Source organism: Scardinius erythrophthalmus (assembly GCF_964197995.2).
Source record: "Scardinius erythrophthalmus genome assembly, chromosome: 11".
Lineage (NCBI taxonomy): Eukaryota > Metazoa > Chordata > Actinopteri > Cypriniformes > Leuciscidae > Scardinius > Scardinius erythrophthalmus.
The window spans coordinates 12,118,245-12,261,568 of record NC_138231.1 but is presented as its reverse complement, the minus strand read 5'-3'; the positions used below and the strand labels follow the sequence as shown (position 1 = coordinate 12,261,568).

General features: G+C 39.0%; 4 protein-coding genes across 5 annotated transcripts; all 4 read right to left on the bottom strand.

The window, feature by feature from the left end:
- Positions 1-21,772: 21,772 nt before the first annotated feature.
- On the bottom strand, positions 21,773-40,841 carry LOC308698693 (uncharacterized protein; the record flags this gene model as incomplete). The annotated part of the gene is made up of 14 exons (XM_081378952.1): positions 21,773-21,844; positions 22,524-22,711; positions 30,790-30,936; positions 31,085-31,243; positions 31,345-31,491; positions 31,788-31,943; positions 32,054-32,206; positions 32,505-32,651; positions 36,751-36,909; positions 37,011-37,157; positions 37,433-37,588; positions 37,698-37,850; positions 40,452-40,610; positions 40,712-40,841. 14 exons carry the CDS (start codon positions 40,839-40,841, stop codon positions 21,773-21,775), a joined length of 2,073 nt encoding a protein of 690 aa, XP_081235078.1.
- A 119-nt stretch (positions 40,842-40,960) lies between these two features.
- LOC308698236 (uncharacterized protein) lies at positions 40,961-50,367 on the bottom strand. Its single transcript, XM_081378152.1, has 21 exons — positions 50,283-50,367; positions 49,779-49,937; positions 49,483-49,629; positions 49,062-49,208; positions 48,637-48,783; positions 48,184-48,336; positions 47,919-48,074; positions 47,417-47,563; positions 47,157-47,315; positions 46,863-47,009; positions 46,433-46,579; positions 46,022-46,168; positions 45,570-45,722; positions 45,305-45,460; positions 44,869-45,015; positions 44,609-44,767; positions 42,734-42,880; positions 42,307-42,453; positions 41,878-42,024; positions 41,424-41,576; positions 40,961-41,314 (listed from the first exon to the last, which is right to left on the bottom strand). The coding sequence occupies exons 1-21, from the start codon at positions 50,290-50,292 to the stop codon at positions 41,064-41,066; spliced, it is 3,126 nt and encodes a 1,041-aa protein (XP_081234278.1). The 5' UTR covers positions 50,293-50,367; the 3' UTR covers positions 40,961-41,063.
- A 9,351-nt stretch (positions 50,368-59,718) lies between these two features.
- Positions 59,719-90,488, bottom strand: LOC308698234 (adhesion G protein-coupled receptor F5-like). 2 transcript variants are annotated; one of them, XM_081378149.1, is made up of 21 exons: positions 90,163-90,488; positions 89,317-89,481; positions 88,605-88,754; positions 88,346-88,513; positions 88,202-88,228; positions 87,612-87,764; positions 87,352-87,516; positions 85,548-86,393; positions 84,041-84,141; positions 78,620-78,687; positions 78,357-78,493; positions 78,055-78,243; positions 77,464-77,655; positions 77,211-77,363; positions 76,721-76,896; positions 76,463-76,633; positions 68,133-69,485; positions 67,921-67,962; positions 65,311-65,370; positions 65,112-65,172; positions 59,719-60,159 (listed from the first exon to the last, which is right to left on the bottom strand). In XM_081378149.1, exons 1-21 carry the CDS (start codon positions 90,332-90,334, stop codon positions 60,077-60,079), a joined length of 4,632 nt encoding a protein of 1,543 aa, XP_081234275.1. In that variant the 5' UTR covers positions 90,335-90,488; the 3' UTR covers positions 59,719-60,076. The 2 variants fall into 2 exon arrangements, with proteins under 2 accessions (XP_081234275.1, XP_081234276.1); XM_081378150.1 differs by lacking the exon at positions 85,548-86,393.
- Positions 90,489-127,241: 36,753 nt separating this feature from the next.
- On the bottom strand, positions 127,242-134,853 carry LOC308698233 (adhesion G-protein coupled receptor F1-like; the record flags this gene model as incomplete). The annotated part of the gene is made up of 5 exons (XM_081378148.1): positions 127,242-127,307; positions 130,093-130,110; positions 133,046-133,087; positions 133,248-134,591; positions 134,848-134,853. The coding sequence occupies 5 exons, from the start codon at positions 134,851-134,853 to the stop codon at positions 127,242-127,244; spliced, it is 1,476 nt and encodes a 491-aa protein (XP_081234274.1).
- Positions 134,854-143,324: the final 8,471 nt, after the last annotated feature.

Sequence of the window (143,324 nt, the reverse complement as noted above, 5' to 3'; positions counted from 1 at the left end):
GGCATCTTTACAACAGAATGCTTTATTTACAAAAACATTATATCCAAAGAAAAAGAATTACATGGATAAACTCATGCTAATTATTCAAGGTTAGCGTAAACAAAAATATAAATATAAAATGTACCTCTACATGTATTATTGTTGCTGATGGTGAGATTTGAGTTTGTTACAGTGAATCCATATAAACATGAGCAATTGTAACTTCCTATTTCATTTGTACAGTTGGAGTCTGGACCACATATAGATGGACTGACCAGACATTCATCTATATCTAGAGGGGAAAATAATTTAAATTTGTATTAATACATACAATTATAAACACATAAAACATGAAAGACAAATGGTATCTCACAACATAATACATTAACATAACTATACAAGAAGAATACAGATCGAGAAAGTATATCAACATTTATTTTTAAACAAACGACTACAAAATTAAGATTTTGAAAAGCAGCATGTATAACAGAAACAAACTAACAATTATACACCTTCAAAAACTCATTTTCTTTATCATGAATTTGAAAATATAAGCTTTTTCCTGTCAATAATACCTCTGCATGTGTTACTGCTGTTTATAGGGAGGTTTGGGTCTGTTACATTATATCCACTCATGCATGAGCAATTGTAACTCCCAACAGTGTTGTTGCAGATTGAGTTTGGACCACAGACCTCTGGTCTCTCAACACATTCATTCACATCTTTAGGAAAATAAAGTTATGGTAAAAAGAACAGTTTGGATAAGTTTAATATCATTGTAACAACAAAATGCTTCACTTGCAAAATGCAAAGTAAAAATTATACAGGTAAACTCTAGACAATTATGCAAGGTTATAATAAACTCAAATCTGAACACAAAACAACATCAACATTTTTAAAACTAAGATTTTTTTTGTGCTTCTTTAAACAACAGACCTCCACAATAGAACATATACAGTTTTAAGCAACATCTCAGATTTTGTTTTTAAATAAATACATTTTGGTGATGTTACTGTAAAAACTTTATTTGGATTTTTTTGTGTGTGTTATAAGGCAATGCTTATTTTCTGTTAGGAATTTGCACTAAGAGTTTTTTTCTGTCAGTCATACCTCTGCATGTGTTATTGCTGTTTATAGGGAGGTTTGGGTCTGTTACATTATATCCACTCTTGCATGAGCAATTGTAACTTAAAAATAATATCCAAAGAAAAATCACATGGATAAACTCTAGCTTATTATTCAAGGTTACAGTAAACAAATCTGAATATAAAAATGTACCTCTGCATGTGTTATTGTTGCTGATGGTGAGATTTGAGTTTGTTGCAGTGAATCCAACGACACATGAGCAATTGTAACTTCCTATTTCATTTGTACAGTTGGAGTCTGGACCACATACAGATGGACTGACCAGACATTCATTTATATCTAGAGGGGACAATAATTTAAATTTGTATTAATACATACAATTATAAACACATAAAACATGAAAGACAAATGGTATCTCACAACATAATACATTAACCTAATAACTATACAAGAAGAATTCGGATTGAGAAAGTATATCAACATTTTTTTTTAAACAAACAACTACAAAATTAAGATTTTGAAAATCAGCATGTACAAAAGAAACAAACTAACAATTATACACCTCCCAAAACTCATTTTCTTTATCATGAATTTGTAATATAAGCTTTTTCCTGTCAATCATACCTCTGCATGTGTTATTGCTGTTTATATGGAGGTTTGGGTCTGTTACATTATATCCACTCTTGCACGAGCAATTGTAACTTAAAAATAATATCCAAAGTAAAAATCACATGGATAAACTCTAGCTAATTATTCAAGGTTGCAGTAAACAAATCTGAATATAAAATGTACCTCTACATGTATTATTGTTGCTGATGGTGAGATTTGAGTTTGTTGCAGTGAATCCATCGACACATGAGCAATTGTAACTTCCTATTTCATTTGTACAGTTGGAGTCTGGACCACATACAGGTGGACTGAAAACACATTCATCTATATCTAGAGGGGGAAAATAATTTAAATTTGTTTTAATAAATACAAATATAAACACATAAAACATGAAAGACAAATGGTGTCTCACAACATAATAATTATACAAGAAGAATACAGATTGAAAAAGTATATCAACTTTTTAAACACAAACGACCACAAAATTAAGATTTTGAAAAGCATCATGTGCAACAGAAACAAACTAACAAAAATGTATTATACGCATCCCAAAACTAATTTTCTTTGTCATGAATTTGTAATATAAGTTTATTTTCTGTCAATCATACCTCTGCATGGGTTACTGCTGTTTATAGGGAGGTTTGGGTCTGTTACATTATATCCACTCTTGCACGAGCAATTGTAACTCCCAACAGTGTTGTTGCAGATTGAGTTTGGACCGCAGACCTCTGATCTCTCAACACATTCATCTACATCTTTATTAAAAGAAAGTTATGGAAAAAAGAACAGTTTGGGTCACTCATTCATACCTGAATGTCAATATATTATTTGGCATCTTTACAACAGAATGCTTTATTTGCAAAAACATTATATCCAAAGAAAAAGAGTTACATGGATAAACTCTTGCTAATTATTCAAGGTTAGAGTAAAAAAATATATAAATATAAAATGTACCTCTACATGTATTATTGTTGCTGATGGTAAGATTTGAGTTTGTTGCTGTGAATCCATCTAAACATGAGCAATTGTAACTTCCTATTTCATTTGTACAGTTGGAGTCTGGACCACATACAGATGGACTGAAAACACATTCATCTATATCTAGAGGGGGAAAATAATTTAAATTTGTTTTAATAAATACAAATATAAACACATAAAACATGAAAGACAAATGGTATCTCACAACATAATACATTAACATAATAACTATACAAGAAGAATACGGATCGAGAAAGTATGTCAACATTTTTTTAAACATACAACCACAAAATTAAGATTTTGAAAAGCAGCATGTACAAAAGAAACAAACTAACAATTATACACCTCCCAAAACTCATTTTCTTTATCATGAATTTGTAATATAAGCTTTTTCCTGTCAATCATACCTCTGCATGTGTTATTGCTGTTTATAGGGAGGTTTGGGTCTGTTACATTATATCCACTCTTGCATGAGCAATTGTAACTTAAAAAATAATATCCAAAGTAAAAATCACATGGATAAACTCTTGCTAATCATTTAAGGTTCGAGTAAAAAAAATATAAATATAAAATGTACCTCTACATGTATTATTGTTGCTGATGGTGAGATTTGAGTTTGTTGCAGTGAATCCATCCACACATGAGCAATTATAACTTCCTATTTCATTTGTACAGTTGGAGTCTGGACCACATACAGATGGACTGAATACACATTCATCTATATCTAGAGGGGGAAAATAATTTAAATTTGTTTTAATAAATACAAATATAAACACATAAAAAATGAAAGACAAATGGTGTCTCACAACATAATACACTAACATAATAATTATACAAGAAGAATACAGATTGAAGAAGTATAATATAAACTTTTTAAACACAAACGACCACAAAATTAAGATTTTGAAAAGCATAATGTGCAACAAAAACAAACTAACAAAAATGTATTATACGCATCCCAAAACTAATTTTCTTTGTCATGAATTTGTAATATAAGTTTATTATCTATCAATCATACCTCTGCATGGGTTACTGCTGTTTATAGGGAGGTTTGGGTCTGTTACATTATATCCACTCTTGCACGAGCAATTGTAACTCCCAACAGTGTTGATGCAGAATGAGTTTGGACCGCAGACCTCTGATCTCTCAACACATTCATCCACATCTTTATTAAAAGAAAGTTTAGAGGAAAAGAACAGATTGGGTCAATCATACATATGTGAAGATCAACTCATTTTTGGCATCTTTACAATAGAATGCTTCACTTACAAAACACATTCAAAGTAAAAATCATATGGATTTATTATTCAAGGATAGCATCAACAAAAATCAAAATATAAAATGTACCTCTACATGTATTATTGTTGCTGATGGTGAGATTTGAGTTTGTTGCAGTGAATCCATCCAAACATGAGCAATTGTAACTTCCTATTTCATTTGTACAGTTGGAATCTGGACCACATACAGATGGACTGACCAGACATTCATCTATATCTAGAGAGGAAAAAACAAGCAAATTTTCACTAAAATTAACGTTAAAGAGGTGTGTGAACTCTCAAAGTACAATGTCAGGCACTATGATTTGCTCTGGCCCCCTTCCTGTTTGCCGGAGTGATGAGATACTTATTAGACTGTCCACACTCAATGGCTGCCTGTCTAAGTGGTATCTGCAAAATAAGCCCGCAGGGTTTGCGTTCTTGAGCCACCAGGCACTGTTTTGTGCGTATGGGCGGGCCAGAGCACATTGAGTGTTTTTTGTTAGAACGGTGTCGTGTTAGCGGCCCCTAAGTTAATAACTAATGATCTTTGCAACAGAAGTTACAACTTTAGCTAGACAATATCTTTATTCTAGAGCTGCTGTAGAGCCAAAACAATCTCTGTTAATCTCTATAAAAATGAAGGTGACTTGACTGAAGGTGAGAGAGACGTTAATTGTCAGTGACTGACGAATTGGGATCTCGTCTGAGAGCCCAATCACCTTCAAGTGGTAACAGAACAAGCCAATGCACGTTTGCAGGTGAGAATTGCATCGCAAACCGCACTCCCGCTTCCGGGTACGTAAGGGCCTGTATGCAATACTCACATCAAGTTTTCGCTGAGGAGCCAAGAAGGTGTCCCGGCTGTCAGCAGAGGTACAGGAGTTGTGGTGATGGGTATTAACATCTCCATTCCCTCTTTCAGGGATCAGCGGTTACATTAGTAACCTAGACATTCATCATCAGTCATGTTCAACATTAATAGTCAGTGACTGACGAATTGGGATCCCTATGGAAGAGGCCACAACTACTGACTCCTTCCAGCCGGCTGGTCCCCCTTTTGTCAATCAGTGAGTTCCTGACAAATTAGGCATACACATGAGTACAAGACCTGGTGTTTGATGTCTCCGCAACATCTGACTGCCGAGGATGATGGAGGAACTCCAACAGGGTTCGCCATATGGGGAACTCAACTGAGGAGCAAAATAAGCCTTTCCCTTCTGCTGTGCTCCATGGCAGACAAAGAGCTGTTGTGGAGTCCTGCAACTTAGTGTGCGGTCCACGCACAAACGTAGGGCGTGAAAGGGACACAGCAACGCAGGGACTGGGTCTGCTTCTTTTGGGGCCAGCGCTGGCAAGTTTACCACCTGGTCCCTGAAAGGAGTGGTGGGAACTTTGGGCAAGTATCCTAGACGGGGTCTCAGGATGACGTGAGAGTCGGCTGTTCTCTTACGAGAGTCCTCTCGTACTGCGTTTTTATCAAAACGCTACGTGAAAAGTCTCTTTTCACGAAATACTGAAGCAAAAAATTATCCTTAATTTTCATACATGTAAAGCGCGTTGCAGCAGTAGTCAGCTATGGCGAGACGGCTTGCTCGCTCATTGGCTGCTCTGCGGCAACTGCATAAGCCTATCGAGCGAGGCCTGAGGTGACGTCAGGCCAATGAGGGCGCTTCGCGCCCTCCTTGCCATTTCCCGCCGAGACGGGTGTAGCTAACCTCTATAAAAGTAGCTCGAAAAGGCTGATTTACTTGATTTTCATCTCTTCAGCGAAGCGCACGCATCGCTGGATCACGAGGAAGCAAGCGTCGTCTGAGGCAAGCACTTCAGCGGGACGAGCAACTTGAAGCCGCTGGCCTACGCCGCCTTCTACAGCCGTACCTGCTGCGCTTTCCGATGCATATCCTTTTATTATCCTTTTACTGTTCTTGTGTGTGTGTGTGTGTGTGTTCGCCTTGCGACACTCACCCCCTAAAAGAGCTGCGTCTTTTTAAAGATGCCTTCATGCGGCTCGTGCCGAGCCCCACTCACCGAGGGAGACCGCCATGTCGTCTGCGTCTCCTGTCTGGGTGAGGACCATGCAGCGCTCCAGCTCGCTGACGGCGGCTGCCCTCACTGCGAGCTTTTGCCGATGGTGACTCTGCGGACTCGCCTGGCATTCTTCTCAGAGCCTGCATTCCCCGCCGCGCTGCCGCGCCGTAAGAAGCGCCGCTCGCAGCGGGTCCCGGAACCTGCTCCAGCCCGACTAAGCTCGCCGGTTCGCCCGCCTGCTTCACCGGCTTCTCCCGAATCACTTCCTGATGCCCAGCGCCCGCAGTCTGCCGCCGCTTCATCAGAGGAAGTCGGTTCCGAGGCCGCGTCGGGGGAAAAGGATTCCTGCTCTCTGCTAGCTTCAGGCAGCGAGGACTGGGCGAGCTCCGAGGATCTCGCGCCTGCTGCCCGCAAGCCCACTACGAGAGCCAACATTGAGAGAGAGCTCATGCGAGTACTCGCGCTGGCCGCGGCGAGCCTCGGACTCGAGTGGTCTGCACCGGAGCTCCCCTCTCGCACCCGGCTGGATGGTAGCTTTCTCCCTGGTGAGCGCACTTCTCCGGATTCAAAGCCCGCTCCTTTTCTTCCTGAGCTGCATGAAGAAGTTGCGAAGGCCTGGAATGCGCCCTTCTCTGCGCGAACGCGCTCGTCTGTGTCACCAGCATTTTCCTCCCTGGATAATGCGAAAGACCGAGGCTACCTTTCACTTCTGTCGGTGGAACAGGCGATAGCAACCCACCTTTGCCCGCCCTCTGCTGGACGGCGGACTAAACCGGTGTTGCCTTCAAAAGCCTGCCACATGACGTCGACGCTGCTCGCGCGAATTTTCTCCGCCGCTGGGCAGGCCACGTCAGCGCTACACACCATGGCTACACTGCAGATATTTCAGGGTGATCTCCTCCGTAAGTTGGACGAGATGGGACCTGAGGCTATCTGCATCGCGGATTTGAGGAGCGCTTCAGATCTAACACTCCGCGCTACCAAGTCTACTGCACAAGCCATGGGAAAGTGTATGGCTTCCGCCACTGTTGCTGAGAGGCATCTATGGCTGACGCTCACGGAGATGGCTGATTCCGAGCGCAACGCGTTTCTCGACGCCCCGCTGTCTTCCGCTGGCCTTTTCGGTTCTTCTCTCTCCGAGTTCGTGGAGAGATTTACTGAAGCCCAGAAAGCGTCTCAAGCCTTCAAGCACTTCCTCCTGAAGCGCTCCGGTTCTGCAGCGAGTCGTGGAAAACAGACTCCGCGGAGCTCTCAGCCTCAGCCCCCGCCTTCGGCCGCATCCTCACAGCAGCGACAGCAGCGCAGCTCCAGGCCCCACTCTCGCTCTACCAGCCAACGCCCCGCTCCGCGCGGGCCGCGATCGAGGATTGTGGTGAAGCCGGAAGCCCCGAAGAAGTCCTAGCACGCCTAGGAAAGCGCAGGTGTGTGAGTCCCGCTGCGGCCGGTCTCTCACCCAAGCGCGCCGCTGTTTCAGTCCCAAGACTTGCGACTGTTACAGCGTTTTCTGCAAGACGCAAGCCCGCTCAGCCGCCCGCTTGCCTGCACACAAAAGCCGTTTTTACGGCTACCCAGATATATCCCGAAAAGAGTGTATTTTCTGGTGTCCCGGCCACGGCCGATGGTGCTATAAGTGTAGTGTCGGTGCCCACTCCTCAGTGCCCATCTCTACACACAAGCACAGCCCTACACTTAGGGCTTGCGCACATAAAATCGACTCAGGTCGATTGCGTTTCCAACATAGTGAAAGTGCCCGCAAAAACACTATGTCTCACAGACCACAGGCTCTCTGTAAAAACGAGACCTGTGCGCGCTCGCTCTGCTCAGTCAGACAGCGCGCCCAAAGCAGTGAATGTGCCCGCTTCCCGCCCACATTTACTCGCAGACATGAGTCCCACGGGACCCGCTCAGCCCTCCCTCACTCAGTCAAGCGCTGTAGTAAGGTCGAGGACGAGCGCTCTGCCCGCTGTAATAAGATTTGGCACCCACACCCGGAGCTGTGGTCCCTTCATGCGTGGGCGCTCAACGGATATCCGTTGACCTCGCAGAGGGAGTGATAAATACCATCACTCAGGCCAGAGCGCCGTCGACTTGGCGGCTTTATGCCTCAAAGTGGTCGGTTTTCTCCGGCTGGTGTACAGCTCGGAGCCTATCACCTCTCGATTGTGAGGTGACGGAGGTTCTCTCCTTCCTACAGGAGCTGTTGGATAAGGGCAGATCCCCTTCCACGCTCAAAGTTTACGTGGCGGCTATTACACCGTTCTCCGGAACAACGCTGGGTCAGTCACTAGGAAGGAACGATTTAGTCATCCGCTTCCTCAGGGGAGCTAGGAGGCTGAATCCACCCAGACCTCCTTCAGTTCCTATGTGGGACCTTTCTACAGTCTTGGCGGCCATGAAAGATGCCCCTTTCGAGCCTAGCCAATCTATTAGCCTCAAACATTTGTCTTTCAAAACAGTGTTTTTGATGGCTCTCGCTTCGGTGAAGCGCATAGGCGACCTGCACGCGCTCTCCGTGAGCCCAGCGTGCTTAGAGTTTGGACCTAATGACTCTAAAGTCATACTCAAACCTAAGCATGGCTATGTGCCAAAGTCCCTCAACACGCCGTTTCGGGCTCAGGTTATCTCCCTGTCTGCCCTGCCGGGGTCAAGTGAGGAAGGGGACTCAAGTTTTCTTTGCCCTGTTAGGGCTTTAAGAGCTTACGTGTCCCGCTCCGCTGTCTTCAGACAGACTGAGCAGCTCTTTGTCTCGTTCAGTGGACGTTCCATGGGAATGGCTGTTTCGAAACAGAGCTTATCCAGATGGATAGTTGACGCCATAGCGCTGGCTTATACCGTCAAGGGCATTCAGTGCCCGTTGGGAGTCAGAGCGCACTCCACGAGGGGCGTTGCCTCCTCGTGGGCTTGGTCCAGCGGGATTTCCTTACAGGATATATGTACGGCGGCAGGCTGGGCCTCGCCGTTTACATTTATCAGGTTTTACAACCTAGAAGTTCCCGCCTTGCAGGCTAAGCTACTATCGGTGTAGTCGATTCAGCTGTCTAACTAGAACACTGAAATCGCATGCGCAACGCGCTACCGACTGTCTTATGTGCAGAATTGTGTAAGACCCACAATTCCCACATTCAGTTCAGGTTCCCCACCCTGTCTATGTGATGTCATATTCGCGTCTGCTGGCGCGACTATATAAGGACGGAGGGAATCCCCTCTTGTCTCTAGACTCTCTCTGTGAGGTCATGTTTACGTCTGCGGACGTTACAGTTTAGGGAATTAAGGTCCCCCATCCCTTATTCCCGGATTCTTTGTGAGTCTATCTGGTGATTATGCACTGTACATCTGGCTTAGCTTCCAGTGATCGGTGTTTTTATCCCAGCACGCACGGCGTTTTACAAGGGGTTCCCGTAGCGTTTTGATAAAAACGCAGTACGAGAGGCCTCTCGTAAGAGAACGTACTCGGTTACTAACGTAACCTCGGTTCTCTCTAGAAGAGGGAACGAGTACTGCGTTCTCTGCCGTGCGTACGGTTCACTCTGGTTCGCTTCGGCGATGAAAATCAAGTGAATCAGCCTTTTCGAGCTCCTTTTATAGAGGTTAGCTACACCCGTCTCGGCACCCGCGAAGCGCCCTCATTGGCCTGACGTCACCTCAGGCCTCGCTCGATAGGCTTATGCAGTTGCCGCAGAGCAGCCAATGAGCGAGCAAGCCGTCTCGCCATAGCTGACTACTGCTGCAACGCGCTTTACATGTATGAAAATTAAGGATAATTTTTTGCTTCAGTATTTCGTGAAAAGACACTTTTCCCGTAGCGTTTTGATAAAAACGCAGTACTCGTTCCCTCTTCTAGAGAGAACCGAGGTTACGTTAGTAACCTAGTACGTTCTGAATTACAGTCACGATACGTCGAGCGAAAAGGCCTGCAGGTCCCCCACCTTCTTAATAGAAGTGAGCGCGGTCAAGAGTGCTGTCTTAAGGGACAGTACTTTAATCTCCACCGTCTGCAAAGTTTATTTTATTTTTTGTTAATTTAATTTCATTTAATTTAATTTAAGTTAAGTTATTTAACAAATGTTGTGCCAGAGTTAGCTAGATAGCAAATTTGCATCTGTAGTCCCTGGGCAGGATGCTGTTGCATAAAATTACAGCACTCCATTACAATCCAGAAAAAAAAAAAGAAAATAAGAATAATATCACATAACAATATAACAAATTACAATATCACAATATCAAAATCACAAAAAAAACAAAACAAATGAATGATCACAATTGATTTTTCTTAAGCCATATTTTAAATGCAGTTTTAAAAATACTAATGATGTACACTTTCTAATATTAACAGGCACTGAGTTCCATCTTTCTGCTGCTCTAAATGAAAAAGCTCACTATCCAAAAGACAGTTTTCTTAAATTTAACTGAACAGTCACCTCTAGCTGATGCCCAGGCTCAAATGGTGCTCTCTGTAAGGCCATAAGGACCATGGAGAAGTCCCAACAGGGGATGAGGCATGGCCGAGGGGGATTCAACCTCCTGGTGCCTCTCAGGAACCTGACTACCAAGTCATGTTTCCCTAGAGACTAACCGTCTTCTGCATCGTGATGTACGCCAATTGCGTCAACATACACTTTCAGGGTGGAGGGAGACAGCCTTCGCTCCAACCCATCCAGCAGGAAAGAAAGCACGACATTGATGGGGCTTCTACGGGGGTCTTCCCTGCGAGAAGAACACAAATCAACGAAGAGGTTCCACTTCAAAGCATAGGCTTGCCTCATAGAGGGAGCTCTCGCTGAAGTGATAGTGTCAACTACAGCTTGGGCTAGGTCACTTAAACCCTTCACGTCCCGTCCAGAGACCACACATGGAGGTTCTAGATACGTTCTTGCGTTCTGTAGGCATCTTTGCACATTTACCACAAGTACACCTTTTCCAGAAAAAGTAACATTGTAAAAGAAATTGTAGCACGTCAACTTACTGTATAAGTAGGAAAGCAATAGTTACATAGCTTACTGCATTCAGTGTCTGTCTGCTAACGTTACATTATAAAGCAGTTAAGTGTTTCAAAATCAGTTTATTACTAGGTATTAATGTACATATTTTGGAGATATAAATCGAATTTGACAAAAAAAAGTCTGAGTTTGTTTACAGACAGTTTAAATGAGCGTTAATGGTAAAATCTGCGTGCAGCATTGATGTAATGGTAATTATAATACTCTAACAATAACGCCGAAAGTAAGGAGGTGTTTGTCTCCTGTCAACCTCAACAGGTTTCTGAGAGGAGCGAGGAGACTGAATCCTCCTCGCCCTCCTTTGTTCCCTCTTGGGACCTCTCAGTGGTCTTAACTGCCCTGCAGAGTGCTCCCTTTGAGCCTCTGCAATCAGTGGAGCTTAAGTTCCTGTCAATTAAGACAGCGCTCCTGGTTGCATTGGCCTCCATTAAGAGGGTAGGGGGCCTGCACGCATTTTCCGTTGATGAAGCGTGCCTGGAATTCGGGCCGGCCTGTTCTCACGTGATCCTGAGACCCCAGCCTGGATATGTGGCCTCCTCTTGGGCTCTAGTGCATGGTGCCTCGTTAACAGACATCTGCAGAGCTGCAGGCTGGGCGACACCTAACACATTCACCAGGTTCTATAACCTCCGAGTGGAGCCAGTGTCCTCTCACGTACTCGCTTCAACCAGCTGGTACTAGGACCTGCTCAGGTGTCTTTGCTTGCTCGCCATTCCACTCCACGAACTGGATACGTGCGATATTCTCCTCAGGTGAACCTCCCCGAGAGGCCCTGAGTTCCTCCACTGTTGATGTCAACGCCAGAGTTATGTCACTGCCAGCTTTCACGCTTGGCTATGTGCCGCCATGTGCATGGTTCCCCCTCTGGGCGACCCCCACATGTGTATTTCCACTGTAAGCCTCTCTGAGCATGTGTCTTTTCCTTGGAACATTCTACCCTGCAGGCTGGACACCCCAGTGTTTCTCCATATGCAGCCCCCTCTCGGGTCATATGTGTATTCTGTAAGTCCCCCCACTAATAGCATATTTCCACTGAGATATGCTTCCCAGTGTACCTTGGTATTCCTGTGTTAAGTAGGAGTCCTTCGTCCGTGCTAGTCTCACGACAGGGATCTCAGACTTACGCAGAGCACTGGAAGACAGCCGAGGTGGCGTGATTAGACTGGGAACCCCATTCGTCGTCACGACGTACCTCGTAGTGACCACGAAAGCCTGAGTTCAGTCTCGGCTCCTCAGCGAAGAAACATATCTGCATGTTGCCAGCGTACTTCCTTATATACCCACGAGGTGGGGCGGAGTTACGCTATGCAAATTCCGCAGACCCATGGCATTTTCTGAGAGGCATCCATCTGCAGCCATGACGCGCCATGCAGATGTCAGCGGTAAGAAAAAATAATAAACTGTTGATGATTTATAGGTCATGTCAGAATTCAAATGCACAAACTAGCTAGTTAAAAAAAATCGTCTTGTTTTCAAGGTACTGTGTCGTGTTTTTTTAAAGGTATTAGTGAACTCTGTTGTGCCTCAATTCTAGAGCTAGGTTGCTACAATAGATTTTCCAATTAAATCGTTCTTTGAGTGGTATGATTTAATATTGTAAATACGTTTTTTTTTCACTTGGATGTGTGAAGATTGTACCATTTGTACCATGTGTAATTTCCAATAAATATTGCAAAACCATGAGGTGTTAATTTGATCTGGATTGTTTGGTAAATTGTCTGATCATGTGAATCTACGTATATTTTAAAAACAGAAGTGGTTACAAAAAAAAATAAGAATTGAATATCCAAATGGGCAAGGCAAAAAACTGTGGTCAATTAACATGTACAAGTCTGTTGTATTGACAAAACGTTATAGTCCGTTGATCTAGGCTGAATTTAAGTCACAAAAAATAGTGATATGATCTGAACAATATATATTTTCAAGGTGGTTCTTGTGAATGCAGTTTGCATGAATTATTGATGTTATAATATTAAGTATATTATTGAGAATTGTTTTATGTAAAGAGATATGATAAAGATCATATTTCAATTTGCACACAGCTTTTATATTATATATTTTAAGTCATAAAAGTAAAATGACAATACGGAAAAGACGTGTGCAATTAAGCCTGCAAAGAATGCTGTCTATCCACTGGTGAAAACAGAAAATAAATATGCTGTCTATCCATAGGTGAAAATATAAAATAAATATATGTCAATCCAGAGGTGAAAATATAAAATAAATATATGTCTATCCAGAGGTGAAAATATACAATAAATATACTGTCCATCCAGAGGTGAGAACTAAATATGCTGTCTATCCAGAGGTGAAAATATAAAATAAGTATATGTCAATCCAGAGGTGAAAATAGGAAATAAAATTGCTGTCCATCCAGCGGTGAAACCGGAAATTAGCGGCGAAACGGAAATGACGGAGAAAACGGAAATGACATAGGCTGTCCATCCACTGGTGTCCAGCCAGTGGTGTCTAGCCGGAGGTGAGTCTGCGGGGCTGCAGCTGGATGCTATTGCATTTTCTTGCCATTGTCTCATTTTATTTCTCGAAGATGAGAGGCTTTCTAAGCGAAACCCCATTCGTCGTCACAACGTAATGTCTCGGTTACGTATGTACCCCTCGTTCCCTGAGTAGGGAACGTAGACGTTACCCGTGATTGGCCTGGCCGTGCGTCACTCAGAAAACAACAGGCCAATCAGAAGAGAGGCTCATGAATATTAATTAGAAAGGCCAAAATCAGCCTGTTCTTAGCAGAGCTCCTGAGAAAGGAGCTTTAAAAAATATATTGGGTTGGTTTTTGGTACTTATACCGAACATATATATTCTTAAGGACATCAAAACCTAAAATAAAACGTCATAAATGTGTACAATATGGGACCTTTAAGTAAATGTACAGAAGTACTCATTTTTAAAAGTACTTGAGTATCAAAAGTAAAAAGTAAATGTCAATGCATTGTTTTATTATTGTTGCATTGTTGCATGTAATACTTACAGTACCTTATGCCTCTGAATCTATGTTTGCCTACCTACCCTCATATCAATATCAAATTTATATCTAGAACACAGTTCCAGTTGTGGGACTGAATGTGAGATTGAATAAGTGCACTCAATGATGTCCACAATGGTTTCTGACACCTAAATGGCTGTTCCCTCAAATAGTGCCCTATTTAAAGTTGTTTGGCTTTTAGAATGAATCTGTTAGCCTTACTGTTATCTATTAGCTAGTGTGCTCCAAAACAATAACACAATTCGCATTTAGAAGACCAAACCCAACGCTGAAAATGAAAATCAGGTTGATGTGTCTACATTAATTATTGACATTAATCTCCAACGTTGGACAGATGTATTGTGGTTAAAAAAATTAAAATCGGGTTGACGTCAGAAACCAACATCAGTCAGAATCTGACGTCAACCCGACTTTCATTTCCAACCAAAATCAAACCTTTGCAACCAAAATCATCCCCTGACTTACGTTACTACTTTCTCCTCAAGGACCTTGACAAAAAAGTAATGGAGTAAAAAGTACGATATTGGTCTTTCAAATATAGTGAAGTTAAAGCAAAAAGTTTCCATAAAAAATAATACTCAAGTAAGATACTCAAAAAGTGTACTTAAGTACAGTACTCAAGTAAATGTACTTTGTTATGGTCCACCTCTGCTTGAATGTGATTGGGCTCTCAGACGAGATCCCAATTCGTCAGTCAATGACAATTAACGTGAAGGTGACTGATTGATAAGGAACTGAGAAAGAACAATATCAGCATTTTTAAATCTAAGATTTGTACAAATAATTAGAAATCCAAAAGAGTTTGATCTATGTCTAAAATATTGTTAAAAGGGGTGGTTGATTATGATTTCACTTATTAAACTTTAGTTAGTGTGTAATGTTGCTGTTTGAGCATAAACAACATCTGCAAAGTTACAATGCTCAAAGTTCAAAGCAAAGGGAGATATTTGCTTTTAAAGAAATTGCTTTTTAAGGACAACTACAAACGGCTGGTAGGGACTACACGACATTCCTCCAGGGTTAGTGACATCTTGAAACCTAAAATTTACATAAACCCCGCCCCCTGAACACGATTTATAGATTACCAAGACAAAATATGCTAATCAATGACTAGAAGATAACTACACATAAGCTACATAAATTCATCAACTAACCATTCAGAAACGTCCTGTTTCATTCTATATGTTGTCACTTCTTTATGAGTCTCTCCATCATTGTCTGAATCCGGTTTGAACATAAAAGGCTAAAAGTTTTTGAAAATTTCAGTGCAAGCTCTTGAAGCTCCGCCCTCTGTGCCACAAGCAGCAGCTCATTTGCATTTAAAGGAACAGACACAAAATGGTGCGTTTTGCTCACCCTCAAAAAGTGACAATTTTAACATGGTACAGTATATAAAATATCCGTGGGGTATTTTGAGCTAAAACTTCAAATTCACACTCTGGGGACATCAAAAACTTATTTTACATCTTGTGAAAAGGGCATTATACCACCCCTTTAAAGAAAATGAACAAGAATTTAAAAAAAATTGGGCTTATTTATGTCCAAAAACACTTGCATACAATAACATAGCAAAAAAATAACATGCACTGAGATGAAAATAATAACTGGGGAAATGTGGAAAACTCCCAAAAAAGTTTTTTGAAAATCTTCATGTTTTGACCGGTTTTGACACAACACACGTGGAGTGTTGCCTTGACAACAGTTGAGGGTATATTTTGGAGAAAGAATGTCTCTGAGGACACATCTGTGCAACCGTATCAATTTGAACCGGAGTCAGACTGTCATGAATTTATTTGCAATAAGTGCTTCAGCTGTAAATCATACCTTTGCATGTGTTATTGTTTATAGGGAGGTTTGGGTCTGTTACATTATATCCACTCATGCACGAGCAATTGTACAACACATTCATCCACATCTATCTATAAATTACAGAATTGTCTGTCTGTCTGTCTGTCTGTCAGTCAGTATGTCTGTTATTCGCATATCTCTCGAACCGTTAGTCCGATGGATTTCAAACTTGACAGGTGTCTCGCTACGGGAACGAGTAAGTGCAGTGCCAAGTTTGACGTTGTTTGGATTAGAAATGCAAAATATATCGTTAAATATATCATTTTTAGAAGGTTATGGTTTAAAAATAAACATTCTAACATTATGGGTTGTGGTTTAAAAACAAACAATAAAACAAACACTCTCTGGATGTTAACTGAATCTGTAAGTTTACTTCTTAATATGTTTATTTAAAGTTATGCTGTTTACTTCTTAATATATTATTTAATTCTGGTGCGCTTAATATTATCGCTACTGTTTAATAGAGAATGAGAATGTGACGTCATGCGTTTCACTCCGCGCTGCATTCCGGGAAGGCGCCGCCATATTAGGTGGTTAAGCTATCCGTCGCCATGGTTAATTCGACAGTGAGACCGAGAGAAATAGCGACAGAGAGAGAAAGAGCAGCTTGATATTCGTTTGCATTTTTGCGATACGGTTGAATAAATGGAGAAATAGGAAGCGAAAGGAAAGGGGCTCTATCGGGAGAGACAAAATAACGTCATTCAGGTGTCATTCATATGTGGAAATAAATCTGATATGAATCGGATGTGCATTTGGACCTGCCGTGTAAGCGGACAGATCGGAAATAGAACCGACGCCTATTTTTCACGCAGCGTTTTCAGGCAAAATAGAATAGAAAATATGTTTAGATGTAATTTTGACACGAATACATATTAATAAATGACATTTTGATTTTTGGAGGTTTTGACATAAATGCAGATATAGTCATTTAAAATAATAATAATAATTATCAATATTCAAATATTGCACCTGTCAATACAGAATGAAATATTCTGTAGCCTATTTTGCCGTCAATCCTGCCGACGTAGTCTTTGCTGTATCAGTAGGCTATATATTTATGTTTAACATGAATTATAGGCCTTCCACAACTCTCTCCCAATATGTTGAACAAGGGTGATCCAAATCCCGAGATAGCCCTCATTGTACGTCACCTAGCAGCAGCAGCGCCGCGTTAGACACGTTTCTGGTATGCAAAGACAACGCCACGCAGACACGCAACAGAAACGCCACGCTCACGCCACGCAGCCTTATTGTTCATGATCACTCTCTTCCGTCTCTGTGGCTGTGCACTGATGTGCATAAATTATTATAATTCAAATGAACTATTAGTTATGAACAGCAGCCAAATGAATTATACAGGTGCTGGTCATATAATTAGAATATCATCAAAAAGTTGATTTATTTCAGTAATTCCGTTAAAAAAGTGAAACTTTTATATTATATAGACTCATTACATGCAAAGTGAGATATCTCAAGCCTTTATTTGTTATAATTTTGATGATTATGGCTTACAGCTTGTGAAAACCACAAAATCAGAATCTCAGAAAATTAGAATATTACATGAAATCACACAGTAATTACACAGTAATCCCATGGTCATTGAACCAGGTTTTGGTTCTTTTGGCAGTGTGGGCAGGTGCAAATCCTGCTGGAAAATGAAGGAAGCATGAAGTGCTCTGGAAATGTCCTGGTAGACGGCTGCGTTGACTCTGGATTTAATAAAGCACAGTGGACCAAAGTCCTCTTTTCTGATGAGAGCAAATTTTGCATCTCATTTGGAAACCAAGGTCCCAGAGTCTGGAGGAAGAATGGAGAGGCACACAATCCAAGATGCTTGAAGTCCAGTGTGAAGTTTTCACAGTCTGTGTTGGTTTGGGGAGCCATGTCATCGGCTGGTGTTGGTCCACTCAACGCAGCCGTCTACCAGGACATTTCCAGAGCACTTTATGCTTCCTTCAGCAGACAAGCTTTATGGAGATGCTGACTTCATTTTCCAGCAGGATTTGCACCTGCCCACACTGCCAAAAGAACCAAAACCTGGTTCAATGACCATGGTATCACTGTGTAAATTACTGTGTGATTTCATGTAATATTCTAATTTTCTGAGATTTTGATTTTGTGGGTTTCATAAGCTGTAAGCCATAATCATCAAAATTATAACAAATAAAGGCTTGAAATATCTCACTTTGCATGTAATGAGTCTATATAATATACAAGTTTCACTTTTTGAATGGAATAACTGAAATAAATCAACTTTTTGATGATATTCTAATTATATGACCAGCACCTGTATTCATACCACATTTCTGCCCATATCCTGGGCATCTTATATTTTGCTGACCACCTGATTGTGAAAAAAAAGGGTCAGTGATGGAAAGTGTGGAACAGGGACTTGGGAAAAATGATATCCCTTGATGCAAGTGGTGGAACTGGGAAAACATTCATATTGTGTCACATCCTTAACAAAGTGTGTGCACAGGGCAAAGTAGCTCTTGCAACAGCTGCAAGTGGCATTGCAGCTACCCTACTGCCGCAAGGCACAACCTTTCACAGTAGGACAAAATGTCCTCTCATTCTCACCGACGAGTCCACTTGCAGTATGAGTGAACATGACAGCACTGCAACACTCCTTAGAATGACGCATCTCATGGTTGTGGATGAAGTGTCAATGATGGATCGCTGTGCATTAGAAGCAGCAGATTGTACATTCCAGTGGCTCAGAGGTTCAGACAAGCCATTTGGTGGCATCACAATGGTTTTCAGTGGTGACTGGAGGCAAATCCTTACTGTTGTCCCACATGGTAGCCAAACCCAAATCATAGGAAGGTGTTTCAAGAGCTCACACCTATGGAAAAATGTTGAGATTCTTCGTCCAACAGAAAACATGAAGATCACTCAAGCTGCTGGAGATCAACAAACAGAAGCAGATTTTGCCAAATTCCTTTTGAACCTTGGTGAGGGGAAAATTCCTGTGGTTCCAGAAGAGGGTGAATTTGCAATTGAGCTCAATGAATCACTATCAATTTCTGGCGAGAAACTTGAGGACATTGTCAATTGGGTACATGATGACATGACAATCAACATTTCCAATCCAAAGTGGCTATGTGAACGTGTCATACTGTGCTCAACCAACTCTGAAGTTGACAAAGTGAATGAATATATGACAAAGAATTTTCCTGGAGAAGAGCATGTTTGCAACAGTGTGGACACAGCAGAATCTGAGGGTCACCATATGTACCCAACTGAGTTTCTAAATACCCTCTGCCCATCTGGTATGCCTCCCCATCGCATCACTTTAAAGGTGGGAATGGTGATCATGCTATTTCGAAACTTTGACCAACAAAATGGACACTGCAATGGATCGAGATACATCATTGAACAAATCCTGCCTCATCTTTTGGTTGCGACTTCTGTGATCGGTGTCAATGCAGGATGCACATTACTCATTCCACGCATCATCCTCATCCCATCTGACAACATATTTCCATTCACCCTGTGACGTAGGCAGTTTCCGGTGAGACCCTGCTTTGCCATGACAGTGAATAAGTCACAAGGCCAGTCTTTGCAACGTGTTGGTGTCTCCTGCACAAGAGACTTCTTCAGTCATGGTCAATTCTACGTTGCAGCCAGCAGAGTTGGCAGATCAAACAGACTTCGTATTCTTGCTCAAGATGATGAAACAAACAAAAAGCGCCACTTTCTGAGCAATGTTGTCTATAAAGAGGTGCTGACACAATAACAACATTTAATCTTCAAGAACAGTCAGTCTGCACTAACAAAACACAAATATCTACTCTAAATATATCCTCCAATGCATCATTATGCCAGTATCAGTACTTGCTTCCTACCATGCACAAATAATAATGTCACTGAACTTTTGCTGTGTAATTGTAACAATGAGCACTCAAACACACCAAACCAACAATTACTAAAAACACAGACAAAAACTGATTTTGCACAGGCACTTTGCACTAGTCTATAGTAAAAGAAAGCTCAGAAGAAAAGAACAGTTGGATCACTCATTCATACTGTGAAGGTAAACATATTCATTGGCATCTTTACAACAGAATGCTTCACTTACAAAAAAACCCAAAACATGCAAAGTAAAAATCACATGGATTATTATTCACGGATAGGGTCAACAGAAACCTAAATATAAAATCTACCTGTACATGTGTTATTGATGCTGATAATGAGACTTGAGTTTGTTGCTGTGAATCCATCCAAACAAGAGCAATTATAACTTCCTATTTCATTTGTGCAGTTGGAATCTGGACCACATACAGATGGACTGAACAGACATTCATTTATATCTATAAAAAAATAAAATAAAAAGTTATTATTTAAAAACAGTTAGATTTATAAAAACAACAAAAGGTATGGAAGACATCTATACAAGGAATATACAAATTAAGTAGTAATGTCACCCCCCCCCCCCGCCCGAATTAATATGAATCTTTTAAAAGAAAATATATTTATAATTGTGTAATAACTGAAAGTTTAAAAACATAAAAATTACTTGTAAATTACAGTTCAAAATATCAAATAAACAAAAACTTACCGATGCATGAGTTGTTTTTATTAATAGCTTTATTACTATCTGTAACACTATATCCATTCCAACAAAGGCATGAGAAGCTTCCATTGTAATTGTAGCAGTGAGAGTTCGGCCCACACACTGATGGCGAGTCAAGACATTCATGGATATCTGAAACAAAGTAATTGATAAAGTGAACAGTTGGCAGAAGATTAAGGCAGTACAAACACTAACAAAAGGTTAGAGTATCAGCTGCCAATCATACCTCTGCATGTGTTACTGCTGTTTATAGGGAGATTTGGGTCTGTTACATTATATCCACTCATGCACGAGCAATTGTGACTCCCAACAGTGTTGTTGCAGATTGAGTTTGGACCACAGACCTCTGATGTCTCAACACATTCATCCACATCTTTAGTAAAAGAAAATTTTACAGACATTAAAATAACAGTTTCCTCTTTAGGTCACTCATACAGAATGTGGAGGTCAATTAATGAATTGCCTAACAGTACAATCTAATATTCCATTTAGAATATTTTATCCAAAGTAAGAAACACTGAAACTTCATAATGTTAGCATTAAAACATATTTGCTATTTATTTTAATAAAATTGATTTGGACTAAGGGTGTACAAAAATATCTCGGTTACATATGGTAACCAATGTTCCCTGAAAGAGGGAACGGAGACGTTCGTCAGAGGGATCTGACAGAAATGGGATCTTCGCAGAGAGACTACTTAGTAAATCTTCTACTCAATCTACTTAGCGAGAAACTAAACAAGCCAATGCACATTGGCATTCAATAACTGCGCCAGCTGCTTCTATCACGCAGTATGGGTATATAATGAGCAGCAGGTGCAACGCATCTTTGGTTTTCGCTGAGGAGCCGAGCCAGGGACCCGGCCGTCTGCAGTGATGGTACAACAACATGGCGACGGGACGGAACCATATGGAACCAAGACGTTCCCTTTCATGTCGGTCACTCCACCGTTCGTAGTAGGGATCCGACAGAAATGGGATCCCTATCAACACGCCATGTTGTTGGCCCTTCCAGTGCCCTGCATAAGCCTCACTTCTCTCCCTTTATTAGGGGCAGAAGCCTATGCGGGGAGTCCTGGCCACTGATGTTCCTCAAGACCAACTCAGGGAGAATATTGGATAACACTGGGAAAGCGTGCCCTTCCCAGGGGAAGGAGAACGCTGCAGAAGCCACGTCCTGCCCGGAGGGTGGTAACATGGAGAAAACCCATATGACTAGCCAAGCAGGGTAGCGCAACATATGGAAGTCTCTGGAGTGGTTCTGGCCTAATCCTAGTGGGGAAACGCACCGGCAGAGACGGCAGAGCGGGCTCTGCCAAGAGAAAGACACTGCCTAGCCGACAAGGTAGCCGTACCATGAAATTTACACATATGGGGTCGCCGCAGGGACCGATACAAATGGACATCTAGTCTAGCACAGGTTCCTCAATGCATACGAGTGTTAGGCCTGGCGTCAGACGCTCCGCAATGTCTGACTGCTGTAGGGGTGACAGAGGAACTCAACAGGGTTAGCCGTCTCCGGGGAACACACTGGAGCAATAGACACACGTATTTGGCCGACCAGCCGAGAACGGCGTACCAAGCCGAGACTTGAGCAGGTTCCCCGCGCTACTGGCCAATTGGGGCGAATATACGGGAAGATACTGGCTCTACATGGAGGCTATAGAATCTAGTAAACGTGTTGATTGTCGCCCAACCCGCAGCTCTACAGTACATATATCTGTCAGCAAGGTGCCTTGAGCCAATGCCCAGGAGGAAGCAACACTTCTAGTTGAGTGTGCTCGCAACCCGAACGAGCAAGGCACGTCTTGGGATTGATACGCCAAGACAATAGTATCCACTATCCAGTGGGCGAACCTCCGCTTGGAGACAGCCTTTCCCTTCTGCTGGCCTCCGTAACAGACGAAGAGCTGGTCTGAGGTCCTAAGCTTTGCGTTCTGTCCACGTATAACCTCAAGGAACAGACGGGATAGAGAAAAGCCAGGGCTAGATCTGTCTCCTCCGAGGGCAGCACTTGCGGTTCACTACCTGGTCTCTAAAGGGTGTGGTAGGAACCTTGGGCACACATCCGGGCCGGGGTCTCAGGACAACATGAGAGTCAGCCGGTCCGAATTCTAGAAACGATATGTCGACCGAAACCGCTTGCAAGTACCCTACCCTCTTGATAGAAGCCAGCGCCGTCAGGAGCACTGTCTTTAGTGACAGGATCTTTAGCTCTTCTGACTGCTGCAGTTCGAAGGGAGGTCTCTGCAGTACGCTGAGCACCAGAGACAGGTCCAAAGAGGGTATAGAGGGGGGACGCTTAGAGCTGTGAAAACAGCTGTTTTTTTTTTCCTGAGGTGATCCTGCTGTAGCATCGTGACACCAACACGAAGGAGAGGGCTTCTTCCAAAAAGAACACTCGAAAGTAAGACTGCTGGAACAGAACATGAATCAGCTGGGCTCCGAAGCAAAATGCAAAGATGCGTTACACCTGTTGCTCATTATATACCCAGAAGAAGCAGCTGGCGCAATTATCGCATGCCAATGTGCATTGGCTCGTTTAGTTTCTCTCCAAGTAGATTGGTCTCTTTGTGAAGATCCCATTTCTGTCGGATCCCTCCGACAAATGTTGGAGTGACCGACATGAAAGGGAACATTTAATTTATTATTCAATGCTAGAGAACAAAGAGATCTGAACACAGAATGTACCTCTACATGTGTTATTGATGCTGATAGTGAGATTTGAATTTGTTGCAGTGAATCCAACCAAGCATGAGCAATTGTAACTTCCTATTTCATTTGTACAGTTGGAGTTTGGACCACATACAGATGGACTGAACAGACATTCATTTATATCTATGGAAAAATATTTAAGTAATAATTAAAAAAAAAAATCATTAACACAAACACATAAAGACATGAAATACATTTGTTATCTCATGGCATTCATATGTCTATAGAAAGAGAATAGAAATCAAAAAGGTAGAAACTGCAATATTTAAAGCACAAAAAGACAGAACAAATGTAAATGTATCTCCCAAAGAAAAAGTGCTGGATAAAAGTAGTATTTCAGCCCTAAACTTACAAGGCCAAACTGCATGTGAAAAAAACAAAAAACAAAAAACAAAAACCAAGGGAGAAAAAAGGGATACATATAGTGTGAATCAAAAGGTGTTTTTTTGAATGTCAACATTGTTCTAGGAGAACGAAAAGTAAAATGAGATTTTTCTAAAAAACTATATAAACAAACAATGATTATCGACATATTTGATAAAGGCATATTTGAAATTATGCAACAATCATGACAGAGAATATTACATAGTGCAAACTTACCAATGCATGGGTTACTTTTGGTATTCGCCTTATTCCCATCTGAGACGTTATATCCTTCCCAACAAAAGCATGAGAAGCTTCCATTGTAATTGTAACAGTGAGAGTTCGGCCCACACACTGATACTGAGTCAAGACATTCATAAATATCTGAAATAAAATCATTTAAAAAAGAGAAAGGTTTGACAAAAGATTTAGACAGAACAAATATAAACTGCTCAGTGCTTCAGCTATCAATCATACCTCTGCATGGGTTACTGCTGTTTATAGGGAGGTTTGGGTCTGTTACATTATATCCACTCATGCACGAGCAATTGTAACTCCCAACAGTGTTGTTGCAGATTGAGTTTGGACCGCAGACCTCTGATCTCTCAACACATTCATTCACATCTTTAGTAAAAGGAAGTTATGGGAAAAATAACAGTTTGGTTCACTCATACATGTGTGAATAAATAATGAGAATAATGAGAATGAATAATGAGAATAATGAGAATGAGAATGGTTAGCTTACAAATGTTGCATAAAAAAATTGACATGCATAAACTCTTATTATTAAAAGCTAGAGTAACAAACAAATCTGAATTTAGGATGTACCTCTACATGCATTATTGATGCTCATGGTGAGACTTGAGTTTGTTGCTGTGAATCCATCCAAACATGAGCAACTGTAATTTCCTATTTCATTTGTGCAGTTGGAATCTGGACCACATACAGATGGACTGACCAGACATTCATCTATATCTATGGGGGAAAACACAATATTCTTAAAATAAGCAATTATTTAAAAATAGTTTAATTTCCTGAAATTATAATAACAACAGTAAGAGTTTTGCCAAAACACTGATGGTGAGTCAAAACATTCATGAATATCTAGCATAAAATAACAGATCAGCTGCCAATCATACCTTTGCATGTGTTATTGCTGTTTATAGGGAGGCTTGGGTCTGTTACATTATATCCACTCTTGCATGAGCAATTGTAACTCCCAACAGTGTTGTTGCAGATTGAGTTTGGACCGCAGACCTCTGATCTCTCAACACATTCATCCACATCTTTAGTAAAAGGAAGTAATGAAGGAAAGAACAGTTTGGGTCACTCATTTATATGTAAATAAATAAATGAGAATAATTTGTTTACAAAAATTACATAAAAGAAAAATAAAATGGAAAAACTAATTTATCATTCAAAAAATTAGAGTAAACAAATCTGAATATAAAATCCACCTCTACATGTGCTATTGATGCTAATAATGAGATTCATATGTAAATAAATAAATAGAATGATTTGTTTACAAAAATTACATTCAAAAGTTACATGGAAAAACGGTAGCTTATTATTCTAAAAGTTAGAGTAAATAAATCTGAATATGAAATGTACCTCTACATGTGTTATTTATGCTGATAGTGAAATTTGAGTTTGTTACAGTGAATCCATCCAAACATGAGCAATTATAACTTCCTATTTCATTTGTGCAGTTGGAATCTGGACCACATACAGATGGACTGAACAGACATTCATCTATATCTATGGAGGGGAAACGCAATATTATTAAAACAAGCAATTGTTTAAACAGTTTCAATTCCTGTAATTATAATGTAGCTTCTGGACCAATCAGACACACACAAATTATTCATTATATTTAATGAGTAATCCAGCAAACTCACTCTCCCAACAAAGGTCTATGAAACTTCCCCCAAAACTAACATCCCAAATGAAGCTAACACACTGGCAGAACCCGGTGTCCTGTTACAGGACACATTAAAGGCTGATTTATACTTCTGCGTCGGACCTACGCCGGAGCCTCTACGCTGTAGGCAACGCGTTGGTTTTCATTTATACTTCTGCGTCGTTGTAACAGAGCTTGCGTCCGCGTAGAGTTGACGCGTTGTTACATTTTTGGAGAGGTGCACGTCAGGGTACGCCGAAGGGTACGCGTGCTACACACAGCCTACGACGTAGCTACAGTGTAAGTTCGACGCAGAAGTATAAATTGGGCTTAAGACTGATAAGACTTTTTACGACCCCAAAAGGAATTTGCAGAGAACTGTGAATCTCACTTAATTCTGGCTGAGAAAGAGAAATAAACCCTTTTAATCCTATATATTCTATATATAACCACTTGAGAAATGTATAAACATGCATCTAATGTTCCCATCTCATGATTTTCCTTTTATGTGGTTTGGTCTATGTATTCATTCTCTCTTTTAAACTCTTTTGGATTAATGTTTCAGACTTGCACACTATGGTTATAACCAAAATCATATGTGTAGCATGTTTAGTCTCTATAAACTCCAATCTTCGTCCCCCATTTATTAATTAACATTACATTTTTGCTAACTTTGCGACGCATTAGTATTATAAGAATCTTGAAGATTCTTTTGTTAAACACCCAATCAAAGTACATGTTCAAAGGCCTGCTTGAACAAAAGGTCGTAAAGAAATTCCCTCCAAAGGGAACAACTTCTTATTGGCTCACACACCTCCAGAGGGTGTGACATCTTCACGCTTTAAAAAATCACTGATCACAAGATCACGCCTCTTAGACCCTTTCTGAAATCCTGATGTGAAGATGATGCTGAACTAGAAGTTTTCTAAGGACCCCCAAACTTGTGCCAGGCTGCGGCCTTGTCTTTCCATTCACCAAAGATCCTCTAACTCACACTGGTTCTCTCTCATCAAGACAACATCAGCAAAGATCAACTGGAGCCTCAACAAACTGCATCAGGGCAGTTTAATTCAAATGGGCGAGACATGCAAGTATCAAACTTAGTCTCATTATTTGATACATTAAGTATCCTTAGCTTACCTTACTTTTAAAGAAGGGCGTGTTAGAACTAAACTGATGGTTAGCTCAAGGCTGTTGATCTGCTGAATTTCAAACAATGCTATAACTTCTTGCTTTCCTGTATTCTGCTTCAGCTCTCTTTCCCTTGGTAAACTGCATGCATGTATGTGTATGTTAGAGAAGTTTTAAGTGTTTAGTCTAGTTAATAAAGTCTTGTTCATGTCACATGTAAAATAGTCCGTGTCTCAAGCTCATATACTGGAGTCACTAATCATGCAGATTTTGACTACAGGCTCTGAATAGTACTGTACAGTAAGAAAGACATTTCCCATACCCCAGAAATGTACATTTCTATTAATCAATTGATAACCAATATTGAGGGTTCACAGGATGAACTGAGTAATTGGTTGTAATGTTAATGTAGCTACATCAAGTTAATCCGATTACCTGATCCAAATATTCATAATCAATTATAACAAGTTACGATTGATTATTAATGTTTCTTAGAGCTAATTTGCTACAATTATTACAACAGTAAGAGTTCCGCCCACACACTCATGGTGAGTCACAACATTCATGAATATCTGACATAAAATATAAAAGGTAAGGTTACAGTTAACAGAAGATTCAGGCAGGTCAATCGGTAATGCTTCAGCTGTCAATCATACCTCTGCATGTGTTATTGCTGTTTATAGGGAGGTTTGGGTCTGTTACATTATATCCACTCATGCACGAGCAATTGTAACTCCCAACAGTGTTGTTGCAGATTGAGTTTGGACCGCAGACCTCTGATCTCTCAACACATTCATCCACATCTTTAGTAAAAGGAAGTTACAAGGGAAAGAACAGTTTGGGTCACTCATTCATTATGTAAATAAATGAGAATAATATGTTTACAAAAATTACATAAAAAAACAATTACATGGAAAAACGGTAGCTTAATATTCAAAAAGATAGAGTAAACAAATCTGAATATAAAAATGTACCTCTACATGTGTTATTGTTGCTGATGGAGAGATTTGAGTTTGTTACAGTGAATCCATCCAAACATGAGCAATTGTAACTTCCTATTTCATTTGTGCAGTTGGAATCTGGACCACATACAGATGGACTGACCAGACATTCATTTATATCTATGGAGGTAAAACACAATATTATTAAAACAAGCAAATATTTAAAAACAGTTTTCCTTCCTGCAATTATACTGTAATTACAAAAGTAAGAGTTTGACCCACACACTGATGGTGAGTCAAAACATATCTGACATAAAATAGTTGGTCAAATGTAAGTTTACAGTTAACAGAAGTATAGGGCAGTTCAAACAGTAATGCACCAGCTGTCAATCATACCTTTGCATGGGTTACTGCTGTTTATAGGGAGGTTTGGGTCTGTTACATTATATCCACTCTTGCACGAGCAATTGTAACTCCCAACAGTGTTGTTGCAGATTGAGTTTGGACCACAGACTTCTGATCTCTCAACACATTCATCGACATCTTTAGTAAAAGGAAGTAACGAGGGAAAGAACAGTTTGGGTCACTCATTCATATATAAATAAACAAGAATAATATGTTTACAAAAATTATATAAAAAGAAAAATTACATAGAAAAACTCTAGCTTATTATTCATAAAGTTAGAGTAGACAAATCTGAATAAAAAATGTACCTCTACATGTGTTATTGATGCTGATGGTGAGATTTGAGTTTGTTACAGTGAATCCATCCAAACATAAGCAATTGTAACTTCCTCTTTCATTTGTGCAGTTGGAGTCTGGACCACATACAGATAGACTGACCAGACATTCATCTATATCTATGGGGGAAAAACACAATATTATTAAAACAAACAAATATTTAAAAACAGTTTTCTTTCCTGCAATTATAATTACAATAGTAAGAGTTTTGCCCAAACACTGATGGTGAGTCAAAACTTTCATGAATATCTGACATAAAATAGTTGATCAAATGTAAGGTTACAGTTAACAGAAGATTAGGGCAGTTCAAACAGTAATGCATCAGCTGTCAATCATACCTTTGCATGTGTTATTGCTGTTTATAGGGAGGTTTGGGTCTGTTACATTATATCCACTCATGCACGAGCAATTGTAACTCCCAACAGTGTTGTTGCAGATTGAGTTTGGACCGCAGACCTCTGATCTCTCAACACATTCATCCACATCTTTATTAAAAGAAAATTACAGAAAAAAATAACAGATCCTCTTTAATTCAATGGTACAGAATGTGGGGGTCAACTCATTAAATGGCTAACATCACAATCTAATATTCCATTTAGAATTTTTTATCCAAAGTAGGTAAACACTAAACCTTCATAATGTTAGCATTAAAAACATATTTGCTATTTTTTTTTTTATAAAATTAATTAGACTCATGATGTACAGAAAACATCCAGTTTATTATTCAATGTTAGAGAACACAAAAATCTGAATATAGAATGTACCTCTACATGTATTATTGTTGCTGATGGTGAGATTTGAGTTTGTTACAGTGAATCCATCCAAACATGAGCAATTGTAACTTCCTATTTCATTTGTGCAGTTGGAATCTGGACCACATACAGATGGACTGAAAACACATTCATCTATATCTATGGGGGAAAACATAATGTTATTAAAACAAGCAATTATTTAAAAACAGTTTTATTTCATGCAATTAAAATGACAATAGTAAGATTTCAGCCCAAACACTTAAGGTCAGTCAAAACATTCAAGAATATCTGATATAAAATAAGTAATGATCTGTCAATCATACCTCTGCATGGGTTACTGCTGTTTATAGGAAGGTTTGGGTCTGTTACATTATATCCACTCTTGCACGAGCAATTGTAACTCCCAACAGTGTTGTTGCAGATTGAGTTTGGACCACAGACCTCTGATCTCTCAACACATTCATCCACATCTTTAGGAAAAGGAAGTTACGAGGGAAAGAACAGTTTGGGTCACTCAGTCATATGTAAATAAATGCGAATGATATGTTTACAAAAATGATATAAAAGAACAATTACATGGAAAAACTCTAGCTTATTATACTCAAAAAAATTGAGTAAACAAATCTGAATATAAAATGTACCTCTACATGTATTATTGTTGCTGATGGTGAGATTTGAGTTTGTTACAGTGAATCCATCGACACATGAGCAATTGTAACTTCCTATTTCATTAGAGCAGTTGGAATCTGGACCACATACAGATGGACTGACCAGACATTCATCTATATCTATGGGAAGGAAACACAATATTATTAAAAGAAGCAATTATTTAAAAAAGAAAATGAATTTCCTGCTATTATATTTACAACAGCAAGAGTTCGACCCACACACTGATGGTGAGTCAAAACATTCTTGAATATCTGACATAAAATAATTAATAAAGTGAAAGGTTAATAGAAGGTTCAGGCAGTGCAAAAAGTAACAAAGTGTTCAGAGCTTCAGCTGTCAATCATACCTCTGCATGTGTTATTGCTGTTTATAGGGAGGTTTGGGTCTGTTACATTATATCCACTCTTGCACGAGCAATTGTAACTCCCAACAGTGTTGTTGCAGATTGAGTTTGGACCACAGACCTCTGATCTCTCAACACATTCATCCACATCTTTATTAAAAGAAAATTACAGAAAAAAATAACAGCTCCTCTTTAATTCACTGGTATTCACATCTTTAGTTAACAGAATATACAGGGAAAAAATAGTTTGAATCACTAATTCTTGCAGTAATTATGTCCCAAGTCCGAAACACTGAAATTACGATGCTGTGTAAGTTTACAATTCAAGACAAAATGTACAAATTAGCATTTCAGTACATTGAATTTTTTTTAATTGATTTTCAATAATGAAAAGGCCACTTCTGGTGAATGATCATTTGGCTTTCTGTTGTGCCACCAGTATTATTGTTGTGGTTATCGGTATATTTCAAGGTTAAAATGCAGATATATATATAAAATTGTTTATCATTGTGACAGAATTTTTTTACAACGAAATTCTGACAGCTACTAGTTTTTTACAGTATTAATTTTTTGTGTGAATGGTGTCTTCAAAAGCAAAAAACAAAAAAAAATCTATTTTAATGTTTTACATTGGGCAAAAAAAGCTAAAGACATGAAATAACTTTCATATCTAAAGACATTCATAAACATTAGAATTCCAAGAAGATGGAAAAAATAAAAAATAATTATTTGTTCGGTGATGTTACACCTCAAACAGGAACATCTAAAACTCACACTAGTATTCACACAAACTGTAAAGATATAACAGCTCTGTACTCTCAATTTTAAGAGATAAGAACAGAAAACAAAATCAGTTGATAATACTCACCCTGACATGAGTTGTTGCGGCTCACAGGACTGTCTTTATTGGAGGTATTAAATCCACTCCAGCATGAACACATGTGACTCCCAATGATGTTAATACAATCTGAGTATTGACCACAAACTGACACTGCATCTTCACATTCATTGATGTCTGGAGAAAAAAACAGCAGTATTGAATACATGTTTAAATTTAATTTTTTCAAACAAACAAACGTGTTAAGTGTCACTGAGTTAAAACCATACTGGTCATGTTACTACAATTACAATCAGTACATTTGTGATCTAATGTGATTTCTTACCTCTCTGGCAAAGCGGACCCTCTGAAGGGAGAGCTTGAATACATCCACAAGTGCCTCCCACAATCTCATCACACTCATGATAGGCCCTGCAGGTGTCATTGGGCCAAACATGACGCTCCTCACACTTGCACTCATATTGTGTTCCATTTAACCCACACACTGTAATAGAATAGGATTTATTAAACTGTGTTCAAACTGTCAATTTGTCCTAATACTGAACTCATCTTAGTATGTGACATGATAAAACATTCAACTCTCACCAGTAGTCATGTCGATATCTGTGATATTTATGCTGTTGCTCAGAGTCAAAGGCAGGCTGATATTTCTGATGAGATTTCGTAAGTAGTTCACCAGGAACAAGTCAAAGAATCTCACATCAATGTCAACCATGTAGTTAGAAGGCAGTACTGCAAAAAAAAAAAAAAAAAAAAAAAAAAAAAAAGCAGCTTAGTCCAAGTAATTCATTTCTTAAAATAACTAAAAATATTTTTTTCTTTTTTATTTTAAATGACCTTTGTAGCCTGTGGTGTAAAATTTAAAAGAACATTAATGTGTTGTTAATAGAGTTATTTGCAATCAAAAACAAGAACTTAATCAGTCTGTCAATCCTAGTAGCAAAATTCAGGAAAATAAAAGCAAGAATAACAGATCAAATAAATTAAAGGGACAAAACTGATGTTGTAGATTGACGCCAGTGTCTCACCTTGACAGAACTGTCCATCCACTGGAAGGGCATTGATACATGTACATGATCCATTAGTGATGACATCACAGGCCTCGTATGAGTGACACGTGTCATTTGGCCAAACAAACAGACCCTCACATTTACACTGATACTGCGATTGGTTCAATGAACACACTGAAAGGCACAAGAAGAGTCCAAACATCAAATAATTGATGTCAGTATTCATGAAGTATAGAGTTTATTCTTAGCTATTTAACAGTACAAAGCAGAGACAGAGCTCTTACCAGTAGTTATGTTGATTTCTGTAATGTTAGTGCTGTCACTGATTATGTAGGGCAAATTAAAAGACATCAGAAGGGTCCTCAGCTGATCAGTGACGCTACTATCCACACTATTGATCTGAATTTCAATCAGATATTCAGTCAAAGGTAGAGTCACTGTAGAAAAAAAGATCAAAAAAGTAAATCATGACAATGCCTTTTACCAACAAATAAAATAATCATAGTTCACAAAAGAAAATTATTAACAGACAATGATTTTTTCAGGCCAATAGGATTTCATGTAACAGTTCTTTTTTAAACAACTTTATTATGTATTTAAGCAGCTTTTATCATGGCTGAAAACAGAAACGACAGAAACACACACCAAACCATAATAGATTGAATTGATATTTCTGTCAAATTTACTTGCAATATAAATCAAATACATCATGAAGTATATTTTCTACATGCTCACCATTGCATGGGTTACTGATGCTGATTGGTTGATTCATATTTGTTACAGTAAACCCACTCAAACAGGAACAGTTGTAACTCCCAAATGAGTTGGTGCAACGAGAGTTTGGACCACAAAACTCTGATGTCTTTAGACATTCATTAACATCTATATTTCAAGACGATATGAAAATAGGTATTGTTGTTATAGGAACACTGAAATATGAATGTCACCTTAATGCAAATCTATGTTTTGGTAACTACAAATAGAGGACAAATAAAATGTAGTACGCAACAGTTAAAAAAAAAAACTAATTACTTCCAATTGTTAATTAAACAACAAACAGTGTTAAATATGATTTTATTGCAAAAATTGAAAAGTCTAAAAAACTACTCTAGGTTATTTTCCAAATATTAGACTGTATATAAATGTGATTATAGGATTTACCTCTACATGTGTTATTGATGCTGATGGTGAGATTTGAGTTTGGTACAGTGAATCCATCCAAACATGAGCAATTGTAACTTCCTCTTTCATTTGTACAGTTGGAGTCTGGACCGCATACAGATGGACTGACCTGACATTCATTTATATCTATGGAGAAAAAAAAATTAAAACTATTACGTTTACAGTATTAAATTAGGTAAAAATTCTAAAGGCATGAAAGACTTCTGGTATTTAAACAAAAGTATTGATATTATAATTCCAAGATGGTAAAAAAGAAAAAATAATTATTTGTTTGATGATGTTACACCTCAAACAGGAACAGCTAAAACTCACACTAGTATTCATACAAACTGTAAAGATATAACAGCTCTGTACTCTCAATTTATGAGACAAAAACAGAAAACAAAATCAGTTGATAATACTCACCCTGACATGAGTTGTTGCGGCTCACAGGACTGTCTTTATGTGAGGTATTAAATCCACTCCAGCATGAACACATGTGACTCCCAATGATGTTAATACAATCTGAGTATTGACCACAAACTGACACTGCATCTTCACATTCATTGATGTCTGAAAAGAAGGAGATGGTTTTGCATTAATGCTAAAATCAAAGATTTTCAAACCACCAATAGTAGATCTTTTCACATTTGTTAGGCCCTAGGCAAATACTTAATTGCTCATTTGTCGCATATACTGACTAAAATCCAAATCTTAGATACAGCTTCCAGTAGAAACAATCTTTGATTAAAGTTCTCGGTCAGACTTTCAGACACTTACGATTTTGTCCACAGGGGGAGTCGTTCTGACTTTTCTGACCACTGTTGCTTTTTTGTTGGTTTCTGTGTACTTTGGCTTTTTGCCATCTCCTTTTTTGTAATTTTGTTACGCTGCTTGAGTTTTTGAGGGAACATCTGACAAACCTGTTTTATTCTGTTCAAAGGACTAACATCATTCTGGAAATGTTTTTTATTGGAATGAAAATATCTACTTTACCTGACATTTATCAGAGAATTAGGTGTTGAAATATCACTTTCGCAGTTTACAGTTGCCAAGCAACGTTGCGTAACGCAAGTTGCGACAGAGCTCAGCCAATCAGTATTAAGTCAAAACTACATAGTTTTCTTAACCTGTTAAGCTGCAACCCCACTTTTGAAAAATCCCAAGAAATGACATACCCAAACTGAAACAGATACAGTTCATGAACCCTTTGTACTAAAAGCACAAGTATGATCTCATTTGAAAGCTGACACCTGGCAGTTTATTGTAATGTAGAATTAATTATTGTCATAATGACAAAAATTGTTATAAATAGCTTCAAAGTTTTGTAAAGTTATTAGAAATTATTTTTTATGAAACATCCTCATGAAAATAAAATTGAAGTTGGCCCTGGAGCAGTCTAGAAATGCACTACAGCTAATGCCACATGTCTAAACATTTTATGTTTAAAATCTTAAGATAATAAGTCCAAAACTCTGTATTTAGTGAAATGTTTTTCAAGACCATGTCATGTGACTTTATTTTGATTTGATGCTAAAATGCTACTGATATTTAGTGTCATCTTCTTACCATCTATGCAGTATATTGTCTTGATTGTTTTGTGGTGCAAACGAGCCCCATTCAGTCTCAGTCTCCCCCTACAAACATTCACACCTCTCCAGCCAGGTTATGGCTCTAAATATGCATTTCTTTTGTCTGCATTAGTTACTAACGACTGGCTATTCACATGCTATTCATATGGTTTCAGTCACTAATTTATTTTCTCAAAGTTCACCCTTACATTCTAAACTGTTTTAAATGCATTTCTTGAATAAAGAAACATTTCAGTAAGCGTTCAAAAAATAATAAAAATATAACTTCTAGGTGGCAGGTGCACCTAGGGCTAGCTAGCATGTTAGCTTAGCACACCATCAATACACGACAATTTATGAGATTAAAACCATGTTTGTGCTTATAAACTTACTTTATAAAGCAAATCGAGTATTTTAAATAATTTTCTGTGATCTAATTTGGCTTCAGATAAAAAAATCAGACAGAAAATATACTATTGTATACTGTTCTGCACAATGATAGTCTATATAGATTAGCATTACATTATAAATATAATCTATTATTATGGAAATACCTGGCATGGATTGAAAAACACAGGTAACTCAAATATCATAGCAAACATGTTTATTGTCTTCAAAACGACTGTTTCTCCATGTTACAGCGCGATCTGTTGTTAGCTATGTGTGTGTTCGAGGCTTCCTGGATTGTCACATGATTATGGCACTTCTTCATGTTCTAATACTGTGCACAGGGCGGCGAGGGCGCCCTCATGCTATTGGTATGAATTGAAAACGCATTAACAGAGTATACAAACGCTCATAATGATTACATCGACGCATTTGGGTATAAATTCAATAAATATTATTCCTGTCTATAGAAATCTGATGTAAACCTATGAGAATATATCAATATTTCTCCAAATCTGCACATTTTTTAGCTAAAAGCCCGGAAGGACGTTGTTTTGTGTATCGCTGTCATGACGACGGCACGGGAGTTTTTTTATGAATGAAAGCGGCTGACGCGCATAATTCATATCAAAGGTATCGACTCATTTTTTCATTTCATAACTCCTGACACAAATTAAGAAATAACTGTCGCTATAAGTTTCTCAGAATACAATAGTGGTCAAATTCTGAAACTTGAGTCTTATATCTTTGTAATGATGTATAGTTTGTCAAGGTATAACATTAAATCTGATAGTAACTTTGAACTATTTATAAAAAAAACCGCTTCAGTGCGCCCGCGCTCTGGCAACGGTTAACAGGTTTTAAAAACGTTTATATGTACAATATATATATATATATTTAGGCGCAGCATTTAATCAGAAGAAAACGTTATGTTTTGCAGGCAATCAGTCCAGCACAGTACTTTTACAATGATAAGCCAATGGTGTTATGAATCCCACCTACAGAATGATTTTTGATTGACAGCCTCTCATTAGCATGTTGAGCAAATAAAATAAAATAGAAGTGTTTCTCCAGAGAAGGCAAGGGAGGCAGTACCTCCTCAAAAAATTGCAAGAGAAAATAATCTATTACAATGATAAAACCACACATATATTACAAAATATTACATTAAAAAGTGTATAAATAACTAGTTTTTCAAAAGTAACACTGTCCAACAGCGACACCAGTGGATAAACTTACAGCGGGACGCTGCGTTTCTCTTGCCTCCCTTGAGCCCATTGAGTTTGAACAGACCCCCTAAAGCATGCAGTGGATTTGGTGGGGGGTAATTGAGAATTAATGGGTGGAAAATCACGTGAGAGGAGGCAATGCTACCATCGTGCTATGATTGGATGTGATTGGTTATGATTGGATATGATTGGTTTGTGTGAAAAATCCTGCCTCTTGTTTTCAGGCACGTTCGTGAATCGGTCTAATCCTTTGTGCGAGACGGGTAAGTTATATAGGCAGATGTCCCGCTTATTCTAGCGGGCTCTGCGCTGGATTCAATGGGATGCGCACCGATTGGTTCGCGCAGATATGCCGCATAACCATAGGTTTGTGCAGTTTACACTGCTCAGCCAATAAGCTCATGCAGATCCCTGCACTATTATGGCTTGTTTTTCCCATAGTGTCTAGCGACACATTACGAGTGAACCGTATCGATAGGGAACACTCAATAGACAATTTAACAACTTTAAAAACTTGATTTTCAACACAGGTTTCCAAACCACCAAATGTGTCAAGTGTCACTGAGTAAAACCATACTGGTCATGTTACTACAATTACAATCAGTACATTTGTGATCTAATGTGATTTCTTACCTCTCTGGCAAAGCGGACCCTCTGAAGGGAGAGCTTGAATACATCCACAAGTGCCTCCCACAATCTCATCACACTCATGATAGGCCCTGCAGGTGTCATTGGGCCAAACATGACGCTCCTCACACTTGCACTCATATTGTGTTCCATTTAACCCACACACTGTAATAGAATAGGATTTATTTAACTGTGTTCAAACTGCCTTTTTGTCCTAATACTGAACTCATCTTAGTATGTGACATGATAAAACATTCAGCTCTCACCAGTAGTCATGTCGATATCTGTGATATTTATGCTGTTGCTCAGAGTCAAAGGCAGGCTGATATTTCTGATGAGATTTCGTAAGTAGTTCACCAGGAACAAGTCAAAGAATCTCACATCAATGTCAACCATGTAGTTAGAAGGCAGTACTGCAAAAAAAAAAAAAAAAAGTAATTCAAGTAATTCAATTCTTAAAATAACTAAAAATATTTTTTTCTTTTTTTTTAAATGACCTTTGTAGCCTGTGGTGTAAAATTTAAAAGAACATTAATGTGTTGTTAATAGAGTTATTTGCAATCAAAAACAAGCACATAATCAGTCTGTCAATCCTAGTAGCAAAATGCAGGAAAATAAAAGCAAGAAAAACAGATCAAATAAATTAAAGGGATAAAACTGATGTTGTAGATTGACGCCAATGTCTCACCTTGACAGAACTGTCCATCCACTGGAAGGGCATTGATACATGTACATGATCCATTAGTGATGACATCACAGGCCTCGTATGAGTGACACGTGTCATTTGGCCAAACAAACAGACCCTCACATTTACACTGATACTGCGATTGGTTCAATGAACACACTGAAAAGCACAAGAAGAGTCCAAACATCAAATCATTGATGTCAGTATTCATGAAGTATAGAGTTTATTCTTAGCTATTAACAGTACAAAGCAGAGACAGAGCTCTTACCAGTAGTTATGTTGATTTCTGTAATGTTAGTGCTGTCACTGATTATGTAGGGCAAATTAAAAGACATCAGAAGGGTCCTCAGCTGATCAGTGACGCTACTATCCACACTATTGATCTGAATTTCAATCAGATATTCAGTCAAAGGTAGAGTCACTGTAGAAAAAAAAGATCAAAAAAGTAAATCATGACAATGCCTTTTACCAACAAATAAAATAATCATAGTTCACAAAAGAAAATTATTAACAGACAATGATTTTTTCAGGCCAATAGGATTTCATGTAACCGTTTTTTTTAAACAACTTTATTATGTATTTAAGCAGCTTTTATCATGGCTGAAAACAGAAACGACAGAAACACACACCAAACCATATAATAGATTGAATTGATATTTCTGTCAAATTTACTTGCAATATAAATCAAATACATCATGAAGTATATTTTCTACATGCTCACCATTGCATGGGTTACTGATGCTGATTGGTTGATTCATATTTGTTACAGTAAACCCACTCAAGCAGGAACAGTTGTAACTCCCAAATGAGTTGGTGCAACGAGAGTTTGGACCACAAAACTCTGATGTCTTTAGACATTCATTAACATCTATATTTCAAGACAATATGAAAATAGGTATTGTTGTTATAGGAACACTGAAATATGAATGTCACCTTAATGCAAATCTATGTTTTGGTAACTATAAATAGAGGACGAATAAAATGTAGTATGCAGCAGTTAAAAAAAACACCTAATTACTTCCAATTGTTAATTAAACAACAAACAGTGTTAAATATGATTTTATTGCAAAAATTGAAAAGTCTAAAAAACTACTCTAGGTTATTTTCCAAATATTAGACTGTATATAAATGTGATTATAGGATTTACCTCTACATGTGTTATTGATGCTGATGGTGAGATTTGAGTTTGGTACAGTGAATCCATCCAAACATGAGCAATTGTAACTTCCTCTTTCATTTGTGCAGTTGGAGTCTGGACCACATACAGATGGACTGACCTGACATTCATTTATATCTATGGAGAATTTTTTTTTTTAAAACTATTACGTTTACAGTATTTAATTAGGTAAAAATTCTAAAGGCATGAAAGACTTCTGGTATTTAAACAAAAGTATTGACATTATAATTCCAAAATGGTAAAAAAGAAAAAAATATTATTTGTTTGATGATGTTACACCTCAAACAGGAACAGCTAAAACTCACACTAGTATTCATACAAACTGTAAAGATATAACAGCTCTGTACTCTCAATTTTATGAGACAAAAACAGAAAACAAAATCAGTTGATAATACTCACCCTGACATGAGTTGTTGTGGCTCACAGGACTGTCTTTATTGGAGGTATTAAATCCACTCCAGCATGAACACATGTGACTCCCAATGATGTTAATACAATCTGAGTATTGACCACAAACTGACACTGCATCTTCACATTCATTGATGTCTGAAAAGAGGGAGACGGTTTTGCATTAATGCTAAAATCAAAGATTTTCAAACCACCAATAGTAGATCTTTTCACATTTGTTAGGCCCTAGGCAAATACTTAATTGCTCATTTGTCACATATACTGACTAAAATCCAAATCTTAGATACAGCTTCCAGTAGAAACAATCTTTGATTAAAGTTCTCGGTCAGACTTTCAGACACTTACAATTTTGTCCACAGGGGGAGTCGTTCTGACTTTTCTGACCACTGTTGCTTTTTTGTTGGTTTCTGTGTACTTTGGCTTTTTGCCATCTCCTTTTTTGTAATTTTGTTACGCTGCTTGAGTTTTTGAGGGAACATCTGACAAACCTGTTTTATTCTGTTCAAAGGACTAACATCATTCTGGAAATGTTTTTTATTGGAATGAAAATATCTACTTTACCTGACATTTATCAGAGAATTAGGTGTTGAAATATCACTTTCGCAGTTTACAGTTGCCAAGCAACGTTGCGTAACGCAAGTTGCGACAGAGCTCAGCCAATCAGTATTAAGTCAAAACTACATAGTTTTCTCAAAAACGTTTATATGTACAATATATATATATATTTAGGCGCAGCATTTAATCAGAAGAAAACGTTATGTTTTGCAGGCAATCAGTCCAGCACAGTACTTTTACAATGATAAGCCAATGGTGTTGGTGGGACGCTGCGTTTCTCTTGCCTCCCTTGAGCCCATTGAGTTTGAACAGACCCCCTAAAGCATGCAGTGGATTTGGTGGGGGGTAAGTGAGAATTAATGGGTGGAAAATCACGTGAGAGGAGGCAATGCTACCATCGTGCTATGATTGGATGTGATTGGTTATGATTGGATATGTTTGGTTTGTGTGAAAAATCCTGCCTCTTGTTTTTAGGCGCGTTCGTGAATCGGTCTAATCCTATGGCGAGACGGGTAAGTTATATAGGCAGATGCCCCGCTTATTCTAGCGGGCTCTGCGCTGGATTCAACGGGATGCACACCGATTGGTTCGCGCAGATATGCAGCATAACCATAGGTTTGTGCAGTTTACACTGCTCAGCCAATAAGCTCATGCAGATCCCTGCACAATTATGGCTTGTTTTTCCCATAGTGTCTAGCGACACATTACGAGTGAACCGTATCGATAGGGAACACTCAATAGACAATTTAACAACTTTAAAAACTTGATTTTCAACACAGGTTTCCAAACCACCAAATGTGTCAAGTGTCACTGAGTAAAACCATACTGGTCATGTTACTACAATTACAATCAGTACATTTGTGATCTAATGTGATTTCTTACCTCTCTGGCAAAGTGGACCCTCTGAAGGGAGAGCCTGAATACATCCACAAGTGCCTCCCACAATCTCATCACACTCATGATAGGCCCTGCAGGTGTCATTGGGCCAAACATGACGCTCCTCACACTTGCACTCATATTGTGTTCCATTTAACCCACACACTGTAATAGAATAGCATTTATTTAACTGTGTTCAAACTGCCTTTTTGTCCTAATACTGAACTCATCTTAGTATGTGACATGATAAAACATTCAGCTCTCACCAGTAGTCATGTCGATATCTGTGATATTTATGCTGTTGCTCAGAGTCAAAGGCAGGCTGATATTTCTGATGAGATTTCGTAAGTAGTTCACCAGGAACAAGTCAAAGAATCTCACATCAATGTCAACCATGTAGTTAGAAGGCAGTACTGCAAAAAAAAAGCAAAAAAAAAAAAAAAAAAAACACAGAAACAGATTAGTCCAAGTAATTCATTTCTTAAAATAACTAAAAATATTTTTTTCTTTTTTTTAAATGACCTTTGTAGCCTGTGGTGTAAAATTTAAAATAACATTAATGTGTTGTTAATAGAGTTATTTGCAATCAAAAACAAGCACATAATCAGTCTGTCAATCCTAGTAGCAAAATGCAGGAAAATAAAAGCAAGAAAAACAGATCAAATAAATTAAAGGGATAAAACTGATGTTGTAGATTGACGCCAGTGTCTCACCTTGACAGAACTGTCCATCCACTGGAAGGGCATTGATACATGTACATGATCCATTAGTGATGACATCACAGGCCTCGTATGAGTGACACGTGTCATTTGGCCAAACAAACAGACCCTCACATTTACACTGATACTGCGATTGGTTCAATGAACACACTGAAAGGCACAAGAAGAGTCCAAACATCAAATATTTGATGTCAGTATTCATGAAGTATAGAGTTTATTCTTAGCTATTAACAGTACAAAGCAGAGACAAAGCTCTTACCAGTAGTTATGTTGATTTCTGTAATGTTAGTGCTGTCACTGATTATGTAGGGCAAATTAAAAGACATCAGAAGGGTCCTCAGCTGATCAGTGACGCTACTATCCACACTATTGATCTGAATTTCAATCAGATATTCAGTCAAAGGTAGAGTCACTGTAGAAAAAAAGATCAAAAAAGTAAATCATGACAATGCCTTTTACCAACAAATAAAATAATCATAGTTCACAAATGAAAATTATTAACAGACAATGATTTTTTCAGGCCAATAGGATTTCATGTAACCGTTTTTTTTTTAAACAACTTTATTATGTATTTAAGCAGCTTTTATCATGGCTGAAAACAGAAACGACAGAAACACACACCAAACCATATAATAGATTGAATTGATATTTCTGTCAAATTTACTTGCAATATAAATCAAATATATCATGAAGTATATTTTCTACATGCTCACCATTGCATGGGTTACTGATGCTGATTGGTTGATTCATATTTGTTACAGTAAACCCACTCAAGCAGGAACAGTTGTAACTCCCAAATGAGTTGGTGCAACGAGAGTTTGGACCACAAAACTCTGATGTCTTTAGACATTCATTAACATCTATATTTCAAGACGATATGAAAATAGGTATTGTTGTTATAGGAACACTGAAATATGAATGTCACCTTAATGCAAATCTATGTTTTGGTAACTATAAATAGAGGACGAATAAAATGTAGTATGCAACAGTAAAAAAAAAAAAAAACTAATTACTTCCAATTGTTAATTAAACAACAAACAGTGTTAAATATGATTTTATTGCAAAAATTGAAAAGTCTAAAAAACTACTCTAGGTTATTTTCCAAATATTAGACTGTATATAAATGTGATTATAGGATTTACCTCTACATGTGTTATTGATGCTGATGGTGAGATTTGAGTTTGGTACAGTGAATCCATCCAAACATGAGCAATTGTAACTTCCTCTTTCATTTGTGCAGTTGGAGTCTGGACCGCATACAGATGGACTGACCTGACATTCATTTATATCTATGGAGAAAAAAAAAGTTAACTATTACGTTTACAGTATTATATTAGGTAAAAATTCTAAAGGCATGAAAGACTTCTGGTATTTAAACAAAAGTATTGACATTATAATTCCAAGATGGTAAAAAAGAAAAAAATAATTATTTGTTTGATGATGTTACACCTCAAACAGGAACAGCTAAAACTCACACTAGTATTCACACAAACTGTAAAGATATAACAGCTCTGTACTCTCAATTTTATGAGACAAAAACAGAAAACAAAATCAGTTGATAATACTCACCCTGACATGAGTTGTTGCGGCTCACAGGACTGTCTTTATGTGAGGTATTAAATCCACTCCAGCATGAACACATGTGACTCCCAATGATGTTAATACAATCTGAGTATTGACCACAAACTGACACTGCATCTTCACATTCATTGATGTCTGAAAAGAGGGAGACGGTTTTGCATTAATGCTAAAATCAAAGATTTTCAAACCACCAATAGTAGATCTTTTCACATTTGTTAGGCCCTAGGCAAATACTTAATTGCTCATTTGTCGCATATACTGACTAAAATCCAAATCTTAGATACAGCTTCCAGTAGAAACAATCTTTGATTAAAGTTCTCGGTCAGACTTTCAGACACTTACAATTTTGTCCACAGGGGGAGTCGTTCTGACTTTTCTGACCACTGTTACTTTTTTGTTGGTTTCTGTGTACTTTGGCTTTTTGCCATCTCCTTTTTTTGTAATTTTGTTACGCTGCTTGAGTTTTTGAGGGAACATCTGACAAACCTGTTTTATTCTGTTCAAAGGACTAACATCATTCTGGAAATGTTTTTTATTGGAATGAAAATATCTACTTTACCTGACATTTATCAGAGAATTAGGTGTTGAAATATCACTTTCGCAGTTTACAGTTGCCAAGCAACGTTGCGTAACGCAAGTTGCGACAGAGCTCAGCCAATCAATATTAAGTCAAAACTACATTGTTTTCTTAAAAACGTTTATATGTACAATATATATATATTTAGGCGCAGCATTTAATCAGAAGAAAACGTTATGTTTTGCAGGCAATCAGTCCAGCACACAGTACTTTTACAATGATAAGCCAATGGTGTTATGAATCCCACCTACAGAATGATTTTTGATTGACAGCCTCTCATTAGCATGTTGAGCAAATACAATAAAATAGAGGTGTTTCTCCAGAGAAGGCAAGGGAGGCAGTACCTCCTCAAAATATTGCAAGAGAAAATAATCTATTACAATAATAAAACCACACATATATTACAAAATATTACATTAAAAAGTGTATAAATAACTAGTTTTTCAAAAGCAACACTGTCCAACAGCGACACCAGTGGATAAACTTACAGCGGGACGCTGCGTTTCTCTTGCCTCCCTTGAGCCCATTGAGTTTGAACAGACCCCCTAAAGCATGCAGTGGATTTGGTGGGGGGTAATTGAGAATGAATGGGTGGAAAATCACGTGAGAGGAGGCAATGCTACCATCGTGCTATGATTGAAAGTGATTGGTTATGATTGGATATGATTGGTTTGTGTGAAAAATCCTGCCTCTTGTTTTCAGGCGCGTTCGTGAATCGGTCTAATCCTATGGCGAGACGGGTAAGTTCACTGTAAAAAATTTCTAACCCTCCCAACTCAAAATTTTCAAGTGAAAATCTGCCCAAGTGAAAATCTGTAAATTTAATTTTATAATTTACAGAATTTCACTTGGGCCAATTGAAAAATTTAGATGTTATCGGTCACTTGAAAATTTAGATTTGGGAGGGTTAGAAATTTTTTACAGTGTAGGCAGATGTCCCGCTTATTCTAGCGGGCTCTGCGCTGGATTCAACGGGATGCGCACCGATTGGTTCGCGCAGATATGCCGCATCACCATAGGTTTGTGCAGTTTACACTGCTCAGCCAATAAGCTCATGCAGATCCCTGCACTATTATGGCTTGTTTTTCCCATAGTGTCTAGCGACACATTACGAGTGAACCGTAATGATAGGGAACACTCAATAGACAATTTAACAACTTTAAAAACTTGATTTTCAACACAGGTTTCCAAACCACCAAATGTGCCAAGTGTCACTGAGTAAAACCATACTGGTCATGCTACTACAATTACAATCAGTACATTTGTGATCTAATGTGATTTCTTACCTCTCTGGCAAAGCGGACCCTCTGAAGGGAGAGCTTGAATACATCCACAAGTGCCTCCCACAATCTCATCACACTCATGATAGGCCCTGCAGGTGTCATTGGGCCAAACATGACGCTCCTCACACTTGCACTCATATTGTGTTCCATTTAACCCACACACTGTAATAGAATAGGATTTATTAAACTGCGTTCAAACTGTCAATTTGTCCTAATGCTGAACTCATCTTAGTATGTGACATGATAAAACATTCAGCTCTTACCAGTAGTCATGTCGATATCTGTGATATTTATGCTGTTGCTCAGAGTCAAAGGCAGGCTGATATTTCTGATGAGATTTCGTAAGTAGTTCACCAGGAACAAGTCAAAGAATCTCACATCAATGTCAACCATGTAGTTAGAAGGCAGTACTGCAAAAAAACAAAAAAAAAAAACAGAAGCAGATTAGTCCAAGTAATTCAGTTCTTAAAATAACTAAAAATATTTTTTTTCTTTTTTTTTAAATGACCTTAGTAGCCTGTGGTGTAAAATTTAAAAGAACATTAATGTGTTGTTAATAGAGTTATTTGCAATCAAAAACAAGCACATAATCAGTCTGTCAATCCTAGTAGCAAAATGCAGGAAAATAAAAGCAAGAATAACAGATCAAATAAATTAAAGGGATAAAACTGATGTTGTAGATTGACGCCAATGTCTCACCTTGACAGAACTGTCCATCCACTGGAAGGGCATTGATACATGTACATGATCCATTAGTGATGACATCACAGGCCTCGTATGAGTGACACGTGTCATTTGGCCAAACAAACAGACCCTCACATTTACACTGATACTGCGTTTGGTTCAATGAACACACTGAAAAGCACAAGAAGAGTCCAAACATCAAATAATTGATGTCAGTATTCATGAAGTATAGAGTTTATTCTTAGCTATTAACAGTACAAAGCAGAGACAGAGCTCTTACCAGTAGTTATGTTGATTTCTGTAATGTTAGTGCTGTCACTGATTATGTAGGGCAAATTGAAAGACATCAGAAGGGTCCTCAGCTGATCAGTGACGCTACTATCCACACTATTGATCTGAATTTCAATCAGATATTCAGTCAAAGGTAGAGTCACTGTAGAAAAAAAGATCAAAAAAGTAAATCATGACAATGCCTTTTACCAACAAATAAAATAATCATAGTTCACAAAAGAAAATTATTAACAGACAATGATTTTTTCAGGCCAATAGGATTTCATGTAACAGTTTTTTTTTTAAACAACTTGATTATGTATTTAAGCAGCTTTTATCATGGCTGAAAACAGAAACGACAGAAACACACACCAAACCATAATAGATTGAATTGATATTTCTGTCAAATTTACTTGCAATGTAAATCAAATACATCATGAAGTATATTTTCTGCATGCTCACCATTGCATGGGTTACTGATGCTGATTGGTTGATTCATATTTGTTACAGTAAACCCACTCAAACAGGAACAGTTGTAACTCCCAAATGAGTTGGTGCAACGAGAGTTTGGACCACAAAACTCTGATGTCTTTAGACATTCATTAACATCTATATTTCAAGACGATATGAAAATAGGTATTGTTGTTATAGGAACACTGAAATATGAATGTCACCTTAATGCAAATCTATGTTTTGGTAACAATAAATAGAGGACAAATAAAATGTAGTATGCAACAGTTAAATAAAAAATTGTTAATTAAACAACAAACAGTGTTAAATATGATTTTATTGCAAAAATTGAAAAGTCTAAAAAAATAGTCTAGGTTATTTTCCAAATATTAGACTGTATATAAATGTGATTATAGGATTTACCTCTACATGTGTTATTGATGCTGATGGTGAGATTTGAGTTTGGTACAGTGAATCCATCCAAACATGAGCAATTGTAACTTCCTCTTTCATTTGTGCAGTTGGAGTCTGGACCACATACAGATGGACTGACCTGACATTCATTGATATCTATGGAGAATTTTTTTTTTTTAAACTATTACGTTTACAGTATTAAATTAGGTAAAAATTCTAAAGGCATGAAAGACTTCTGGTATTTAAACAAAAGTATTGATATTATAATTCCAAGATGGTAAAAAAGAAAAAAATAATTATTTGTTTGATGATGTTACACCTCAAACAGGAACAGCTAAAACTCACACTAGTATTCACACAAACTGTAAAGATATAACATCTCTGTACTCTCAATTTTATGAGACAAAAACAGAAAACAAAATCAGTTGATAATACTCACCCTGACATGAGTTGTTGCGGCTCACAGGACTGTCTTTATTGGAGGTATTAAATCCACTCCAGCATGAACACATGTGACTCCCAATGATGTTAATACAATCTGAGTATTGACCACAAACTGACACTGCATCTTCACATTCATTGATGTCTGGGGAAAAAAACAGCAGTATTGAATACATGTTTAAATTTAAATTTTTCAAACAAACAGACGTGTTAAGTGTCACTGAGTAAAACCATACTGGTCATGTTACTACAATTACAATCAGTACATTTGTGATCTAATGTGATTTCTTACCTCTCTGGCAAAGCGGACCCTCTGAAGGGAGAGCTTGAATACATCCACAAGTGCCTCCCACAATCTCATCACACTCATGATAGGCCCTGCAGGTGTCATTGGGCCAAACATGACGCTCCTCACACTTGCACTCATATTGTGTTCCATTTAACCCACACACTGTAATAGAATAGGATTTATTAAACTGTGTTCGAACTGTCAATTTGTCCTAATGCTGAACTCATCTTAGTATGTGACATGATAAAACATTCAGCTCTCACCAGTAGTCATGTCGATATCTGTGATATTTATGCTGTTGCTCAGAGTCAAAGGCAGGCTGATATTTCTGATGAGATTTCGTAAGTAGTTCACCAGGAACAAGTCAAAGAATCTCACATCAATGTCAACCATGTAGTTAGAAGGCAGTACTGCAAAAAAAAAAAAAAACCACAAGCAGATTAGTCCAAGTAATTCAATTCTTAAAATAACTAAAAAAAAAAAAAAAAAAAAAAATATATATATATATATATATATATATATATATATATATATATATTTTTTTTTATTTTTTTTTTTATTTTTTTTAAATGACCTTTGTAGCCTGTGGTGTAAAATTTAAAAGAACATTAATGTGTTGTTAATAGAGTTATTTGCAATCAAAAACAAGCACATAATCAGTCTGTCAATCCTAGTAGCAAAATGCAGGAAAATAAAAGCAAGAAAAACAGATCAAATAAATTAAAGGGATAAAACTGATGTTGTAGATTGACGCCAATGTCTCACCTTGACAGAACTGTCCATCCACTGGAAGGGCATTGATACATGTACATGATCCATTAGTGATGACATCACAGGCCTCGTATGAGTGACACGTGTCATTTGGCCAAACAAACAGACCCTCACATTTACACTGATACTGCGTTTGGTTCAATGAACACACTGAAAAGCACAAGAAGAGTCCAAACATCAAATAATTGATGTCAGTATTCATGAAGTATAGAGTTTATTCTTAGCTATTAACAGTACAAAGCAGAGACAGAGCTCTTACCAGTAGTTATGTTGATTTCTGTAATGTTAGTGCTGTCACTGATTATGTAGGGCAAATTAAAAGACATCAGAAGGGTCCTCAGCTGATCAGTGACGCTACTATCCACACTATTGATCTGAATTTCAATCAGATATTCAGTCAAAGGTAGAGTCACTGTAGAAAAAAAAGATCAAAAAAGTAAATCATGACAATGCCTTTTACCAACAAATAAAATAATCATAGTTCACAAAAGAAAATTATTAACAGACAATGATTTTTTCAGGCCAATAGGATTTCATGTAACCGTTTTTTTTTTAAACAAATTGATTATGTATTTAAGCAGCTTTTATCATGGCTGAAAACAGAAACGACAGAAACACACACCAAACCATAATAGATTGAATTGATATTTCTGTCAAATTTACTTGCAATATAAATCAAATACATCATGAAGTATATTTTCTACATGCTCACCATTGCATGGGTTACTGATGCTGATTGGTTGATTCATATTTGTTACAGTAAACCCACTCAAGCAGGAACAGTTGTAACTCCCAAATGAGTTGGTGCAACGAGAGTTTGGACCACAAAACTCTGATGTCTTTAGACATTCATTAACATCTATATTTCAGGAAGATATGAAAATAGGTATTGTTGTTATAGGAACACTGAAATATGAATGTCACTTTAATGCAAATCTATGTTTTGGTAACTATAAATAGAGGACGAATAAAATGTAGTATGCGACAGTTACAAAAACACCTAATTACTTCCAATTGTTAATTAAACAACAAACAGTGTTAAATATGATTTTATTGCAAAAATTGAAAAGTCTAAGAAACTACTCTAGGTTATTTTCCAAATATTAGACTGTATATAAATGTGATTATAGGATTTACCTCTACATGTGTTATTGATGCTGATGGTGAGATTTGAGTTTGGTACAGTGAATCCATCCAAACATGAGCAATTGTAACTTCCTCTTTCATTTGTGCAGTTGGAGTCTGGACCACATACAGATGGACTGACCTGACATTCATTTATATCTATGGAGAAAAAAATAAATAAAACTATTACGTTTACAGTATTAAATTAGGTAAAAATTCTAAAGGCATGAAAGACTTCTGGTATTTAAACAAAAGTATTGATATTATAATTCCAAGAAAGACAATAATAATTTTTTGTTTGATGATGTTACACCTCAAACAGGAACAGCTAAAACTCACACTAGTATTCACACAAACTGTAAAGAAATAGCAGCTCTGTACTCTCAATTTTATGAGACAAAAACAGAAAACAAAATCAGTTGATAATACTCACCCTGACATGAGTTGTTGTGGCTCACAGGACTGTCTTTATTGGAGGTATTAAATCCACTCCAGCATGAACACATGTGACTCCCAATGATGTTAATACAATCTGAGTATTGACCACAAACTGACACTGCATCTTCACATTCATTGGTGTCTGGAAAAAAAAAAAAGAGTGAGAAGCTATTGCAATAATGTTAAGATTTCTAAACCAGCAAAACGGGTCAAGTGTCACCGAGCAAAACCATACTGGTCATGTTACTACAGTTACAATCAGTACATTTGTGATCTAATGTGATTTCTTACCTCTCTGGCAAAGCGGACCCTCTGAAGGGAGAGCTTGAATACATCCACAAGTGCCTCCCACAATCTCATCACACTCATGATAGGCCCTGCAGGTGTCATTGGGCCAAACATGACGCTCCTCACACTTGCACTCATATTGTGTTCCATTTAACCCACACACTGTGAAAAAAAAGAAATTATGGCAACTTTTTGGCTATATTCATACAATCAATAGAAGTCACTTAAAATTATTAGTGTTAAGTGTAAAACCAAGAAAGCATTTCTGAATCTTTGCATTTGTAGGTAAAATATATATTATGGGAGTAACTTTGTGTTCATGTGCATGTTTATATCCAAAGACATTTAGTGGCGCAGAAGGAAATATACAGTCTCAGCTCAAAATACCCCACATTTGATGATTTTATGAAGTTTATCTAACATACCTGATAAGAAATATAAAACTAATCGTATTAAAATTACTCATTTTTGTACAAACACTGATGTAACGAAGCTTTCAGCTCTCACCAGTAGTCATGTCGATATCTGTGATATTTATGCTGTTGCTCAGAATGAGAGGCAAGCTGAGGTTTGTGATTAGACTTCTTAAGTAGTTCACCAGGAACAAGTCAAAGAATCTCACATCAATGTCAATCTCATAGTTAGAAGGAGGTGCTGCAAAAAAAAAAAAAAAAAAGAACAGAAGCAAGTATAGCAGAACAAAAGTAAAACTATGTACCCTCACTGTCAAAAACAGGTTTTTCTTGATGCCACGGCCTTCTTTTGGAATGTTGTTGTGTTGCTGTATTTTTATGAAAGTTCTTACTCTGCAATGGAGATCAGCCGATTCTGATTTAGATTATTTTTATACACCAGTGTCCAATTACTGATATACTGAACCAATTTTGATGTGATTTCTGCTTTCTGATACAATATCTGTATGATCATTTGACTACCAATATAAAAAAAAAAATTATATCCATTACCAATATTTTATTAATGAATTCATTATTTTCATATATGTTTTTAGTTATGGCAAAAAAATTGTTACACATTTCTCATTTTAATTAATTGCCGGGGGGGGGGGGGTATTTATATTAAATAAGTTACTGTGAAAACTGTTGTTTTTCTTTATAGACTCACTAAAATGGTTACAATTATCGGTATACCAGATATAAAGAAAAGATAACCAATTAAGTTTAAGATTAAAAGTGTGCTTAAATAAAAAGTGTGAAATCACTGTCCATGATATTTAATTGCATTGGGTTGCTACAAGTCAAATGTCAAATATAAAAAGTTATATTTTGTTGTTCTGTTGTTTTTCAGATTTATGAATGTAATGGCTCACCTTCTTTTAACTGGCAGAACTGTCCATCCACTGGAAGGGCATTGATACATGTACATGAACCATCAATGATGTCATCACAGGCCTCATATGAGTGACACGTGTCATTTGGCCAAACAAAAAGACCCTCACACTTACACTGATACTGCGTTTGGTTCAATGAACACACTGGAAAGCAGAATCAACAAGTTTATCATTCATTTATAGCAGTATATATGATGTATTAAGTACAAGTCAAAGCAGAGACAGAGCTCATACCAGTAGTTATGTTGATTTCTGTGATGTTAGTGCTGTCACTGATTTTGTAGGGCAAACTGAAAGACATCAAATAGCTCATCAGCTGATCAATGATGGAAGTATTCTCGGCATCTATCTGAATTTCAGTTAGATATTCAGCTGGAACTGGAATGAGTGTAGGAAAGATAAAAAGAGTTAGGAATATTCACTCTTCTCTTCCAGTATTCATGAAAATGCAGCAGTTATATGTAATTCGGGATGTAAATCATATGTTTTTACGTACCTGTTGATGGTTGCCCACATGCAGTGTTATCTTCCAGGAAAAGGATGAGAATGGATTAGAAATAATCTGTAACAATATCTGAGGTCTTCTGTGAGATTGCAAACAGAAATGTATAAAACTATTTTACTTGTTATCTCGTTGACTGGTTGACAGAACTGTCTATCACTTGGAATATCATTAATGCAGCTGCATGTGTTGTTAGTGATGTCATCACAGCTCCCATATTCTGTGCACTTTTCACACGGCCAGAAATACTGATCCTCACATACACACTTGTATCCACTGTCATTGAAATTGCACACTAAGAAAGGATAAAACGTAAACATACGGTCATTTTTAACAGATCAGAACTGCTGTGTTTGAGATCAGAAGCTCATGAAGGTCATGTGATATTCTTCACCTGTCGTGATGTCCACATCTAATACTTCAACCAGCTCATCTAACTGAAGTGGAAAGGTGATGTTCTGAAAATATCTCCTCATCTCATCGATCACAGAGATGCTTGATGATTCCATCTCAATTTCAAACATTAAGTCTGTGAAGGGCAGTTCTGTGACAGAGACAACAAGCATATTATTGTACTTTGTATGTTTTATTACAATATACATGTTTATGTAATTAATTATATTATCAATAGCAATGTGTAATACATATAAAAAAAAAATATATATATATATATATCAAAAGTAGTTCCAACAGATGTTAATAGACTAAATTTTTTTTGCTCAATTTAAAGCACAAAACTAGCGACTGTGCAATTTCACGTTAAAACTTTCTAAGTATCATGAGAGCCATTTTGGTGTCCAGATATTTCACAGTATATATTTGTACATTTTGTTAACTGATATGTTAATGTACCAACCTACAGTCATTTTTTTTACCTTAAAAACCACCATAACACTATCAATGTTTACATAATTGATCAGAACTATTTAAAAAAATGATATTGAAATGATGCATGACACAGGGACTTTTGGGAACATTTTTAAATTGCTTGTCACCATAAGGTGACTCATCATTTTTTACTTAAAAATATATTTAATGTAAACATGCATACAGTATATTGTCTTGTTAATTAAAATTTCACTAAATTATATGCAAATTCATACTTTTTACTGTATATGTTAAGGTAACACAGTTTACTATTTAACTTTTTTTTTTTTACTGTAGCATTTTTAACATAAACATTAATACAGCTTTTTAAGAGTACATTTGCAGTTGGCTTGTTCGGTCATGATTCTTACCGCTCTCCAGCACACACATCTCTCCATCACTCGGAATACCACTGATACATCCACATGAGCCCAAACTGATGTCATCACAGGCCTCATACGTCTTGCAGTTGTTGTATGTCCATGCATAACCATCTTCACATACACACTGGTATTCGGTCACATTTGGCTGGCACACTAATGTAAATATAACAGAACTGGTTAACAACAGAATGTTTGCACAACATTAAAAATGAAAATTAAGCAGTAAGAATTACGTAAATAGCTTTTGATGACCGGTTTAACAGGCTCACCTGTTGTGATGTTCGCAGCAGTAATTTCAGTACTGTTGTCCAATTGAAGAGGGAATGTGATGGAGGCTAATGACACTCTGATCTGTTCAATAACCACAGCTTGGGATGCATTCACTTCCACAACCACAATGAACTCCAATAGCTCTATACATGAGAAAATGAATGAGATTTTAATCATCATGCGGTCATAAGGAGGCCTGTACTCTTGAATAAAAGGACAAGACAAAACCATTGACAGACAAAATCCCATTCAAAGTCATTTTTGAATGTGTCTTGATTCTTATATAAATAGCATCAAACAATTATTATAACAGTGTGTAGGTAGAGGACAAAACAGTGAATCCGACCTGCGCTTCTTGGAAATCTATGATGCAGTTGCCCATCAATGTAGCTAAACTGTAAAAATAAAACAACACAAAAATACATTTATCTATGTATAAACTTTTAGCATGCGAGTTGATCATGTGACCATGGCAGGGTTAATAACATTAACTAAATGAAAAAAAATATAAATTAGTTGAAAAACAAACTAAACGGACACTAGAAATAATCTGACACAAGTTTAGGTTAAAGTACTAAAATTATTAGCTATAAATAAATAAAATCTAACACAAAATAAAACTAAATCTGAACTAAAAAATAAATAAATGATATTTTTTTTATAATTTACAGAATTTCACTTAGGCCAATTGAAAAATTTTGATTTTTTTTTTGCTATACATTTCATGTTAAACATTTTAAAAGTGCTTTTGATGGTTAAAATATATATAATTATCAGTGAAAACTATATTATAGCAAGTTAATCTTAAAAAGACAGGAATCTGTTGTTTTTCCATATAGTAAGCTACATGATTTGTGTTTATGTTCCCGCAGTGGAAAAAAAAGAACCTTACCCTTACCTCTAAATCTATACTTGTTTCTGGGAAATCAAGTGTTTCCACAACACATTCATGGGTCAGCAGGAGCGTCATTATGATTCCTGCAAAGTACTTTAATATTTTTCCTGTACCTTAGAAACAAAAGTATAAAACATAAACATAAATATATAGCATATAAACAGATATCAGATAAACCAAACATTTAATTAGCACAGTCTCGGAAAAGATAATAAAACTGACTGCATGAATTATGTCTTCAATGCAAATATGTAAACTGATAGTTTCCACAATGAGCATTTTTGCAGGGTAAGAGCACCAAATTTGATCAATGTTTTAGTAAGATATCGTAAACAAACCCAGAAAATATTTGCCATTATATAAGATCTAAACCCTAAAGGCTCAAGTGGTTAGAGATAATTACAATGACTTGCATTACAGCATTTTTGTGACAAACGTAGTTACAGTGAACCAAAAATAATTTAGTTGATCGTACCTTGACCGGCCATGTTTCTCAATGATGTGTGTTAGTCAAAATCACTTCAACATATTTCTTCAGAACAAAAGGCAATTATATGGCTCATCCAGACACCTTATATCTGTAAAATAGGAAATTATGTCATAGATAATCAGTGGACAATGATAAGACTACATTTTGATTAAAGATGTTTAAGGTCTTTTGTAATGTTCAGTGCTCAAAACAGCCAACTTTTCATGCTATTTGTCACAAATCAGCAGAAATTGTCATGATAATGTGACTTTCCTTGACTTACAAAACAAAATTCCTTAAAAATCAGAGGAACTATATGTTTGACCGTTCTATCCATTAATTTGTAAATATCTACATTAGGGTCAAATATTTAATGGAATAACATAAGTACAGTAATAAAAAAAAGGATTGTTTCATAATAAATTTTAATGACACAAACTGCAAGCACAAATAAGTATTGGTTGCGCACCAGTCAACAGCAATCACACACCTGAATTTAGGTCAAATTTCTGCTCGTTTATATTAATGCCAGACAGAAATGACAACTTTCAAATGTAAAGCATTGAACAATACATTTTAAAGTCAAGGCTTTCTATGAATAAACTTAGAATAAGAATAAACATTGATTTGTAACACCTACCTTTCCTCTGGAAACAACCATGAAGTGATGCCAAACTCGTATCTCAGGGTCTGAGATTTTGTTTCCTTGTCAAATGATCCACCTACAAAATATTCCTGGAATTAACATGTCTTTGTGCAGGTCACCAAAATAATGTGACTGTGTGTGGGTTACCTGCTAGACCAGTTTAATTCTCTCTATTATTTCCTTGTTCTCCTGTTTGAAAAGAACAGAGAAGTAGGCTGAGTTTTAAAAGAAACAGTGTAAGGTCTTGTGGGCAACATTATCAGGAGTAAATCACATATATACTCTTATTTACTTATTTATACTCTGATTATTGGCATATTATGGAAAGAGAATAGGCTATTATAGTTACACACTTTATCAGGCCTTGTCTCTGAAATTCGATCAACAAAGCAAAACAGTGTCATATTTGAACAGCTGATAATAAATATATTTTAATATCTATTTAATCAACTCACTGTTTTACATTTGTATAAATATAAGAAAATGTATTTTCATGGCAGGAGTATAAATATTATCGTCATCGCATAATTGTACACTCCTAACAGCATCTGTGAATCGAGTGTTTGAGAGTTGTTATGCAGGATTCATCAGATTCCTTTACACTCAGTCAACATTATAATATCCTGTGCCCTGTGTGGAGTTGGTCCCACGCATTAGTAATCCTGAAAACCTTTATTACTTTATTAGCTTGTTCAGGTGTGCTTGATCAGGGCTGAAGCTAAACGGAGCTAAATTTTGGGCCTGATTGATACCTAACTATATTTACTATACACGATGGCCGCATGATTAATCGAAATGAAACAGCACACGATTTGGCAAAGGTTGCGATTATTTTATGCACAGCTTGTCAGTGAAGTACGACTAGCACACCGCAGAAGTAGATAGCAAGTTATTCCAGGAAATCCATATGGGTATCATAGGCTACTATAATAGCTGAATAAACAGAAGATTGAAACGCTTTGATTTTTTTTTTTTTTTTTTTTTTTTTTTATGTTGTCTTTTGTTGGACAACAGGTTCATAAATGCTGCTCATGTTTGGAATGATGTTTGGCGCGTGTTGCTTTTCCAAATTCACGCTATAAGCGACTCAAACTCACAGTGCTTTCAGATGGACCAGCATTTACTACTGCCGTCCGTCACTGACAAGCTGTGCATAACAAATAATCGCAGCCTTTGCGATTTCATAATCACAATAAACCAAATCGGTTTAAGTGCGGTTTCATGTTAATTGAGATTAATTGTGCAGCCCTACTATGCACATGAGCAGGGCTGTAGCTAGAGGAATCGGGGCCCCCTGAAAAAATATTTGATGTGGGCCTCCCAGTCCCACCACCCTCCACCAATATCATACTGTACAATAGATGAGCATGGAGGCCCACAAATTATTGAAGATGGTGATGTTGTTGTAAAACCTTTATTTTAAAAGTTAAATGTTTATATAAAAATTACGACTAACAAAAATCAAGAAATTGTTAAATAATAATAAAACCAATTTTTAAAAAGTAACAGTCTGTTATAATTCATAAATCATATATATAATTTATTGTCTTATTTTAAAAAAAAAGATAATATGGAACTGGTAATATTATTAAATAAAGCTAATACATTTATTCATCCAAGTGCAGTGTCTTGTAAGCCTGTTCGTGTTTTCTTGATGTAATAAATACATCATCGGCCGGCAGGTCAGGTGCATAATGCAACGCGTCGTGACTCGTGTCAAACTCTATTTGCAATAGTGTAAAAAGACAGGGATTCTGACCACGTATTCCTTCGGTCGATTGTAGTGCGCACCGATTATGAAAAGTGACAATAGGGTGTTACCCGGCAGGCTATGGCTATAGACGGTAGTTTTCTTATTCCCAGCGAAATAACAATACAACCTGTCTTTTGAACGTCTTGGTCGACTGGGATACAACAACTCTCCTAGCCTCCCTCTGCTTTTTTTCGTGGCGTTTCTGGTACCCTGATTTATGTTTTCTTTTCCCCGACATTTTTCAGTCAGTCTCCTGCTCTTAAGTTCATCGTTAACTTCAGGCACTGGCGCCTCAACTCTGATTGGTTCTGTTCACGAGCTGGGGTGGGACTTACAATTTTATTGGGTCCATCTGATGTTTGTCACTGACTGAATAATTAATAAATACTCTAGATGGGACTAAACCATTTTTAGGGAGGTAAGAGAATTGTTTGAAAATGAATAGAACCGCTAACATCACAGTCTGGCCATGTGCCTACTGAGAAAATGCAGTGATATGCAATTTACAGAGATTTTTGCAAAAGGACGCAGAGTTTGCATGTGATGCCTGGGGATCCTGGCTGTCTGCCTTTGTCTGCCGATCCTATTGGCTGTGATTAGAATCCTTGAATCTAAGGATACTGCCCTGTATTTGGTACTGCATCAGCAAAGCGCATTGGTGATCTTCATGCGCTGTCAGTGCATCTCTTTTGCATCCAATTTGTGGTTGGTGGCATTTCGCCTGAACAGAAGACTTGAAGTCTTGTACTCAGATACATTGAGACAACAGAAGAGTTGTACTCAGATACATTGGGCCAGGGCCGGAGTGGGGCCACTTTTCAGCCCGGGAGTTTCAGGCCCAAGACCGGCCCACTTTTTCCATGGTGGAATTCCAAATTAGCACTTTTTTAAAATTGGATAAATGAAGCAACAGTTCAGCTCGTACTATTGTGTAGTTAGTATTAATACCATGGGTTAACAAATAATGTAAAGGTTAAATAATAATTCACTTAGACTTTATAAGAAGCATAAGAAGCAATTGCAACTTTTTCACACAATTCTGACGTTATATTTCGCAATTCTGACTTTATATTTCGCAATTCTGACTTTATAACACGCAATTGCTACTTTATATCACACAATTCTGACTTTATATCTTGCAGTTCTGACTTTATAAGCAATTGCGACTTTATTTCACACAATTCTGACTTTATAATTTGCAATTCTGACTTTATAACACGTTTTATGATTTTATATCACACAATTCTGACTCTATATCTGGCAGTTCTGACTTTATAAGCAATTGCGACTTTATATCACACAATTCTGACTTTATATTTCGCAATTGTGACTTTATAACACGTTTTATGACTTTATATCACACAATTCTGACTCTATATCTTGCAGTTAACTTCTGACTTTATAAGCAATTGCGACTTTATTTCAGGCAGTTCTGATTTTATATCTTGCAATTCTGACTTTATATCACGCAATTCTGACTCTATATCCCACAATTCTTTATAACACGCAATTGCAACTTTATTTCAGGCAATTCTGACTTTATATCTCACAATTCTGACTTTTTAACACGCAATTGCGACTTTATTTCAGGCAATTCTGACTTTATATCTCGCAATTCTGAGAAAAAAAGTCAGAATTGCGAGATGTAAACTCGAGATAAAAAGTCGCAATTATCTTTTAAAATGTTTTATTCTGTGGCGGAAACAAAGCTTCCATAGCCTACCTCCTGGCCTCTTCCTCCCATCCATCCTCCCTGACGCGTACCGTTACGGCCGGCCCAGCTATCAGTAGGCGCCGGCGGAGCCGCGGTAGCCTCCCTGAGAAAACGTTTTGAAAAGACGGGCTATGGACCCAACCATTTCTATAGGAGGGGAGGGGAGAACTCCCTCACATGGTACAACCCATGCTGAGTTGCGCGCTGTGGTGGCAGAATGCGGAACGTGTGTATCCTAATGTAACTAATGTGACATTGAAATGTAAAAATAAAATAAATAAAAAATCCTCGACCTGCCCAAAAGTGAAGCGGCCCACCGGGAATACTCCCGATTCTCCCGATTACCCACTCCGGGCCTGCATTGGGCAGATGTAGGCTATACACTCATCTGACCAGCTTTTCGTCATGTTTTTCAACTCGGGCCAGTGGGAAGCCCATATCTAAGCAACGTCTTTCACGTATTGTAGAAAGCGATGTCTATAGCACATAAGGAGTTGGTTCTGCCTGGAGGAGTGTGTGCGCACTACATGAGGGGCATGGAAACATCATGGGCATGGTTAAAGGTTTTCATCTAGAAGCCAGTTGGGCAACAGCTTTCTTACCTGTTCGTGACAACATTTTGCTTCAGCGGAACTGACAGAACGACAGCTTCTTTCAGTTTTCCCCCTCTCTTTGGCCTAAAACACTGTGCTCATGGTCATCCAGTTTGAAATGTTGTCTACAAACAGATTTAGATTTTCTGTCACAGTGTTCTTTCTGGATTTACAATTCTTTACAGTCTTTAGCCACTGCCTACAATGAGCTGGATCTTCACTGGAAGTAACTCACTCCCTCTTACTGGCTAGAGATTTACTCTGAATTCTTGGACCCGGGAACAATAGAAGTCGACACAATTATAAAAGTTTAAGTTTGCTAAAAGACTAAAAGTTTGCTAAGAAATATTTCCTACTAAAGCAAGGTGGTATTTGACTCTGGTCAAGCGTGTCCATAGCAGACTGGGAGTGGCCTTACAAGGCAACATGCCCAGTGCATTATGGGTGTTAAAGTTTTCCTACTTATTTTGCAAAGGGGAAGACAACAGCCTTTTTTCTGTTTTCTCAAGTCATCTTCAAGCTATTTTAGCATGAAGATGCATTTAATTCAGTTACAATAATCATACAACAAATAATTTTGGGAACGTGGAATTTATTAAAACAGGACAGAAAATAGTAAAAATATGTAACTGGACAACAATGTCTCTTGAGGAAACAAAGGAAACTCTTGAGTTGTGTTATTGAAAAAATAACCAATTTTTCAAGTATACATACAAGTCCATACCCTTAACCACTGTATAATATACAATACAGAATAAAGTCATATTGAAAACTTATTTCTATCATATCAGAACATAGAAACATTTCTTACACCAAACACTAACAGACATTGCAGTGGAGGAAACACTTTTAGAGTATCTTTTAAGTGTTGATAATGGCATATGAGCCGGTGGAGCTGTCTGTAACTGCTGAGGAAGTGTTGGCTTCAGACACGTTGTATACATCTGCAAATAGTTAGATGTATGTTACTTACATCTATTGTCTTTACATTAATTCATTAAGCAGACTTTTATCTAAATGATAAATATAACTCATGAATAATATCTATATTCTCATTATTGAATATATATTAAAGAATGTTTGTTCCCTTTCGCAAGGGAACTCCCGCTGCGTCGATACTCGACACTTTGGGGAATGCCTTCGGCATGATGCATCTGAAGTCTGTAGTGGAACTACTCCAATCTTGATTGGTGCTGTGTCTTTCGTCACTCGTGACGTTGCATGTGACGTTGATCCGGAAGCTATAAAAGGACACCGGAACATAGCCGCGTCAGCTTTCTGTCTTCAGCAAGCGTTCTGTGTGACTGTATTTTCTTATTTGGTGTTGTCTATCTCAATATATATGGCGAATATAGAGAAATGACTCAGGCGGTGTGCGTCCCCTTGCCCACACTATCTGAGCGAGTAAGACACGCACTCGTTCTGTGTTGTTTGTCTGGGAGTGGAGCATGCACGGGCAGTGCTCGAGGGCGCTGTCTGTGTAAACTGTTTTCAGTTACCTATGAAAAAGCTCCGCTCCCGTTTGAGTCTGTTCGATCAATTAGATCAGACTCGCGTTTCCAGTGCATCAGGTCCCGTGTCTGTCGAGGCAGCATGCCACTTGTATGCATGGGATTCGCACGTGGGGCTGGCATATAATACTGAGACGGTTGTGACCCTTTCTCAGTGTTTATTAACCACCTCCACTGGTCTCGCGCACGGTTCGGAAGCCCGCGCTGCGACTTCTTCCGACCGTGTTAAAGACCCGGCGTTTGATTTATCTGGCTCCGAGGAGTTAGATTTTCTCAACACCGAATCACGTGGATATGGGGATTCGCCACCCCATATTCCCGTTATTGAGGAGTTGCTGGAGGTTGTAACCAGGGCAGTGGCTAAATTAAACATTGAATGGCCATTTAATAAGCAGGAAGCGACTAAGAAAAATAAAATGAATGAGCGCTTCCTGCAGACCCAGTCACAATCTTCGTGTCAGAGCCTTCCCTTTTTCACTGATCTCCATACTGAGGTATCGAGATCGTGGAAAAATCCATGTTCATCTCAATTATTTTCCCCTCATGTATACATTTACTCATCCATTAGGGAATCTAATGAGAATGGTTATGAGGTGATGCCTTGGGTTGAGGAATATTTTGCGAAATATTTTCTCCCCGACATTGCGTCACCCCTGATAGCTCAGACACTTCCCTCCAAATCTCGTACATCGAATTTGTTAGGGAAAGCATACATAGCGGTGGGTCGAGCCGGTGCATGCCTACACACGATGGGGTTATTACAGGCATACCAGGCTGACCTCCTCAAAGAGGTGGATGATAACTGGGAGATCTCACTCGACGGTATTACTGAATTTCGTAGAGTGGCTGACTTATCTCTTCGGATTATTAAAAGAGACGGCCCGTGCTATTGGCCGTTCTATGGCAGCACTAGTCGTCTCAGAGAGACATTTATGGCTAAATCGCTTGGGGATCGGGGAGAAGGACAGGGCCTTCCTTCTCGATGCCCCCCTTTCGCCTTCTGGCCTCTTTGGCGACGCGGGAAGAACCGTTGTAGAGAGGCTTCAGGAGCCAGAGCGACAATCAGCTATCCCCAGTTGTCAGTCCAGGTCTCATGGGGTTGCTGCCAGGGGGTGGCCTCATGGGACAGCCGCCAACTCCTCATATTTTGAGAAGGTTGCCTCTCGTGTTCCCCCGTATAAGGCTTGGGGCCAGAGGAAACATTCTCGCACGAAGCCCTCCATACCGAAGACAGGTCTGAGGACTGTCTCTCGGGTTAAGATGGCTTCGACTAAGAGGTCTTGTCGTAACACGCGGACCCTTATGGGCGTCCCCCCAGGAGAGCGAGTACAAGAGTCTCGCCCCCTTATGCAGCCCTTAGGAAATCGATGTCTGCTTCCCGCCGCCAATGACGCCTCGGGACACATCGGCTTCCAGCGAACACAAATCGCAGTGTCTGCCCGAAGACGTTGTGGCCCTGTCGAGTTCGCCGCCTCTCAGGAGGTCTGTAGAGAGCATATTTCGGTTAGTTCCTGCCAGTTAGCTGCTTCAGGTCACCGAAACCATTTGGAAATTTATAGCCGAGGCCAGTCTCGAGGGACTGGTCCCCATAATGGCATATCTAGATACCCCGAGGGGTCTTCAAAATATAGCCTAGGGGGTCCTGCTTACAGTGGAGCTAATATACAAATATTATCTACTAGGAGTGGTTCACATGTCGGCCAGCCCCGAGCAGGGTCAATTCTTGGAACAGGAAGTCTAGTCCCTCTTAACACAGGAAACCTCAAAGTGGGCTCTTCCTCGGTTACGGAAGCCCGGGTTCTACAGCCGGCACTTCATAGTTTCTGTGAGGGGGGGGAGTTAGGCCTTGTTTCGGATCTCTAGGTACTGGATCAACCTCCGAGGGGGTTCAGATTCAAGATACCAACTGTCCAGCTCCGTGGACTGGTCTGTCGTGATAGATCCACAAGCTTCTTAACTCCTCGTTCCCTTCTAACCCCATCAAAGCGCATCAGTTCCGGACTCTTCAGTTCGGCCTAGTATTGTATCCCCGCACCTCCTTGGACTGCATGGTCACTGTCCTAGCTCCATGGAGTCTTCAGGGCATCCTCATTCCCGTCCATTGACTACTAGCACAGACGGTTCAACACCGAGGTGTTGTTCTGAGTCTCGTGAGGTGCTCGGGAATATGGCTCAGAGTCTAGGAAAAATCACTAGTGCCTCTTCAGAGAAACCGATTCCTGGGGGCGGTGTAGGTTAGCTCGGACATTCACCTTCCTGACCATAGTCATGAATATCAAGGTAGGCCAGGCCACCACTATATGACCTTATCAAAGAGTGGGCTCGCTGGCAGCAGTGTTCAACATACTATTCTTTGGCCTGCTGTACATGGGGGCTCTGTAGTAGTGGCTCAGGACCAATGGGTTTTTCCTGAGAGGGAACCCACTCCGCATGACCAGAGGTACGCGCATATGCCCTCGTTTTCTGATCATGGGGAGGAAGTTATGGTTTCTGCTCCTAGAACCTGTGTTGGAAACACAGGATCTGAGGAGATTTCAGAGAGGCCATCAGGTTCTATTTTTGACAGACAATACGTCGGTGGTCTCTCTGATCAAAGAGAGGGCAGTCATCCTGTTGAGGCAGGGGCTGCAGCCCGGGGATTTCAAACTCCACCCCAAGTTGGCTTTAGCCGGGATGGAGGTCGTTTTGTCGGAGGTGGTCCTGTTTCCCCTTCTTGCGGACGGCCTCCTTCCGCGCCACCTCTCCCGTGCTCTTCCAGCTCCGCTGGGTATGGATATCATGATGCAGACATGGTTGAGGCCACGTCTGTGTATGTTTTCCCCGATTGTTCTGCCCTCGGGGGTTCTAGAGTGCAAAAGGGTTCGGCAGTGCGGGATCAGCTTACTCCTAGTAGCCCCGTACTGACTGGCCCGAATATGGCTTCCAAACATCTGGGCTCTTCTGGCAGGCCTTGCGCGGCAAATCCGGAACAGGATGGTCCTCCCTCCTCAGTCCGAGGTCGTGATATTTTCAATTCATGGTGCAGAGAACATCAGTTGGACCCAGTTAACTGCCCAGTGACTTCAGTGCTGGAGTTCCTCCAGAATCGTTTCTCTGACGGGCTCTCCCCGTCCACGCTTAGGGTCTATGTGGCGGCTATATCAGCCTTCCACACGCCTTTAACGGTGGGCACTCTGGGGACACACCCACTCATAATTCGTTTCCTTCGTGGAGCCAGGAGGATGAGGCCTGCCATCCAGCCTAGGGTCCCCACGTGGGACCTGGCAGTGGTCCTCGAAGGGTTATCCCTGGCACCCTTCGAACCCCTGGATAAGGTGTCTAAGAAATTTTTATCCTTTAAGGTAGCCTTCCTGCTCGCTATTACTTCCCTGAAACGAGTTGGCGACCTGCAGGCGCTATCTGTTGCTCCCTCTTGTCTCGAGTTCGCTCCTGGCAGAGTTAGAGCCATTCTCCACCCTAGACCTGGCTACGTGCCTAAGGTGCCCACGAATGTGGCACGGTCTATAATCCTTTAGGCCTTTCATCCTCCACCGCATGTGTCGGCTGATCAAGCTAAACTACACTTGTTATGCCCGGTCCGGGCTCTTGAGGCCTATGTACATAGGACCTCGGGCTGGAGGAAGTCGGATCAGCTGTTTGTGTGTTTTGGGTTATCCAAGAAGGGCTCCCCGGTCTCCAAACAGACTATTAGCAAGTGGATAGTAGAGGCTATTTCTTCAGCTTACGAGGTGCGCAATCTGCCTTCACCTCTCCTGATAAAAGCCCACTCAACTAGAGGAGGGGCATCCTCTAGAGCCTTGCTAGCAGGGGTTTCTCTTCAAGCGGTCTGTGATGCCGTTGGCTGGGCCTCCCCACACACCTTCATAAAACATTTCAGTCTGGATCTGCCCTCTACACCAGGTTCACAAGTTCTCATGTCTTGAGTGTGCCAGATTGCTTCACACCAGGGCGGGTTCTCTCAGTGTGGCAGCATGGGTATTCGTTCCCAAAGTGTCGAGTATTGACGCAGCGGGAGTTCCCTTGCGAAAGGGAACGTCTCGGGTTACTGTTGTAACCCTCGTTCCCTGAGTAGGGAACGAGGCGCTGCGTCCCTCGGCCACACTTTTCGCGCTCCAGAGAACGACTTGCTTCGACCCTTCAAAAGCTGACGCGGCTATGTTCCGGTGTCCTTTTATAGCTTCCGGATCACCGTCACATGCAACGTCACGAGTGACGAAAGACACAGCACATCAAGATTGGAGTAGTTCCACTTCAGACTTCAGACGCATCATGCCGAAGGCATTCCCCAAAGTGTTGAGTATCGACGCAGCGTCTCATTCCCTACTCAGGGAACGAGGGTTACAACAGTAACCCGAGACATTTTTAGATGTATGTCATCTACTTACTCCGCCGGATCCATGGCAAGAAATTGAGTAGAGGTCTGGATGATGATCCTGCACTGGTGCTCTGTAAGGTTGTATCAATCAAAATAAAGCACATAGATTCAATGTAAAAATGGATATATAAACATTGGTTAGAAGTTCAACATTAGTTAAAGTCTTATAGAGCTCATAAAAGGATGTGCTTTTATAGAATGGCATTTACATTGGTATGGCTGGAACTGAGTTTGTGTAGTGACAGCTTTCCTTGTAGTGACTGACGAACCTGCAATCAAAGATCTCTGGTTAACATCCAGAAATTTGTTGAAAGTCTCTTAAATGTCTGCTAATTACACAGAATGTTTTTTTCTGATTTGATTTAATCGATTTACTTGATGACGAATATCAGGAAATATCTGACGTAGGTGGTGTACCAACGGCCAGGCATTTCCTGATAAAACGCTTTCACACATTTATTTTTTGCACCATTTTGGGAGGACTAAAATGTATACATATGGCTTCAACAACCAGATGCATTTACAGTTTAATCTAAAATGTGTCCCCTGAAGTGGTTTGAGTGACTGAATTTAAAGTAGCCATCTGATCAGAGAAAATGTGTGAAGTGACTAGGTGTAAATAGATCTCAAGACTATCACAACTTCTGTTTAATGCTGACTTTTAACTTTATATATTTAACTTAACACACACACACACACACATATATATATATATATATATATATATATACACAGTGCTATGCATAAGTTTAGACACCCATGCTAAAGTTGACTAAAAAGAGGAATAAAAAATCATATTTTGGAAATTGAACTTAATGCCTTAATTAAAAAAAATGTATCTTAAAAAAATAAATGTTCTTTCTTAAAATACAGGGTGCATAAGTCTGGACACCCCTATGTTAAATTCCCATAGAGGCAGGCAGATTTTTATTTTTAAAGGCCAGTTACTTCGTGGATCCAGGATACTATGCATCCTGATAAAGTGCCATAGCCTTCACCATACCTAGAGATTGGCATGGTTTTATTTCAGTTAGCCTAATAGCTAGTTTGATTTGCATTGAGAGATGATCTTATGGAAAGTACTCCATGCCAATCTCTAGGTATGGTGAAGACTATGTGATGATGTGGGGCTATTTTAATTCCAAAGGCCAAGGGAACTTTATAAGGATGCATAGTATCCTGGATCCAAGTAACTGGCCTTTAAAAATAAAATCTGCCTGCCTCTATGGGAATTTAACATAGGGGTGTCCAGACTTATGCACCCTGTATTTTAAGGAAGAACATTTATTTATTTACGATACATTAATCATTCACAAAGAAAATTGGTGTCCTTAAAGGTTGGATTTTTCCTAATTTTTTAATTAAGGCATTAAGTTCAATTTCCAAAAGTTGATTTTTTATTCCTCTTTTTAGTCAACTTTAGCATGGGTGTCTAAACTTATGCATAGCACTGTGTATATATATATATTTTTTTAGTTAAGACATCCATCTAACGCATGTTCACATAAGAATACAAGTAAAAACAGTGCAGGCAGACACAAAAACACTTTCGGTGTGAATGGCCCTTTATTCAGAGTTACCTCTCAAAAAGTAGCCTTTTGTTTTCAAGTGTTAGTAAGTGAATGTCTACTTAATCAAACGCTGTTTGTGTTCTTCAGTTGGCTTTCTCAGAACTGTCTGTTACTGACTGAAAAGCCATTTCAGATGACTGGTGAGAGAGCCGCTTGAACAAATGTGAATTGATTCAGACCGTTTTGCAAACCTGTTTGGACAATTTACTGAAAAGAAAGAACTGACTCAAAGGGGTGATTCATTTACTTATGATTGCCATCGCTGGTTCAATCAAAAGAAATATGGAACACACATAACTTCTAGAATAATTGCAGGGAGAGCTCCGACTGACCTGAGAAACGCTCTCCCTGAAAATATTTCAACAGTTATGTGTGTTCCGCATTAACAGATAAAATATATAGAGATAAAATTTCAAATCAAATCAACATTTCATGTTCACGTGTTTGGTGGGCAGCCATGTAATAAGCAGGATAAAAACAGAAAATAAACCTAGGCCAATATTAAAAAAATAATTAAGTGGCTTTACTTAAAGGATTAGTTCACTTTCGAAAAAATTTTTGCGGATAATTTACTCACCCCGATGTCATCCAAGATATCCATATCTTTCTTTCATTAGTCGAAAAAAAATTAAGGTTTTTGAGGAAAACATTCCAGGATTCTTCTCCATATAATGGACTTCAATGGCAACCAACTATACCAATGTTCAAAGAAGGTTCAAATGTCCGTCTCACTGCAGCTTCAAAGTCTCTACATGATCCCAGTCGAGAAATAAGGGTCTTATCTAGCGAAACGATCGGCCATTTTCTAAAAATAAATAAATAATAATAAAATAAATATAAATATAATATAATATAACGTGGCACATCTAGAGATGGTACAAGACGGGCATTTGTGGTTAAAAAGTGTATAACTTTTTTTTTTTTTTTTTTAGAAAAAGGCAGATCCTTTTGCTAGATAAGACCCTTATTTCTCGACTGGGATCGTGTAGAGACTTTGAAGCTGCATTGGGATGGACATTTGAACCTTCTTTGAACATTGGTATAGTTGGTTGCCATTGAAGTCCATTCTGTGTAGAAAAATCCTGGAATGTTTTCCTCAAAAACCTTAATTTCTTTTCGACTGAAGAAAGAAAGACATGGATATCTTGGATGACATCGGGGTGAGTAAATTATCAGCAAACAATTTTTTGAAAGTGAACTAATCCTTTAAGCTCTTTACAAAACAACAGAAGTAAACTCGTACTGTACCTTCCCGTCTAGAAGCGTTCCAAACACCAAAATAAATAATCCCTATTAAAGGAAGTGTTACAATTGAAAATACAAATGAAATTCATAAAAACACAGACATTAAGAATAGATCAATGAGCAGCATTACAGTAGAATGTTAATATGTTATAGATAAAAAAATCCATTGAAATCTACAAATATATATTTTTAAATATAGAGACAGAAAGTGATACCTGCAGTGAATTGAGGAGTGCAAACACCACATGAATGCCTAATTTACTGGACACCATGGTTCCAATTCCAAATCCCCATGTTAGACCAAAGATAGGAGTCAATATGGCCACACATCGGGCAATGACCACCAGGGCATGTTTCTCATCCGGTTGAGTTGTGGCACCAACTCCTCTCCTCAACATCTTATACAGAACCACAATCAAAACCACAAGGTTTATGGCTACAATAGTGAGAGCTGGAATCACAAATGCCAGCAGTGCCCTAGATTCATTCCAGTTCAGCCAGCATGCTAATTGTTTCGTGATATATTTCTGAGGTCCAGCTGTCGACGCAACAGTAATGACCGCTATGAACAAAGGTGCACCATAACCGACTATGAAGGCAATGGCCATCATTGTGGACCTTGACATTTGGGACAAGACCATGACTGTACGGTAAAAGAGCAGCAGCGCTGAAATTAACATCCAGAAGAAAAGAGCCAGGTAAAAAAAGTGCATGAAGAAAACCGCTGGACTGCAGCGACCCACTGATGTTGGTTGCTCTTGTTCTGCGACTGCGGCTCCAATGATAAAACAGATGTTTGCGATCAGCAGGGACACGGCAATGTTGACTATGGACACATGCCGTATGTAGGATGTGTCATTTCTTGTCATTGACTTCCACACGATAATCTCAATAATGAGGCACAAAATCAAGCTGGCCATTGAAATAGTTACACCAGTGTAAGTTATATAGGCTAAGAGATCACTTTTATCAGGAAATGGGGACATCAGGATTGAAAAAGAGGTTGTGTGGTCGCATTCACATGTAATCTTGCCCGCTTTGCTCCCTGAGGGTTTTTCTTTACATCCAGTGGAATCCCATGCGTCAAGACTGAAGTTCCAAAAGACACACTGAGGATTTCCCAAAGACGTATCAGTAATATCAAATGCAAAAGAAATGTTGTTAAGCGTTTCATTAACTTTAACAACTTTAACAACAACCACGTCTCCATTGATGCGCACATCTGAATTCCTACTGTCATTATTAGTATTACGAGTAGGTAGGACATTGTCAAGAGTTGAGAAGATTATGATGGTTATGGTAGTCACATTAGGAACCTGTGGAATGACAATCTCTGTAGTTGAGTTTGGCAGTGTTGATTCCATACTGAATGAGGTTGTAATTGTAGTTCTGTTCAGCTGAATGGATGTTCCAGTAAATGGAAAATCATCTTTGAGACGGTCACTTATCTTCTCAATAGCGTCCAGAAGTCGAATGCTGGTGTTTTCTGTGGTGTTTCCTTTATTCAATTCGTTCCATGTATCAGTGATGTTACCTGATACAATAATGTCCACTGTTTTTAGAAAATTCTGGAAATTGAATATAAAATTGTTTAATATGATGATATTTATCCCTAAAAAATTATAATATAATATAATATAATATAATATAATATAATATAATATAATATAATATAATATAATATAATATAATATAATATAATAGAGATACAATATAGAGAGAATGGCTGTTGCACAACACAATTACACTGAATCGAAACTCTAGGCATAGCTTCACATTTGGGCTGGGGGGGGGGGGGGTCAGACTCAGACCATGTTTAAATAACGGGCTTGTCTCTCAGTAGCGTAGCGTAGCGATGTATAAAGAACAGCTCACTCAGAAGTCACTTTCAAACCGAAAAGCTGTGGTCAACACTGGAAACCCCCAATTTGCATGGGGAAATCTTTCACCATCACGTGAAATTCCCAATCTCATGGATTCCTATTGAAATTACTATATTTAACCTGCAGAAAATTCACTGAACAGTGGTTAATATGACCACACTGCAATATCATTCTGCACTGTATAGCTTAATTAGTGTTGTACCAAAATCTTTCTGTGGCAAGCAGGGCGTGGCAGAGAGCTGTGGGAATGGAGCGTGACACACACGTCTCGGATCTCACAGAGGAGCTCCGGAAGGATTAAAGGATGAGAGAAGATCAGGCCTAGATTTTATGTTGTTGTTTTGTTTTAATTTATGTGGCAGTCATCTGTGAGGGGCTGCCGCTTTTCTTTCGTTTTGTTGTTTGTTTATTTTGGAATTAAAGTTTGTTGAATGTTCGCCGGTTCCCAACTCCTTCCCTGAGCCTTTCACATTGTTACACTCCCCTGCTCCTGATTAATTCAGTGGGGAGGCTGTTACCTGAGTGGTTCCTGTCTCTAAAGCACACCCCCACATCTAATCCTAATCCTTATAGGAAGATGTCAGGGAGTCATCAGCTGCATCCCTATTCAGAGGCTGCATCCCTATTCAGAGGCTGCATCCCTATTCAGAGGCTGCATCCTTCGAAGGTCAGACTAAGCATTGTTAAATGGGACAGTCTAGCCTCTGGGGTAGGCAAGGCTGTGAAGGATCCAACTGTTGTATCCTTAATTGCACGAGAAATGAAGGATGCATTTGGAGGCTGCATTTGAAGGAACCTTCGCATTGGGACAGCTTTCGTCTCATCGCTGTGAATGTGGCCTTCGAAGGATGCAGGCTCTGAATTGGGACACAGCTATCATCTCACAGGGATTTTAATACCACGGCAGTGTTACATTAAATCCTGGTTCAGCGAAAAGAGGAGATGTGTTCCGGCGCAAACGTTCCCTGGTGCTATTTTGCAGTTCCAGAAAACAATTCCGCCACAGACCAGGAAAAACCTAGACTAAAGTCAGTGGCGCGTTCAGATGCTATTTTTAGGGAGCATGCTTGGCCATAATGTAGTGTGTGCACAACGAGCATACACTTTGCTTCTCTCATCTACACACAGACGCAGCAGTTGCCATTTTTGCAAACCATACATAATTACAAGGAAAAATATTCTACAAGAGGGAAATCATTTTGGTGTCCATGAAGATAAAAAATAGGTATAAATCTAGCTTACACACCCAAATAATTATACGCCTGTTTAACCGAAGCTTATTTGGGTAGGTTTCTCCCATCCCAATACAATGGCACTTCTCTGTCTTTTACGGCCCTGATGAGAACGTCGGGGTCCTCGGCTGTGAATGCTCCTGGTGTGCGCCTGGCAAATCCGCTGTTATAAAAGCAATCTGCCATAGAACAAGCGCGCCTGCTTTTAAAGGGAATGTGAGATGACGCTGTCATTGGTTTATTGCAGGTTACACCCAACCACACCTATTAGTAATGTAGCTACTTCAGACCAACCCATTTTAGATTTGCGTCAGGTGCAAGAGTAATTTATCCTGCCGGTATAATAGCAACAGTGCCCGAGATCCGTCCACAAAGTTACTTAAACTAAACAAGGGCCCAACATCTGAAAATATCAAACCTCGAGGTGTCAATAGAAAACTGTACGCATGCTGATTGCAATATGTTAAGATATGATCTTTAAGTATGGATTTCTTGTTTAAAGAGGGAAAAATGGTCGGCGCGCCAGGCATGGTCGAAAGATTCGCTATTTACATGAAGGAATTTGATAGTGGAAAGGCCGAAGGCATCTCCAGAGCGCAAACAGAACTGCTCGTGCGCGAGGTAAAAGTGCGCAAGCAGACCATCTAGGGGACAAGCCGGATACCACCATATCTTTATGTACAAAATAATAATCTTTTACATTGTAATCCTTTTAATTTATAATTAATATTTGGCATGTTTGTGTGCTGCAGTGCGTTTAATAAACAGAATGTATGCGCGTTGTGGACCCACCTATAGGCGCACATTACATAACAAAAATATATATACTGAAACCTGGTCTAAAGTCAATGGCGCTCTCTATTTCTGTTGCCTCAAAATAGCAACACGACAATAATGCGCCAAAACACACCTCGTTTTCAGACCAGCATGCCCATGGGCGCACAAATGGGCGCAAATACATTTGCTATTTAAACAACGTGGTTCAGGATGTGAAAATTATTACTGCGTTGGACTGAAACTAACAAAAAACACTTGCATCGCGCTTGGGGCTGCATTGCGCCGGTGTAACTTTAGGGCCCTTTATCTCCTCTCTCTATAGACATACATTAAAAGAGAGAAAAGCTGCATATACTTTGAAAAGATTGATAAAAGTAAAACATAGTGCTATGTTTAAAGGCTAGATTTTATTTGTTAATGTATTAACAGGCTTGCAGGATTGCAAGCCTGTTAAAACATTAACAAATAAAATAAAACACAAATAAAAGTGTAATGTGACGAGCCTTTATGGAAGCCCTGAACCGCAAGGTGAGAAAAAAAAATAAAGAAAACTTATCTCGTTATTTCAACTTAAGTCGTTATTTCGACATAATATCTCGTTATTTCGACATAATATCTCGTTATTACGACATAATAAGTCGTTATTTCGACATAATATCTCGTTATTTCGACATAATATCTCGTTATTACGACATAATAAGTCGTTATTTCGACATATTATCTCGTTATTTCGACATAAATGGGGGGGGGGCGGGGGGGGGGGGGGCTACCCATAAACAAATTGCTTTCAAATGTGCAAAATTCAGAATTCAACGAATGTGCAGCAATTTGTACAAATAGAGACATTTTTGTGTATAAAAGACATTTTTGTTTTATTTTGTATTAGTCAGGGGTGCAAACACATGTATGGTCAAAAAAGAGAGAGGAAATCGAAGCCCTCGTCCCGCGGCAAATATCCAGATACTACATTGCCACCATCCCCAATCCACCCCTATAGGCACAGAGTCAAATGAAATTTAGAAAAACTATCTTGCACTTCTTCTTCTTGCTTTACTGCTACTTCCTGAAAACAATTTCACCTGATGATTTGAATAGCTCTTTTTGTAAAGAATTAATAATTCTAGGATGATTGGGGCAATTGTGTAGGGTAGGCCTAGTCAGTGCTTGAAGTGGGGGGAAAAAGGTGCCGGTACTCTCTTGCCTTACTCTCACCGCCTTCACCCAGGGCCGGATTAACAATTTCCTGTGCCCTGGACAACCAGACTCAAGACCCCCGTAGTTAGGGGGGTTCGTGGGCATGCTCCCCCGAGAAAATTTGGATTTCTCTGATCTACATATGTGCAATTTAGGACTTTTGAAGGCCAAAAAATTATAAGAAATAGGCTATCTTTAAAACCTTGTTATTAGATTATTTATCAATAGGCTACCTGCTCTCTCATCTTTATATTTATTTTCTCTCAGTCTTCTTATCCTGGACTATTTCTTCCCCTCCTAAAGCTGAACTTAGTCTTTTCATTTTCGTCTGTGTCAATGACGAAAGTAAACATAGGCTCAACAGATATATACGTTTTATGAATCATTTTCTTAGACAAGTTAATTCACTCAAGGCTACCAGGAAAGCTGTAGCCTAAGTCAGTATTGCCATTAGGAACCTTCTGCAAGCTTTGGAATTTGAAAACGTCTGTTTTTAAATGTTAAAAGTAATTTTAAATAATACAAATTATATATAATGTCATATTCTGTGTTAATTTTAACCACGAACCACGCGCTGTCACTTTAATTCAGCGCGTGCAGCACAGCGAAAATAGACTCGGTGCATGTGGAAATGATCGTTGGACTGCTGTATATGCACCGCTCCTGGAACGCATTGCCGGACCGCATCCGCGTGCAGTGTGAAAGTTCTAGTCTAACCTGTTAATATGGGTGCGAAAAAAAAAAAAGCTCCGCATACGCATTGCAAACGGAGTATATGTGAAAAAGCCTGCTTTTTAGCCTCTTAACATCCTTTAAGTGTCATTACAAGTGCACAGAAAATGTGAGTGATTCCTTCCGAGTGAACACGGGTGAATCTGACTGCAGTAGATGTTGCGTATAAACTCAAATAACCACAAGATTTTGACTGTTGATAGGAAGATGCAAGTGATTCGTCAAATATCATAATACAGGTTAGACAATAATAATAAAGTCCTAAGATTATAACAAATAACCACAAGATTTTGACGCCCATCATTCATATTAAATCGTCTATTCCAACATATTCCACCATTATTGTGGAGCGCACACTGCATGACAAGTCCAGAATTCCACTGTTGATAGGAAGATGCAAGTGATCTCGCCGGCGCCTCCATATTATGATATTTGACGAATTGCTTTGTTCCTTTTTTGTACGTTTTGGACAAAAGCGTCTTCTAAATATGTAGACTAAAATGTAATAATAATAATGAGAAGAATTATTATTATTATTATTAGAGTTTATAACTATAAATGAGTTCACTTAGTAATAGAGTAATATGTTTGTCATAATATAATTTAATAATATGATTTATCAATGCTTTATTTTTATAAACGCTTTTACAGTTTTGGATAAAATAGGCCTACATTTTTTGCATAATTTTTGCTTACAAATATAGCATTCATAAACTATTTTATGATAAACATATTACTGTCTTAAGTTAACTCATTTATAGTTATAAACTCAAATATTAATAATAACATTTTAGGCTACATATTTAGATGACGCTTTTGTCCAAAACTTACAAAAAAAAGGAACAAGGCAATTCGTCAAATATCAGTCATAATACAGGTTAGACAATAATAATAAAGTGCTAAGATTATCACAAATAAACAAAAGATTTTGAAGTGAAGAGAAGTGTCCTTGAGACACTAGCAGAGACAATATTTCGTTACACTTCGCAGTGTGTACCCAACAGGTGTCCAGATTATGAATGTAGTAGAGATGTTGATTGAAAAGTACCCATCCCGTCCGCTCAGTTGATAAACCGTAGGCCTACTCATGAATTCTCAAACTGTTTAACATTTGGCAATTACACATAGTTTTGTGCTAGTTTTGTTGTCAGTATTGCTCTTTCAGCCAGCTTTATAGTTTATCTAGATTTGGTTTATTTGTTAACTTTACACAACTCAATCGCAGATAGCCTATTTTGCTTCATGCTTGGTCATTATGGCCAGATCAGAAACTATGTTTTACTTGACTTGGCTTGCACTGCCTTATACCACTACTGCGGCTGTTATCATTTTTATTATTATTAGTGCAATTGCCAAATAAGTTATTTGACATTAATATGCAACGTTTTAGAAAAGTATAAATTAGTAGAATATCCAGTGTTATGAAAACAGTAGGTCAACATAACTACAATGCATTCTATAATTCCCGGTCTTATTCTGCCCTCTAGTGGCATATCGAAATTAATACAAACCTTAACATATTTACTAACAGACCAAACACAGTAAATAATCATACTAATAAAGTATATGTACAACAAAATCTGATGAGCTCAGAATATACGCGTTTAATTCCACATTAAGCAAATTGCCGAATACACTCAAATGAGATCGACTCAGACGTCAATAAATGGACGCGCAAATTATAATCACTAATACAAAATAAAACAAAAATGTCTTTTATACACAAAAATGTCTCTATTTGTACAAATTGCTGCACATTCGTTGAATTCTGAATTTTGCACATTTGAAAGCAATTTGTTTATGGGTAGCCTAAAATATCTGCAACATTTATCAAGTTCAAGGATAATTGTGCGTGCATTTCTTAATCAATATGATACTAAAATCATAATAAAGTATACTAAAAAAAAAATCAGATAAGTCCAGACTATGAACGCAAAGAAACTCTGTTTTACTTGACTTGGCTTGTACTGCCTTAGCCTAGCACTACTGCGACTATTATTATTATTATTATTAATACTAATATTAATTTAACTATTACTGTTGTTGTCGCACTGCATTCGTTGAATTCTGAATTTTGCACACATAATTGAAAGCAATTTGTTTGTGGATAGTAGCCTAAAACATATCTGCAACATTTATCAAGTTCACGGATAATTGTGCGTGCATTTATTAATCAATATGATACTAAAATCATAATAAAGTATAGGCTACTACAAAAAAAGTCCAGAATAGGAACGCAAAGCGTTTAATTTGACGTTAAGCATTTTCCTCCCATAGAAACTCATTATAAGAACGTTAAATGTAGCTTAATGCATATTAGAATGTCCCTTTATTATGTCGAAATAACGAGATATTTATGTCGAAATAACGACTTATTAAGTCGAAATAACGAGATAAGTTTTCTTTATTTTTTTTCTCACCTTGCGGTTCAGGGCTTCCGTATTTATGGATGTGATGTCTCATTAATAAAATTTGATGTTGTCGTTCCGGTGTCTTTAAATGTTTTCCCATATTCTTTGCATCTAGCCTATTTGACATGTTAATAAACCAAAATTAAAGAACATGTGGCACGGTTTCTCCCATTGGCTGGAAGCTACACCTATCAGCCAATGTCAACATTAATTTAACTTAATCATTAGATATGATATTGTTAAATTCAATTTAATACAAGAATAAAATGTCTACACGTAAAAATGTACATAAAAATTTGAATGTGAATATACATACCACCATCTCTGGCATATTGATATTTTGTGGCAAATCAGCAACTATAACGAGTATATCCACAATTGCTTGGACAGTAGCAGGAGACTGTGTTATATCATCACTATTGTCTTCTGTGACACGACTGAGGTTAGCCATAAACTCTGGAATAGGTATATCGCCCAAAATCAAGGACTAAATTGAAAGTACAAAAATACAATTATTAGAAGCTTTTAAAAAAGGACAGATGATTGTTCAGTAAACACATGACCAATAGATTACCGCAATGTTGCTTTTAATTTCATCGATTTCGTTGAGTACACAGTTGTCTCGTACTGTTATCCATTTAGGTGATTCACATCTGTAAGTTTTATTGCCTTTCATGCCATTTTCACAGATTCCTTTCTTCTCATCATTATTTTTTCCAAATCCAGGTTTTCCATTAATACAGTCATAATCTGGAGAAGAATTTGATTGAAAGTCAGAAGGAAACAGATTTAATTCAAGAATTATTGAATACATGAATACATCACATTACACTGTACATTTTGGGACTTGAAAGTACCCTTGAAAGGTGCTTCCTAGTTATTTCTGACGCTTCTGCAAAGTGTGGGTCAAATACAGTAACTAAATAGGACCAAAACAGTCAACACCACAAGATCAGGTGTGATGTGACCTAAAGAGAAGTCTGCTAGATCATTAAAATAATCCAATGCAATTCCATAACAGTAAAAAGTAATTTGATACAAAAAAAGAGAAACTTCAGGCTCACGTTCTCTGCTTGTCTTTACTTTGACGCTGCTCCTGCTGTAACTGTATTGAAGTAGTTGTGACAGACCCTTGAGACGGCATGTAAAGGTTTCCTCCAAGTTACAATTCCCACTTTTAATAGGATAGTTTAATGAGATACTGTCAAATCCTGATTCTAGAAAACATATTAATAACATGGAGGATTTTATTGAATGTTTAAATGACAACTACCCAATAACTTTTATAAAAATGTACTAATGATTTGTATGTACAACCTTGTACGATGTCATTCAGGACCCACTCAATACCGTAGCCAGCATAAACAGAACATCTCAGTTGTACAGTCCCGTCTTCACATGGAAAATTCTGGGACTCTTCACCCACATTGATATTGGGGCTTTGCTTAATAACAATGTTTTGCCACTGGATGTATGGTACCGTACTGTTTTGTATGCATGAGTATCGACCTGCATGTTGGGGGCAAAAACAATAAAAAAGAATAGACGTTAATTATTTTATAAAGTAAACTCAATACTTACATTTTCAAGAAACATTCTCTGTAAAAAAATTTATTCATACTTATGTATTTATTTATTTGCTACAAGAACAATACTTTGTAAATGTTCAGGACATTAACATCCTGTAAGTGTTGCTTAATTTTCATTGGTTGATTGATTTCATAATTATACTTAATGTTGATGTGACAGCATAATCTATGCCAAATATTGTATCATGTAGTATAATATGTTATTGAAAATCAGTGCTTATATACTTCAATCAAATTATTGTAAAGTATTATAGCAGTCTGCTTTTTAAAACAGGACTCTAAAAGCAATCAGGACAAAGATAAATCCCATGTCACTCACCACTGTCACTTTCACTAGTGTTTTTCACAGTGAGAGTGCTATTGTTGTTTGAAATGTCGTATTTTATTTTGTCCAGTGCAGGATCTTTGTTATTCACCATCCATGTTATTGGTCCCTTTGCAAAGTCTGGTTGTGTGCAGTTCAGTTCCAGCTTTTGCAAAGGATATTGTTCTGTTGTGGCCTTTTGTTCTGAAAATAAAAACCATACAACACATATCATCCAACAATGAACAAACAACATAATAAATATGATGGGACTAAGAAATGTGAAGGGTTTTACATTAGGCATTGACTACCCTTACCACTCCGAGCAAAAGCATCTCCAGCTAAATTGATTCCTTGTGCTTTTAGAGAGACAGAAACATCTGTGTATGCTGCTCTAAAATCAAGGTTGTTTGATGTTGCACTTAGTGTGTAGTCTGCTATAACACTACCAGGCCTGTGGAGCAAAACACAAACAACATCAAAATGAATACACTGTATTATCATTTTATTTGTTTGAAAAGTAGTGAATAAATGGAAATGTTGAGTGAAAAAAAGTTCAAATCTAAATGGTAGATCATACCTGAATCTATAGACTTTTGTAGAACCAGAAATGTAGCCTGTTAGCTTATTAGAATAACTTTTGTCAATCTGTAAAAATCAAAAAAAAAGGGGGGGGGGGGGGTACATATAATAAATATGTTTACATAAATAATTAATAAAAAAATATAGTCACACTTTATTTCTATGGTCCACTTTAGACATCACTATAAATAACTTCAACACCATGTCAACTTGCTCTCATTAGAGTATTAGTAGACTACAGTAAACTGTAAGGTTAGGGTAAGGTGTTAGGGTTTGGGTTTGAATTAGTAGAATAAGTTGTAGTTTCAAAGTTACTTTTAGTGAGTAGAATGTCTGTTGGGAGAGCATCGAAATAAAGTGATAAAAGATTTTAAGCAAACAGTCTACTAATACTCTAATGACTGGTAGTTGATATGTAGTTGCACAGTTAGAAGAGTGTCTTAAGTGAACCATAAAAATAAAGTGTTGCCATAAATATTATTTACAAACAAAAATAGCAAGTATGTTGACTTCTTCAAAGGTAAATTCAAGCTGTATTCATATTTGTATTTATACCAAAATCATAAAAAATCGTCTCGGTTAAGTAATGTAACCCTCATTTCCCTGAGTAGGGAACGGAGACATTATGTCAGTGACGACGAATGGGGTTTCGCTTAGAAAGCCTCTCACCTTCCGCCCCACCTCATGGGTATATAAGGAAGTACGCTGGCAACATGCAGATATGTTTCTTCGCTGAGGAGCCGAGACTGAACTCCGGCGAATGGGGTTCAGTGACGTCAGTGACGACGAATGGGGTTCCCAGTCTAATCAAGCCACTTCGGCTGTCTTCCAGTGCCCTGCGTAAGTCTGAGCTCCCTGTCGCGAGGCTAGCACGGATGAAGGACTCCTACATAACACAGGAATACCAAGGTACACTGGGAATCATATCTCAGTGGAAATATGCAAGAGGAGGCCACACTCCGGGTGGAGTGGGCTGTCACACCAAGGGGGCAAGGTCGACCTTGCTGCTGGTGGCCAAAGCAATGGTGTCCACTAACCAGTGAGACAACCTTTGCTTGGAGAGAGCCTTTCCTTTCAGCTTCCCACCATAACAGACAAAGAGCTGGTCTGGGGTCCTGAACACTGCGTTCTGTCTACGCAAGCACGGACTGGCGTGTACTGGACAGAGCAGTGCCAAGGCTGGGTCTGCCTCCTCTGAGGGCAGCACTTGCAGGTTCACCACCTGGTTTGAAAGGGTGTGGAGGGAACCTTGGGCACGTATCCAGGCCGGGGTCTCAGCATCACGTGAGAGTAGGCCGGCCCGAATTCCAGGCACGCTTCATCAACCGAAAATGCCTGCAGGTTCCCTACCCTCTTAATGGAGGCCCATGCAACCAGGAGCGCTGTCTTCATTGACAGGAACTTAAGCTCCACTGATTGCAGAGGCTCAAAGGGAGCACTCTGCAGGGCAGTTAACACCACTAAGAGGTCCCAAGAGGGAACGAGAGGAGGGCGAGGAGGATTCAGTCTCCTCGCTCCTCTCAGGAACCTGATGATCAGGTCGTGCTTTCCCAGAGACTTACCTTCAACTGAATCGTGATGTGTGGCAATAGCGGCAACATACACTTTCAGGGTGGAGGGAGACAGCCCTCGCTCCAACCCTTCTTGCAGGAAGGAAAGCATGACACTGATCGGGCATTTCGTGGGGTCTTCATGACGGGAAGAACACCAGTTGACGAAAAGGTTCCACTTCAACGCATAGGCATGTCTAGTGGACGAGGGTGCCTTAGGGTGCCCCGTCTCTGAGAAAGGAGGTCCTTCCTCAGAGGAATTGGCCAGGTGCTGTCCGAGGAGAACTAGTTCGGAGAACCAGGTCCGGTTGTGCCAATAAGGGGCAACCAAAATGACCTGCTCCTCGTCCTCCCTGATCCTGCACAGGGTCTGTGCAAAAAGGCTCACTGGGGGAAACGCATACTTGAGGAGGCCCCGCAGCCAGCTGTGCGCCAGAGCATCCGTGCCGAGCATGCCCTCGGTCAGGGAATAAAACAGGTCGCAATGGGACAAGTAGTGGGAGGCAAACAGGTCTACCTGTGTGCCCTTGAACTGATCCCAAATCAGCTGAACCATCTGGGGATGGAGTCTCCATTCTCCAGGGAGAGGCTGAACCCATGAGAGCTCGTCGGCTGCACAGTTCAGGTCTCCTGGAATGTAAATGGCTCGAAGCAACCTCAGATGCTTCTGACTCCATATTAGGAGGTGGTGGGCGAGTTGCGACATATGGCGGGAGTATTGTACTGTTGCGGTATTGTCTGATCGGACTAGTACGTGCTTGTTCTTGAGCAACGCACGGAAGCGGTGCAGAGCCAGACGCACTGCCAGAAACTCGAGGCAATTGACATACCAAAGGCGCTGGGGTCCTGTCCTGGAGTCGGCGGCAGCATGTCCATTGCACATGGCGCCCCAGCCCGTGGTGGAGGCATCTGTCGATTCAACAACATGCCTGGAAACTTGTTTTAAGGGCAGTCCGGCCCGTAGAAAGCCGAGGTTCGTCCACGGGGTGAAGGTCTGACGGCAGGTTGGAGTCTCTGGAACTCGGAGCGTGCTGTGTTGCCATGCCCACCTCGGGACTCGATCGCGAAGCCAAAGCTGAAGTGGTCTCATGTGAAGCAATCCGAGCGGCGTTACTGCGGCTGCGATATGCCCCAGGAGCCTCTGAAATAGTTTCAGTGGAACCGCACTCTTTCCCTCAAATTGACAGAGGCAAATCAGCAGTGACTGCGCACGTGCGCGCTCGCTCATAAGCCGCGCGCACATGGCGACCAAGTTGATTTCCATTCCAAGAAAAGAGATCCTCTGCACGGGCAGAGTTTGCTCTTCTCCCAGTTGACCCGAAGGCCCAGACGAGCTCGGTGCCGGAGCACTAGGTCCCTGTGTTCGCAAACCTGATCTTGAGAGTGAGCTAGGATCAGCCAGTCGTTGAGATAGTTCAGGATGCGAGACCCCGAGTTCCCATAGAGGAACAAGGGCTGCCTCGACGACTGGGTGACGAGGAGACAGGGCTAACCCGAATGGGAGAACCGCGTACTGGTATGCCCGCCCCTCGAAAGCAAACCGTAGGAACGGTCTGTGTCGAGGTAGAATGGAAGAATCGATCGCTGCAAACCAATCCTGTGGCCGCACACATAGAAAATGCGTTTGGCATTGGCATCCTGAACGGCAGCCTGTGAAGGGAGCGGTTCAGGACGCGGAGGTCCAGGATTGGCCATAATCCACCGGATTTCTTCGGGACAATGAAGTAGAGGCTGTAATGCCCAGACCTCATTTCAGCTGGAGGGACAGTCTCGATCGCACCCTTCGCCAGTAGGGTTGCAAACTCCGCTCTTCATAGTGAAGCGGCCTCCCCTGAAGCGGGGAGGAGACCGTGCAAACTGAATCGAAGCGGAATGACCAGCCCGGACGTGGATGGCATAGCGGCCCAGTGTGGGGGCACGGTCATTAGCCGCGTCCTGGCAGAGGAGGCCAGGGAAGGAGCAGCGTTCCACGGGGGCCTGCTCTGGCAGGGGTCTGGTGACAGAGGGGAAGAGATTTGCAAGACTCGTGAGTGGCGCACACTGTCATCCACAGCCTCTTGGGGCTCAGAGGAAGGGGCATCAGTTCTTGAAACAAGAGATTCTCGCCCGACCCTCCACCGGGGGAAGGAGTGGCCCTGCTACCAGCTCCTTAGAAGAACTGAGCCCCAACAGGAGGCGGCCTCGGCGGGACACAAACTAAGGAGACCGCATGGACGGATGACCGTTGGTGCAGAAGGCCTCAGTCTGCTTCTGGGGGGGGTCGAAGACTGTAGGGTACAGTCCTCAACCACACTACCGAGGAGCCCAGCCTGGGACATGCGGGAGCTGAGAAAATGAATTCTCAGTCCCCCTCACATCAACCTGGCTGAGCCCATTCCTGGACCACACTTGTGGACATCACCTGGCCCAGGGATCATGCAGGTACCGATGTCGCCCGTAGAGCGAGGTCAGTAGTGTGCATGGCGGATCGACCAGCCCGGACATGGGAGGCATAGCGTCCCTGCGTGGGGGCGTGGTCGAGTTTCGCATTCTGTCAGTGTTGGCCAGGGAAGGACCAGCCTTCCACGGCGGCCTGGTCTGACAGAACTCCTGGGTCAGCACTGCCTCGAAGGCAAAGCCAACACACAGCACTGCATGCCTGTGCCACGATAGTGACAGAGAACATACAGCCCATGATCACCACGCGATCGAGTGCAGCGAAGGCGGAGGACGCCTGGGGGCCGCGATAAGTCACAGGGGGCTCTCACGAGCCAGAGGCGTCCTGATGCACGTCTGGGAGAAAGGCACTGGGGGCGAGTGCTGTAGAGCAACACGTGCCCAGGAACCAATCATCAAGCCTACAGGGCTCGGGGGGAAGGCGGTGCCACTCCAACCGATGCTTTCAGCTGCCCAGGAAAGCATGGACATCAGCTCTGGATCTGACTCGACTAACGCTGACACTCCCGAGGGAGGCAACGCAGTCGAAACCAGAAGAATTTCCAGAGGAATCAAGCCCGCCTTGTGATGCTGTGAGTGACATGACACCATCTGCTGGAGCCCCGAATGAAAACACTGGGTCCCCGAGAGGAACTAGGCACACACGGAAGCCCCACGGTTTGTGATGTGGAGGGGGGCATGGCCCGAGGAAATCTCGTCGGTATTATGCCACACCATAACCCTCAGATCACCCTGGCCACCAGCCAAAGTATCCCCTCTCGAGGAAGAGATAGATTGGGGTGTGGCAGAGGGGACTCTCACATGGAGATCCTTGAGTCTCGATCAATAAACATTGCGATGTTCATGTTCCCGCAATGAAAACATGACTCATCCACGAGCGCTGCCGAGCGTGATTAAGCCCAACACACAAACAGCGCTCGTGACCATTAGGCAGATGAGTCACGTGCCCACATCCAGGAAATAGATAGAGGATCTTTTAGAGAGAGGAAAAAGCTCAGCAGAGTACTGAAGCGCCCAGGGAGAAACACACACACTGTTGGCAGATCACTGAACAGATCAGCAGCAGGCAATGCGATCTCGCTGGAACGCGCCGTCACACCAACACACTGAAGAGCCGCTCGTCTCGTAGAGAGAAGATGATTCATAATGGCTTGTAGGAGTGAAGAGATCTTGGCTCCGAAGCGAAAACATATCTGCATGTGGCCAGCGTACTTTCTTATATACCCACGAGGTGGGGCGGACTTACGCTATTCAAATTCCGCAGACCCATGGCATTTTCTTGCCATTGGCTCGTTTTGTATACTCGAAGGTGAGAAGCTTTCTATGCGAAACCCCATTCGTCGTCACTGACGTAACTCGTAGTGACCATGAAAGGGAACAAAAAATTACACAAACAATATATTTCTTTGAAATATGAAACATGGAATACTCACTGCTGTCTCAATTTTTCTAGATAAATCTTCGTAATTCTTGTTCTTAGGGTCAGTAAGACTGGAGTCAAAACTCATATCTAATGTCACTGACATTCCAATAACTGTAAAACAAGTGTACATTTATGTGTATTGCATCAACAGGACAGTAACAATCCTCAGTACTAATAGTATCTAGTTGCTGGTGGTATAAAGATTTATCCCCCTCAAAAATATTACCTCAGACAATAAATGAAAACAATTATTTTCTGTTATTATTGTTCAGACACCAAATTACGCACACATCATTTATGATAAATGGAAGCTCAAGCATGAACCAATGAGGTTTATGCTTGTGTGTTACGCAGCCCGTTTGAGCTTCCGTAAGAACCAATGAGGTTTGTTCTTGCGCATCAAGCAGTTGAGCTTCTGTTTATGTCCCCTGATCAATGTTTATATGTGAATAAAAGCCTGAATTCAATCTGTTCGTCATATAAAGCGATTGTGTATCTTCAGAAAATTTGGACTAAACCGCTCAATTCATATGGATTATTTTTACGATCACTTTATGAACTTGAAGCGTCAAAGTGGTAGTTGCATAGCTGCCAACTGAGGTACAGAAATTACTTGGATTTTATTAAAAATAAAAATAAAAATGTAATTTAAAAAAATTTTTTTTGGCAATTCTGATCTAAAGGTTATTCTCCCTCGTACCCATCAGCGGGTTCTAATGGTATATTGCGGCCAAAAAAGTAATCCTCCTTAATTGGAGATCTTCACAAGCCCCTTGCTTTCAGAGATGGTTAAATGAGATATAATAGATATATATTAAAAATGGAACAGCTACGTTTTAGCAAGCTCTGCTTACAAAAAAAGATGTGAAGCCACAAGGGGACCTCTCTTGAGACTTTTGGAAGAAGTGTAATGACAAGATATTCTGTGAACCTCCCCTTCTCTAGCTGATTTATAAAACAATACAATTTCATTTAAGGCTATATTTATAATCATTTTCTGTATATATTTGCTAAATGAGGCAGTCCAGTTCATATATATATATATATATATATATATATATATATGAACTGGACTGCCTCATTTAGCAAATGTGTATGTGAATATATATGTGTGTGTGTGTGTGTGTGTGTGTGTGTGTGTGTGTGTGTGTGTGTATGTGTGTATGTATATATATATATATATATATATATATATATACATATATATACGTGTGTGTGTGTGTGTTGTCTGTTACTGTTTTTGTGTTTGTTAATAAAACTTCAAACTATAATTAAAATTAAATAATAATAACAAAAAAATTCTTCATTTGTTCTGAAGATGAACGAAAGTCTTACAGGTTTGAAATAACATGAGGGTGAGTAAATTATGACAGAATTTCCATTTTTTGGGTAAACTAACCTTTTAAGTCTGCATTGAATCAACAGATTAAAGCAACATTTCTCAATACTAATACCAATCTTCTCCATCATCACATACAGTTGATGTGATATTTCAGGTTCACTTTTACTGGGCATACCTGTTGTTGTTGTTGTTGTTGGTGGTGGTGGTAGTGGTGGTGGTGATTGTGTTGATGATGGTGATGGTGTTGATGGTGATGTTGATGATGGTGGCATTGATGTTGATGATAGTGTTGATGCTAATGTTGGTGATAGATTTGATGTTGATGATGGTGTTGTAGATGTTGAAGATGGTTTTGATGGTGGTGTTGATGATGACAGCATTGATGTTGATTTTGATGTTGGTGATAGTGTTGATGTTAATGATGGTGTTGATGACGATAGCATTGATGCTGATTGTGATGTTGTTAATGGTGGTGTTGATGATGGTGGCATTGATGTTGATGGTGGTGTTGATGATGGAGGCATTGATGTTGATGGTGGTGTTGATGTAGATGATGGTGTTGATGATGGTGATGCTGGTGTTGTTGGTGATATTGATGATGGTGGCATTGATGCTAATGTTGGTGATAGAGTTGATGTTGATGATGGTTGTGGTGTTGATGATGGTTGTGGTGTTGATGTTGGTGATGGTGTTGATGACGATAGCATTGATGCTGATTGTGATGTTGTTAATGGTGGTGTTGATGATAGTGTCACTGGTGGTGTTGATGGTGGCATTGATGTTGATGATGGTGGTGTTGATGTTGATGGTGGTGTTGATGATGGTGTCACTGGTGGTGTTGATGGTGGCATTGATGTTGTTGATGGTGGTGTTGATGTTGATGGTGGTGTTGATGATGGTGTCGCTGGTGGTGTCATTGATGTTGATGATGGTGGTGTTGATGTTGGTGATAATGTTGATGGTATTGATGTTGATGATGCTGTTGATATTGGTTGTGTTGATGGTGGTGTTACTGTTGGAACTGAAGAAAATTGATATGACTTGGTTTGAAAAAATTCAGTATATTTCATATGTGAAACTCTTTAAATCCTGTAAAATCTTTATAAAGATACAGATATCAGCATTAGTAATTAAAAATCTTACTATTCTCTATTAAACTCTACAAAAACCCCTCTTATTAGTCAAGGTAATAATACACAAAATATATAGATGTATAGAATGTATAGAATGTGTTATTGCTGCTGACAGGAAGACTTGAGTTTGTTGCAGTAAATATATATCCAAACATGAGCAATTGTAACTTCCAAATTGCTTTGTGCAGTTGGAGATTTACAAATTTGAACGGAACACTTTACCATGTTTTTTTGGACAAATGTTTTTTAAATACCACAGTGAAGCTTCAAAAGCATGGAAATCATCATGTTATTTTGCTATTTATCTAAAAATTATATAGTTTCAACTAAGTTTAATGCATTAATAAAATGGTAGTTAATACAAAGCTTTTTAATATAAAGCATTTTTCAAATTATAATTTTAATTGTATTTTTTCAATGTGACCATGGGGGCAGAAACATTTATGATGTAGCCATGACCTTACTAGACCGTCTCATTCTAGTGTTTAAAGCTGAGGAGAACTCTAGCCTACAAGCCTCTAAAGGACTGGACAGGAAGGACACAGCCACACTAGGATACAGCCTTCTATTTTTAGAAGCACCCATTTATTGCTGTTGTGCTCACTGTGTGAAAGTGGCCTAAAAATACATAAATGGGTCCAAGCAATTGTAAAAACTGTAACATGTTAACATGGGGCATGGGAGCTCTCATTGGCACCCTCTCCAGGTTGTGACACCCTAGGTGACTGCCGAATTGGCCTATGCCTAAAAACAGCACTGGTCACATATAGTAGAGTCACATGAAAATAAAATTTTAGTTTTTTTTATATTAACAGTCCATATTAACAGTTCAGTTTATGGGATTACCTTCTTTTAACTGGCAGAACTGTCCATCGATTGGAAGAGCATTGATACATGTACATGAACCATCAATGATGTCATCGCAGGCCTTGTATGAGTGACATGTGTCATTTGGCCAAACAAACAGACCCTCACATTTACACCGATATTGTGTTTCATTCAAAGAACACACTGGAAAGCAGAATAAAAAAAAAAAAAAAGTCATTAATTTTTAGCAGTATTCATGGTGTATAAAATACAGGTCAAAGCAGAGACAGAGCTCATACCAGTAGTTATGTTGATTTCTGTTATGTTAGTGCTGTCATTGATTGTGTAGGGAAAATCAAAAGACATCCAATAATTCATCAGCTGATCAATGATGGCAGCATTCTCTGCATCTATCTGAATTTCAGTTTGATATTCAGTCAGAACTGAAGTCACTGTAGTAAATATAAAAAGAATTAAGAATATTCACTCATCTTTTAATATGCATAAAAAATTAATGCAGCTATCTAGACTTCAGGATTTAACCAAGGGATAGGTCACCAAACTGTTAAATTCTGTCATAATTTATTCTGCCTTCATTTATTTATTCTCCTATCATTTATTCTCATGTTGTTCCAAAACTGTAAATGACTTTCTGTAGAACATAAAATATATTTTGAAAAATGGCATAGTTTTTATTTTATTTTTTTCATACAATGGAAGTCAATGGGAAGTCAAAGACGGTTTGGTTACCGACCATCAAAATATCTTCCTTTATGTCCCACAGAAGAAAGAAAGTCATACATGTTTGGAACGATGTGAGGATGAGAAAATTATGACAGATTTTTCAATTTTGTGTGAACTGCACCTTTTAGTCAGATGTTTTATGTACCTGTTGGTTGTGCACATGCTGTGTTATCTTGTGGGAAAAGGATGAGAATGGATTAGAAATATTTTGTGTACAGTTCATGTAACAATAACTGACCCACAGGTGTTTTTGTATAATCACAAACAGAAATGTATAAAACTATTTTACTTGTTATCTCTGGTTGACAGAACTGTCTATCACTTGGAATATCATTGATGCAGCTGCATGTGTTGTAAGTGATGTCATCACAGCTCCCATATTCTGTGCACTTCTCACACGGCCAGAAATACTGATCCTCACATACACACTTGTATCCACTGTCATTGAAATTGCACACTAAGAAAGGATAAAATTAACGTAAGGTCATTTTTAACATCAGAACTGCTATGTGATCAGAAGCTCATGAAGGTCATGTGATGTTCTTCACCTGTCGTGATGTCCACATCTAATACTTCAACCAGCTCATCTAACTGAAGTGGAAATGTGATGTTCTTAAAATATCTCCTCATCTCATCGATCACAGAGATGCTTGATGATTCCATCTCAATTTCAAACAATAAGTCTGTGAAGGGAAGTTCTGTGGCAGAGACAACAAGCTTACAATCATTGCAAGCTTAGTGTTTATACATTGCATTTGTCATTTCAATGTACTTTTGCAATACTTTATATTTTTTATTACAATATATCAATTTATATAAATAATTATTTTAACAATAAAGCAGTGTTTAAGTACATACAAATAAGCAGTCTACATATTAAGTGAACAATGTTCATTAGTATTTGTCAACTCCTATTCGTGTAAACACTGTAAAAACACATGTTGTTGTCACCTTAAATTGTAGCCTAATGTGAATCATAATTTTTTCTTATAAAATACATTTTAATGTAAAAATATGTACAAGTCTGTTAAATATGATATAGATTTTCACTGTAAATTACATGCATGTGCAGATTTATAATTTTTACATTAATTTTTGTTTTTTAACTGTAAAATGACCTGTTAAATCTAATAAATTATGTTAACGTAACCAGTTAAACCATTAATCATTGTAGCATTATTTTCTTTTAAAATCACAAACTTTTTTACATCTTTTTTGTGTGCATTTGCAGTTGGCTTGTTCGGTCATCATGAGTCTTACCGCTCTCCAGCACACACACCTCTCCATCACTCGGAATACCACTGATACATCCACATGAGCCCAAACTGATGTCATCACAGGCCTCATACGTCTTGCAGTTGTTGTATGTCCATGCATAACCATCTTCACATACACACTGGTATTTGGTTACATTAGGCTGGCACACTGATGTAAATATAACAGAACTGGTTAACAACAGTAAAGATGAAAATTGGCAAATTCAGAGAGGCTAGCATTAGCGAGCTAGCTTTGAAAGCATGAGTTCCCGCCCTCCCTTCAGAGCATCTCCAAAGCCACGCCTCCCCCAACAACAACTACAGTTATGACATGTTTTGGTTCAGGGGGAGCTGTAAAAGGTGGCTGCTGTTTGTTTGCTGTGCTCAGAGACTGTCTGTCTATAATTCTGCATAGCCTGACAGAACGCGATGACATGTGATGTCGGCGCGAGCAGGGTGCATGGAGATATGGAAATACATAAGACCGGCAGATAGGGCATCCTATCATCACATTTTTTTTGTTCCTGACTTCCCAGGAAGATATGTACATTTTTTCATATTAAAGGGATAGTTCATCTAAAAAATTAAATTCTGTCATTAAAGGGGGGTGAAATGCTCATTTTCACTCAATCTCCTGTTAATCTTGAGTACCTATAGAGTAATATTGCATCCTTCATATCTCCAAAAAGTCTTTTGTTTTATTATATTTTTAATTGAGAGATTGGCTGTACCGAGTCTTTCCGGAAAAAAACGAGCAGCTGAGGGCGGGCCGTGTGGGCGAAGCTTAGCTGTGCTAACGCGCCGAGCTAGTGACAACACACAGAGACATTTGTTCAACAGTTTTACTCACCGTCCGGTTCCAACGCACGACCGCGAAACTTTATCATTGTGACTGCTCGATCCTTAAGCATTAGACGATCTGCAAATCCATCGATCTGGGCTTTGTTTATAAAACAATCATCGTCGAAATGCAGGGACCACAGTCTTACACAACTCTTTATGCTCAGGAAAACAAACTCCATCCATGGGTCCCTTAACGCTGGGTTCTTTGGGAATCTGTGCAGGGTTGACTTGCCCTGGCAACCAAAAACACACTTCTTTGGTGACCATGACTTCCCAAAAGCCGGGCAGGGCGCTTTGATGGCGAACTGCTTTCACTCTCTTGCTCTGGTCTACGAGTGCGTGCGCGCGTGCGTCTTTCCGGGGGAAGTGCCCTTTGGACCCATATAAGGAAATTCCGCCCAGAGAGCCATACTCGAAAAAAACTTCCCGAAACTTGTGACAAACCGGAAGGACAATTTTTGGAACAAAAATACTCCTTCAAACGTACAACTTAACTTTTGAAACTTTGTCCATGTTTAGCATGGGAATCCAACTCTTTAACAGTGTAAAAAACTCAGTATGCATGTGTTGTGGAAAAATTCATCTTTTCTTTGTATTTTATTTTCAATGATTTAACAAACGAATGCCATGCGTTCTTTGGCTGTATTTTGAGTTTCTTTTATGATATTGATACAGCTGCAGGGTGTGTGTGTGTGAGATTTCAGAGGTAAGGAGATTCCCGTGCTGGGGAGGGGTCAAGGGGGGTCCCTTTTGTTCCTTGTGCTGTTAAGGGTGACAAGAGATAACACTATAAAAATGCTGGCCAACCTCTGCTCTGGGTCTCACTCCGCCTGCAGCTGGACTGTGGATGGACTGGGAACATTCTTGCAAGAATAAATATCTTTTAAGGACAATTTGAATCCTGATGTCTCTTATGCCTGATGCTATTTTGTTAGTTACTTGTTTTTGCCTCAACAAGTTGGTGTCAGAAGTGGGATCCATGAGGTGTCTTCTGGCCCTGAGAAAGCGTATTGACGGACTGATCACCCTAAAGCACAAAAGGCTTTAGTCTTACCTCGCCGAATTGAGAGAGAAGAGCCAAAACTGCTATCAGGGCCAGGAGGAACCCACTGGATTCAGAAAGAACTCGGAGGCAGTAAAAGCATCTAGGGTAAGAGACAGTTAAATTATTTTGATAATTGTGAGTGAACGTGAACCATATTGGCTGAGTTTTGCTTTTGGGTACGAGCGAGAGGTGATTCAGGGGAATCACAATTTTTTTGGGGTAAGGGAAAGAATTGATCTGAGGAATTCGGATCAGTTTCTACCTCACTTAGCTCGTTGGTGGACGGAAGGGCCACAGGTGATTCAGGGGAATCACAGATTCAGGGGAATCACACTTATTGATTAATTAGTTTTACTTAAAAGCGCTAGTAACCCAAAAAAAAAAAAAAAAAAAATTAATCGATTTAGGTGGACGGAAGAGCCACGTCAAATCAGAATTAATCGAGCGCTGGAAAGTGCTTATAGGAAGTTTTTGAGTGAAACGTAATTACAAACCACCCGACCGATCTTGGGGTAAGGGAAAGATTGGGTCTGTCGAAGACGTTTGACAGATTCTGTAAGACACGTGTCGAATTGTGAAATCCAGAAAAGAGGAACTCAGCCAAAAATGGGGTCATCTAACAGTAAATTAGATATTTTTTACACACCTATTTTGTGTCGAATGAAAAATTACGGCTAGAAATGCATGCAAGAAATTGTGGAAACGGATAATTGTTTAACAAAAAGGTTGTTGTAGTCGTGTTCAGCATGGTTGTAAAACTGTGAACAGACAGTAGTTTGTTGAACTAAAGAAGATAGGGAAAGATTGTTTTTCCTGATGGAAATTATAAACAGAGAATTGTTGGATTGCAGATAAAAGAGAACAGATGCAGAAGGAACTGGCATGTAGGGGAAGATAGGATGTTTTTCCTGATGGAAACAGTGAATTGTTGGATTGAACAGATACAGAAGGAAGTGGCATATAGGGAAAGAGTGTTAGATAAAATAAGGCATTGAGTATGATTAACAGGGATTAACATGATATAAAGATTAGGAATCATGTACGCAAATGTAAGCAAAATGGGAAAAATTCTATATTTTGGAGATAAAATAATGATTGAAATTACGATGTGAATGCTTTATTGTATTAATGATATGAAAACAAGAGTATTGAAGAATAGATTGCCATATTTTTGAGTTGAGGATAGCTGTCTGTGTAATTTAGAGACTGAGAAGAATTAGGGAATCTTGTGGTTTCTGTGAAACAGTAGAGATAAGTAGGACTGAATAATTATAATACAATCTTGTGATTTATGTTGAATCTGCAAACTAACCATTTGATAGAAGAATAAGCTTTTAAAACCAGTGTTGATGAAATTAATGACACGTTAAAGTTTTAATACTGTATGAAGAGTAACTGAACAGTCCTGATAAATAGTGAGATAAAAGAGAGCAAATGCTGTAAGCAGTTCTGCTCATGCTCTGAAGAGATTAGCAGATGATGTTTAGTAAAAGTTTGATTGTGATTGGAAAGATAAACAATAACTTAACTGGCTCCGAACAAAGAAAGTGCCAAAATTACACAAATTTAAAGAAAAGTCTGTGTTAATATGGGTTAGAAAGTAGATCAATGTTAATATGATGAAGATTATAATTTGGCTATTGTAATTGAATTTGCAAACGAGACTGTAATAGAAAAATACAGACAACTGCTTATCAGTGGCTCTGTTTACATTTTCATCACACACACACACTGCTTTGGGGGTGTAAAGTAAGGTGGAGATGTTAGAAAGATCAGAGTGATAAGACTAGGCAGGATAACAGAGAGTGTTTTATTGCGGTCAGCGGGGTCATTCAGTGACTATAAATGCCCACTATATGACTGTAAAAGTAAATGAGGGAGAAATAAAGTTGATAGATGGAACTTTTGAAAGTTGTAAGAAGATTGAAAGATTGAGTGTAAGGAATTCCTTTTGAAAGGAAAGAACTAGAAAAAGTACCGGTTGACGTAAAATTACAGATAAGACTAAATGAGTTGTAAAATATTTTAAAGGTACCGGTCACTAAAAGGATGATTGTGTTTTGAATGAAACGCTTTGATAAGTTTTTAGATGATATAGAGAGACGAATCTAACAAATGATTTATAATGATAATAAAAAAATGCATCACGAGCAGAGAGCGCAGCCTCAAAAGTTAGTATGAATCATAGAAGCAGATTGATAAAACTCCTAGAGAAAACATTGAAGTCAGGTATTAAATTATGGTAATTGAAAACCTGACAACTAAAATTGAAATGAAATTTGAAAATTTTATCATTTCTTTAAGATAAAATAAGCAGGAGCAGTGTTACAGGATTAACAGTTGCTAAATGTAAAATACATGAGAAAGGCATTTGATTAAACAAAAGCTTGTTAATGTTGATTTCAAAAGATAAACTTGTGATTTGGCTGAAACAAGTTGCTTATCTAAATCTGGCATGTGCTGTGACTGAAACTGCCACAGTTTCAGTGCAACAGAGACTCATTCTGAGTGGAAATTTGTAATGTCTAAATTACAATACATGTAATTTATGGAAAAGATGCCTTAAGATGGGCTACAGTTAAAGAAAAGATGGCAGATAAAGTCTGAAGTTAAAGGTTTATGAGAATGCAGTGTACCAGTCCTGATGCCTCAAGAGTCTCTCTCTCATTCAATGTCAGCTGAAAGCTGTTGTCTGAGCCTGTGTAAAGCACAGTGTTTCAGTTGAACAGATTCATAGATGCGGAAAAGCTAAAACAAATCATGCTACAGGCAGTTCAGATTTGACAAATTTAGAGGACAATTTGTAAATGTTTTAAAACTAAAACTGAATGATTTTAAAGAAGTCTTTAAAATAATAATGCAGACCTTAAATGATAGAAGTGACATTTTTGACAAGTTTATTTAAGGACCGCTTCTTTGTCTGATTTTAGCCTCCACCATAAAACAGGGCCGATGGCTCCGGCTATAGAAGTAACAGTACACTGAATGTACGATTGTGATCTAAATTCATTGACTATAATCTAAGCAGGTTGCTACCTTTAAGATGATTAATGAATTTAAGTGATTAAATACTGTTGTTATTAACCTGTCTCCCTGTGAACACTATTAGGTCCGAATGGCTCTGATGACTCTTGAATGCGCCTTTTCCTAAGCTCCAGAAAACAACTGATTATGTTGAAGAAAACAGTCACAGATTCTGTGATGGGAAAGAGCGGTAACCAAGTGTGTACGAAGTGATTACCCCAGAGACGGGTAAGACCTTTTTTGGCCAAAAGGGCAACCTAAGACAGGGGAAGTCACGCCACAAACACTGGGCATCTCCTGATGGAGGTGTTTTTATGTGAGAAAGGTATTAGAGTTGAGCGGTGACTGTGAGGCCAGCAGCATCAGCAAATCATTGAGAGGCGAGATGAGCTGTAAGAAGTTACGGCCGTCTGACCCAGAAAATGTGAGTTCCTCTATATACCACTCACCAGAAACCGCGTTGATTGTATGGCTTGTTTTTCTGACAAGTGTCTGCAACTATGCCAAGGGCCAACACCCTGAAGAAAAGACAATTATAGGTCAAGAGCTGATCTGAATGGGCATTCAAGAGCCAGCAGAGACCATTGAACTAATGTGTCAGTTCTGACTCCTGTAGGTCATTAGACATGACAAAGGACCATTATAAGATATGGTGGTGGCTAAAGATGAGAACAACTTGTGATGAGTCAAGAGAATTTTCTGGAAAACAAAGGTTAGGCAAATTGAGTATTTAAACTAAAGATAACCTTAGAAAAGATCATAGAAGGATTGAATATGACTATGATTATTTTAGTTACAGTCCTAGGAGGCTGTTGAAAATATTATTTGCTTATAGTGAGAGAGAAAGAGACTGCTTGGGATGGTACTCTGTCTGTTCTTCTGTTATCGGTCAGCCAAAGAAAAGCTGAAGCAAAATAATGATAATGCACCAAACCAATCCAGCTGACTTTTCTAAAATCAGATGGATAATGAACAGACATGCTTTGAAACTGGTTAAGAGGCCATAAAAACATTAGATAAAAGATACAGGAAAATGTAAGGTTAAAATGTCATTTAAAATTTAAATCTTTTTAGAGAAAAGATATGAATAAGAAATATGAGCAGTTCATAGTCAGGGATGAGTGTGAGTGTTAATTCATGTTTTGTACAGTATGTGTTAGTTTAGGACAACTATTCTGTCTGAATAGTGTGTATAAATTTGTCATTAACCTCTGGAAAGAGTGTTTTAGCATTATAGATGGGTTAAGGCAAATGACAAATTTGAAAGTAGAATGAGGACTGTGAGTCAATCTGATGAGAAGGCAACACAGAACAGGATGAGCTTTAAGTTGATTGATCATCGAGCTCTGTCTATTAATTGTTATTTTGATCATTTATGATGTGCAGTAGATTTGAATTACTTTCTGGACAGATTTAAGTATTGATGTGTAAATTAGAATTGTGAGGTCGTAGATAGCCGTCAGTCATGTGTTGAGACAATGTTATAGATTTGACAGCGACAGCAAAGTGACACTTTGGCTAAGTTAATATCAAATTGTTCAGAGATCCCCTCACATTTATGATTATTGTGAACAAAGGAAGGGAATATTGTTTTGACTGACATTGACACACCACGACCTGACCTGACCAATTGATGACCTGGAGAATGTTCGTAGATGACAGTTGCTTAAGAGACCAAACAATAGGCCTGAAAAGCAAGAAACGCTGTGAAACTAGGGGCCGTTGCCTTAAAACAATTTGATAAGAAGATGAAATTGTGGCTTTAAGTAATATTTTTATTTCAGAGGCAGAGAAAGATGTCTAAAATAAATTTGGCTTAAGGACAACGTTTGAGTTAGCAAACTTTATCCAAACAAATGTTACCAAATAAATATTAACAAATATTGCAGTTTTCCTATAGCTCAAACAGTAGAGCGTTAGCGCTTGTAACGCCAAAGTCATGGGGTCAATTTCCGAGGGAAAGCAAGAACTGATAAGAATGTAAATGTGTACCTTGAAATGTAAGTCGCTTTGGATAAAAGCGCCTGATAAAAGTAAGAGAATTTTATTATGTTAAATTTATGCACGAGATGGGTGTCGTGCATCAAGAGGAGGATGAATATGCTCATGGCGGGAACAAGAGAATGCACAGTAAAACAAGTGGTCAGATGAGTCTTTGAATTTTTTAGTATGGATAATTTGTATTCAGGCCACAAACAAAAGACATTTCGGCCTCACAGGTGGGAAAACAGTAAACCCAGGGGGGGAGGACTAAACCCATTGTCTTCACAGCAGGCTGAGAGGTTATCTAGCTTTGACCTCATCGGTATATGAGGACAGTAAAAGTCCAGGAGGGGTTAGAAGAACTTTATTTGTCTTAACCAGCTAGATCTGGTTTACTAAGGGGTTCACATTTGCTGAAAGCCATCGCACAGGTGGGAAGATAAATGTTGGGAGGACATTGGGTTTAATTGTGTGCATTGTTTGTATTTTAAGTGTGCTAATAACAAGAATTGATTCGACAGGAAACGCCGGAGCAGATGTGGCAGCACAGCAGACAAAAGAAAACTATGTGACAATAACCTCAACATTTGTTTTTCTTTACAGAAGATGCAGACTTTTGCGCATGGCATGAGCAAAGTGAAGAAACAGTGCCTAACCCTGTGTAATGCCTAACTTAAAATTTTCATTTTGCAGGATGTCAGGATGGATTGAACCAAACAGAACTGATTCTGTATTGTTTTGTTAACATGAGCAACATGGGTTGAATGTTTTTTTCAGGGGAAGGACCCTGAGTGCTATTCAATGAGCAAGAAATTATCCGGTGATATGTTTCAGGTTAAAAATTTCACAAGTCACACCAAAGGGACGACAAGACAAGCGGTCACTAACAAAATCACTTAAAGTCTCCATTCGCAGGTGACAGCAGACAGTAAATTACTCATTCCAGTGGGGGTGCGATCGTGATCTAAGGGAAAATCTTGTAAGGATTTGCAAATGATTGAAGGGTGTTAGACCTGGGTCCAAGCATCTGACCTTAACCACACCAACCAACGTCAGCAACCCCACACGCCAACGCAAAGAATAAAGTGGGGGGGGGGGGATCAATGATATGTGCTAGAAACTATCTCCCCTGCCAACGTTGGAAAATCATATTGGTGAAGATGGAACGTCCATGAGGCAACGAGATGATCAACATATCTGGAGAAAATGTTGACCAATTAATGGTTGAAGAAAAGTTTTGGTGATTTTATTTGATTGAATCAAATTAGGGCTTAGTATTGATATAAACAGGGCCGGTTCTAGACATTTGGAGGCCCTAGGCAAAATTCATGTTGGAGGCCCCCCACCCCCAATAAAAAACACTTGAAACAAATATGATTCCTAACTTTTTTATTTATACAACATTTCATTTTAAATTTAGTATATTTTTACTTACACAGTACATAAGTTTGGACAAATTACTATTTTTAATGTTTTTGAAAGAAGTCTCTTATGCTCATCAAGCCTGGATTTTATTTTATCAAAAATACAGAAAAATAATATAGTGAAATATTATTACAATTTAAAATAATGGTTTTCTATTTTACTATACTTTAAAATATATTTCTGTGATGCAAAGCTGAATTTAGTGTCACGTGATCCTCCAGAAAACTTTATAATATTCTGATTTATTATCAAATGTTAGAAATGGTGCTTAATATTTATTTTATAACATGTGATACTTTTTTTCAGGATTTTTTGATTATTAAAAAGTTGTTTTAAAAAAGTCTTCACTATCACTTTTATATATTTAACACATCCTCGCTGAATATTCCTGTTTTTTTTTCTGTATTTTTGATCAAATAAATGCAGGCTTCCCAGCAAACATTTGGACGTTTAATGACCGTTGAAAAGACGTCCGTCCGAGACGTCCCGTCATGGTTGAGAAATAGTTCCAAAATGGAAGTTGAACCGACGTCTTTTCTGGCCGTGAATTCCACGTCTCTTCTGCGCGTCCCTGGACGTCTAAATGCGTCGTCATATGTGTTTAAATGTGTTGCTGCATAATTTAAGTGTATATATAAGCCTGCATATAAAATAATCACACACCTATTGTGTAACATCGTGAAAGACAATCAAGTCTTGAGGTTTAGCCTACACATCTTGACAAAGGTTCTAAAAAGGTCCAAAATTGGTCCAGTCAGACCTGAACGTCAATAAAACGTTTTAATCACGTGTACATCAAAAATAATAACACATTATTTGTGGACATAAGCAAAAAAGAAGCATGTTCTGATTAAGCACAACATTTTATTGATATTGAACAGCCAAAATTTCTCTTTATTTTTTTCAATGTTTAACATTTCGTGAGCTTAGAATTTTAAGGTTCTATCTCCACTTTTGGTTGAAATTGAGTTTTTGACAATCTGATCCATTAGGTGTTTATTAATGCCTGTGTGGTGTTATTTTTGTAAAAAAAAAAAAAAATTGTTAGTAGTTATTAATAAAATAAAAGGTTCCATCTCACAAAACATAAACCGAGTTTAAAAACTTTGATGCTCAATAAACTACAATAAACGGAGATAGAACCTTATAATTCTAAGCTCTCGATTTGTTAACCAAACTAAAATACCAATTGCAAAATACTGAATTATTATATAAAGATAGTTCACCCAAAAATGAAAATTATGTAATTTACTCACCAAATTCCAAACCTGTATGAGTTTCTTTCTTCTGCTGAACACAAAAGAAGATATTTTGAAGAATGTTTGTAACCAAGCAAATAGAGCATCCACTGACTACCATTGTTGGAGAAAAAATGATTATTAATGGGAAGCGACATCTGCTTGGTTACAAACATTCTTTTAAACATCTTTGTGTTTAGCATAGAAAGGTATACAGGTTTGAAACATGAGGTTGAGTAAATGATGACAATTTTCATTTTTGGGTGAACTATCCCTTAAACACATTGTTTGGCTCATTTTTTGTATCCACCACCCCCAGCTCTTCCTGGAGCGTGTTTCAGGTGTTCTGCCATTGCTGCATCAATTTCAGTGTCTGTAGCATGTGGGCTCCACCTCTTCACAGCATCTAAGGGAAGAAAATATATTTCTTTTTTAAAATAAATGAAAATTAAAAATTTGAGGTAAATGACATGCACTTATTTTCAAAATATTTGTATGGTCTTCAGCTAAATTCAAAACAGCATTTGTCCCCTGCCTCTTCAATACCACTGTGGTGCCCTTGAGAAAGACCCTTAACTAGGTGTGTAACAGTGAGAAAGTGAACAGGACATTTCTGGTAAAGACAGGTGGGCTGTGATGTCCCCTGAATAGACATGTTTAGCAATTCTAAAATTACAAAATTTTTAAAGCAGTTACTGAAAACATACATCCAGCTAAACATTTCATTCTACTTCAGATAATTTACTTTCTGAAAGAAACTCTCAAAAGGCTACATTAATAATTTACAGTAATAACTTTGACTGTATCATTAAACATACTTTATACTATGGTATACCGTTGTATAAGTTCAAAGCAACTTTTAGCCTACTAGCTAATTTTAGCCAAACTCAGTTAGCCAATTTCAGTTGACAATGTGGGGCATCATTTCTTTCGGTTCATTCATGTCAAACAAGTAAAACTCTAGCACGTGAATCTAATAATACAAAATGTACGTACCCAACAGTAGATTTTTAATAATATGGGCCTCAATTCCTCCTCTCTTCGTGGTTGTTCAAACTTCAGTGTTCCGGAGTGAGTCTATGGGGAAAACGCGTTAACATCTCGTGAGATAATCTAACCTATCGCGGGATTTGGTAATGTCGGGAGATCTTTTGTTACATCTTGGCAGCACAGTTTTGGCAATTACATCCAACTCAGACATAAATGGTGACCAGATATATTTCTGTTTTACATGCATACATTCCATAAAAAAAAAAAAACACACAACGTATCAGGTAGGCTACAGGTTGAAATAATGACTAAAATGCAGAGGCTTTGCATTCACTTAACCACACTGGGAACTGTGTGATTATAATTTATTTAAACAAGATAAAGTAAATATATTTACTTTGTATTCAATTCGTGTATTTCATAAAGATATTCCTGGGGTTTTTTTTTCTGTCTTGCTTGACTAGATGTGTAAAGGACGTCAGTGGACGTGTATTCACAGCCTTGACGTGTAAAGGACGTCAGTGGACGTCTTCACAACCTCTTAAAAACTACTTGGGCAATTAAATGAATTTTTGCAGTATTAACCATGCAAGGATTAAGCACAGCTTTTGCATATTTCACAAGGATTCCATGAGGGTCATGATGGACTATAAATGCACGTGTAAAAGACGTCGCCAGGTGACGTCCTCTCACCCGATACTATAGACGTGTAAAGGACGTCAGTGGACGTATTCACACAACTTATTAAAACTTTAATTTAATAAAAAATTTAATTAATTATTGCAGTATTAACCACGCAAGGATTAAGCACAGCTTTATCACAATTGATTTCATAGAGGGTCATGATGGACTATAAATGCACGTGTAAAAGACGTCGCCATGGTGACGTCCTCTCTCACCCGAAACACAACATGGTATATATTGAACTACACGTAGCTAAAAGTCAAAATAACAATTATACATGCAACCTCAGATAACTGTAGACATGCACACATGTATCTGAATGCATTTTTAGGAAATGTTCTGTGTTACATATTTTTACCGATTTATGCCGTCCTACCGCGACTATTTTTGGCCAGGGACACGACGTTGCCGTCGGACCAATGTTTGCTGGGTTGTAGAGCATAATAAGAAACTTCTTTCAAAAACAATAAAAATAGTAATGGGTCCAGACTTTTTACTGGTAGCCTACTACATCAAACTTTATCTAAGGTAATCTCTTTTTTGTTTAATGAAGATGTTATTGTTCTTGTTGTTATTTTGCTGGTGTATTCAGTTTATTCACAGTTCCAGAATACCACTTCAGTAGATGAACATAAACGTGCTTTTATAATTGTTTTCATAGCTGCGTTATGGGCAGATATTGCATTGCTACCTTAAATATGCTATACACAAATCAAGTGGAAGAGAAAGATACGATCGCTACTGAGCAGGGAAAAAAATCTAAACTAATATTCGTATAGGCTATGATGTCAGGGTATTATCTAATCATCAGCAGAATATAGAAGATAGACCCATAGATATGAGATCCTTTATTTGAAACATTTAAAAATGTTGCAGTGTGTTGGTTTTTTAACTTTGAATACAAACGTCTTATCTTTTACTTTTGTAGCTTTTTTACTAGTCAGCTCCCAACGCGATGTTATTCATTGTACGCGCAAATTCAAAGCGTCGCGTCTGGGCACGTTAATGACGCTCGCGCTCTTTTAAACTCGTAGACTAACAAAGCGGTGAATGATTTTTCCAGAAATGACGCTGATCTACAGTAGCCCACACGTTTATATTTAAAATACATTGCAATCACTCCAAAATCGATGACCTGCATTACGAGCTGTGCTTCTTTGCGTGCCTATGTAGACTTTTGTACAGTCATGGGCTGGCGTTAATGTGACGTAATGTAACAGTCTATGGTTAAGATAAACATCGTCACTATTTTTAGTTAATTAATAAATTTTGAAATAAATTGTAGATAGGACATTTGTACATTTATTTATTTTTTTTTATTATTATTATTTTTTTTTTTTTGTCCCTCTGTCTGGGCCCCATCCCGCCAATCGGGCCCTAGGCACGTGCCTAGTTTGCCTTTGCGTTAATCCGGCTCTGGATATAAATCTAATAATTTGACTTGTGCAAAGAAAAATGTGTTTTCAGGTAGAAGATCTATTAATTAATGTGAAGTATGGTGATAAGAAAAAAAAAAAGACGATATGTAATGGAAAAGTCAGGGATAATTTCGAACAACGAATGATCAAATTATAAAACTTTTCGGGTTAGATTTTATCAAATAGATTTTAATTAAATATAGCTTTAGAAGTAAAACCATTTCCTGACAAAATATTGTGATTAATTGAAAAAAGCTACATATACAAATACAGTGTTATGATTGTATGTGTTATTCTGATAATTTTGTTATTAATGGGTACAGTCTATCCTAGGGATGAACAAAATATGCAGATGGTACGAGTGACGGAAGTTGCAATTATAATCATTTATGTTTTTCCTACTATGCTTTGAGCTATGTCTGAGATGACTGAGGGTCTGGTTCTCAACCAGGAAAATGCAATAACAATGTTTGTTCATTTTTAGCCCGGTTTCAGACAAAATGCTTATTTATTTGTTACAAGCTTTTTACTTAAAAAAAATAAAATAATAAAAAATCTTATTTCTTTCAAAGTTCAAGTAGAGTGATCAGGTATACGAAAAAATCAGACATGAAGGGTATAACTGTTCTTGAATTAAAACTTGAATTAATTCTATTCTTAAAGATTTAATAGTATAATGGGTTTGATTAGAAAACAAGCGTGAATTTTTCTATGTTGTTTATCAGAGAATGATAAAGAGGAGGAATTTGTTGTGGAAAAATTCATCTTTTCTTTGTATTTTATTTTCAATGATTTAACAAACGAATGCCATGCGTTCTTTGGCTGTATTTTGAGTTTCTTTTATGATATTGATACAGCTGCAGGGTGTGTGTGTGTGAGATTTCAGAGGTAAGGAGATTCCCGTGCTGGGGAGGGGTCAAGGGGGGTCCCTTTTGTTCCTTGTGCTGTTAAGGGTGACAAGAGATAACACTATAAAAATGCTGGCCAACCTCTGCTCTGGGTCTCACTCCGCCTGCAGCTGGACTGTGGATGGACTGGGAACATTCTTGCAAGAATAAATATCTTTTAAGGACAATTTGAATCCTGATGTCTCTTATGCCTGATGCTATTTTGTTAGTTACTTGTTTTTGCCTCAACACATGAGACAGCAATTCACCCCCCCTTTAATTACTCATCCTCATGTCGTCCAAAACCCGTAAGACTTCCGTTCATCTTTGGAACACAAATAAAGATATTTTTGATAAAATCTGAGAGCTTTCTATCCCTCCACTGACAGCTACGCAACTACCACTTTGATATTTCAAAAAGTTCACAAAGAGATCATAAAACTAATCCATATGAATTGAGTGTTTAGTCCAAATTTTCTGAAGAGACAATCGATTTATGTGATGAACAGACTGAATTTAGGCTTTTATTCACATATAAACATTTATCAAGTCGCACATCAGTTGTGGTAAACGGAAGCTCAAGAATGTTTGCTTGATGTGCGAGAACCATTGAGGCTCATTCTCATGTTACGCAGCCCGTTTGAGCTTCCGCAAGAACCAATGAAGTTTGTTCTTGCGAATCAGGCAGTTCGGTTGAGCTTCTGTTTATGTTCGCTGATCAATGTTTATATGTGAATAAAAGCCTAAATTAAATCTTTTCATCATATAAGGCGCTCATGTCTCTTCAGGAAATTTGGACTAACTTTTTGAAACATTTTGAAACTTTTTGAAACAAGTGGTAGTTGCGTAGCTGTCAATGGAGGGACAGAAAGCTCTCAGATTTGATCAAAAAGATCATTTGTGTTCCAAAGATGAACGAAAGTCTTACGGGTTTGGAAAGACATAATTAATGACAGAATTTTCATTTTTGGGTGAACTACAGTAACTCTTTAAGACCACTTCTATTATTGATTGCCATCCGGGTGTGAAGAGAGTTTCAAGCAGAATAACAAAAAGTGTTTATGAAAAAAAAAAAAGCTAACCCTGCCTTTAAGTAGTAAGAATGATGTAAATGGCTTTTAATTACCTGTTGTAATATTTGCAGCAGTAATTTCAGTTCTGTTGTCCAATTGAAATGGAAACACGTTAAAGGCCAACGCTGCTCTGATTTGTTCAATCAATATAGCTTGGGATGCATTCAATTCCACAACAACAATGTATTCCAATGGCTCTATTCATATGAGAAAATGAATGAGATTTTAATAATCATGCTGTCATAAGGAGGCCTGTACTCTTAAAGTAAAGGACCAGATAAAACAACTGACAGACAAAATTAAAAATTATAATCTTAATTTTTATATAAATAACATAGTAGAGGTCAAAACCATGAATCAGACCTGTGCTTATATAATGGAGTTGCCCTTCTATGTCGCTGGAATAAAACTATAATAAAATAACACAAAAATACATTTATTTTACATATAATTTTATCATTTAATCATGTGATCATGGCTCCGTACTCTGTTTATAGTAATAAAATAAAAACGTAATGTTAAATATTTTAAATTTGCGTTTAATGTGTACAAAACATATTATTAATAATGCAAATGATTGAAAGTTCCGAAAATGACAGCAATCTATTGGTTTTTATATTATATTAATTTTATTTATTTATGTTTCTGTGTTAAATAAACTTTCACCTACTTGGAAATCTGTACTTGTTTTTGGGAAATCAAGTGTTTGCCCAACACATTCATGGATCAGCAGGAAAGCCATGATTCCTGCAAAGTACTTTAATATTTGTCCTGAATCTGAAGAAATGAGAAATTAAACCTTTTATAAACAGACACCATTAGCAAGAAAACAAAACACTTATTAGCCTGTAGTCCTGAAACTAAAGGTCTCGGAAAAGAAAATTAAACAGAATTGTACACTAGTACATGACTTCTGTTTTATACTATGCAAATATTCAAACTCAGCCAATAATTTTCAATGATCTGGCAGAGTGACTCAAAATGAGCCAAGAAATAGGAGATCCGCAAAACTTGTTTGTGTGTGACTGGTGGTGCAAAAAGTTTGTGTGAGCTGTGTACGCCCATTGGGTGATACTAGTATGTTTGCATACCATTCCTCTAAAAATGTTAACATATTTGTTAGCCTACTTTTAATTTTTACTATACTTATATAAATCAAGTAATGTTGTACTTCTTACTCAAGTAAAATTGAAAAGGAGTATTTATTTTTACTTTACCATCACTTGTATTCTGAAAAATCATAAATACTGTACTTCTATATACAGTATTCAAAGGTCCCGTTCTTCGTGATCCCATGTTTCAAACTTTAGTTAGTGTGTAATGTTGTTGTTAGAGTATAAATAATATCTGTATAATTATAAAGCTCAAAGTTCAATGCCAAGCGAGATATTTTATTTAACAGAAGTTGACTACAAAAAACGGCTCGATTGGACTACACCCCTCTACTTCCTTCTTTAGTGATGTCACTAGAACCGTAACCTCCGCCCACAGGAACACAGGCGTATTGATGGCGAAATGTCAACAGACGTGGTTGATGTTTATCTATAATAGGATACCGCAAAAGTTTAATTCGAAGTTGTTAGTTTGCTCTGTCCATTTCACCATGGACTGTTTTTCTAACCTGGGATAATATCAAGCAGACTTCTCTCAGCGTTTCATCCTGACGAATGGGGCAATTTCAACTATATTCCAGCAAGCGGTAAGTAGTGATTTACTATGGAAGTAGCGATCAACTTCACATCATTTCTCTTAGTAGGATGAAAATAATCTTACTTAAACTGTGATTAATATACAGAAAGCGATCAAAGAACAATCCCTTTCCAATCGCCCAAGCTGTCAATAACACAGCGCGAGTTTATCTGGACACTTGCCAAAACTCGTTATGAAATCAATGACGCTGTTACACTGCACAACGAAGCGCTTACTGTATTTATATACCTCATGTTTGCATTGGTGAAATCATTAGTGAGAGTGCAGGAACTGCGTTGCAATGATAAGATCTTTTTTCACGCGATCAACAGACTGTCATCTGCTCAATGCTCATCATCACTGCAACCTTTTATGTGATGGGAATAGATCATTCTAAATACTTAAAAAACTTCTCACGATTCGTTAATCCCGATAGCTGTAATAGTAAAAACGTATAATAGCTGTAATAGTTAACGTTTTCCAGATAGTTCCACATGTAATGCCAGATATTTCATATGCAAGCATGTCAGCCAATCACAGCAGAGGGCGTTTACACTGAAGTCTCACAGCAGACACGCCCCCTCAAACAGAGTGTTCAAACCAGGGAATGAAATCAGGCTAGGAAATATGCCTTTTATTTCTAAATTATAACAATTTTTGATCTAAAAAACATACTAACATTATAAGGGCACCCCTGGAAACATTATAAAATAATAAAAATAATCCATGGAATGGGACCTTTAAGTAGGCCCATTTATTATTTTGACAGTGAAATATTTCGGAGTGCAAGCGTATGACGGGTGATAACAGGTGTAAACAAAGCCAGAAAATATTTGTCATTACACACTCTCAGAAACAAATCGTACAGCTGTCACAGTGGCAATACCCTTTCAAAATGTGGATCTTTTAGAGGAGAATCACCACTGTGAGAGCTGTTGTACCATTTTTTTTTCTTAAGAGTGTAGCAAAACTAAAACCTGTTAAAGGTACAAGCGGTTTAATATACAAGATGCACCATAGCATTTTTGTGACAAAAGTAGTAACAGTAAATCAAAAATAAGTTTATTTGTCATTTATTGTACCTTGACCAGCCATGCTTCTCTCTGATGTACGTCAGTCAAAATAACTTCAGCAAATTTCTTCAGAACAAAAGGCAATCATATGGCTCATCCAGACAACTTACATATGTAAAATAGGAAATTCTGTCATATAACATCAGATAATAATGATGAAACAATAATGATGATTTTTTTTTGTCACAAATCACCAAAAAACTACTGACTTTGAATGGAATGTAATTTTATCAATAAATTTAAATATAGATTTAGATTTAGAATATAACATCTGAAGCACTATATGTCTAAATGTTGTATCCGTTAATGTTTACAACAAATATTTACATTACTGCAGCAAAGGTCAACTCTTGTATGGAAGTGCCTTGGCATCAATCAGAAAATAAAATAAGATTATTTAATAATAAATTACAATGACACAAACTGAATGCTTTAACTTAATTTATGTAAAATTCTTGCTCTTTTACATTTATAACATACTCCTGCATGACAAGATCGAGGGCGATTTAAAAAAAGTACAGCACTGAACAGCACATTTCAAAATCAAAGAATTTCTTTCTACACTCACATTTAAAATAAATAAATAATAATAATTACGAACTTCAGTTGAATAGTAAAATTAAAATTCATAATATGAATAATATGTAAGGATTATTCTATTCAACTTGATGGAATTTTACTACACAATTGAAATCTGTAAATCTACAAAAAGGGTTAATTGTTAAGGTTAAACTAACCTGAGTGTGTGAAAAAGCAGTCTACAGCATTTAATAATTAATAGAATAAATATACTGATTAATCGCTCCTACATTACCTCTGGAAACAACCACGAAGTTATTCTGAGCTTGTTTCCTTGTCAAATGATCCACCTACAAACTGATCCTGGAATTAATGTGTCTTTGTGTAGACATGTTATCACCACAAGAATGTGACTGTGTGTGGATCACCTGCTAGTCAAGTTTGATTCCCTCTGTTGTCTCCATGTTTTTTCCATGTCTCTTGTGTGAACAGAAGAGAGACATCAAATTAGAAACAATGTGGGCTACATTATATCACGTGTAAATCATATTATACATACATTAATAAAAATCCCTTGATGAACTATAGTAATATAAGTACTGTGACATTTCAAATTAAGTCTTATTTCTAAAATTTAATCAAAAAGCAAACAATCACTGTCATTGCATAATTGTATGACCACACCTAACAGCTTTTGTTCAAAAACGAGTATCTGTGAAAGGGAGGGTTTGAGATTAATTGCCAATGATTCATCAGATTCCTGTAAGCTCAGTGAACACTATTTATATCTTATTTATAAAAAGATTAGTTCCAGTCCTTGATTCTGATTGGTCAATAGCTGTGTTTTATTCACGATAAAACAGGGCTATGACTGCACTCTGTATCCCTATTCAACTACACAACACCCCTAGCAACCACTGTTAACAACGTAAACATATGTTTGTTCTCATTTCATTGATGCTTATATAGACCTTATGCGCCAGAGAAATGAGGGCGCCGCCATCTTTAGAATATTGTCTTTGAACTTCCGTTTTTGCGGTCGCTCTATATATTTCTATGGCATTGCTCTCCAGGAGTAATTAGCATTTGAAGTGGATTTACCTAAAGTTAACAAAAGTTATCATGAGGACTGAATTGTTTAAAGCAGATGACTTAACAAATGTCAGTCAACCGGGAAGATTTTACGAGTCATTCATTAATAAACACGCAAAATCGCTGTGAAAATACAGACCGGAAGTCAAAAGACAACGAGCACGGCGCTGAAAAGGGGCGGGGCTACGTCCCGCGTGACGCCACGCCATTTGGAGCAGCCATCTTGATGGAATAGAAAATGCTAAACCGCCGGTGATACTCATAGACAGTACATAAACTACAGTGATACTACAGCTCGTCGCAAAATATTCCTATCATGCCCGAGCGATGCTGTGCAGTTGGATGCGATCAGATACGTGATCATACATGTTGTGTATTTCTATGTGAGATAACATGTAATGTTTTCTTGTTGCATGCGGTTATAGTATCAAATATACTCCAGGGACAGGTGGTAGTGAGAGGTAGATGCTTCAGGTCAATGAGAAAGAGCGAGGAGCCTCACAAACTGGAGGTTTGACTATAGACAGAATGCCGGTTGGCAAAAGTTCAAAAAGTTGCCCGTTCTAGCGTGTTCACTCTTCTTGCTGCGGTTGCGGCACTTTCTTCACTTACTATTATTTTACTGAAAGTAGGGTGACCAGACGTCCTCTTTTTCCCGGACATGTCCTCTTTTTTGATACCAATATAATAAAATAACATTGAACATACATGAAATGTAATCATATTTGCATTATGTACGCAGCTCTGCACACCCATTACTCTCGATGAAATATCTCACAAACTCACTACACTCCTCTTTTTTACCAACTCAAATCTGGTCACCCTACTTAAAGTTATAGTTTCATGTTATTATGAACATTGATGTAGCAACATAAGTATGACTTCAGTGTAACCTATTTAATTTATTGTGTCTAGATATCACTGGAGGCAGAAAGTGCCAACCTGAAGGGTTTCTGCTGCAGTTGTGCGGCTGGTAAGGATTCTGCAATCACATAGTCGCCATCCTGTACCAGACCACACACTATTCACAGCTGGGTCTGCAGGCTGTTCCACCCCCCAACCCCCCCCCCCCCTCCCCCCCTCCCCCCTCTCCCCCCCCCCCTGGCCTGCACAAGTGGCTTACAAAGATGGCACAGACAAAGAACACAGGTGGGTTTGTGATAAACATGTCATTATGATTAAAGAACCGATGTGTATCTATAACAACAGTAGTGACTACAGACTGTAATTAGTTTTTGTCTTTTACTTAAGGGAATCCATCCTGAACCGGTTAGTGAGCTGGTGGTGCAAAAGCCCAAAACAGTTGGCAAGGACGGTCTGAGGTCCACACTGTACAAGGCATATACAGGTGATTAATTTGTTAACTGTTTTGTTGCTTTGTGAGAGTAAGTTAAGTTTTTTTTAATGTTATGACTAACCAAATTATGGTTACCGCAGATAAAATGAATAAAATTTAAATGTAGTTAAAGGGACACTTCACCCATTTGCATTAAGCTTTGCATTGTTAGAAACCCAGTCATACTATTGAATGGTCGTGCAACACTCTCTCATTTTCCCCTGAGACGGGAGAAATCTGTTATTTACCTCTTACACTTCCTCCTACAATGACGCAAAAATCGTCATTTTGCGTCATTGTAGGAGGAAGTGTTAGAGGGGGGGATTTCTGTTAAGACTACAGACACTAGTTTCTCATCTTTCCCAGGGTGGGGCGCGCTCACGCTACAGACCTATTACAGATCAGTGGGTGGGACTTTACTCTCTGAAACTGAAAGCAATATCCTCCATCTTGTTTGAAGCTAAGCTAACAGGCGCTGTGGAGACAGATGTAAAGTTATGACAATAGCGGAGGAGAGTGCTCAATATGATATAGAAGAAGAGGATTTCGGAAGTCTGATGCTTGAATCAGGTGTTTGTGGCTACCTTTACAAGCCGCATTATGGCGCAGAGCAGCCGAGGCAGAAGACCTGCCTGCCGCGGACGAGGAGCCCGGACTGGCTCGAGTTAGGGCGGACTGGTGGCGCCGGTGATCTCACAATGCAGCTACGAACCGCTACGAACACAGAGATAGAGTCCGTCTGCGGCAAAGAATTTCAACGATGACAATTTCTCCTGGACGAAATCTCTGAATCAGACGAGGACACGGACGTTTGTGTTGAGAACTAGTTTCGCACCGCATATGTTCTGACTGAACATCCAGGTACCATGCAATAATTCACCTTTTCGAAAGAAATACAAACGAGGAGTAATGCACTATATGAGTTCGCCAACTAACTAGACATTTTGTGTGAATGTGAAATGAATTTCAAGCTCTGGTAGTAGCTAGCCTTGTAGACGGAAGAGTGATTTCTCTTATAGGCAGATATGCGCTTTCTGGATTAGTGGGAGTGGCTTGCGGAGCTGTGCAATGTGGTGCATTGTGGGAGTTGTTGTCTTTCATACAAATGCGTTCTGAAGTTATTTTTTGTCTTTTCTCGGTCACGAAGGCACCAAATTCAAAAATTATTTTACATTTCGACTACATATATGACCCACTTTAAATAAAAAACAATGTTCAAATGGGTGAAATGACCCTTTAAGCACTCATGTCTAACTTTTCTTTTGTGTGACCAATAATCTTGTGTTTCTCTTTGCTCTCTTGTCTAGGACCACTGCCAGATCCATATATGATGGCATCTGGAAGCAAACTAAGCCAGGTCAAAGTCCTTTTAGGCAAGTCGTGCCACTCGGCCGCCATCTTGGCAACGCCTCCGGGCAGCTATTTAGGACTAACAAGACCAGGCTCCTATCTAAATGAATGGGCAGAGAGTCAGAACTGCACTTTCAGTGGTCACCGGGACATAAAAACTGCATATATAGAAACAGCAGTAAAATATGATAAAAATCACTGAAAAAGTTTGATGACTTTGCCCCAAAATAAGGTTTAAAATGCCTTTTTACCCACAGGTTATACCTTTACTACGCATGCGCAAGGGTTCACGTTCAGGACACCAAACTTCATTTACGTCTCTATCCAGAATGCCGGTGTTGTGCCAAGCACTTAAACAATTATATGTATTTAAATGTCTGAAACCTAAAATAAACATTATGTGGTTAAAACACTGAACAGTTGTGATAGAGCCTATGACAAGCGCTGAGCGCGTCCGTCTTTGGCTCAGCGCCAGCCACAGCGCAAAAGCACAGGTTGAATATGGCAGTTATGTCACGTCACTGTACATTCGCTCCTTAGTGGTCAGCTGCTGACTGTTAAAAGCAGATGATTGGCTTTCCAGCGGGAGGGGCGGGACATGTGCATACAACCGCCATCTTTGCCGTTACGGGTTTTCCTTATATAGTTGTATTGAGGATTGAGGAAGTGGCATGTCTCATATAAATTGTCTCTGGCCAGGTGCAGCCCCAACCTCTCATGGCTGTTGTATTGGATGGGGTTTCTGAGATGGAGCTGACACCATCTAAATTTGGGTCTGTCCCTCGTGGATCCCCCATGTCCTATCACTGTCCACCCAAGAAGTCCAGTGACCTCCTCCTACACCACATGGCTCCAGAATTTCCATCCCTTCCTGTGATGCAGCACACTTTTCCCAGGTTGCATTTCGTTCCGACCTTGCATCAGTTAATGCATCTCCAGTCTCTTGAAGTGCCACCGCAGCTGTCCAGCGAGATAGCAAAAGAAACTCAGCAGCAGTCCAAATGTCCTGCGTGGACACAGCTACGGCGACCAAGGCTGACTGCTAGTCGTTTTTGGGAAGCTTGTTGTAGTAGGGCGTGTCGTGCAGAGCTGGAGTCTGCAGCTATTCAGATGATCAGAGGCTCCACAAAGCAAACAGCTGCAATGAAGCGTGGTCTACTAGTGGAGCCTGAAGTGCTGGCAAACTATGCTGAACTGTTGCGAGTTAATGTGTTACCAGCAGGATTCGTCATTCACCCTGACGCACCACATCTCGGGGCCAGTCCAGACTGTCGGGTGTATGACCCTTCAGAGTCGCCTCCTTTTGGCCTGGTTGAGGTGAAAAGCAGCACAAAAACTGATCCATCTCAGGTTGCTCACCTCAAGGTGCAGGAAGGCCACACCAGTCTGAGGCGTTCACATAAGTACTACTGGCAGGTTCAGGGCCAACTGACAATCACAGGACTGACATGGTGTGACTTTGTTACCGATACCCAATCAACTTTAACTGTGGAAAGAATTTGGCGTGATGACTCATTCATAGTGGAAATGAAAGAGAAATTAGATATATATTATTATGGCACATACATGAATGCATACCTTGAATTACACTAATCTTGTCTTTACCAATCAGTTTAGCCTTCTGTCTTACCGTTTTACATTAAAACTATGCCCTTCCTCTCTTTGCCTGTATCCATTTGGGTTTCAGGTTTGGATCCACAGGAAAAGAATGAAATGAAAGGTAGGGCTGTTTTTGGTTGGAAGACGAACAGCCTGGAACACAACAGAAACTGCGACTCTTCGACTCTGCCATTTTTCGTATCTGCCGCTATGATAACAGGAAGTTCTAATACACTTCATTGACGTATTTCCGTTCGAAAAATGCGGAAGTGCGTAAAAGGTCTATTCTCATCTGATAATATCAGAACAGAAACTCTCAGTTGCGGTGTTCATTTCGACTCGGAGTCGGACAATAATGCACACAGAGCCAGAGAATATATGCTGTATGTAGATAGAACAGGTATATTTTAGCTTATTTATGGTTATAACTTATTTGTCATCTGCTTTCATCCACTATTAATACAAGCCTGCTGTAGCAAACCCCGTCCGAATGATGACCAAAATATACTGACGAGTTCAGTGAAGTTTATTGTACATCACACAAAAGATGAGCATTAGTTTTACTCCAGAGAATCACTGTAATAGCTGAATAAACACAGTATAAGAAGTGCATATTAAAGTCTTATCCATAAACTCTCTCTCTCTCCCTTTCATTATCAACAACATACACAGCGAAGTACACAAAACACTCGTTACAACTAACAGTAAACAAATATATACACACCTTTTCAGTGGGTGCTAAATAAACTGGTAAACCTTATATCCGTAAAATGACTCGATGAGCTGTCATAAAGTGCGCGCTCTCACTTTCATTTCTGCCGTGGTCAGTAACGTTAGGCCTGTCGCTCCGGAGACTGTGCTTGATCACGAACAGTTGGTACAGATCCATCCTTGAGTAACAACGGGAGTAAATGAAGACTGCTACAGTATGTTCATTCTTACATCCATCAACAACCCACCTCAATCGCTTAGGAGACATTCTTGTCTACAGCTGCTCAAGCGTCGAAACACTGGCAGACTCTGTGTCCAGCTCACTCAGGGCGGGTCTAGGCTCAAACTGTAGTGTCAATCAACCGTCGTGGGCGGGGCCTGTGCAATTCTACGTCACATTGCATAGACTCTGAGAACAGCTCATTCTGAGACAGTGCTTATGATTTATTGAGATTGTAAAAAAAACACTGGGTGGATTTTTATCATTCTAGGGTGGTTTTGCTTACACACTGCCAACACACATTTATGTTCAAACACCATGTAAAAGTGAATTTTGCATAATAGGTGCCCTTTAAGTAATAGGGTTATGTTCCGGAGCACTGATGGAAATTTCAAAGTGCTTTCATTCATTTGATGAAGAGCAGATAAGAACTTAAGAAAAACAAAGGGAGAGCTGGATCCAAATGCAGAAGTGTTTAATAATAAAAATAAACATTACAATACTGGAACAGGGGAGTTTTTGCAGGGTGGAATGTCTGATTTTTTTGTTTTTGTTTTAGAAACATTGAAAATGCATCAAGCATTTATTATATCACATTGCTCAACACTTCAAAAACATGTTGTAATATTTACAATATGTTTTTGAAGTGTCAGTGCTATACATTTAGGGTTACAGAAAAGTTATGACTTATATGTCTGCAAATGGTCAGGAGACTTTATGAGTAAGAATAGTTTATCCATCATAATTAGGGTTTGTCAAAATAAAACAACTTGTTTGAAAAGTGACTTGTTGAAAAAAGAAGGAAATGTGTAAAATATGCAAAATGCCTTTTCAGGCCAAAGTAGCCTAAACAAAGAATGAGGAAAGACACTGCTGTGTAAGGAACAACGGTTGCATGTCAGACAGTCATCAATACATCTGATGACTTACCTGAAAATCCGGTCATGAGATTAATTGATCAAAATGAATTGTTCAGAGCTCAGCGGTTATATACACGTCACCATTCTCAACTAAAAGCATAAAACGTTTTATGCAGTTTGGCCGTTCATTTACATGACAACGGCGTTTTGGGTGTCTGAAAACGCAGACTTTTGAAAACGGGGTGCAAGTTTTTGAAAAGGTCTCCATGTAAACAACAAAAACGTGAATCTTTGAAAACGATGCCATCAATCACACGCATATTACGTGTTCAATCTATAGTGTTTCATCACTATCTAATGGCCTGGAAGCAGAATACAGCGTTTTGTTGTTTTCGCGGATTCATGTGAATGGCGATCGTTTTGACAATGACTGTACATGGAAAACTCTGAGGAAAAACTTCTCAATTTAAAGCATATCGTTGTCGTGTAAACATACCCTAAGTTATTTTAGTTTTCATGGACTTTTAGTTTGTATTTCATTAGTTCCTGTGTTCTTTGTTGATTTTGGAGCTGTGCATACACTTGTGACAATTCAATTCAATGCTGTTTTGCTTGTAAGGCAAGAATTTCCTCTTTATAATTCGTCCTGTGTCGTGTCTTGTCAGATCAAGGAAATTGCAAGTCATCACTTTGACTTTTTAATCTCACAAATTTTTTTCTTATGTGGCGGAAACTTTGTATTTCATCTTGACCTACATTTTTTTTGTCTCATGTTTCAACAGTCCAATGGCCATGAACATCTGTTATTAGGATAAAATCTCACATCTCAAAGTCTCACATCTAGCTCCAAAGTGTCTTGATTTCACAGTGACATTCTTTCTGTACCACATAGCCTATCATAATATATTTGAAATACAAAATGATGTGTTGTACTTTGTATTTCGATGGCTTTTGAGGGTATTTTTCTGTCAAATAAAATACTTTGTGCCAGCTTTATTAGGCTGCGTTCACACTGCAGGGGTTAATGGTCAATTCCGATTTTTTGGAAAAAAAAAGATTTTTTTGCAAGGCCGTTCACATTTCCAATTAAATGCGACCTTTTGTGATCTCCTGTGTGAACGTGAAATGACCCAGAAGTGACCCGCATGCGCAGAAGAGTACTCAACGGTCAACGATGTCACTTGTTGTTTGCGGAAGTAGCTAAACTTCAACTAACTGTGATTCACTCTCACACACACACACACACACAACACACGAGCGCGCACCGCGCAGCGACCATTACACAAGAGCCAGACAGCAGCTGCTGACCTATCTAATATCAGCACAAATAAGTTAACATAATGTTAGTCTACTCTTATTCACATTGGATATATCATGATGGTGGCCGTGGGCTTTTATTTATTTTTTTAATTAACGGGCTCGTCGAGGTCGACCCGTTCGGCAGATTTACCTCAGCTCGACGAATATGCAGTCCGTTTTCAAACCGACGACTACTTCAACGCAGAATTATGACGTTTGTCGTGTATCAATGACATGCGGGTCGGATACATGCGACCTGGCCGTTCAGACTGAAGTCGCATTTCAAAAGATCGGATACGTATCGGATTTGGACCACAAACCCAAGTGGCCTGGATCGCATTTGAAAAGATCGGATCTGTGTCGTTCAGACTGTCATGAAAAGATCAGATACAGGTCGCACAGGGGCAAAAAAATCGGAATTGGGTCGTTTCAGCCTGCAGTGTGAACGTAGCCTAAGCTGCTGATTTCCTGTATCACCTCAGGCAACCCCAACTTTATTATGATGCAGATGCCAGAGAGAACAGCTCAATCTAGCAGATGTTCTGCATTCCTGCAAGGAAATATGAAGTAGGGTTCGGATTTATTTATTTATTTATTTTTTAATTCCACCCCAGTAAAACGAGTCTTCAGAATATAGCCTCATTCAATTTAGCAGTGATAGCATTCAACTAATTCAATTTTAGAAAAAGCTAATCCACACATAAACTGTAAATGTGTGAACAAGTTACTGATTTGAGCTGCAGCTTCAACCTGCTGCTTCAGACTCTAGAGAGCATTTGATTGCACAAAAAATCTGATGAGAAGCTGAAGTGCAGAGTGATGTCTTCAAAATCATTGATCCATATAACCTGTTTTTTGGCGTGTTCGCACCGCAGGAACTGGGAACAATTTTAGTTCTAGGAACTCCTTTTGGAGGAACTAATTTAGCTCCTACTTCAGAGTAGGGTCTAAACCAGCACTATAGGAACTACCAGTGACGTTAGAGTGCGTTGATTGTACAAACGCATACGAAACACCAGCAACTGCCATTTTTAAAAAGGCTGTGTAAACAGATTATAGCCTATATATTTACTCCAGAAACTAACTCCACAAACATGGAAAACAGTGATAGATGGGCCTCTTAACCTTTACACTTAGGAGAAAATATTTTTATTTTTCAAGCAGGGCAGATCACATCTTCCCAGAAGTGGTGGGTGGTAGTGAAGTGATGGCCCTTGCATTGTTCTGTATTGAAGAGTGGCAACAAAGTTTGTCGGTTGAGTGGCCTGCACTGATACAGAGAAGCTCGCAGGTTTTATTAGACTCATCAGTGGAGAGAATTTACCTGCCAATCTATTCAGATTATGTAGAAATGACCCTGCTAGATAGCGGGTTCAGTTTTAAGTATGTTTTCAGTAAAAGAAGTGTGTGTTCAGCATAGAAGGCCTCATGTGTTGATTTGTCAAAACGATGAAAAAGAATTGTTTGAAAATGAATAAAACCGCTAACATCACAGTCTGGCCATGTGCCTACAGAGAAAATGCAGTGATATGCAATTTACAGAGATTTTTGCAAAAGGACGCAGAGTTCCCATGTGATGCCTGGGGATCCTGGCTGTCTGCCTTTAGCGGTGGTGCGCATGCTCACTAACACTGTGGCTTCTTTGCACGATTCCAGTGGGGCCATTGGCTGCGATTAGAATCCTTGAATCTAAGGATATTGCCCTGTATTTGGTGACTTACTGCATCAGCAAAGCGCATTGGTGATCTTCATGCGCTGTCAGTGCATCTCTTTTGCATCCAATTTGTGCTTGGTGGCATTTCGCCCGAACGCGGTGTATGTGCCTACAATCATGTCACGAGTATGCTCTCATTCGAGCTGCCTGTACTGTAAAATCTCTGACTCAGAAGAAGACAGGAGACTTGCTTTGTGCCCTGTGCGAGTTGTACGCAGATACATTGGGCAGATGTAGGCTATACGCTCGTCTGACCAGCTTTTCGTCATGTTTTTCAACTCAGGCCAGTGGGAAGCCGATATCTAAGCAATGTCTTTCGCATTGTATTGTAGAAAGCTATGTCTATAGCACATAAGGAGTTTGTTCTGCCTGGAGGAGTATGTGCGCACTCTATGAGGGGTATGGAAACATCATGGGCATGGTTAAAGGTTTTCATCTAGAAGCCAGTTGGGCAACAGCTTTCATAAATGTTCGTGACAACATTTTGCTTCGGCGGAACTGACAGAACTACAGCTTCTTTCAGTTTTTGCCCTCTATTTGGCCTAAAACACTGTGCTCATGGTCATCCAGTTTTAAATGTTGTCTACAAACAGATTTGGATTTTCTGTCACAGTGTTCTTTCTGGATTTACAATTCTTTACAGTCTTTAGCCACTGCCTACAATGAGCTGGATCCTTCACTGGAAGTAACTCACTCCCTCTTACTCGCTAGAGATTTACTCTGAATTCTTGGAACCGGGAACAATAGAAGTCGACACAATTATGACTAAAAGTTTGCTAAGAAGTATTTCCTACTTAAGCAAGCAGACTGAGTGTGGCCTTGCAAGGCAACATGCCCAGTGCATTATGGGTGTTAAAGTTTTCCTACCTATTTGGCAAAGGGGAAGACAACAGCCTTTTTTCTGTTTTCTCAAGTCATCTTCAAGCAATTTTAGCATGAAGATGCATTTAATTCAGTTACAATAATCATTTTGGGAACATGTGGAATTTATTAAAACAGGACAGAAAATAGGATGTTATGGACAACAATGTCTCATTTAAAATGTCTGATGTAAAACAAAATGTCTCGGTTACGTATGTAACCCTCGTTCCCTACTCAGGCCTCGTTCCCCACTGAGAGGTCCCAAGAGGGAACGAGGGGAGGACGAGGAGGATTCAGTCTCCTCGCTCCCCTCAGGAACCTGACGATCAGGTCGTGCTTTCCCAAAGACTTACCATCAACTGCGTCGTGATGTGTGGCAATGGCGGCAACATACACTTTCAGGGTGGAGGGAGACAGCCTTCGCTCCAACCCTTCTTGCAGGAAGGAAAGCACAACACTGATCGGGCATTTCATGGGTTCTTGTTGTTTAGAAGAACACCAGTTGACGAAGAGGTTCCATTTCAACGCATAGGCATGTCTCGTGGACGATGCTCTAGCGGAAGTGATGGTAGCCACCACCGCTGGTGGTAGGTTACTCAAACCTGCTTCGTCCCGTCCAGGAGCCACACGTGGAGGTTCCAAAGATCTGGAAGAGGGTGCCATAAGGTGCCCCGTCCCTGAGAAAGCAGGTCCTTCCTTAGAGGAATTGGCCAGGGAAGTGCTTTCGCGAGGAGTACTAGTTCTGGGAACCAGGTGCGGTTGTGCCAATACGGGGCAACCAAAATTACCTGCTCCTCGTCCTCCCTGATCTTGCGCAAAGTCTGGCAAAGCTGTGCGCCAGTGCATCCTTGCCTAGCGTGCCCTCGGTCAGGGAATAAAACAGGTCGCAGTGGGACGAGTCGTGGGAGGCAAACAGGTCTACCTGTGCGTCGCCGAACTGATACAAAATCAGCTGAACCGTCTGGGGATGGAGTCTCCATTCTCCAGCGAGAGGCCGAAGCCGAGACAGCTCGTCGGCCGCCTGGTTCAGGTCTCCCGGGATATAAATGGCTCGAAGCGACCTCAGATGCTTCTGACTCCATATGAGGAGGTGGCGGGCGTGTTGTGACATACGGCGGGAGCGCAGACCACCTTGACGGTTGATGTACGCTACAGTCGCGGTATTGTCTGATCGGACTAGTACGTGTTGACCCCTGAGCAACGCACGGAAGCGGTGCAGAGCAAGACGTATAGCCAACAACTCGAGGCAATTGACATGCAAGAGGCGCTGGGGTCCTGTCCAGGAGCCCGCGGCAGCATGTCCATTGCACATGGCACCCCAACCCGTGGTGGAGGCATCTGTTGATACAACAACATGCCTGGAAGCTCGTTCTAAGGGCACTCTGGCCCGTAGAAAACTGAGGTTCGACCACGGTGTGAAGGTCTGACGGCAGGTCGGAGTCACTGGAACTCGGAACGTGCCGGGATGCCATGCCCACCTCGGGACTCGATCGCGAAGCCAAAGCTAAGGCGGTCTCATATGAAGCAATCCGAGCTGCGTTACTGCGGCTGCGGATGCCATATGCCCCAGGAGCCTCTGAAATAGTTTCAGTGGAACCGCACTCTTGCCCTCGAACTTGCGAAGACAAGTCAGCAGTGACATGGCGATCTCCATACCAAGAAAAGAGATCCTCTGCACGGGGCAGAGTTTGCTCTTCTCCCAGTTGACCCGAAGGCCCAGACGAGCTAGGTGCCGGAGCACTAGGTCCCTGTGTTCGCAAACCTGATCTCGAGAGTGGGCTAGAATCAGCCAGTCGTCGAGATAGTTCAGGATGCGAACCCAGTGTTCCCGTATGGGAACAAGGGCTGCCTCGACGACCTTCGTGAAGACGCGAGGAGACAGGGCTAGCCCAAAAGGGAGAACCGCGTACTGGTATGCTTGCCCCTCGAAAGCAAACCGAAGGATGAATGGAGACATGGAAGTAGGCGTCCTTCAGGTCGATCGCTGCAAACCAATCCTGCGGCCGTACGCATTCGAAAAGGCGTTTGGCCGTGAGCATCTTGAACGGCAGCCTGTGAAGGGAGCGGTTCAGGACATGCAGGTCCAGGATAGGTCATAACCCACCGGATTTCTTCGGTACAATGAAGTAGGGGCTGTAGAAGCCGGACTTCATTTCGGCTGGAGGGACAGTCTCGATCGCACCCTTCGCCAGTAGGGTGGCGACCTCCGCTCTCATGACAGGGGCATTGCCACCGACCAAAGTGAAGCGGACTCCCCAGAAGCGGGGAGGAGACTGCGCGAACTGAATCGCGTAGCCGAGCCTGATGGTCCTCTGGACCCAGCGGGACAGTCTTGGAAGCACTAACCAGGCTCCCAAAAACTGTACCAGCGGGGTCATGCGGACCACAGACGTACCCTCGGTGGTGCAGCGAGGCGGAATGGCCGGCCCAGGCGTGGGTGGCATAGCGGCCCGGTGCGGGGGCACGGTCATTAGCCGCGTCCTGCCAGAGGAGGCCAGGGGAGGACCAGCGTCCCACGGGGGCGTGCTCTGGCAGGGGTCTGGCGACAGAGGGGGACGAGAGTGGCGAGGAGCGGCGTGCACTGTCATCTGAGAACTCTGTGTGCTCAGAGATGGGGGAGTGAGTTCTTTCTTTAACCACATTAGGGTGTTGCCCGTCGAGGGACGAGCAGCGGGAGTGGGACAACCAAGGATTCTCCCCCGGCCCTCCACCGGGGGAAGGAGTGGCCCTGCTACCGTCTCCTGAAAAGAACTCAAAGCCATCTCTGAGCAGCCCGTCTCAGGAGCGCCATTTTGCCTGGCACGAGGGTGGAGGAGAACCTACAGGCTTTGGAGGGGTGCTTTGGGTCGCCACGGGAAGAAGCACTCTGAGGACAGAGTTGCATCGCAACAGAGCGTTCAACCTGGGGAACCCCAGTGTACCCTTTGGCAGCCGCCTGATCGAGAGGAGGCAAGGCGGAGGAGGTCGCCGAGCGATCACGGGAAGACAATGGTGCCTTCCAGGACCTCGTGACCTCCTCATGCACATCCGGGAAGAAAGGCATTGGGGTTGGGCGGCGACGAGGGTCAGCGGCCGCTCCCAAAAACCAATCATCCAGCCGCGAGCGCACCGGACCAGGTGGCGGGGACCACTCTAGACCAATGGCCGCGGCTGCCCGGGAAAGCATGGCCGTCAGCTCGGGATCAGACTCGGGCAATGCTGGGACACCCGAAGGTGGCAGCACAGCCGAATCGTCACTTCCCAAGGACTCCTGCCCACCTTGTGATGCAGCGATCGACATCGAATCTTCCTCTGGAGCGCCGAATGAGACCCGCGGCAAGTCAGAGGACTGTACCGCGGGCTCATTCGGAACACTCACGGGTTGCACGGTGGAAGAGGGAGGTGTGGAGCGTGGAATAGTCGGCTCTTTGTTCCACACCGTAACCCTCAGGTCACCCTGGCTGCCAGTCGAAGTACCAGCTCTCGTGGAGCTCGTAGATCGGGGTGCGGATGAGGGGACTCTACCACAAAGGTCATTGAGTCTCGACCGCAACCGTGCGATGGGCATGTTCCCGCAATGGGAACATGACTCATGCACAAACGTTGCCTTAGCGTGCTCAACACCCAGACACACAAGACAGCGATTGTGCCCATCAGAGTCAGAAACGAAAAGACCGCACCCAGAAGTGCACGGCGAGGCATCTTTAGAAAGACGTGCCGCGTGCAAGCTCTTTTAGAAAGGAGATTTCTCCTCAAATGCTGAAGCGACCAGGGAGAGAACACACAAACTCTGGCAAATCACTGCACAGATAAGCAGGGAATGTGCACTCGCTGGAACTCGCTGTCACACCAACACTTGGAGAGAGGTTCGTCTCGAAGAGAAGGAGAGATGAATCTCAGGATTGGCTGTGGAGTGAAGTACATCAACTTGGCTCCGAAGCGAAAACATATCTGCATGTTGCTGGTGTACTTCCTTATATACCCCCAGGGTAAGGCGGAGATACGCTATGCAAATTCCGCAGACCCATGGAATTTCATTGCCATTGGCTCGTTTTATATACTCGAAGGTGATAGGCTTTCTAAGCGAAACCCCATTCGTCGTCATCCGACGTAACTCGGAGTGACAACGAAAGGGAACTGATCTTCTCAAAACAAAGGAAACTCTTGAGTTGTGTTATTGAAAAAAATACCCAATTTTTTAAAGTATACATACAAGTCCATACCCTTAACCACTGTATAATATACAATACAGCATAAAGTCATATTGAAACCTTATTTTTATCATATCAGAACATTGAAACATTTCTTACACCAAGCACTAACAGACATTGCAGAGGAGGAAACACTTTTAGAGTATCTTTTAAGTGTTGATAATGGCATATGAGCCGGCGGAGCTGTCTGTAACTGCTGAGGAAGTGTTGGCTTCAGACACGTTGTATACATCTGCAGTTAGGTGTATGTTACTTACATCTATTGTCTTTACATTAATTCATTAAGCAGACTTTTATCTAAATGATAAATATAACTCATGAATAATATCTATATTCTCATTATTGAATATATATTAATAAATGTTTGTTTTTAGATGTTTGTCATCTCCTCCGCCGGATCCATGGCAAGAAATTGAGTAGGGGTCTGGATGATGATCCTGCACTGGTGTTCTGTAAGGTGATATCAATCAAAATAAAGCACATAGAGTCAATGTAAAAATGGATATATAAACATTGGTTAGAAGTTCAACATTAGTTAAAGTCTTATAGAGCTCATAAAATGATGTGCTTTTATAGAATGGCATTTACATTGGTATGGCTGGAACTGAGTTTCTGTAGTGACAGCTTTCCTTGTGACTGACGGACCTGCAATCAAAGATCTCTGGTTAACGTCTAGAAATTTGTTGAAAGTCTCTTAAATGTCTTCTAATTACACAGAATGTTTTTTCTGATTTGATTTAATCGATTTAATTGATGACGAATATCAGGAAATATCTGACGTAGGTGGTGTACCAACGGCCAGGTATTTCCTGATAACACGCTCTCACACATTTATTTTTTTCACCATTTTTTGGAGGAGTAAATTGTATATATATGGCTTCAACAACCAGATGCATTTACAGTTTAATCTAAAATGTGTCTCCTGAAGTGGTTTGAGTGACTGAATTTAAAGTAGCCATCTGATCAAAGAAAATGTGTGAAGTGACAAGGTGTAAATAGATCTCAAGACTATCACAACTTCTGTTTAATTCTGACTTTTAACTTTATATATTTAACTTAACATATTTAGTTAAGACATCCATCTAATGCATGTTCACATAAGAAAACAAGTAAAAACAGTGCAGGCAGACACAAAAACACTTTCGGTGTGAATGGTCCTTAATTCAGAGTTACCTCTCAAAAAGTAGTGTTATGTGAATGTCTACTTAATCAAGTGTGTTCTTAAGTTGGCTATCTCGGAACTGTCTGTTACTAACTGAAAAGCCGTTTCAGATGACTGGTGAGAGAGCCGTTTGAACAAATGTGAATTGATTCAGACCGTTTTGCAAACCTGTTTGGCCAATTAACTGAAAAGAAAGAACTGAGGGGTGATTAATTCACTTATGATTGCCATCGCTGGTTCAGTCAAAAGAAATATGGAACACACATAACTTCTAAAATAATTGCAGGGAGAGCTCCGACTGACCTGAGAAACGCTCTCCCTGCAAATATTTCAACAGTTATGTGTGTTCCGTATTAAAAGATAAAATATATAGAGATAAAATTTCAAATCAAATCAACATTTCATGTTCACGTGTTTGGTGGGCAGCCATGTAATAAGCAGGATAAAAACAGTAAATAAACCTAGGCCAATATTAAAAAAATAATTAAGTGGCTTTACTTTAACCGTTTTATAACGTAAACAATATGAAAAAGATTAATTTGCTAAAACAAATGCGTATTATTGCACAGCCCCTCGTACCTTATTGCTAAGCATTTGTTTAACAAATGAAGCTTCTCACCCTTCAACCACTGAACATCAAAATGAAACTTAAAAATGTAAAAGTAGCAGACCATGTAGAACACTGAAAGCTTGGATGAGTATTTCCACGTTAATTATTAGCCTACTGTAGTACAACCCAAAATCAGAAAAAGTTGTGACACTGTACAAATTGTGAGTAAAAAAGGAATGGAATAATTTACAAATCTCATAAACTTATATTTTATTCACAATAGAATGTAGATAACATATCAAATGTTGAAAGTGAGACATTTTGAAATGTCATGCCAAATATTGTTTCGAGGCTTCGAATCAATCCGACACCCGTCTCAACGGTGACACCTAGTGGTCACTTGTAGGTGTTGATCTGAAACAACCTTGACGAGCCATTAAAAAAAATGTGTTTTTTTTTATTTTTTATTATTGTATGTTTCTAATATGTGAAGCTTGTAACCTATAGGCTCCTCACTGTGCATAATGTTATTTTGGTCCTGCAAAATGAATATTAATAAAAGAAATCAAGCCACAATGTCTTAATTTTTTTAGAGATTTTTATTCAAAAATTAATTTCTCTGCTGTGGAAAGACTTAGCCTATAGGCCTAATTCTTTTTTTTACAGATAATTTCTTCAGCCTTTGAAAAAATCCTCTCACAAGGGACACTTGTTGCTGGCATACAAAGATATTTTTTAGCTAGGACATACAAATGAGGAAAGATTACTGCTCTCTCTTTCCAGTAAGTTAGGGGATCATGAGTTCTGTGCAAATAAGCATCGTTGATGTATTTTTTTACTTCCACTGTGGCATCAGCTGTAGCATTGTGTGTTTCATATGTAGACCTATAAAATGTATATTCACACAATATTATATTATATTATATTCACATTGAAGCTATTTTTAACATAATTGGCAGTTGTGATTGGTACATTAGGTTGTAGGGCATAGTGCTATGGACTTTCTAAACAGTGTCCCAAAAGTTTGTAATTATATTTCAATTATAATTATATTTCAAACAATGCATACCTTGCTGAGATGGCCCAGCAGTGTCAGTAGCAGGCCTAGGAACAGGGGGAATACTACCATCCTCTGCACCCTGCAAAATGGCAGGATGAGTGCTCCTCAAATGGCGCATCATGGATGATGTATTGTTGCAGTAGGCTAGCTGCCGATCACAATACACACATCTCACTTTATTTGGGGTTTCTAAACGGAAATGCTCCCACACCACAGATGTACGGCATCTCTTCTGGGGAGCCTCCATTTTATCGATCTATCCAAATCTATCTATCTATCTATGTATCTATCTATATGAATCTATCTATGTATCTATATATGTATCTATAATCTATCTATGTATCTAGATATGTATCTAGATATGTACCTAGATATGTATCTAGATATAATCTGTCTATGTATTTATATATGTATCTATATTCTATACATGTTTCTATAATCTAGCTGTCTATATATATTTATATCTATGTATCTATTAATGTGTCACTATATGTGTACTCTGTCTGTCTATGGAAGCTTTAGCGTTAGTTCTGCCGGGAAGACTTAATTGTTGCGTCACTTATTACCTTCTCATCTATCCAATCATGTTCTAATACTAGAAGTATAAAGGACCTGTACTTACACTTGTCTGAGTTCGCAGATGCTGAACGCTTCCACTCACCACCATCCACCCCACCACCACCAAGATGGTTCCTCCATCACCGCAGGATGGTCCCTTCCCCTCCAACCTCCCCACCACCACCAGGATGGTCCCTTCCAATTTCTCACTGGGGGTCGGCTGCGCCGCTGCCTTCATCTTCAGGCAGGAAATGCTGAATCCGTACCCTCAGATCGCGAGTTACGGATGGGGCCTACGCCAAATACTTATTGTACATATTGCTGCTGGATCACTAATAAATGTATGCTTGTTACTATATCTATTCTCCCGAGTCTTTCTGGTAGAACTAGCCTATCAGTCAATGTGTTGTGTAAATTTAAATGTAAGCCTAAATAGCCTGTAACTAATCAAATCTCAAATCGCACTGTCACTATATCATCAAAAATCTGCTATCTCAAAATCAAACTCCTCTCACAAAAACCCACGAGGTCAAGATGCGTTGATTTCACTTTTATAAAGATGTGCGATTGTGTGGTCTGTTCCCGACCCTGTCAATCAAACGCTGATTCGGCTAACCACACCTGATTAAACACTTAGTGAAACACTTCGAGGCTTCATTTGGCCATAGTCTTGTGACATGGGTGTTTTGAATCACGCTTCGGATCAGTGTTTCGAAACATCTGCGCTTCGGGATCTCGCAAAGCTTTGGAACGACTGTTTCGCATCAGCCATCCCTAGTAGCAATAAGAGGCCGGAAAAGTTAAATGTACATATAAGGAACAGCTGGAGGACCAATTTGCAACTTATTAGGTCAATTGGCAACATGATTGGGTATAAAAAGAGCCTCTCAGAGTGGCAGTGTCTCTCAGAAGTCAAGATGGGCAGAGGATCACCAATTCCCCCAATGCTGCGGCGAAAAATAGTGGAGCAATATCAGAAAGGAGTTTCTCAGAGAAAAATTGCGAAGGGTTTGAAGTTATCATCATCTACAGTGCATAATATCATCCAAAGATTCAGAGAATCTGGAACAATCTCTGTGCGTAAGGGTCAAGGCCGGAAAACCATACTGGATGCCCGTGATCTTCGGGCCCTTAGACGGCACTGCATCACATACAGGAATGCTACTGTAATGGAAATCACAACATGGGCTCAGGAATACTTCCAGAAAACATTGTCGATGAACACAATCCACCGTGCCATTCGCCGTTGCCAGCTAAAACTCTATAGGTCAAAAAAGAAGCCATATCTAAACAGGATCCAGAAGCGCAGGCGTTTTCTCTGGGCCAAGGCTCATTAAAAATGGACTGTGGCAAAGTGGAAAACTGTTCTGTATGGTCAGACGAATCAAAATTTGAAGTTCTTTTTGGAAAACTGGGACGCCATGTCATCCAGACTAAAGAGGACAAGGACAACCCAAGTTGTTATCAGCGCTCAGTTCAGAAGCCTGCATCTCTGATGGTATGGGGTTGCATGAGTGCGTGTGGCATGGGCAGCTTACACATCTGGAAAGGCACCATCAATGCTGAAAGGTATATCCAAGTTCTAGAACAACATACGCTCCCATCCAGACGTCGTCTCTTTCAGGGAAGACCTTGAATTTTCCAACATGACAAATGCCAGACCATATACTGCATCAATTACAATATCTGCGTAGAAGGATCCGGGTACTGAAATGGCCAGCCTGCAGTCCAGATCTTTCACCCATAGAAAACATTTGGTGCATCATAAAGAGGAAGATGCAACAAAGAAGACGTAAGACAGTTGAGCAACTAGAAGCCTGTATTAGACAAGAATGGGACAACATTCCTATTCCTAAACTTGAGCAACTTGTCTCCTCAGTCCCCAGACGTTTGCAGACTGTTATAAAAAGAAAAGGGGATGCCAAAGTGGTAAACATGGCCTTGTCCCAACTTTTTTGAGATGTGTTGATGCCATGAAATTTAAAATCAACTTATTTTTCCCTTAAAATGATACATTTTCTCAGTTTAAACATTTGATGTCATCTATGTTGTATTTTGAATAAAATATTGAAATTTGAAACTTCCACATCATTGCATTCTGTTTTTATTCACAATTTGTACAGTGTCCCAAAATTTTCTGATTTGGGGTTGTATATAAGTCTATATAATATATTAAGTAATATGGTTATGTTCCGTCATTAACTGGAGCACTGATGGAAATTTCAAAGTGCTTTAACAGATGAAGAGCAGATAAGAACCTCTGTTGTCTTTTTCATATTGTTTCTGTAATGCCGGGTGAACTAAAAGAAACAAAGGGAGAGCTGGATCCAAATGCAGAAGTGTTTAATAACTAGATGTACCGCATGGCGGTACAAAATATGACCGCCGCTCAGGCCTGCACTGGCTTTCCACAAAAATAAATGACGTGGAGCAATTTGGCTGTATTGCGTGTTTATGTATATAAGTTGTATATTTTAAAAGACTGTCTGGAGTATTCCTGTGGATCATGGATAATTTAGAGTTTTGTAATTATTTGCCATTACTATTTAAGTTTTATATCAAAAGTCATTAGTTTAGACACTTAACATCCATAATGTGAAAACGTCATCTGACTTTGGCATGGGTTTGTGTTTTACTGAAATAAAAAAAAAATTTCCCCAAAAAAGTGGTTTTATCTTGTAGCCCTGGTCCCAGAGTTTTAAAATAAACAATGTTAACAAAATTAAACTCATTTCCACTGTACCTAGTAGAACACTTAAGTAAATGTCCCATTGAAATTAATGGGATTTTATGGATTTAGGTGAAGAAAGTGTACACATAATACATTTTGGTCTGTACCATGAAGAGAAAACTGATTCAACTATATAAACTATATATTTTCTGAAAGCGTAGACTCTCAGGATGTGATCTAACATGGCATGAAACATGTCCCACCCACGTCATTAGTATACTGCCCAAGCATAACACATTGGGTATTGGTAAATCGGGTATATGGCTGATACCTAAAAAAAGTAGTAGTATGTGCATGTCTGTCTGTGTGTGTGTGTGTGTATGTGTGTGTGTGTGTTTGTGTATGTGTGTGTCTGTGTGTGTGTGTGTGTGTGTGTCTGTGCATGTATGTGTGCGTGCGTACATGTGTGTGCACGTGTGTGTTTGTGTGTGTGTGTCTGTGCATGTGGATTTGTATGTGTGTGTATGGGTGTGTGTCTGTGCGTGTGGATGTCAGTGTGTGTGCATGCTTGCGTTTGTTTGTATTCCTGCATGTGTGTGTGTGTGTGACAGTATCATCCTAAACCAGCAACCCTTCGCTCAACACCACCATCTACAGGCCGATGAGTGTACAGTCACTAAATGTGCACATAAATAAATTTATTTTATACCCCCCCCCCCCCCCCCCCCCATGGATGAAATTCTACGAAACTCAGCATACCCCCAGAGGATGTCAAGTCAATCATACACATGAAATATGGTGCAGTTCTGAACATCTCAACTGAAGATAGGGGCGATTAAAGCAGAATAATATTGCATTTTCATTTTTTATGGGAGGGGCGCAAATCACAAATGACTGATTATGGGCTAGGTTGATGTGGGCCCTGAAGGGTTAAAATTTAAGAATATGTTTTCAGATATGCTTCCTTACATAACGTCACAGTGAAGAATACTGATTTTAGCTTTTAAGGTTAGGTTATAATGGTATCAACAGCTCCTACCAGCCCTGTTTTCTCTATTGTGTTTTAAATGAGTCTTTAATGGCTCTAGCCAGTAGCTCCAAGACGCACCCTTTGTCTTAAATGGCTCTGGGATGGCCCGTGGAACCAGAGTTTCCTGGCCAGTATCAGCATTTGAATAGGTATGCTGATTAAATTGATACTGGTAAACACGCTGGGGTCTGGGGCAGGTTACCTTAACCTGTGTACTCATTTACATGCTTTGTTTGAATTTGTCTCCACCCCCTAAAAAGTCCCTCCTCCTAAAATGCCTATAAGATAACATGTAAAGTTATGTTAGATCAGATCATGTTGGAAGTTTCTACAGCCGCGTACAGAGGAGTGCGGGGGGGGGGGGGGAGTTGCCCCCGGGGACCAAACGAAATTTTTCCGTAAAAGTCTAGTGGGGCTACATGCCCACCAAATTTCATGTTCCCCGGTGTTTCGGTGTCCCTGGTATCGTTGACGAAAAATTCAGTAGATGACGAAAAAAAAAAAAAAAAAAAAACTTTGACAATCCCTATATGACCGCTTTCGCTAGCTGCGCTAGCGGCGGTCATAATAAAAGTAAACATTACAATACTGGAACAGGGGAACAGAATGAGTAACACCAAGCATACATCCATGTAGGACAAGACCTGACAAGAAACACAGAGGGTTTAAATACACAGGGGCAAACAAGCTTAACAAGTTAACAAGACACACGTGGGGAAGACAAATCAACAGGGAAAACGAACACAGAAACAATGAGAACAGGGTGCACTGCAACTTAAAATTCCTTAAGACAGGTTAACACAAGACAGGAATCATGACAAATACAGTGAAATACAACACCGCACACACAGTAGACTGAACAGAGGTCTCGTCACAGATATTCACCAATGTCACATTAAAAATCCAGGCGTTACATTATTTCCTGGTGGATAAAAATAGAGCATATGATGGTAAATGTACAGCTTATTCAGTTAAACTGACGGATCAAGATTATTCGTAGGGCAACAGGTCCACCAAGGTTATATGATAACAATGCTCATAAAATGTATAAAGCTGACAAATCTGACAAAGAGCAGGCGTCTTTTAATTTTACGATGTTTGTCTTTGTTTTTTAAATTGGCATGAATTTTGTGTGTTTGTGCCTAAAATTCATTTTACATCTAACAGCGTCTCAAGATTTCTTGCTGGGACTATAGGCAGTCTCATAAACAATGAAATCTCACTGGTCAAATATCCTTCTCCAAATTGTTCAAAATCACATCTAGAATATATTTTTTTTTTATATCATTAAATATTTCGCAGAACTGAACACTTTCAGGCTTAGCCTAGTTAGGACACATTCTGTAGCTCAGCCTTAACCCTTTCACACATAAGAAAGAGACAATGAGTTTTCTTTGTCGGTGGGTTCTACAGTCGACCTCCCTGAAATGAGTTTTTGCAAGGTGGAATGTCTGATTTTTGTTTTTGTTTTAGAAACATTGAACAGGCATCAAGCATTTCTATTCTATTATATTGCTCAACACTTCAAAAACATGTTTTTGAAGTGTTGAGCAATATAGCCAATCACAGACACGTCAGTTAAACATGAACGCAATGGCCAATCAGATGCGTGTTAGTCAGAATCCACTCAAACCACTCAAAACGCCACTCAATAGAAAAAGTTTTTCTTCAGCGCAATCTGACTGATTGACTGAAATTGCGATGATTCATGATAGATGAAATAGGAATATGCACAAATATATGTGCATTAAATCTTGAAGCGTGAATGCAGACTAATAGACCAGTCACTTGTTCCATTACATGTATTTTTTTAACTTTACCTTTTTAAAGCAGTTTAATTGCTTAAAAACATTTGAAGACTCAATGCTAATGTTTTTTTTATATATTATTTGCTTATAATTATTATAGCATTAATAATTAGTATTTTAATTTGTTAAAAAAGCTTCAATATTTTTGATATGGTGCTGAAATTGGTACCTAGAACCATTTACCATAATCTATAATTTAGAGCTCATATTAAAGAGCTGATTTCATAGTAATTTTCCATTCAACTCAGTTTGACAAATTACATTCAGGAAATGTTTGACATATTTTGTCAGTTTATGCATATTTTATATGAAGCTGCATTTTCAAAAATGGATGAAGATAAAACTAATAAAATAATTCACATTACTGCATATTTAGAATAGAGTTATCTCTCTCTTCCACTTTCTAGTCTGCTTTTAAACCATTCTCTCCAGTTAAGGCAAGAAATATTTTTATTAGTTTTTGACCCATTTTGACCCAGCAGTTTAAAAGAACAATTCACATGAAGATGTAAAAAGGAGTTGCCAAAGCTACCCAAGTAAATACAATATGAAGAGGCATTTAATAATTATTGGTCAAAAGTAACATTTGTAAATTTTGGAAACGTTTATAATTTATCATAACAAAGCAGAAAACCAGAATGTAATTAAACCAACTGGACAACAACAACTCACACATATAAAATGTCTAATATAAAACAAAAGTGAACTTCACAAACCACATAAACTTACTTGATTTGTGAAAAATTACCCTGATTTTTCAAGTCCAGTATATTACACAATGAAGCAAAAAGTCATATTGTAACCTTATCATTAGACTAATGATCTTAGAACATGGAAACATTTCTTCCACCAAACACAAACATACACTGCAGTGGAGGAAACACTTTTAGAGTGTGTTTTAATTGTTGACAATGGCATATGAGCTGTTGGAGCTGTCTGTAACTGCTGAGGAAAGGTTGGCTTCGGACACATTGTACACATCTGCAAATAGTTAGATGTATATTACTCACATAACTATCGTCTTTACATTAATTTATTTAGCAGTAACATTTATCCAAGTGACAATAATAACAAGATATATGCCATCTACTCACTCCTCCGTCGCATCCTTTGAAATAAATTGAGTCCAGATGTGGATGATGATCCTGCACTGGTGCTCTGTGAGTCAAATAATGTAAATATATTTTAACAATGGTTAGAATTTTAACATTAGTTAAAGTCCTATAAGTGTGTGATGCTATAGAATGGCATTTACCTTGGTATGGCTGGAACTGAGTGTCTGTAGTGATAGCTTTTCTGCTAGTGACTCACGAACCTGCAACAAAAATATCTCTACTTTACATCCAGAAATCGTATCTTCATACAAAAGGATATATTATAGTTATAGTAGACTTTTTCCCATATTTTCTTAATATACAGGTATATTTGTTAAATAATTTCAACTCAAATACATCTTTCATGTTCACGTATTTGGTGTCCAGTCGTGTAATAAGCAGGATAATGTACTATCATTCAAATAACAATCTAAATAAAGCCTGCCAGGGTGATCTAAGTAGCTTTTATAAATGTTCCTTAGAAAAAAAAAAACATTACTGGTGTGCATCTTGAGACAAAACAATGGCAGTTCAAACTAACATTTTAGTTGGGGACTATCTTAAGCCTGGTCTGTGAAACCGGGGGATAATGGTAGATTAGATTAAATGCAGCATTAGAAATTTAAGTGACTGTACTTAAGCTCTTACAGTGCAAAGCAAAAGAAGTAAACTCGTACCTTGCTGTCTAAAAGTGTTCCAAACACCAAAATAAATAATCCCTGTTAAACGAAGTGTTACAAATACAGGTATTAGTTACGATATGGATACATTTTAAATCCATTGAAAAATAAAACCATGGACATGTATTATAAATCATTACTGGATTGCACAAATTGGAAATGTAACCTTAATATAAAATTGATAGAGATAGAATGATACCTGCAGTGAATTGAGGAGTGCAAACACCACATGAATGCCTAATGCACTGGACACCATGGTTCCAATTCCAAATCCCCATGTTAGACCAAAGATAGGAGTCAATATGGCCACACATCGGGCAATGACCACCAGGGCATGTTTCTCATCCGGTTGTGTTGTGGCACCAACTCCTCTGCTCAACATCTTGCACAGAACCACAATTAGAACCACAAGGTTTATGGCTACAATAGTGAGAGCTGGAATCACAAATGCCAGAAGGGCCTTAGATTCATTCCAGTTCAGCCAGCACGCTAATTGTTTCGTGATATATTTCTGAGGTCCAGCTGTCGACGCAACAGTAATGACCGCTATGAGCAAAGGCGCACCATAACCGACTATGAAGGCAATGGACATCATTTTGGCCCTTGACATTTGGGACAAGACCATGACTGTACGGTAAAAGAGCAGCAGCGCTGAAATCAACATCCAGAAGAAAAGAGCCAGGTAAAAAAAGTGCATGAAGAAAACCGCTGGACTGCAGCGACCTACTGATGTTGGTTGCTCTTGTTCTGCGACTGCGGCTCCAATGATAAAACAGATGTTTGCGATCAGCAGGGACACGGCAATGTTGACTATGGACACATGTCGGATGTAGGATGTGTCATTTCTTGTCATTGACTTCCACACGATAATCTCAATAATGAGGCACAAAATCAAGCTGGCCATTGAAATAGCAACACCAATGTAAGTTATAAAGGCTAAGGCTTTGTGATCCAGGGAAAACGGAGACATCAGGATTGAAAAAGAGGTTGTGTGGTTGCATTCACATGTGATCTTGCCAGTTTCGTTCCCTGAGGGTTTTACTTTACATCCAGTGGAATCCCATGCGTCAAGACTGAAGTTCCAAAAGACACACTGAGGATTTCCCAAAGACTGATCAGTAATATCAAATGCAAAAGAAATGTTGTGAAGTGCTTCATTAACCTTAACAACAACCACGTCTCCATTGATGCGTGCATCTGAATTCCTACTGTCATTATTAGTATCACGAGTAGGTAGGACATTGTCAAGAGTCGAGAAGATTATGATGGTTATGGTAGTCACATTAGGAACCTGTGGTATGACAATCTCTGTAGTTGAGTTTGGCAGTGTTGATGTTATACTGAATGAGTTTTTAATTGTAGTTCTGTTCAGCTGAATAGATGTTTCATTAATAACAAACTCATCTTTGAGACGGTCACTTATCTTCTCAATAGCATCCAGAAGTCGAATGCTGGTGTTTTCTGTGGTGTTTCCTTTGTTCAGTTTGTTCCATGTATCACTGACATTACCTGATACAATGATGTTCACTGTTTTAAGGTAATCCTGGAAATTAAATATAAAAATATGTTTAATATGAAGAAGTTTAATAAAATATTTCATATAAAAGATATTTGGATAATATAAGAAGACAACATAAGATATTATTTTATGAGAGAATGTCTACTGCACAACACAATTACTGTATGTGCACTGAATCAAAACAAGTTTATGTACTAGACATCTTCAATAATTCAATGATTCAATAATACAAGAATTAAATATCTATACATTAAATTAGCTTAAATGTACATATACATACCACCATCACTGGATTATTGATGACAGCAGTTTGTGACAAATTAGTAATTTTAGAAAGTATAAAAACAATTGCTTGAACAGTAGCAGCAGACTGTGTTATATTAACATTATTCTGTACTGAGGCTCTACTGAGGTCAGCCATAAACCCTGGAATCTCATCCAAAGTCAAGACCTACATTGCGAAGTACAAAAATATAAATATTAGAAACATTTCATTTGGCAAGATGAACAGAGATAGAGATACATTATCTATAAATTACCTCAACTCTGATTTTAAGGTTGTCTATAACTTTAAGTACACAGTTGTCTTGTACTGGTGTCCAATCAGGGGAATCACATCTGTAAGTTATGTTGCCTTTAAAGCCACTTCTACAGATTCCTGTCTTTTCATCACTTTTTTTTCCAAGTCCAAGTTCTGTATTTTCACAGTCATATTCTGGAGAAGTATTTGATTGAAAGTCAGAAGGAAACTGATTCAATTGAAAAGGTGTTCGCACACTATGCAGAAGCGTAAAAAATAACTAGGGTCAAATATACAGTAACTAAATAATGGGATCAAAGCAGTCAACAGCACAACATAAAATGCAATGTGATCCAAAGAAAAGTCTGCCAGATCGTTAAAATCATCCAATGCAATTCCATAACAGTGAAAAACAACTTGATGCTGAAAACAATAAGAAACTTAAGGCTCACGTTCTGTGCTTGTCTTTACTGTGACGCTGCTCCTGCTGTAACTGTATTGAAGTAGTTGTGGCAGACCCTTGAGACGGCATGTAAAGGTTTCCTCCTTACAATTTTCACTTTGTGTAGCATAGTCTACAGTGATGTCAGATCCTGATTGGGTAAAAAGGGGAATACACTTATTAGAAAACATTAATAACATGGAGGATTTAACTGAAGGTTTAAATGACAACAACTCAGTCTCTCTCTCTGTCTCTCTCTGTCTCTCTCTGTCTCTCTCTCTCTCTCTGTCTCTCTCTCTCTCTCTGTCTCTCTCTCTCTCTCTCTCTCTCTCTCTCTCTCTCTCTCTCTCGGCTGAAAGGGACAAATCTGCACATCTGATTTGCCAGAGGTTTTACACCGGATGGCCGTCCCTAATCAACCCAGCACTGAGAGTCCATTAACTCGTGCAACCATAGCGCTGGGACACACTCACACAAACCCTCACTCCTACAGACAATTTTACTGTGTCCAATCCACTCAAACAGCATGTCTTTAAACTGTGGGGGAAACCGGAGCACCCGGAAGAAACACACACAGACACGGGGAGAATATGCAAACTCCACACAGAAAGGCCTCCTGCATGGCTCAGCTGGGGCTTGAACCAGCGACTTTGTTGCGAGGCGATAGTGCTACACACTGTACACACACAATTTATAAAAAATGTATAAAAAAGTACCAACCTGAAGATTGTACGATGTCATTCAGGACCCACTCAATATTGTAGCCAGCATCAACAGAACATCTCAGTTGAACAGTGTTGCTTTTACACGGAAAAACACGATATCCATCACCCACAATGATATTAGGGCGTTTTTTAATAACAATGTTTTGCCACTGAATGTATGGTATTGTATTCGTCTGTATGATGCATGAGTATTGACCTGCATGGGGGGGGGGGGGGGGGCACAAATCAAACAAAACTATTAATAATTAAATTATTAATATAATAGTTTGTAAATAGGAGAATGTTTATGACATTGACATCCTGTAAGCATAGCTTAACTTTGATTGATTTGGTTGATTTGTTTCACACTTAAAGCAGCGCCAGAGCCCGTCTACGGAGAGCCTGCCCACTCCCTATTAAGTCCTATTGTACCGAATTTTGGTTGTAGTTTCACCAGAGTTCCACTGGGGGCGATCGCCCATGAGTGCAAAATGAATGGGAGTCTATGGGGCTAGACGGCTAAATTTGTCTCTTTCACCCGATTGCCGTTGAGAAATCTCAGATTTGATTGTAGGTTTTTCAAGTTCAACATGGGTTATAGGTCGAAAGTTGAATGAACGAGTACTTACAGTATGTCCTTTCGATTTCTTACAGGTTGAGTTGTTGTTGCCCATAACACGCTAGCATTCTGCTAATGAACGCTGATTGGTCAGTGAAGGACTGATTACGACCAGAGATACCGCTTGATGGCATCGTGGCATCCGAAGCAGGACCAGAAACAAACAAAACAAAAACTCTTCTAGCACGTGTATTTACCTGTGTCAGCTGTGTTGTCGATGCCTCGAGAGAAAAGAAAGTGCAGAGCACGAAAGCACCAAAGTGACTGAAGGCTTGCCGTAAAGCAGTATCTCTGGTCGTACGATGTGTATGACGTCATTGACACTTTAAAAGACTTTTTAAAGCAAATAAGTGACTCTAAAAAATCTAACACCCAGCAATGTGTAATTTCTTTGCATCTCCTTTCGAATACAACATTCAAATTACTAGACAAAAAAATTATATACTGAGAAATGTGGATTTTGATGGGTATAGCACCATAGACCTCCATTCATTCTGCACTCGTCCTGTGAGCGCCCTCATATGGAATCAGAGTGGAACTGCAACCAGTTCAGAAGCCGTAAGTGTACTGAGAGTGAAACTTCTCACCTTATTAGACATTCTGTGGCAGCGCTATGCAGTTTTGGCAATTTCTTTATAGAGCTCCCCCTACAGCTTCGGAATAGATATTTGACAACACTGTCGTAAAAATTGTTGGCGACTCTCCCCCGCTCTCATCTTCTCCCTCTGGTCAAGTGCATTTGTTTTCAAAGAAGCCGGCGAACGCATGGAGCCATGTCCACTGAGGTATGATACAAAGAAGGCTATATAAATGTATGTGTGCAGTGCCGTAAAGCAATTCGTTACATCGCGAGATCTGATATCACGCGATACTTCCTGACGCTAAGGCTGGCAGCCCGCCGGCCCAAAGTTGCAAGGATGGTTTTTCCGCACACAGGCGCTAGGGGGAAGCGAGACGGCCACCATTCAACCAGAAAAAAGTCATATAACCATTCCAATGACTCTGAAGTTCTTCAGTTAAGGTAAATTAAACTAAAAAAACTGCATAGTTCCCCTTTAAACTTATTGTTATGTTTATTTGGCAGCATCAGTCAGTGGTTCTCAACCGGTTTGTCAATGGGACACATATTTCCCCAGGGTCATTAAGCTGTAGGTCCCAAATTTTTAGCAAATGTTTCCTAAAAAAAAAAAAGGCAGACACACACATACAAGTATATAGGCTACCAGCCCATTTTACTTAACATACACATAAATACTGTATGAATATGACAGATACTAATGAATAAACAACAATATGACAGATACTAATGAATAAATAGCAGCCCCAAAATAGTTTTTGTTAATACAAAAAAGTTATTAAGTTGAATTGAGCCACCTCAGTCATTAAAAATTTAGAAAATACCACAAAGTGAAAATGAAGGTTATGGAAACTACAGTTACCATGATAAATACAAAATACTAACATGAATTATTAATAAAATTACACTAAAATTACACGTATCCTGATGAATAGAACATCATACATCTAAATCCTTCCCAGCTAACACGCATGACATGCCAATTATGTAAATTATTGGTACTTTTTCGTAATTTCATGTCTTACTAATGAACAATGTAACTACGACATTGCATGCTCTTCATTTCAGTTACTCTTTAGCTGCATTCAGGTCCTCCTGGGAAGTTATTTACGGGGAAGTCCTGTTTATGATGTCAGGCGCGTTTAAGTCACTTTGGTCAGAGCAAGATGCCTTTGGTCAGAGCAAGATGATGGTGTACCTTCACTTAATTAACTACACAAAAATACAGCAAGTTTTTTTTAACTCTACTTCTAGAAAATGAAGAACATAGAATGTGCATCAGGTGTGTTTTGCTTTTTTGTGTTTTTTTCATTTAACAATTTTTATTGATTTTCTATTAGACCATGTAACATTTTTTACAACACATATTGGACCAAATGTATACAACCAAATGTTGCTAATAATACAAATTGTAATAATACAAATAAGATATCTAAATAAGTCCAGTCAAATACGTAATAAATAAATAATAATAATAGGAAAAAATAAAATAAATAAATAAAGAAATTAAAATAAAAAAAAAGGAAGGGGGGGGGGGGATGTTGCCGCTTCACTCTGAAGATAACTTCTTATTCTTCCGTATTTAAGGGTGTTTGTAAGCTCTCATAGTATTCTAAGAAGGGGCTCCAAACCTTCCTGAATGTTTGCACAGAGCATTTAAGGGTATACCTGATCTTCTCCAGCTTCAAGAAATGCATTACATCCTTAACCCATCTAGTGAAGCTGGGGGGTGTTTGCTCCTTCCAGGAGAGCAGAATGAGATATTATAGAGATTTGAGATTAAACCTTTGTGTGATGGGGATAGTGAAAGGATATAGTCAACTATATTGCTCGCTGGAAAATCTGGAAAGGAGGTTATACTTTTCTGGACAAAGTGTTTAATTTGGAGAAATCTAAAGAAGTGAGACATGGGTAAATCGAATAACTGAGAGAGTTGGGCAAATGATCCGAACTTGCTTGGAGATTGGAAATAGACTTAATACCCTGCGAGGACCAAGTTCCAAAGGTAGAGTCTGAGAGAGAAGGTGGGAAATTATAATTATTCTTTATGGGAGAATGCACCGACATTGTCTGCAACTTAAAATGTCTTCTAAATTGAGACCAAATTCTAATAGAGTGATAGACCACTGGGTTAGCGCAGAATTGGCTTCAAGGGGGAGGAGAAGAGGCACAAAGTATGGAGCCTAGATCAAATGAGCTAGAGGCAAACTCCATTTGCATCCAGGCCTCACTCCCACTGGAGCCCCCTCTTCCCATCCAGTGTAACATTGTCTTTATATTACATGCCCAATAATAGTAAATAAAATTAGGTAGTGCTAGGCCTGCTAGCTTTTTAGGTCTTTGGAGGGAGCTCCTTTTGATTCTGGGTGGTTTACCGTTCCAAAAAAAAGGAAGATATACTACTCTCTAATGAGCTGAAAAACGAATTTTTTTATCAGGATGGGGATATTTAGGAAGAAGTAAAGAAATTTTGGTAACACGACCATTTTGATAAGATTAACTCGGCCTGCTAGGGACAGCGGAAGATTCATCCATCTAGCCATGTCTTTTTTACATTTTTCAAACAAAATATTAAAATTCTTAGAGAAGAGGGACAAAAAAGCAGGAGTAATCTCTACCCCAAGATATTTAAAGCCCTTGTTGACATATCTAAATGGGAAATGAGATGCAGAGATTGAAGTGGCTGCTTGATTGAGAGGAAACATCTCGCTTTTTTCAAAATTGATTTTATAACCAGCTTTTTTGTGTTTTTAAGTAATTTAGGAAGCACTGTAAACTTTATTGTATTGTTATATTACAATGCTATCATTTTTTTGTGCAGGCAATTAGTATATTTTTTTCTAAATAAAAAGCCTGATAATGGCCATTTCTCAATATGTGTTCTTAAGCAATCTTGCGTCCTTGTGTTGTAGTACTGTCATCATCAACCATCGAAGTTAAATTTCAATACTCAAGAAAGCAAGTACAGACGACGCATGAAAGTACCAGGATGTGCTCTTAATTTCGAGGATGCATCGAATGCAGACTTGAGAGAATCCCAGAAGACCATCACTGCAGGCGACCAATGTATGGAAAGCTTTAAACTTCACGTTCTCACTTAAGAGATTGCCTCTGCAAGCTCGCAAAATATGTGCTTGTGAAAGTAAACATTTGTCTGTTTGTTTTGCTTAATTTTAATAAAGTGATAACATAATAAAGACGAACAAAGCCAGCAGTATTTTTATTTTCATATTAAAATAATCTTAATATTGACAAAACAATGGTACTGTAACACATAGGCTACTCATTTTCATAAATACATGTGGTAAAATAAAAAGATAAAAAAAAAAAAAATACATGAATGTCTAAAATGTCTATGAAAGAAATGTTTTAATAGGTTGTGACATTTGTTTGTGATGTTATGTATGTATTAATTGTTTAGCCGCTACTTAAAATATGCTGGGATGGACAGTTGAGCAACAAGATTGTGGCACATCTCAATTCTCACAAAGATGCATTCTGTGTCCTCGCGTCCTTCCGAGTTTGTTCTTTTAAGGCAACGTGATCTCATGAGAATACGTGTGTATTTTTACGTAAAGTGTAATTCTACCATACGTACATTTACTTACGTTTTATACACACAGAAACGTATAATACTGACGTATTTACAGCTCTAAAACGTAAAATATTTACGTATAAACAGCAAAAAAACGTCAATTATTTTACGTATGAACAACTCTACCGACGTACATATTTGTACGTATTCTTATTTATGCATATTAAAAACGTGGCATTAATGTTTTGACTCTTTTGCATTCAAACGTCTTATCAATTACGTTTTCAGTCGCATTTATTATTATTAAATGCAGTTTACTCAAGAAATAAGCTAAAACCATCCAGCCGTGCCTTCTGCTGCAAACTCGTTTCGGAGGATTACATGCAGTTACACAAGAATACACTTTAAAACCTTAAAAATACCTTATTTAATCGTTTAACCATTTTGTAATATTTAGTTTATTTACAGTGAGACACAAAATGCGTTTTCTCCAATAGAACAATAATACACCAAAACCCAACATAAATTCACAAAAGACATCAATTTTATTAGCTTGATAATCCAAATCTTTAGAATCCATACGTTTGCAAGAAAGAGATCCAAATTCAGCCCTTTATCCAGTGAGTGATCTTCATCTCCATTTCACAGGCTATCAGCAGCGCAGTCCGTAACCGTCAAATTCCGCGTTCGTGATGAATTCAAATTCAAAAATTGCGCCCTCAAGAAGCGTTACGACATGTTTTACGGCAGTGATATCAAACGCTCATTGGCTCTCGCCACAGATTGCGACATGCCGTATTTCAGTCGGTAAACTACATTTGAAATGGAGAAGCGCGCGCGCCTGCCCTTCACACAGAGCGAAGCCGGATTAACATTTTCTTGGATTAATAATTAATAAAATTCTGCTCTGTACCTCATTCAAAACTATTATACTGAAAGAGAGGACTGTGACTGCAACACATCGTCATGTGAACGACTTTTGGTACCGGTTTTGACATGTTCGCAATAAATAAATTATTGTGATTAGCCTATGTAGTTTTTAAGAAATTGTTATGGGTAGGTTTAGGGGTAAGAGTAGGATTAGCTGCTAAAAAATCTTTTAATGCTATATTGTTAATAAAATTGCCATTTCCCACACATCTCTGTACATTTTGTCCTTTTTAAATGGGTAATGTTTAGGTTTGGGAGTGGGGTTAAGGGATCTTCCATTTATCTATAAAATGTACGTTTTCTATCTTTGAAAATTACGTATTAAATACTAACTTACGTATTAACAATGAGACCAAGGCTGTCATGCATTTATGGATATACGTTGAATCTATACGTATTTTAAGTTGTAATACGTACATATAGATACGTATCGAACCTGAAATAACGTCCATATGATACGTAAAAGTCACTATAATACGTAAATATATATACGAATTGGATCGTTTTTATTTACGTCTAAATATGTACGTTTCGTGTGTGAGATCAGGCTGTTTAAGGTCACCTGCAAATATTTGCACAATGCCGCCAAAATGCATACGCAAAGAAAGAAGGCATGGCTTCAGTTAGTGCTGTCACCGCCATGTTGTTTCTGTACAAAAGCACTTTATTTGGCCTTTCGAAAGTGGAGGCAATTAGGAATCAGTGGTTAATATTTATTTTTAACACTGTTCCAGAACAGTAAAACCCAAATGTTTGTGTGTGTGTGTGTGTGTGTGTGTGTGCAGTGTATTTCACGGAGGACAGTAAAGAATTTGCTATTGACTGTTCAAATGCAGAGTTCCCCTTCGTTACGGGGAACTCCCGCTGCGTCGAATACAACGCTACGGGGAATGCCTTCGGCATGCGTTATCTGAAGTCACTATACAACTATTCCAATCTGGATTGGTGTGCGTCATCGTGCGTCATGACGTTGCATGTGACAGTGACCCGGACGCTATATAAGGGTCAAAGGAACAAGGAAATGACAGCTTCTGTTCTTCAGCAGCGTTCTATGTCAAACTGTACGTCTTATTTGGTGTTGTCTGTCAAATCTACTATGGCGAAGGCAGTGTGCGTCTCCTTGATTTAAGAAAAATTAAAGAAGCAAGGATGGCGCACACTTGCTTTGTGGTGTTGGGTTGTGAGCGGAGCTTGCACGGACAGTTCTCGAGGGCACTGTCTATTTTGTGCAAACTGAAAGGATTCTGTGACTGGGATCTCGCGTTTGCCGAGGCAGCGCGTAGGTTTATGTCTGCATTGCAATACAGAATCTATAGTGGCTCGGATCTCGCGTTTGCCGAGGCAGCGCGTAGATTACGGCTACTCTGCAATAAAGATTCTGTGACTAATCGCGCGTTTGCCGAGGCAGCGCGTAGATTAATGTCTGCATT

Excerpts from the sequence above, each read along its gene's own strand:
- LOC308698236 (XM_081378152.1), bottom strand. Across the intron at positions 42,881-44,608 it reads GGGTCCGCTTTGCCAGAGAG|ACATCAATGAATGTGAAGAT; the intron begins GTAAGAAATCAC and ends CCCTCTTTTCAG. Across the intron at positions 41,577-41,877 it reads CATCAGTAACCCATGCAATG|TGACTCTACCTTTGACTGAA; the intron begins GTGAGCATGTAG and ends TTTTTTCTACAG.
- LOC308698234 (XM_081378149.1), bottom strand. The coding sequence starts at position 90,334 with ATGGAGTTTGTTTTCCTGAGCATAAAGAGTTGTGTAAGACTGTGGTCC. Across the intron at positions 89,482-90,162 it reads TCGTGCGTTGGAACCGGACG|TGTGCCAGCCTAATGTAACC; the intron begins GTGAGTAAAACT and ends TATTTACATCAG. Across the intron at positions 76,634-76,720 it reads AAATTAAAAGCAACATTGCG|TCCTTGATTTTGGGCGATAT; the intron begins GTAATCTATTGG and ends CTTTCAATTTAG.